Genomic DNA, 121,896 nt, shown 5'->3' with positions numbered 1-121,896 from the left:
TAGCTACATATGTATGCAAACAGAGCCGACTGATGCGAGTCCTGGTTACGCTGCTGCCCCCTGACTGTGCCACTGCCACTGCTGCTGCTGCTGCTGTGAACCCCTTTTGTAATCGCTTTGCTTACGCCTCAGTTCACATGTGACAAAATAATAACAATGCGGCTGAGGCAGGCAGAGCCGTGGAAGGGCGCACGCCACAGTCACCGTCACCGTCACCGTCAGCCGTCACTGTGACTGCTGCAAAACTGTGACTCAAGACAATGCGGGCTAATGGATGCAACAACAACAACGACAACAACAACAACAACAACGGCAACAGTAACAGCAACAAATTGAGCAGCCCAAGCCCATGCGGCGTGGGCAGATTGCGGGGTTTGTCGCTGTGAAACTGGGTTAAACGGTAGGGGTAATTATTTTAATTACAGCGAATAGCGTACGCTTATGCAAAAATAAAATTCAAGAGAGAGAGGGAGAGGGAGAGAGAGAAAACTGGAAAAATGAAAAGCTGGCACCTAATACGCAACCCGCTGACATATTCAACTGTCAAAGGTGGCGATTAGAAGGTAGCTCCGCACCTTTACCCAAAGCTTTCAGTAACACGTTAAAGTAATTAACTAAATTACCAGGTCCTAGTTTCGAAAGATAAACGAGCTGCAAGAGACACACACACACACCTACACACACACACACCTACACACACACACACACCTACACACACACACACATTCAGCACAGCACAGTCGTTCACTTTGTCAGCTGGCATAGAGAAAATTCCCTGAAGAAATCAAGCTAAAAACTATATAGTGCAGCTATCCACACACACAGACACAGACATACATACCTATTTATGTGTGTATATGTGTGTGCCAGCGTTTACCTGTGTATGTGTGTGTGCACTATTTGCATATTATGTCATCAACAGTCCATCAGTTGTGTTTGCCTTTTGGGACTGTCGGCTGGGCACGCGTTCGAGTTGCTGCTCTTTGGCTTCTTCATTGTAAAGTTCACAGATTATTTAGTTTCAACAGGCGTAAACCAGCCCCCTCTGCCTCTATCTCTAGCTCTGTCTCACTTTGACTGTTATTAACGTCATTTTGCTGACCATCACTAGAACTCACGCCCATTGTCCTCGTCCTTTGGCTCGCTGCAAGTCGTAAACCCAATAAGCTGTTGCGGCTAAGTAACGAGGTTACCAAGGTTTACCCTACTCACAAATACCTATGGGAGTAACACATGCACACACACACACACACACACACACACTTAAATATAGCCTTACAATTAGCGTATATCAGCTGGTATTTATATAAGCTAAACGTATGTTTGTGTGTGTGCCTCTCATAATAGGTCAATTAGAATGCTTGTAGATGTCATGGGTTGACTGTTTTTCGTTACAGGAATATTTACAAATGCATTATAACCCATATGATTTCATTAGATATGAAGGAGGTTTTTGAAGCTTACATAAATATAGACTTAATAATAATTACTGATAATTTTGAATTTGAATTTTATTTGAAACAAACTTCAGTTAGTTTCCTGATAATATATTCAGTAATATAAAACTGAAAATTATATATCATACCTGATAATTATATATTACTATAATAATTAGGCTATGATGCTACGACATAATATTCGTATTAAGTTATTAAATATATCTCTTATTTTTATTTTACCCTAACGACTTTATAAGACCAATTCATGACCTTAAGCCAGGTCGAACATTTCCGCTTTATGGATGAGGCAGCTACATCTACTTCTTTTCATTCAACGTTTTTTTTTTATTATATCGAATTTCAGGTCTCTTTTACAATTGATGAATTAAATATTGATATTTACTTATCAAGACTTATCTATCTCAAAATAGTTATAATAGGGCAAAATTATATAAACGCTCTATTCCTATATATGCAGTTACTCTATATCGAGATATCGATCATTTTTATGTAAATTGAGCCTATTATATTATTCACCTTGAAGATATATTTATTCTATATATCGTTTTGCCTATGAATATAAATTATTAGAGAACATAATTAATATTACAGACTTCCTCAAAGTACGAAAACGCAAAAACTTCGCTTGGAAAAATCATGAATTCAGCAATTTGATAAATCGAGTGATTTTCATAGAATATTATATCACTCAGTCGGCTTGATGAGACGAAAACTAGAGTCGAAGGCGTTGCGTGGGTGTGTCGTCACTTTGCAGTTTGATTTGTTTCAATTGACGGAGAAATGTATCGAGGCGAACATAACCTCAACCGGGGGCAGCATTGCAGCACTGAGTGGTGCGCTGAGTGGTGCAGTTTATGGCGGTTGCGTGACTGCTGGCCATCTGGCACAGCGATCACTCAGCCGCAATGACGCTGCAATCTTACAGTTGGCAAAGTGTAAATTGTGGAAATGGAAAGTTAGGTTCCGATCGAGAGCCGATGATGTTGACCAATTAATTGTCATTAAGCGTATTTGAAGATTTTTAATTAAAGCAAAATCTTCGGCTTAATTTAAATTGATCGCCATCATCATCAGACCCGGTCCGACCCCCGCGCCTCTACTGCCCACAGCGCGCCGCAATCATGAAAGTAAGGACAGTTCTCCACCAAAACGAGGCTGCCGGCTGGCCGAGTGTGGGTGCCATTGAACGTCAATACGAGTTGATGAGGCCGGCATTGAAACCAAAGTTTCGAAATTCCATAAAACGAGATGTGCTTGAGAGTTATGATATTTCAGAAATTGGAGTACATTTTAATTATATTTTATATATATGTAAAAGGGGGAAAAATACGAATTCTATACTTTAAAATGTACATATTCCATTTTGTAAAAATATTTTTGCCCTTGACTTATTTGTAAATTAAGGACAATTTTTTTTTTACAGTATAATACAAATTTTGAATTAATTTTTGGCATATACTAAAAAAAAGTCAAATCAAACGAAAAAAAATAATTTAATAGAGAATATTTCCAATTTCCATATTTTAAAGAATATATCATGTAAAAGTGCATGGGTATTTTGAGAAAATGCTTGCGGGAAGAATCTATTGTGCTTAACAATTTAATAGCAGCTATATACATGATGTTTCTTTTTTGTAAATATATAGAAACTTTTCTATATTTTGCTTTTCTTTTTTAGTTCTACTAGTTAATACGGAAATCATTATGAGAGTACGCCAATGACTCCTTTGTACCAACGCTCTCTTTTACTTCTGTTACATCCAATGCTTTGATTCAAGCGCCTAAAAAGCATTCATTATGCATTGACTAACAATGAAAAAACAATCACTACCTGAGTTAAAAATACTCTAAATCCAAAGCATTGCCTCTCAAAATCTCATATTGCAAAGCTTTAAGGCATCCGATCATATATTGATACATACTAAGAAAAGCTTTGCGTGGTCTGATTGAGCTGTTACCTCTCTTGTAAAAGCTTTGAGGGATTCTGCCGCTACTTCGCTTGCAAGCAATGAGAGTAGTAAGCTTAAACAGCAGTGTGGATTAAGCTTTCTCTCTTCAGTTTGCATATGTATGTATTTATACACATGTATATATTTATATTTATTTATATTGAAGGCTTCACTCAAGCCTGAGCTCAGCTACTCAATTTTATTTATTTATAATTTTTATTTCTATAACTTATTTTGTGTGCTTGGCACTTAATCATAATTCTCATTAAGTGGACTTTCAATTGTTTTGCTTCGGCTGCTGGAATTGAAATCAGCTTTCACAGTTTTGACATAGAAGGCGGCACCCGAGTGGAGGAAGGGCAATAGGCAGCAGCAGCAGCAGCAGCAGCAGCAGCAACTGAATTTAAGTGACTCGTAAGCTCCATCAACCAGTTGAGCAGCCCATTTATTTATTCATTTGCTTCAATTCGGTTTCTTTTTCGGCAATTTCGTGGGTAATTTTAATGTGCGCCTTTTTGATTGGCGGCGCATTTCATGTTCGGGCGTATTTTAGCTTCATTCATGGGGCTCGTCTCATATTAAAATTTTTATTTTGCTGCAGCTAATTTAGTGCGCAATTAGGAAGGCCTTTTGTGTGGTGTTCCGTGCCGCGCACTGAACTTTTGCCCTGCCCTCCCCCTCGATACGAAACGAAAGTAACTGCTCCGCATTCAGATATGATGATAAAAAATAAACAATCACCCGCGTCAGGCTATGCAGATAACGAGGGTCCCACCCAATCCAAAAAAAAAGAGCTCCAATAACTGCCTGCCATATATGTATGTATGTGTGTATAACCAGTTCAGAGTCCATGACAAAATTTGTCACCTGACGACGCGCTGCGTCGCTTCGACTCGCCCATTTGCGTAATGCCTTCAATTGATTTTGGTTCTTTTTATCGGGCCATGATGGCATTTTACTTAACTTTTTGTATTTTGGATTTTATTTTCCGTTTTGTTTTTTTTTATCTGCGCTTGTTGGTAGTTGTTAAGTGGCATGTGAGCATAAAACCATAAATGAAATCTTTTAACAAATCGTTTGGTAGGCAAACTATTCAGCTGCTCGCACAGTTCACAAAATTATATGGCAGGATATGGCTATATGGTATCAAAGATAAATACTCTGAGTTCTTACTGAAATTTAGGTATATAGCATAGCGTATATATAGATTATATCAGCAATATTTGAAATGGAATATTTTCAAAGATTTAGTTGCAGCACGCAAAGATACTATAATGACTTTTCGGAGTTATCTGCTGGCCAAAAGCTTTTCGCCTACTATCTAGAAATTTTCAGTTCTTTTTCAAGTATAGATAGCTTTTGCCAATGTAATATTTTGCCTAATTAACTAAGCTGGATGAAATTATTAGCTATAGTAACAAATTTGAAGTACCTAAAGTTTGCAATATTATTATACTAGTTGATGAAGAGATAACTTATATTCAGAATCAATCAACATACACATATAATCCATCTAGAGATTGACTAAAAAACATTGTTAAACATTCATGATAAAGAAATTTATATATAATATATTTCATGGATGATTAACAAGCATTTATAATCAATTATTCCGAAATGAATTTAGATTAAAGAGCAGCTCAATGTAATTCTGTAACTTGAAACAAACAAATCATCATATATAACTAATGAAAGCATTCCAAAAAGTGAAATTAGTCTTTAAGCAGGCGATTGACCGTAAAAGCCTCTTAAATAAAGTTTGATATTTATGCCTTGAGTTGGTTGGCATGTGTTGACTGAGGACATGCATAATGCATGCGCAGCAGAGTTACGATTTTTACGGTAATTATTCATGCCAATAGCAGCAGCAACAACAGCAACGGCAACAATAACAACAACATCAAGTGCTAACTCAATAGGTAAACCAACACGAAATGCAAACAAACAAACAAACAGAGCACAGCCGGAAGGACTCGACGAAGGACTGAGGCCAAGTGAATCCCGTTTGCATACGAAGTGACGCTCGAGTGAGCAGCACTTAAGGACGAGCGGCTGGCAAGGACATGGCTCTGACATGTGGCTATGTGGACGAAGCCATTACTTAATTATGATAACAGCCTGCCCTGGTGTGGTCTGGTCTGGTCAGGCCTCACTTCTTTTTCTTTTTTTTTTTTTTGGCTAAAATAGATAGACGGGTTGAGTGAATGAAAGGGTTAAGGAGCGCGCGAGTGGCCGTAAAAATTGCGCCACACCCAGCCTGGCCGTGAGTTGAGCACACGCCGCTAATAAAATAATAAATATCCTGACTGCCTAACCAGAAGCCGGGCTACATGCGGACCGCCCGTCGACACGCGCTGCGCCAGCGAAAATTGTCGAAATGAAAACAATTTCATCAGCCCGGAGCCATGGCCATGGATAGATTGAGGCACATAAAGCTCGAAAGAGTTTCACTCCAATTGCCATATTTTATGCCATCGCCTCGCGCCGCACTTTTTGTCAATTGAAAGGCAATTTTCATAAAACACACGTGCTCTCTGCTCTGCTCTGCTCTGCTCTGCTCAGCTCCGTCAGCCACAAAAATGTATATTTTCACCATTTTGTTGCACTCACGTACGGATTGTCACCGGTGCGACCATATTCGCAATACCTGTTTGGGCCACGACTCCTGCTGCTGCTGCTGCTGCTGTTGTTTTTAGCCATTGCCATTGGCCCCAGCGGAGCTATTGCAAATGCGACCAAAGCACGTTCTGCCAAACCCTAATGACAGGCAAATAAATTTCATAGAAAATATATTTCGAAAAATTGATCTGACGTGTCACGCGAGCTCCAGCCAGCCAACAAGCCAGAAAGCCAGCATCCATTGGCCATGTCTGTGGTGGCCTGGTAGTTCTGGTCAACCGCATCGACCACCGCAGCAGTCAGACAAACATACTCAGATCCTAGCTCCAATATACAGATACAAAATACAAAATACAACATACAAGATACAAGATACTCAATAGTTGGATATTTGTCTCCGCATTCGTTTTGCTATTTGCTATTTGAAATTCATATGGCACCCGTATCGAGTTACTAAAAGGATTGCTATTCATTTAGCATTTCTATAAGTTTATCGGATAGATATATACGAATTGGATATCCTCTTTGAGATGCAATGATTGCATTTTAGCAAGTCTTTATTATAATTTGTAATAATTTGATCAACTTTTTTTAATTTTACTTTTATTATATTTAATTTGGATAATTGTATATGAAAATAAATTTGAACTTTTTAGTCAATTTAAAGTAAACTATAGACAAATAATAATTTTAAAATTATAGATAATACAAATATACAAATATTTTTATATATATTTGCATATTTATGTACACAAATATTCCCATTTATATTGAATATTTATTTTATAAAAAATTTTTTATTTGCAATGATTTATTTTAAATATTATATTCATATATTCAAAGCATACTAAACTATACTTATAATATACATATAAATGTTTTATAATGTTCTATAGGACAAAAATTATTTGCACACAAAAATATTAAAATACATATATATATAGCTAATATAATTCCTTTAATTTTATACCTGACTTTTAATATAGTCTAACACGAGAACACCTCTGAAAAGTTAACTAGAAATTCCCTTAATAAACATTCATCATGCACTCATTCAATGCATATTCCTGACACAATAAGGAGTTCATACGAATTTTGAGCTGAAAGAAATTCCAAATATAGACCAAAAACTTTGAGATAAATTTCCCTGCAGACAATGAAATTTGATTGCACCCATAAAGGGTTTTGTCAGTGCGGAAATAGAATTTTGCTTAAATTCCGCTAAATTGTCTTGGAAATGTTCGCGTTTTGTGTGGCCAAAGGAGAGCGATAAGCAATAAGCAATGAGCTTTTTTATTGCCCATCTGAGGCATATTTTATTGTTCATCGATGGAGAAGCCGCATCATTGAATGTCAAATGCGATTCAGCTAAAGACAAACACAGAATATACAGGCACAGGTACAAGCGAGACAAAGATGCGACGGCAGCAGAGGTAAAAGTATTGCGGCTTTTTGGCTTAACGGGCAGACCATTTGCTTTTGGCCACAGATCCACATCTACGGCCGTATCCACAGCCGCATCCGCATTCGAGCCATTCCCCGGAGGCACTCGAGAGCGACATAATGAATTACCTTTATTGACAACTTAATGTTTATAGGTGTGTCGTGCTGTCGTCTTCGCCTGCGCCAGGTGGTTGACTACCTGGGCTAAGCACCGTTAATGGCAGCCGTATAGGCTGTTGATGCGCCCCACTTGCTGTCCCCAAACAATTTGGCAGCGCGTCTCGAATAATTTAGTGTGCAGCCTTCGACTCCAATTGAAATCAACCAGCTCAACGATCCACCTGCATTATTAATGTCCTGCGGCAATCAATTGGCGTTGACATTGAGGGGGGCGTGGCCTCTCGAAGCTCGTGCTCGAGTTCTCGCTCAATGCCAGCACACGCGATGCCGTCAACTGCTCTATCGGAGACGCTATAGACGCTTCTTCTTTATTTTTTTCTTTTTGGCGTTTTTTGATTAATTGAAAATGAGCTTCTAATTAGCAGTTGAGTACATTGAATAGACGTCATGACAGGGCTTTGTTTAGGACTTTCCTTTTAGAGATTATTCTATTAGCGAATCATAAAGTTTGTAGAGTGGGAGATATACCATATAATGAATGCTAATAGAATATACACTTCTCATAAAGCTATATATCAATTATTTACATAATCCAATCAAAAATAATCTAACGAAATTCCATGAGGTTCTGTATGAGAATCTTAAGAATCTAGAAGTGTTGTATGTGTATATCAAGTCGGGTTTTTACATACCATTATCTAAATGCACATTATTTAGATAAGCTAAGATCGAAAAAATTACAAATGAGTTTCTTACAATGAATCCTTATAAGAATGGATACTATGTCTGGCAGACTGACTACGCACTACAGCCCTTATTTACAGAATAGAGACATAAAGATAATTTTAGAAACTTTCTTAGAGTCAGGTTAACTAAGAGCAATTGTTATACACATGTACATGTATGTCTAAAGGTAGGTGTATGTGACAAATGAATTTTTCTTATTCAACACTCATCATATTAAACTTTTTCCAGCTTTATATATAATTTTTAGGTCAATAAACTCAAATATAAATAATAATAATAAACTAAAACAAATATAATTTTTGTATATCGAACTCTCTATATCTTATTATAATAATAAAGGTAAAATAAATATTACCATATAAATACATATTTTACAAAATTTACTATATTTAAATAAATATTACCATATAAATATATATATTAAGAATTTTACGATTTTCAACAAATCTATATTTTTTGTTCTTATTGTAACATAATTCATAACTGATTGTAAATCCCTTTTTGTTCCAGTAATTTCATAGACACAGTTCATAAAAGTTCTATTTCCATACATTGCAGAGCCAAAGTTAAACGATTTGAGGCCAGAAGCACACCCAGAGCACAGCTAGCGACTTTTCCTTTATAGATAGATAAACGTATAAAAATAAAGACTTTGAGTGAAAGGCAATTGAAGCGTTAAACTGAACGCATTTACAACTTTCTTTTTTCTTGTTTCGTCGGAAATTTGTGGCGGGAAATTGCAAAGCGACAGCTTCGGGCACTTTCTTGAGACTTTAGCCAAAGTTCACATCAAAGACGCTGGCAAGCAACCTTTTTGGGGGTGGCACACGAAGGGGGTGTGGCCAGCTGCTGGGCGGAGTCAAATGCTATGTGCAGCAGATTGTTCTGGTTGTACCTGATATATATACATATCTATATAGACAGACATATATCTATATATATACATATACATCTTAGCTGTGTCTATACATATATGTATATACAGTTGTATCAAAGCTAAAGCGCATTTAATTAATTAACCCTTTGCGTGCTCAGCGGTTACGCTTCGTGTCCTTCCAGCTCAGCTCAGTTTCAAGCGCCTGTTTGTGCAGCGTGAACAAAACATTTTGCATACTTTTAGGCAGCGCAGTGAGCGGCAGTGTGTGTGTGTGTGTGTGTGTGTGAAAGGATTTGCTGTGCTGGGCGCGGCGCTGTCTTGGAGCTGTCTGGGGGCGCGGCCTTTGGCCTGGCAAATGCGCCAAATCACGTTTGCTCCACAAATATTGAGGTATTCTGCTTTGGCGCGTGCCTGTCCGTCCGTCCGCCCGTCCGTCCGTCTCTTCGTCCCACGCACAAATTAGCATGTCCACTCATAATTGTCCTTTCGTGAAGAGATGACCCGCTGAGATAACTGTCCATAGTTGTAACTGATTTGCGCTTCGTCTGCTTCGCCTGCTCAGCGCCTTTTCTAGTTGCTTTCAGCATTTGATTTGCCATTTCGTTTTTATGCGACCATCGCGTGCTGCTAATGAGCGTAGCTCTTTGTCTACTTTTTATTATCTCTGCTATCTACTCACGGCTATTGATTCGATATGAGGTCCAAATGTCAAAGCCTTTCTAAATGTCAAAGACTTACTAAATGTCACGCAAATATAATTATTGGGATCATAAACACGTTTTTGAGAGCTAAGGGATTTTATTTTCCTTACTACATAATAATAATATTCATATATACACATTATGGTTTTTAAAATTCAATCTATATTCATAGCATTCAAGGCAGCTATTTAAACATATATCTATATATGTATATCCAGTTAACATATATCTATATATCAAGTCTCTAGTACTATAAGTAGTGAACACTATACAAGTATTCAAGTGCAAAGAGAAAATCCCTAGTTAATTCCAAATTATCGCTCTGAACAGAAAGCAATAATAATTCTGTTGAACAAAAGTGAAAATAGTAGTAACTCTATATACTATCAATGTATATGGTATATAATATATGGTATATAATAGTAATATATAGATATGGATAGTATCATATAAAATCATAATTTAATATGCAATGAGCTCACATATGATAATTAAGTTGTAAACATCATTAGTATTCCAGACATTTGCACTGAGTTGAAATCAACAATAGTTGAACGCATACAAGTTATTAAAATATTATAGCATTATCATTATAATACCTAATGTGAGCCTACATATGATTATGGGGCTATAAACAGCAGCCGCATTCTCTCTAGTAGAGCACAAACTCAAGCTTCAAGGGCTTTCGCATTGTTTCTGTTCAGCTATATCATTCGTTTTTATGTGCGGAAATGTTTCACTTTTCTATAATTGCCTGGGCTTGCCGCAATAACGCTAAATGTGAATGTGCATTAAAAAATGCAAATGACACAGGGAGAAAGAGAAGGGAGCGAGAGGGAGGAGAGGGGGAGAGTAGGACGTGAGGTCGAATGGCATAATTAAGTGAGTATACAAGCGATAACAATCAAATGAAATAGGTGTAAATTTAATTTGTCTAATGTCTCAATTTGAATATATATGTGTGCATGTATATGTGAGTGGAGAGAGAGAGAGAGAGAGAGTGGAAATGCAAAGGTATGTTAATAATAATGGATAAATCGCACCCATGTCCATGCCAGAAATCCACCCCAGACGCCGAGTGGGAGTCGAGCCGAGTCGAGTCGGAATACGCATTAAAATTCGAAAATTGAAACACGTCTTGCTCACCTTTTGGTTGGGGTGGCGCTCTCTGGGATGCTGCACAAGTTCGAAATTTTAAAATTCCAAACACTTTGGGTGTCATTTACAGGGCAACAACCAATTGGCAAATGGATCTTGGGCTAACTGAATTTGGGCCATGTCAAAGTCAGGCGCCATTCGAGGCATTTTTAAATGTTTCCAACCAACAACCAGCTGCCCCTTCGGACCGGCCACATGCTATGTGGCATATCAGAACGTCAATTGGATATTTAAATACAGGCGACACTTTTAATGGCAAAGTGTCAAGCGGGACTTGGGAATGATGGGGGGAGAAGCAGGCACGGAAACGGCAGCTAGGGCGTTACGATGATTTCAGCATATTCCGAACACGTATCGGACGCGTCTCGTGCCTGTTGATAAATTGAATATTGAAAAGAAATAATTCAATTTTGACACTTGCTATGGCCATGACACCGAAGGAAAGAGAGAGAGAGAGAGAGAGAGAGAGGGAAGAGAGGAAATAGGGAAGGAAAGAGTGAGAGGGTTTCTTAAGGAATTCAATATATTTGAACTTTAGACTGAAGCATCATTTCTTAGAGGCATTATCTCATTCGATTCGACTCTTGGCTTGGCCATGAAACAAAGAGGGAGCGAGAGAGAGAGAGAGAGAGAAAGAGAGAGAGAGAGAGATGGTGAGAGAGAGAGAGAGGGAGAATGGCAGTTTAGAAATAGATCTGCTAACAACATGCATATATATATTGAAAGACAGAGAGTGAGAGAGATAGAGAAAGGGAGAAGGAGAGAATACGTTAGACTGACTTTCTTTCCTTTATTTTCTTAGTTAACTTAATGCTATAAATATAAAAATAATAATAATAATAATAATAATAATAATAATAAATATGTTTTTTTTTTTTAATTTTATAGAAATCCACCAAAATGATTATTTTCTTTCAAAACAACAACAATTAAATATTGTTGAATTTTTTGGCGAGCTATTTAATACAACGTATTAGAGGCTCTCGCGTCAGCAGTTTATGATGTGGCATAAAAACGTCTCATTTGGGACTCATTTAATCCGCCAAATTGTTTACACGCGCCACATTTCACCTGGCCCATCTTACAAATCCCGCACCATAACCAAATGCAAAGCCCAACCCTAACCCAATCGCAGTCGAAACAACCCGCAGTTGGTGAAACAATCGCGAATTTTGGAATTCATTCGAAAATCGTTTAACGGTCGTTGGCTGTTTTTCAGCGACACCTGCGCATTCCCAATGCCACCAAAAAAGATGGCCAGCCACCCACCTCTCACCAGCCCCCACCCACGCATGACTTGCAGCTCGACGTGGTTTTATTTAAAATCGAAAATGCGGAAACACAAAACGCGAAATGAAATGCAAAACGGGAAGCGTTTCTTGATTGTGGCCGCGGCACATGTAGCTCATCTGCCTGGACCTCCGACTGGGATGTGGGATGTGGCTGTGGATGAGGGCGTGGACGTGCTCATGGAAATGGATGCACTTGCCGCCAGCCGCAAGGTGTATGCAGCTGTATCTGTGTGTGTGTGTGTGTGTGTGTTTGTGTGTGTCGCATCACAAACAAATAAACAAAGGGTTCAACAAAAGCAGCGGCCCAAAGTAATTCAAAACAAGCAAGTTATTGAAATGTTTGAGCGTTTGAACTGGCAAAGGAACTCGGATTAACCACATCCATTTATCCAACCACTCAACCACCCAGCCATCCACCCATTTAGCCATCCATCTATGCAGTCCTTGTTATCCTTTCCAGCAGCACAAGTAGCCTCATTGTTTGTTTATTCACTCCTAAACGCGGAATAATCCGCGTATTAAAGAGCATTTAAGAGACTAGATACTTGGCTAACAGAAAGCGGGTAAAAGTACAGCTGAATATTTCATTTACTCTCGATGGAGTATTTTCGCACGAGAAAGTGAAGGAATAACAGTGTGAAAAGGGAATGAAAACTGAATAAATTTCAATACTAATAAATAATTTCTATTACAGTCCGATTCAAAGTATAATACATATATATTTTAGTTAATAAAAATTATATAAAATAAAATTTAAGCACTAGAATTTTTATATTTTATAGATGACTTATTATATTATATAAAAATATATTAACCTATATTAACAAAAAATATAAATCAAAATTTTTTGTTTGTTTATTTATATCCCAATGAAACAGTTAAAAATTTAAGAGTAATAAAACAAAAGATTATGATATTATTTTAGTTGATACTTTTGTGCATTTAAATATTATATTTATCTTCTTTCAATAGTAAAATAATTTTAACTTTAACATTCGACTAACTCTGTTAAATATTTGCAAAGTTTTGTAGTAGACTTTCGGGCTGTACGATTAAAGATTACTTATATGGAAATCCAGGAAACTGAAATGAAAATCAGACTCTCAGTATACTCTGTTATTTTCAAAATATTATAATAATTATATAGCATATTTTAGATAACAAATAAAGATCATTCTAAATAAATATATAATATAAATAAATTCCCATTATGAATCAAATAACTAAAGTAAAGCCCGCTGCTGCTAAAAACTGATCTCTCTAGTCTAATCTTATAGGATCCCATTGGAGTGCTCCAAATACCCATTTTAAGTGATAATCGCGCCTATAAAAACAAATTAAACTTCCATTTTGATGTCTCGTTCAGGGACTTTGCCAGGACATGCCAGACAACTCCTTGAGCCCCATTTGCCTGGCGTGAGCTACTGTGTGGCTCTGTGGCTCTGCTGTGGCGTGTGGGTTGAGTGGAGCGAACTTCCGCTTCGGCTAAATGAAGTTAGCTTGTTGCGACTTATGCAAAAGTTTTCAATTGCCTTTTATTATTGTTGTTTTCCTTTTATTTTATTGCTGCTGCTGCTGACTCGACTCGCGCTGAAGTGAAATGCAAATTTATTCAAAATGTGAAGCAGCCAGAAGTTCGCACCGCTGTCAGAAAGTTGTCTGGATTAAGGTCTATGGCCATAATTAAATACACACTTTTTCCCATTTATATTTGCATTCCACTGAATAATTGCCTTTAATTTCGCTGCTAATTTGCCTTGTCTTTAAGTCAAACACATTCGAAAGTTTTAACCTCAAATTAAAGAGAAGAGCGGCGCCAGAAATTAACTGGAGTTGATGATATATGTATATAGATAAAATTTACTATAAGTATAAAATTAAGATAAAATGAATTAAAGAAAATATAAACCAAAATAATAAATCCAAGTCTGCTGCGAAAAAAAAAAATGGATTTCTTAATATATTTATATTTGAAATGTCAACATTTGTTGCTTCACAGTTGTAAAATTTCTTTCTTTTTAAGCGAAATTTCATGTTGAACTTAAATTAAAAGTAAGAAGTAAGGAATACCATGGGTGATGTGCGTCCGTTGCAATACGATATCAAATGGGACACGTGGAATGACATGCCCATCACAGACATTCACTTCAAGCAAGTAGAGTCTAGTTGACCAGTTGAATACACTAACCAACAGGGCTACTAACAGGAATTATGAGCTCGCCATTGAGTTCATGTGGGAGAATTCGTTTCTGCAGAGCATCGTATACGAGGGCCTGGGTCTGCACGATCTGAAGGAGATGAAGCCCATCTATCACGAGTATTGTATGCATATCTTGCGTAATGAATGCTCGGTTATGATGCTCGACGAAACGGAAACGAAGATTCTGGCAGTGGCTCTGCTCGAATGGATGACCGACGCGTGGCATTCCTGGTACATAAATAGAGAAGAGAGATATATAGAGAGAGAGAGAGAGATAAGGGTGGGGTTTTATATATATACCTAACTAATTGATCATTTTACAGGGTGTTTCTGCCCGCCTTCGTGGAGAGAGGACTCTTTCAGCGTCTGATTGAACTAAAGGAGGACCTAATGGCCGCCACCAAGAAGAGCCTACAGCTGGAGAGCTTTGATAGCCTGATGGTGCATGAGATTGGCTTCCCAGCCGACTTGTATGAGGATCAAGATTTCCAGATGTGCATCTATGATGTGTTTGGCATGGTCGCTCAGCACATGCACATGCCGCGTGTCTGCTTCATCGCCCTCACCACCAAGGATCAGTATACCGCCGAGTTGGCTGACTATATGGAAATCGGCAGATCCATCTATTCCATTTATAAGGTCGACAATAATCGGCCATTCGACTGTCTGCGTGACCTCGACGAGATGTATGCTCTGCTCTATATGTTGCCTCTGACTCCGATTCGCCATTACCTGGAGTGGCCTGGCTTCGAGGCCTTCCACGAAGCGCTCCTGGCTCAAGAGCGAAGGGAAAGGGAGGAAGAGCTAATGAGACAAAATGAGGCGTGATACAATTTCCAGCACTCGAGATCGTCAATATAGTCTTTCACTGGTCATATTTTACATAACAATTATATTTATAATAAATTATTAATATTATTACTGAGCAAATGAAAGAATTTTATTCTTAATATAATTATTTATTTATTTTATTTATTTATTTTTTTTTTTTAATAATAACTGAAAATGAGAACAACATAAATTACATTCTCAGTTATTACATTTTATTTTTTCTCTTTCCTACGCATTCACTTACTTTCTGCTTGCCTCTACATTCTTTTCTTTTCTTTCACTTTCTTTAATTTTTCCAATCTCTTCTCATCAATTTCTCTTTTCTCTTTCTTTAATCTCACTTCCCTTCAGTCTTCAGCTTTCTTGCTCTCTACTTTTCATTAATTTTCTCTTTATTTTTCTATTTCTGACCTTTTCTTTACTTCAATGTCTTGCCTTGTTTATTATTTTTTACATTCCCTCTTTCTTCTTTTTCTTCTCATTTCTTATTCTATTTTAGAATCCGATTTAATCTAAGCATTTTTATCTACATTTTTATACCCTGAACCCATTGAAAATGGGAAATCAGGGTATAATGGTTTTGTTGAAATGTATGTAACAGGCAGAAGGAGGCGTGGCAGACCCCACAAAGTATATATATTCTTGATCAGGGTGACGAGCTGAGTTGATTTGGCCCTGTCCGTCTGTCTGTCTGTCCGTCTGTCCGTCTGTCCGTCTGTCCGTCTGTCCGTCTGTCCGTATGTTTGAACGCGTCGATTTCCGAAGATATAAGAGCTAGAGACTTCAAACTTTTTGTAAAATGTTCGTAATTACAGCGCGGATATCGAGTTTATCATTAAAATTTGATAACTCATTCCGATCTTTTTTTATCGATGAAAAACCTTATCGAAAACCAGTTATAAAATTATATCTTCTACACCTTTATTGCTAGAGTCTCCAAATTTTTAATGTATGCTTATATGCAATTTATACAATTTCGGTTTTTGTTAAAATTTACTCCCCACCTCTAAATTCACCCCCTCACCCTCACTTTTGTAAAACGCGTATTTCAAATACTAGAGACTTGTGCTTTGGCAATTACATGTATATTCATGTTATAATCATAATCTGAAAGTTTCATGAAGATCGTACATCCATAACAAGTTATTAAACAATTAAATTCTCATAGTAAGCGCACACTGCAGCCCATGCGTGTTTATGCGTGGGTGCTTGTGTGTGTATGTGTTTGTGTATGTGTGTGTGTTTCTTGTGTAAGCTGAAAGACGCGAAAAATTATTGAAATAGCTAGCACTCCAAGGGTTCAGGGGATCTCGTAGTCGAGCAGTCTCGACTAGAGCTTTCTTACTTGTTCTCTATAAACTTATCTCTCACAAAATTCTGCGTATATCTGCATCGCAATCGAATCACTATATAAGAAGAAGAATTTCAATATTTATTAAAGCTAACGGAATCGATTGCTATTTCGTTCGTGTGAAATGATTTCACGTAGTAATATCAAAGAGTTCATTGAGAACAGAGAGCATCGCTGATCGCAGCGGTGATAATAAGCTTGATAAGCACGAGTTTATTGTATATTTATGAAGATGTTTATATGTAGTATGTAAGAGACTCATGCCCAAGTTGTTTTTATTATGGCAACAACTGCTTGATTTCTGCTGATAAGACCCCAGCTAGCACAGCAAGTCGATCACTACAGCTTGGCTTTGACTCTGGCAGCTAGCAACAGGTTGAGGACATCGTCCGCACAGCCCCAGCAGAGGGTGACTCCACTGCCGCCGTGTCCATAGTTATGTATGAGCAGCTTGTTGCCACGCCGCTCCGCCTCCAGGCGTAGCTGGACGCGACCCGGCCGCAGGCCAACCCAATCGAACAAATGCTCCGAGTGCTTGAGGCCTGGCAGCAGGCTGCGACAGCCGTCGATAATGAAGCGCTTATCCTTCGCACAGACATTGGTATTGTAGTCCCGCTCCTGGTGAGTGCCACCAAGCACCACAGACTCGGTGCTGTTCGAAAGGTAGTATCAACTGGATGGTATATATGCAGATCATTAAAACATCGAACTTACTTTGGTATGATGTAGTTGCCATCATCGCTTTCATCTAGGATCGCGGTGAACACCCAATTGGCCCTGACGCGGCTAACTTGGCCACGTACCGAATAGACGTCATCGTCGTTCAGCAACTGCCTGGAGCCAAGTCCGGTGCAGTTGACGATCACATCGTAGGAGGAGTCTCTGACAAAACTCTCGAGATCTGTGATTTTTCGCTGCTCAACTTGGCCGCCTCGGCGCACAAAGCGTTTCATCAGGTAAGGCAGCAGCTTGATGGGTTCCGAGGTGTAAGTAACAAAGGACATGCCGCTACTGCGGTTCGAACGTTAGACATGCGAAAGGGTCGATATGAATGGACTAACACTTACGTGAATTTGACGTCTCTGCCCTTGTTGTAAACTTCCAGCTGTTCAGCTGTTAGTTCCACAGCTCCGTAGACAATATCACGCCAGAAATCGCCAACGATCATGTTCGGATCTGAGCTGAGGCGCACGCAGGGCACCAGACAAACACCTGCCTCGCCCGCATCTTCGCTTAGCCAAATCTGCTCCAGGAATAGGTGCATATCCCTTGACCACTTGCTGTGGAAGAAACTCTTAGAATGGATATACCCACATAATACATATACATTTTGTAACACCTACTGAACTTTAGACTCATCTGTGCCGCCCAACAGAAAGGGTCCCCACAGACCCGCCGATCCGTCGCCCGTCGTATTGGGCGTGAATAGCTCCGACAATATGGTAACCTGCACATTTAGCTTCTTCTCATCCTGATAGTGCTCCAATATTTTAAGGGCACTCGCAACACCGTTCACACCCGCCCCGATAACAGCTACTCTCAGCATGATTCCGTCTGCGCAGACTACCCAAGCAATACTAAACTACGACGGCTCAGTGCAGTGCCTGTTATCAGCGAAATATTTTCACTCAAAATAATCACTTGTAATGAGCTCTACTATACGGCTCATGAAATCACCTCTTCCGCCCTGACTTTACACTGCGGCAGTTATATTTAAAAATAAAAATAAATAAATAAAAATTAATGTAAATGTTATATTTAAGCCCTGAAACCATTGAATAAAGAAATCAGGGTATAAATTTGCTTAGGTTCTAAACAAAATATTTTCTGCATTTCTTACGGCTTTTCGGGAAATGATACTAAATAAATTGTAACAGACGATGACAATTTTTTTTATATTCATTTCCTATTACAGCTCTTGTTATATTCAATTTGCTTGAACCTAATTGTCTTAGGAAAGTTCGTAAAGTAGGCCTTGAATTCTATCTATCAATGAGACTTTGGATCTACTGGGAAATGTAATTTCATTCAGTTAGTTTTCTCCGAGCCTTTCGAGCCTTTGCTTCAACTCGCTTCTAAATTAAAACAAAATTTATATTTTCCTTTAAATTTTAACCGGAATTCAAGTCAATTTCAAAATGTGCGGAGGCGGTTGCGGTTGTGGCCCATGCGGAGGCTGTGGCCCATGCGGTGGTTGTGGACCCTGTGAGTTTATTGCCATTCTCGACTTGGGGATCTAAATATGGCGTTGTGTGTAGATCGTAATGCAAACTTTCTTTTTAAGGCTGCGTCTGTCCCACGCGCTACTTGAAGAGATCAGAGGAGCATATGCCCTGTGTGTGGTGTGCACCATGCAAAGCTCATTGCTACAACACCCCACCCAAGTGCTGTTGCTAGAGGCCTAAAAGCTTTGCATCGGTACGGAGTCTCCTTTAAGGAAAATCTTATCGCTAACTACCAACTCCACTACTTATCCTATTCTTACTGTCGAAAAATAAGAGGAAATATCGTAAGTGGCAATAATACCTTATCTGTTCTGATCTAATCTGATCTGACCTTTTCTGTCTATTCAAGCCGAGCTGATGTGAGCTTAGGTTAATAGTGATTGTAAAAGTGTGAAGCTCGTCAATTTGGAAGCAGGTTGGACCTAAAAGGATGGCATAAGGCTTTTGAGCTTGAGCATGGACTATCGAATATCAGGCATTACCATATAGCATGGTAAATACTAAGCCAAACTTCTATCAACCGAGACACTTGACTCGACTCATCAAAAAGAAGGTGGCCTCATTCGTATAAGCGCATACGAATGCGACCTGATAAAAAACGAAATGTCAAGCTCATTTTAAATTGTTAAATTCAAAATCTTCAGTTTTGGAACTTTTATGAATAAAAATTCGGAATCTACAAAAAGTTTGTTCATTCTTTTCCTCTATCTCAGTCGCAGTTACGTAAAAGACCTCCCAATCAGGCGTTAGTTCTTTCTACTCATCTATCTCAAGAGTTAATTACATTTCGCATACTCACAAGGTTGCCTAAAATAGGTCCTCTGTGGCTATATCCCAGGAGTCGTTCATCTGAATCAATTCGTTTCATCTACACTGTCATGGTTGTAACTCTATTATACGATGACGCATTCAAGTTCATATATGTACTTTATATAATCCAAGTCGAACGAATTGTCTAATACCGCCTCGTTGGAACACATCTTATTTTGTTTTCTCTATACTAATGATATTTAAAAATTGTACGACAATTGATATGGTATAAAGCGGTTGGTCTATAGCTCCATTTATTCAGTTGTTTCAGTGGAGTCTCAAAATGAAATTTGTTGCTGTTCTTTTGTTCGTCTTGGGAGTTATTGATATACCAGGTAATTAATTTTTGGTTTATACTCATTCGCAAAAGTGAAATGAGTATATTATTTACTGCAATGTCCATCCGCCCGCTATTCAGGCTTTTCTTAGGTAGGTTCATGTATATTACGCGCAGGTCCAGCACGTTTCCCAAAATTGATAACTATTTCCTATTAAAAACCGTATTTTAAATCAGTTCTAAAATGATGTCTCCAAATTTGAGATATAGATTCATTTGTAATTTAATGAGTTTCGAATTTGTTATACTTTGGATACTGATCCCAGATGCTCCATTGCTTTTAACTTGTGCTTTGGCAAATAAGAATAAGCAAGGAATTATTCAAATATCAGTTTCCCAAATATCAGTTTGCCATATAAATTCGTTCCTTTTGTGAAAAGAATTTTTAAGTTCTAATTTTTTCTAAATTTTTAAATACCCTTACTAAAGATTTCTTAATTCAATTCAATTTTTCTAAATTTTTAAATACCCTTACTAAAGATTTCTAAATTCAATTTCAGATATTTGCATTGAAGACTGCGGTCCTCCACGGATATTTTTGACCTGAAATGAGAGCACCTCTAATTTATTTTTTTACTACGGGTATTTTGAAAATGATACAAAATAAATAAATAATAAAAAAATATATATATATATATTTTTTTTATTATTATTATATATTAGTTATTATTATAGTTATAATTCTTGCAACTTTTTTAGTATTATTTCCTTTTTATTTTTTAATAGCATTGAATTTTCGTAAAGTAGGCCTTGAATTCTATCTTAAAACACTTTTCAATGAGACTTTGGATCTACTGGGAAATGTAGTTTCATTCAGTTAGTTTTCTCCGAGCCTTTCGAGCCTTTGCTTCAACTCGCTTCTAAATTAAAACAAAATTTATATTTTCCTTTAAATTTTTACCGGAATTCAAGTCAATTTCAAAATGTGCGGAGGCGGTTGCGGTTGTGGCCCATGCGGAGGCTGTGGCCCATGCGGTGGTTGTGGACCCTGTGAGTTCATTGCCATTCCCGACTTGGGGATCTAGATAGGGCGTTGTGTGTAGATCGTAATGCAAACTTTCTTTTTAAGGCTGCGTCTGTCCCACGCGCTACTTGAAGAGATCAGAGGAGCATATGCCCTGTGTGTGGTGTGCACCATGCAAAGCTCATTGCTACAACACCCCACCCAAGTGCTGTTGCTAGGGGCCTAAAAGCTTTGCATTCGTACGGAGTCTCCTTTAAGGAAAATCTTATCGCTAATTACCAACTCCACTACTTATCCTATTCTTACTGTCGAAAAATAAGAGGAAATATCGTAAGTGGCAATAATACCTTATCTGTTCTGATCTGATCTGACCTTTTCTGTCTATTCAAGCCGAGCTGATGTGAGCTTAGGTTAATAGTGATTGTAAAAGTGTGAGGCTCGTCAATTTGGAAGCAGGTTGGACCTAAAAGGATGGCAGAAGGCTTTCGAGCTTGAGCATGGACTATCGAATATCAGGCATTACCATAAAGCATGGTAAATACTAAGCCAAACTTCTATCAACCAAGACACTTGACTCGACTCATCAAAAAGAAGGTGGCCTCTATTCGTATAAGCGCATACGAATGCGACCTGATCGAAAACAGAATGTCAAGCTCATTTTAAATTGTTAAATTCAAAATCTTCAGTTTTATAAACATTTCAGAACTATTATGAATAAAAATTCGGAATTTACAAAATGTTTGTTCATTCTTGTCAACCATATCCGATATGTTTACGCTTGCTGTTACGTAAAAACTTTTTTTTATCATTATTATTTTTGTTAAGTTTATTACTCCTTAGGCATGATGTAAATGGAGCTAAACTATATCTGAAGTAAATTATATAAATGACGGAAACTATCTGCCGACGTAGTGATCTTATATTGATGCGTGAATAGTATTAAAGTATTGTTTTTTTCTGAATTTGTCACTTTAATATAATCACATCATTATGATAGCCTGTAATGTTTAATAAATAAAGCATCAATTTAATTTCAATTGAAAAATTATATGCTTTTCATATAGTTATATATACAAATTTTATGCTCGTTCTATTCGTTTATTCATCGGTTTATACGCACTGTTCAACTTAAACCACACGTACTTTAAGTACTAGAGACTTGTGCTTCGGAATGTACACACATTTTAACTATATGATCATGCTCTGATAGATAGTCCGTCTACAAAAGAAATTATTCAACAAATAAATTCTCAAAATATTGCCCACACTGCAGCGCAGCCCAAGCGCAGCCGCTGCTTACTGCGCAGTTAGCAGCGCGCGTCCAGATTGATTAGAATATCAGCTTGGAGGGCCGAGCAGTCTCGACTGGGGCTTCTTACTTGTTTTGAAAGGAATGTTCGTCAAGAAGTGCAAGACTTCAGGGAGCAAAGCGCTCGGTACCATCCTCTTCTGACCGTCTCCAAGAAAATTTTCTCTAACCAAGTTACCAAGACAGTAAATGCGTCATCGGTTTTTGAACCGTGTAATATCAATTTCATTTTCTTCGCTAATCAAATTTGAAGAGTTGAAATATTTGAATCGTAGCGAACGATTGATCCATAGTCATCTACTCAGTTGTATCAGTGGAATCTTTACAATGATATTAGCGCCTGTTGCTTTTCTCTTCTTCGGATTTTTTGACCTATCCTTGGGCTCACAGTGCAGTAAGAATCCTAAAATAAGTGTGTGCAAAGATGGATATTTTATTAGTTTTATTTTATTTAAGTTTAGCTGCTTGTAATGAGAGCTTTGCGGCTATTGGGACGTGTCATATGTTCTTACATAGATGGAGTTACTTTCTTCCAGAGGACACCTGCAAATTATTTGTCTATAACGGATGTAATGGAAATAAAAATAACTTCCTTTCCCAAGACGATTGCGAGGATGCTTGCATGTAGGAGTTTTGCATAATGAAACGCCTCTATTTGCAATAAATGTATGATAGCAGATAATCTCTAATTTTCATATTTATAGCTTGACATCTCAAACTCATTTGATATTAATCTGATTCCAATATTCTCTTTGAGTTTTAGGGGAACCGTTTGAGAGCTTATAGAACTAACTTTCAGTTTTATTTAGCTTCCGTTTACTTAGGAATCGGTGCGTCTCATGCAGAAATACTACATTTGAAATAACAGAAACGCGATTATTTAAATTTCCAACAAATGATTCAGCTGCATTTTATTAGATGCCGTTTAGTTTTTAGACTATAGGAAAATGCTAGAGCCCGAGACCCTAAACAGCTTTTGATGCATCAAGTATTCCATGAATTTAAAGTCCAGTTGATTTTCAAGTTTTAAGGAACTAGGCTCTGAGACTTCCTCAAAATAGTCATTAGTTCTCTTTCGTTTGATCACTACACTTCGACTAGCTTCTAAATTAAAAAAAAAAAAAAATAGTAAAATAAAATTTTATTTGTAAAAATTTAGAAAATAAAATTTTATTTTTCCTTTCGTGAACATCTAATAAAACCAAGTTTCAGAAAAATGTGTGGCCCATGCGGAGGTTGTGGTCCTTGCGGAGGTTGCGGTCCCTGCGGCCCCTGTAATCATTGGCCATGCTGTGGCCCTCACAGCCCGCCGTGCGGGGCACCTTCACCAATCCCATGCTCGCCTGCGCCAGGCGTTTGCTGTCCGCCGTTGCCCGAAGGTGGTATTCCCGACCCCCGTGTCTGGAATTGTTGGAATACACCACCTACCTATCCATGTAAGTTGGCACTCGTTCGGTAATCGTACCAGCACCCTGTGTCTGATGTGCCTTATGCAGAGCTCGCTGCTACATCACTCTGCAAAAGTGTTCAAAAAATATTTAATACGTGATTTTCCCTGTGTCCTTCAGGTGGATTTTGATGAATCAACTTCGAGGCCCAACGCCATGAAGGAAACGTTGGAGCAGTGTGGGTGCTGTTTATCTATATATAAACAGGAAAAAGGGGCGAGCTAGCTGTATTTGTGAAACTTTTGGTTTTAAAATCATTGGAAGCAAGTTGAGTATGGAATGAAAAGTATACATAGCACCACTAAGTCAACCGATCCAACAAGACTGAACTATTCAAGGAAGACTGAGTTTGTGCATGTGGCGTCTCGAACAGAATTTCATTACCACGAAATGTATGGTAGATACTACGTCAGACTTCTATGCATCGTGGCTCGAGACTCGGTGAGGTAACAGAAGAATTGACAGAAATTTGACGAAAGCAGTCACGGCAAACAAAGTTTTTCATTGAATTTTAAATTGTGAAATTTGAAATTTGAAGTATTCATTATTAGATTTTTTGGAACTTTGGCAAATTATATTTTGGACCCTTAAAAATTAGTTCTTTTAATCTAAGGGTGTTGGGGCTTGGAACAGAATTTCCTGTTCATAGATATGATAATCAATTAATCTAATCGCATTTTATTTAAAAAATAAGAAACGCGGCTTAAATTTTAAAAGTTTAAATATTTTTCGTTATCGATAGCTTGAAAATCAATCGCACAAATTTTGTTTAGTATTTTTGTGTCAGTTCAGTATTTTCGTTCTGCTTTGATTCAAACATCTGGTCGCACTCAAAAACATCATTAATGTCGAATGACTAATGATTAATGACTAATGGTGTAATCAATTAATGCATTACCATGAAAATTTTTTGTCAGCTTATGAAACTGTAGGTGGAGACTGAAAATAAGGGAATGTATACAGCAGCAGTCAAAAATAAGTTCACAAACAACAATTTTTATTTTATGAAATGGGGAAAAAACTTCAATAATTCTAATCGAAAAGTTTTTTAAGATAGGACAATTATACATATACATATATATAAGTATAACATAAGTATAACATAGTTCTTTCAAGAATATAAAGTGGATAGTTGCTTAAAACTGATTTTTAATTCTGTACAATGTTATGCCTCATTAAAACTAAAAATAATATTTGCAGAAGTATATAAACCTATATAAAATGTGTTGCTATATTAAAAACTATTTCCCGGTCGTGCTCCTTGAAGTTTGTCCCTTGAAACTTGTTCCGTTTCCAATTCCAAAATGACATTAGTCAAAATCTTTTTCGCCTGTATCTGAAGATCCCGATCCAAGCGTCTAATGCTTTGTACAATGAAATTGCCATAATGAAACAATTCATTGGGTTCCGAATTGCTTTGCTCTGTGTTGGATGCAATGCTATTGACGTTGGTAATCGCGAGTCCACTTTCATTTAGGGCTCGTCTCTTCTTGGGAAGTGGCGATGGTTCCGAGTCGCTAGCAGGAAATGTCGTATCCGGGGAACTCTTTAAGGCCGTATTCACTAATGCCGATGGTTCAAATTCCTCCTCTTCCTTCTCTATGACAACTTGCGGGCTTTGAACGTCGTGTGCATTGAAGGAGTCTTCCGTATGAAAGCTGCTCTCATCCGCCATCTCCAATTTCTACAAAAAGCAAACCCAGGTTTCGATTTGAAGTGCCATAACAATATGTACATAAGCAGTTGCTCACTTACACCAATGTTGCCCTTCACAGAGTTGGTCAGAGCTCGCTTGGAATTGGGCCATTGCAATATGAATTCCATTTTGGATTTGTTTTTCCAATCAAGCAATGAGCTCTTCTGATGCATATACTTGTAGTACGATTTCAGGTTGTTCCATTTTCTGCACACGTCAGCTGCGAGAAAGCCATACAATTAAATTCAAATCCATTACAATTATGTCAATATACTTGCTTTGCACAACATGAACAGCTGGGCTGTATTTAATGTTTATGTCGTCCGTCAACTTTTGCCAGAAATCGTTTTTCAAGTGCCTCAACTTGTAAAGTGGATTCGCTGGATTCCACAGATATTCCGCAGCTCGGACGCTATCAATAATAAAATCTGTCATTTCATCTGTAAACAATGACTCCATTTTTGATCCGATTTCTTCGCTAATTATTCTCTGTTCCGTTTGTTGTACACAAAATTGGTTGGCGTTCAGCGTCTCCATAATTACAATAAGCAAAAAGAAGAGTGAGAAGGCCAGCTGTATTTGCATTGGTATTTATAGCGTTGGCTGGCATGGTCACACTTGTGCAGATTTGAACAATTCACTATGTTTGTGTATTAAAACAAATATATATTATAACTATTTAAGCCAATTAATATAAATTCCTTATTGAATAAATAAATGCATATAAATGCATATACAACGCAGTTTTATTTTGCATTTGATGATCTTGTCTTATATTTATGTTACATAACTGTGTTTATACACAGTAATAAATATTCAACATTTAATATCTTCCATTCTCGCTCTATTTTTTCTTATCTTGCAGTTATTCAGTGAGTGCTCAGCATCCCTTTGAAATTATTATAATAATTACAAATGGGAGGATTAAGTTATTCTAGTCTGTTGCTGATATTTTAGTATTTATAGCGTACGCACGCATGGTCACACGTTTTATAATGATATGAATAATGCGGTTGGCCTTAACCGCATTTTATGGAGGACATATGTACATACTTATTTACAAACTTTTATATCTATTTGAGTAGTCGCAGTAGAAAAAAATATAATTTTGTAACTATTTTATGTTTTTTATTTATTAAATATATTTATATAATTTAAAAAAAAAAATGATTTATTTTTCTTTTACAAAATATATATTAAAAAGCAAAAAACAAAAACAAAGCATGCCATCAAAAATGTATGTACATATATAGTAGGCTGTAAGGTCTACCTCCAGGTGAGATCTCAGATTTATGGCATAAGGCTAGAGGGCCTTCTCACGAACAGTTCTCCGTATTTCGAACCTTTCTTTAGGCCAACATCAAAATTTTTAAAAATTCAAAATTTTGGTTTTTCCCTTTTAGATTAAGCTAAGTAAGTGAAAAATTTATATTATATGATACAGAAAATTAATGGATATTTTTCTTATATTTGGGTGAAAAAAAAATTGTTTTTTGAATATGTAGAAAATAGAAATTTAAAATGTGTAATCCTTGCTGCGGACCTTTTGAGGTAAGTCATGGTTCCATATACATAGTTGGGATGGCCCCGATAACCCGGCTCTCTGCTTCCACTCTGTAGCCCAGGGGCTGTCGCAGTCGCGAGCTACGCTGCAGCATCTTGTACACTTCGTGTGATTGCGTGAAGCGAAATGGCCTGCAGGACAAATGTCCGAGAGCTGCGTGCCAAGGGCGTCCACCTTGCATGTGCTTCCCATTCCCCACCTGTGGACCGGCGTCGTTCCCATTACGATTTGCTAACATGACAATGGGGGTCAATAATAAGCGCATGAGATGTGCAGCCACAGCGGCAACTTGCGCAGGAGGCGGTGGACTGCCACGTGCCTGCGGCGGCTGTTCAGGTCAGTTGCCCTCTACAAAGATCTCTTCCAAGATTCCGTACTTATCACTTAATGCTTCCATTCCCAGGCTGTTAATTTCAGCGCAACTCCCTACCTGGATTTTCGATGCAGCCAGCTTCTGCTGTGCACTGTTTAAAGCTCACTGATATATCACACAAATTGAAGGTCCGCGCATTTGGTGCACGCTATGGTCTTTCCCGTCTGCCCCGAGTCTTGTTATTTTTTTTTTCTTTTTCATGCATTTGAAATAGTTCGGCATAATTTACTATTTTTTCCGCTCACTGTACGCATGGTCTACAACCCAAGTAAGTATTCCCCGTCCCAATATTAGATAACAGTTTTATTTATAATTATTAATATTGCTTTAGATTTGCGCAACCAAAATTACTTGTGAAAAAGCAACGATTAATATGATGTTAATTGTATAAAAAATTCTTATGGTCAAAGAAATTCCACAATAAAGAAAGATTCGAAATACAATAATTCGATTTCAAAATTCCATATCTATTGCTCAATCGCCGTTATTGGATATATTTCTGACTCTAAATTTAATATATTACAATTCAATGGCAAAAACTAAACTAACCGGAGACTTTCATCATTACTGTGAAATAAGATCCCTCAAATATTTGATAAATAAAAACTAAACGAAATAAAAATTTTCTATTTTCTTGCTACGGTGGATTACAACAAATTTATTTACGTTTTGTGGTGTGGCTGTAATCTCACAACTTTGAAAATACTAGCCAGAAATATATATGAAAAATACTAACATTTGTAATTTTGTCAGTATCAGTATTAAATTTTTGATGTGATTACCTATATTATTGAAATATATAAAAATGCTTTCCATATTGAGATATTTTTATATAAATTGCTTTAATAAATAAATTGCTTTAATTAAACAAAAAAATTCTCACAGTATTTAATAATAGCACCATTGTGCACAGAGTTTGCAGCACTCATTCATTTAGTCCGTCGAAAAGTGCTGCCCATCAAAATTACAATCGGTTAACAAGAGCGCGCAAAACGCTTATGTTCAAATTCAAACCTGTTTTTTCCATATACTAAAATAAAATACGAATATTAATATTTACTTAATAGCAGTTATTATCATTGAAATGTCAACAATTTATTTTGATGCAGTATTGGCATTAACTTAAATAGCGTTTGTGTATTTATTAGAATTATAATTATATACAACAATTAAATACTAGTTCGTTTTTTTCTGCGTTCGCCTTTTTCTTCTGTTCGTCTTTATGTTAATGTCTATAACTAATGGATGGAATGCTTAAAGTTTTCTACATAAAACAACGTGGGGCGCTCGTCGGCTAACATAATCTCGTCTTTAAAAGTAATTTTGATGTAAACTTAAGAATACGTTGGGAATGTGATGGGTAGGGGCGTGGCTGCGACTGCGACTGCAGTACGGTCATTACATGGCCGTCTCTAGGGGTTGGCTGTGACTGCGTCCGTTGGTATGCAGAGGCGCCAGGCCGCCGTCGCCGGCCTCATCGAAGTCCGTCTCGAGCAGTGCCTCCGACTTGGAGCGATGATAGGGATTGGCAGTGGCCAGCGGCGTGGGCGATGTGGGCGACGTGGGCGACGCCTCCTGCGAGGCCGTCTGGTAAACAGTCTTTGGACGTGTCGCCTGCGCAATGGGCACCGCCGGCGGCTTGGTCAGCGGCTTGGCCAGGGGTGCGGGCGTCCGATAATGCGACGTGGGCGCCTTGCTGCTTCGCACGGCCGTATAGTAGGAGTCCGGGCGCCTCATGTCAGCGGGCGACGGCTGCTGCTGCGGCACGGCCGGCGCCGGCCGATAGAGCGACGACTCCGTGGAGAAGTTGAATTGATCCAGCTTCTGGTCAAACGGCAGCGAGTCGCCGCTGCTACGTTGCGGCATGAAGCTGCTGTGCGAGCTGCGCTGATACTCCGGCAGGTTCTGCTTCAGCTCGCTGAGGAAGGCCAGGCCTGGCTGGCCACGCCTACCGCCCACGCTGCTGCTGCCACCCGTATCCGTGCGCAGCGGCAACGTGCTGGCATTGCCATAGTAATCAGAGCCCACCTCCTCGGCGTCCGTCTGATGAATGATGGGCGTGTCCTCCGCCACACTGGTGCTGATGGAATTGGCGCGGGTGCCGCCGCCATAGGTCGAGTTGTCGCGGAAGCCCTCATTGCGGTAGCTCAGCTCGAAGGCATCCGGCTGCAGGGCAGCCGCAGCGGCCGCCGCCCGCGCCCTATGCGAGCTGCCCTTCGATATGGTGGCCACCTTGTGCGGCTGCTCCTGGCCAGCTGAGCCAGTCCGCAGCGCGTTCTGGTTGACGTACTCGTTGTAGTGGGGCTTCTGCTCGTAGCCCTCGTAGCTGCCCGCCTCCGAGCTGAGCACGCTCTTGTCCATGGAGTCGATGGAGCCATTGGCCACCATCTGCTTGTAGTCCTGGCTCTTGGACAGCGTGCCATTGCTGGACATGTTCTGTGGAGGGCGAAAAAGCGAAGCAAAACGAAAAGCAAAAAAAAAAAAAGAAAAGAAAAGAAAACTCAAATGAAGATCGAACTTAAGGCAATTAAAATGACAAGCGAAATCATACATAATTGGGACGGCGACGCAGCGAGCCCTGCGGATCGATGCTGTTCAGGCTGCGCAGGCTCTGGCGGATGCTGTTGCGTCGCTGCAGGCGCTGCACGTGACGGTGCTTGGATTTGGCGAACCAGCAGAAGGCCACCAGAATCAGCAGAATGATGGCCAGCACAAAGGCCGAGATAATACTTATGGCAAAAATGTCCGCGCGCCACGACAAGGGATCAATGATGACCTAAGAAGGGAGAGGCACGTGTAATTACATAGATACTACAATTGTACCTTTGCTCATTTACCCTCGGATCCATTTCGCAGATGAAGCCGCGCTCCTTGCTGCAGTCCTCCACTTCGATCTCGCCAAAGACGAAGCTCGTGCAGCGCTCGATGTGATTGTAGTCCTGAATCCAGACCTTCTCCGGGTACTTGAGATGCCGCATCTGGCTCTGCAGGTATCGCCACAACGTGATCTTGTCGGTGCGCAGGAAGGGCATCGTTGAGTTCTCCGAGCGACAGAAGTCGCGCGCCTCATGGAACGTCATCGGCGCACCAACATAGATGAAGCAGGTGTCGTGCACCAAGGCCCAGCCTGGCGGGCACTTGCCATCCAAGATAGTCTCGTTGTTCATTTGGAAGGGCACGGCCAGCACCTCCAGCAGCATGGGATCATCTAATAAGCGAAAATTTGAACTCTGTCGACTACCTTGTGGTCAATGCTAGTTATTACCATATTTATCCCTAATGCGCGACTGCACCGAGATGGTGTTGTTGTAGCTCCAGTAATTGTGGCGTGCATCAATCTTGGAGCTCCATGTCTCGAAGGTCCTTAAATGAGAAATTAGTTTAGTCTGGGATTCTAATGGGGACCCTGAGTGAGTTGCTTACCTGTTTTCGTAATCAAAGCTCATACTACGTGTGGAAGTGAAAAGGAAGAGAGGGAGAGAGAAGGTAGCATAAGAGATAGAAATTGCATATAAATAGGGATACAGCTGTACTGATTTATATCTTGGTAAAAACTGCTTGTTCTATTAATTTAGGTTAGAATATCTCCTTTCGCAAAAGCCCCTAGTGAAAGTTAATAGTCCTAGTTCGTAATCCTATTTCAACTACTAGAGCTGGAGTTACTTTGTGCAGATCTATTAATATATTTATATATATATTCAGTAATACTCAAGTCTAAATCGATCGTTCAGTATTCATTCAGTAGATGTTTAGATATTGCTCATCGAATGGATAACCAGAAAACCTTTCAAACTTCAGCTAATCCCTTCAATTTGATCTACTTTATACTTACATCGAGTTATTGACAGTCAGCAGCTCGTAATCATTCTCATAGTTCTCGAATATATTGTCCACATATTGCTGGCCCGCAGTGCCGGCCACGATGGTAGCGCGAGACATCCAGTTGGTGGCCACATTCCTAGGCAGAACTCAGATGTTTATTATCATTTCAATTAAAGCCAAGCTAATTAGCCAACCTGTAGAAGCCATTGTGGGCCGTCGTCTGATAGATTTGTAGTCGCACTTTTTCGAAGCCGGACACCTCCATGATGCGACCACCCACATTGCTGTGGACGTAGTTGTAGCTGAAGTTGGAGACGACCTGGCAGAGTCGAATGACCTCCTCGTAGCCAGCCATGTTCTGGGCGAAGTAGTTGCGATAGAGCTCGACTTCCTGGTAGGGCGACGACTGGCGACCTTCCACATACAAGGCAGGACGATTGCGATTCCGCATGAAGAGATTGTGGTGCACAAAGCCACGCAGCGAGGTGGCGGTGCCGCGCGAGTCAGCACGAATGCGCAGACCGCCTTGATTCTCCATCAGCAAGTTGTTCTAAGGGAAGTTTCCGCAGGTAAGTCAATTAGTTCCTTAACGATGCATTTTTGGGGTAGCTTACCATAAAATAGAGCGAGTTCATGTTCTGCACGTCCAGATTGAGCGCTGAGGCGCAGGTGGAGAAATTGCCATAGAGCTGCTTGCAATTCCTCTCAATGCGATTTCCTATCAGAGTGAGAGTTGGGGTCACTTCACCAGCTGAGGCATACGTGACGGCGCCCTTCATCGCTCCCGAAATGTGAGAGTCTGTTATGTTGTGCAGGGCATCGCGATCTTAGAGAGAAAGAGAGAGAGAGACACAGGGATTAGAGAGTATTATCGAGAGAAAAATCAGGTGGACTTACATTGCCCCAGCGTGGAGATGGGCACCGTGACAATCTCGGCCAGGAAGCCATGGGTCTCTGGAGCGCCACTGGCGACCAGCTGAAGACTCAGCGTGGGACCCTTTGTCTTGAAGAAGTAGCGCTGATTATCCGTATCCGATTCGATCTTGCCCAGATATGTAGCCGTGACATTATAGATATCGCCATCGTACAGCTTGATGAAGTCGGTGCGCCCGTAGAGCTTGGAGTGATTGAACAGGTTCGATTGCAGCAGCCGGAAGCCAATGGGCTTGGCCCGGAAGGCGGAGGTAAAGATCTTGACACAATTGACGGGATTATTGTCGTATTTATAGTAGACCAGCATGCGCTCCTCGATGGTCAGCACCTTCTGGGGATCACAAATATCCACCAACGAGAAGAGCTTGTAGGGCAGGTCCAGTTTCTTGAGCGGCGTGAAGCTGGACTCGTCGCTGTCGCGACCCTCGCCGCTGAGCGAGACAATGCTAATGCCCGTGCCGAGCGTCTTGTTGATGTTCAGATGATTCAGATTGAGCTTGCCGCTGGGCGCTATCAGATTGATGCCATGGTTCGCCGAGTTCTCAATGCTGACGGAGGTGATGCTGGGATTCTTGTGGATGGCCTGAATGGCAGCCGCCTTGTGGTTGTGCAGAATGCCCGCCTGTTCGATGCGCACAAACTCCAGCTGGCTCTCGCGCTGCAGCTGGTGGCCGTGCGAGCGGGTGTTGTGCAGACGGTGCTCGTATTGGATCTCCTCGAACTTGGAGTTGGCGAACCGTATGCCGCCCCAGTAGACATCGTCGTCGGCTAGGCCGTTGCAGCTAACGAAGACGAACACATCGTCCCAGCGGCACTCGTGCCGATGGCCGTACAGCTGGCCATTGAGCCGCTCGGCACAGTCCTCCATGCGCTCCTCATCGCCACGGCACTCCAGCGGCTGCACCCAGGACCAGATGCGAGTCAGGGAATTGGTGTGGAACTCAATGCGCCTGTCGTGGCCGTAGTAAACGTTGAGCGGATCGAAGCCCAGCTCACGGCAAACGACCTGGGCATTGCGCTCGGTGAACCGACTATCGCATATGGGCACCCACTGCAGTGTCGTGTGATTGAAGTACTCCAGGAAGCCCTCGTTCAGCTCGGACAGCCCATCCGCCTCGCCGGTGCAATTGCTGGCACTGGTGCACAGCCGTATGGAGTCGAAGTCGGTGAGGGCAGCGCTCATGTCCTCCAGGGATCGCTTGTGCGGTGGCGCCACTACCAGAGACTCCTTGGTAGAGTTCTTGAACGGACGCATCACAATGGGCGACTCCTTGTAGCCAATGGCTATGAGCGTGCCCAGCACGAGTATGCCCACATTCGGCTCAAACTCCAGCGTCACTCCGTGCTGTATGGTCAGCGTGGTATCCGGCATCACGGTAATATCCGAGGCAATGTAGTAGGGCAAGTTCTTTTTGGGCAGCGTGAGGTCACGATAGACGCGACCGCCTTGGTACGTGGCCAGGTTTGACTCCTCGTTGAGCGGCGCCACTATCGACACACTCGCGTCGTAGCTGTCCTCAATGAGGAAGGGCTGATAGATGACATCGGCGTGATCGTTCCAGTTGTCAAAGTCAAAGATCTTCGACTCAATGTAGGCCACATCCTGGCTGCCCCACCAGTTCTCCTGGGCATGGAAGTAGTTATTGAGGCGAGCCGATCTCACTCCCGCCACCAGATTGTAGTCCATCTCATTGTTGGCTATCAGATTCCGGTAGAGCCTTATGTTCTGCACGCCGTCCAGTCGGATAACCGCGCTGGGCAGCTGGTGCTGCTTGCGTATGCGTCGAGCGGCTCTCATGTAGTGCCGGTAGTCTGCGATCATGGTCATGATCTGATTGCCCTTGAAGGTGTTGTACTCAATGGTGGCTGGCACTTGGCCAATGATCTCGCTCAGGCTGTCCGCCTTGAAGAGCAGCACGAACTTGTTGAAGTTCCCCTCGAAGCGATTGTTATCGAAGCGCAGTCGCTTCTCCATGCCATCCAGCGAGATGAGTGCGCCCGGGCAGCTGTTCTCCCGGAACACATTCGAGGTTATGTTGAAGACCGCATAGTGTCCGTAGATGCCAATGTGGAAGTTGCGATTGCGCTGCCAAGTGCTGTTCCCAAAGTAAATCGAGTGTGTGAAGTTCTCGTTGTACTGCCAGACATAGGGCAGAGCCACCTGGAAGCCCCCATGGGCATTCTGCTCCACTGTGCTGTCCTGGACCACATAGTGGAAGAGATTGTTGGAGGAGCGCAGATCCTTGGACAGCTGCCTAATGCCGTACCCATTCTGAGTGATCAGCGAGCCATTGATGTGCAGCGTGACCTCCGAGAGATTGCTAGAGATGACATCCCAAAAGGGCGACTTGATCAGTATGGCCTCACGCTCATTGAAGCTCAGCTCCGAGTTGATCAGCTTGATGGACTCGTTGGCTTTGCGCAGGTAATACTCTCCGTTGTCGCCTATATAGCGATTGTAGTAGTAGCCCGTAATGCCGCGCAGATTCTTCTGTATTTTGGTCGAGCGTATGGTCAGTGTGGGCACCGGTCCGCCCACTATCCGATTCCTGATGTTCTGCACGGGCGCCGTCACAGTGGACAGCATGAGCACCGCTCCGCCCAGGGCATGCGGGCCGCTCTCATAGTAGATGATGATGCCGTAGCTGCTGCTGGTGACCGGGAAGACGTTGAGGTCGCGCTTCACCTGCCACAGATCGCTGCGGATGTTCTCGGTGCGGGCATTCAGGATGCTAATGCTCTCCGTGGACAGATTGTGTATGGGATTGAGCAGCTGTATGCCGATGACATAGCCGGCCGGGCACTGCACCACGATCTTGCGACTGATCGACTGGCCGAGCAGCTCCTCGGTGCGGATGTACTTATGCTCGAAGGTGCCCAGATCGATGTTCGCTATCTCGTGCGGCAGCAGATAGGGATCGTAGTCGGTGTCGTAGGCATTGAAGTCCCGTGCCATGTTGAACCAGCCGCCAATCTCCTTCTGGTCCAGCGCGGCGATGACTGCATCATGCGAGATCCCGCTGCCCAGATTGTCCTTGATGATCGAGCCGGAGATGCGGAAGTCGAGCTGCTTCAGGCTGATGCCGCTGCCGCGATTGCCAGAGAACTCCGAGTTCTTGATGTTGTTCACCGACTTTCCCGCATAGATGTCCGCATAGATGATGCCCAGTCCGTCCTGCAAGTTGTTTACGACGCGCACGTTCTCCAGGTTGTGCCGCGCATGGTCCATTTGCACCGCCGGCTTGAACGAGTTGGTGGTGTAGTCGAACAGACCCGCCTTCTCCACGGTCACATACTGCAGATCCGCTCGCTCCGCCAGCATGCTGAACCGGACGCCTGCCCAGGCGCCCTCGTAGCAGCGCAGGCCCACGTCGCTCTCGTGGCTGCAGCTGTTCTCGAACTCGTGCTCCGCCCGGCACTTGGTCACGTCGCGGTCGTGCGGAGTGCAGCGCACGTTGGCCAGCAGCACATCCTCGGAAGTGCCCGCGTTGGGCAGCTGGGAGCGCAGCAGGCGCCAGTCCTGCGGATTGAGCGAGTAGCCCAGCTGATGGCAGACGAGCGCCGCATTCAGCACATTCCAGCCGTAGTCGCAGACGGTGCCCCAGCGCCCCTTGACGTACACCTGCAGCCGGCCCTCGCGGGCAGTGACGCCGCCCACCAGACGCACCGGCACCCGAGGCACCCCATCCACGGGCAGCACCTCCGTCTCCATGTCGATGGCCTCCGTTTCGCTGTCCAGGTCAATGATCTCCGTGTCGTTGCCCATGATGGTCTCCCGCTTCAGTGTGAAGAGGATGTCGTCGGGTCGACGTCCACGCGCCTCCAGCTTGCCCGCCACCATCATGCCCACGCTCGGCTCGAAGCGCAGCGTCGTGCCTGGCTGGAGGATGAGCTTGCCGCCGGGACGTATATTGATGTCCTTGGTCACGGTGTAAGTGCCCGCTGGCACCATGTCCTGGCCATCCACTTCGCCGCCAATCACATCGCTGCCCTCTTGGAAGAAGCGGGGCACGACCGTGGAGACGGTGATCATGGCCGTGGAGCCCGGATTGGAGCTGTGCAGCAAATAGGGTATGTAGTTGATCTTGGCCAGATTGTAGCGATCGTTGCGATGGAAGAGCCTGGCGTAGATGCGACTCTCGTCCGTGTGGCCCAGCCAATTGCAGGTGGCATTGATGATTTGGCTCTGGTCCGTCAGCTGCGAGCCAATCTCGTAGGCCGAGTCCAGGTTGTGCAATATATTTCGGAATATGTCCACATTGCTGGAACCGACGACAACCGGCGCGGCGACACGGGATCTCGGATTCAGTCGACCCGCCCCATCGCTGCCCTCGCTGCCCGCCACAAGCGGACCGAAGGCCTCCGTGATGTTGTTGCTCCGCACAAAGTTCCGGGTGAAGAGAATATACTGCACCTCCGCCCGGCTGTAGGGCGACAGGGCCAGGGAGACGACGTGCAGTCCGCTGTTTCGCATAAAGTAATTGCTCTGGATGAGCAGCTTGACGGGCAGATAGTTGAACTCCTGGTAGATGTAGTCGTTGTTCACATAGATGCAGCCATACGACCCGTACCGGAACATGTTGTACTCGATGCGCCCCTGGAGATTGAGGGCCGGACTCAGGTAAATTGAGTTCGCTTGGCTGTACTTGAACATGTTGTGGCCCAGCTGGAGCTGCATGTTCGGCTGCCCGTTGGCCGTGGCCTGGTAGCACGACTCGATGAAGATGTCGTTCTGCTGGCTGCCATTGAAGCTGTTGCCCGTGATGTTCACCCAGATGGGCCGGCAGTAGTTGCCATGGAACACGCCCGTCTCCAGGTTGCCCGCGATCTGCGAGTACTCCACGGCACTGGTCTGATTGAAGGGTATATACTCGATCCGGTTCACATCCGTGGTGTGGTTCAGCCAGACGGCCAGGCCGTAGCCGCGATTCGCGCTGATGGCCGACCGTGAGATGTTCCGATTGCCGCCGTAGTAGGTGATGTTCACGCCAGCGCCATTGTTGAAGCTGATGTTGCTGCTGGTTATGTTGACGTCGCCCGCTCCGCTGGTCACGTGGACGCCGGCGACATGGCCGTTGCCCGAGACAGAGCTGGCGTGCACGTGCAGCTTGGAGCGTATGTTGTCAATGGCCACGCCCCGTCCGCCATTGTCCTCCACCGTGGACTGGGAAACGCGCAGATCGTAGGCCACCGAATCGCCCGACGTGATGCGGAAATATCCGTTCAACTCCCGCCGAGCGTCCGCTCTGATGCGCACGAACATCTTCTCCCGGGTGCTGGTCACGCTCTGAGGCCGCGTAAAATTCCTCGCCTGCCACGCGAACAGCAGCCGATCGTTGCTCGAGGCGCCGTCGAAGATCTCCACGGTCGCCGTCTCGTTCTGCTGCAGCACAAAGTGCTCGAAGTGCAGCGTGAGGTAGTAGCCGGGTCGGGTGAAGAAGTACTTGCCGCACTCCTTGGCCGAGCCGGCGTAGTACTTCTGGGTGAAGGACAGCGAGATGGGATAGGTCTGGCCCGAGGTGGTGGGCAGCGTGCAGAAATCGTAAATGCTGGCCCGATCCGTGCGCTCCGTGCCCCGCAGATCGTGGCCCACATACTTGATGCCATCGGCCGCATTGTCCATCACCGAGCAGCCCTCCAGCTGCACCAGGCCCTGGCTGGAGTTGACGAAGATGCCGATGCCATTGCTCTTCCGCACCGTCACGTTCTGCAGCTGAAATCCTGCCCAGGGCCGTGTGCTATTGAAGCCCGTGTACGCCGAGTGGCTGATCACCACGTGCTCCATCTGTGGCGGCAATCCCTGCACCTCCAGCGCCGACTTGGCACTGAAGCCAGCTCCATTGCCCGCCCTGATGATGTCCACGTACTTGAGGCGTGACTCCGACTGCGCTGCATAGACGGTGTTGTCTCTGCCCAGCGACTTCGTCGACGGCGCATTGTCAAAGTACAGGCCACGCCAGTGGCCCAACGGCTCCGCGTGCACCGCCAGGCACTGAATGCCCAAGTCATTGTGGTAGTCACAGGAGCCAGCGCCCATTTGCCTAGAGCTCCACGCACAGTCCTGCAGACTGTTCTCCCCGCCCCGGCACTTGGGCTGCTCGTAGAGCAGACGTGGATAATAACCAGGAGTGCGCTCCACCCAGTTCCAGAAGCGACCTCCTCTGTAGCCCAGCTGCTTGCAGGCGACCGAATAGTCCGCCACGGTCCAACTGAAAATGTCAGAAAATGTGATAAGTATTGGGTAAGGCACTGAGCTGATGAAGAGTCTAAATTGTTTACTTACTTTCTGGAATTGGAGCAAACCGACCGCCAGGCGCCTTTATGGAATAGCTGGAGTCGTCCCTCTACAGGCGTGGGGCCATCCACCAAACGTATGCCCTTCTCCTGATCATCTGGCAGTTCCATTTTATAGTTGGCAACATTACTCTGGGATTTTAGCACAATGCGTGCTGAGGGCGTGCCCTGTAAAGGAAAGAGAATTTTAATATCAATACATATGTATATACTAATGGAAATTATATTCATTAGCTAATTAAATATAGTATATAAAATACTTTCTTAAAACCTTGACATGTTGAATATAAATTTTTGTAATTTATTGCAATTTAATAATTTAATGCCAACGAAATTGATAAGTTTGTAAACATTCTTCCCCACGCGAAATTATAGTTAGTTTCACTATGTAAGGTTCTTTAAAAATGCACAGAAAATAATAACTACATTATGTTTGATTAATTATCAACTGTAAAGTTTTTACTAGACTATTTCTAACACTCTCTCTAAGTAATCTCTTCCAATTGAAGAAGCCGACGTGAATAACTATAATTAGAATTCCAGAATGTGTGAAATGCAAATGTGATGTGAAAGGTTTGGAATGAAAATGGAGATGGAAATGAAAATGGCAAGATAGAGACAGAGAGAGAGAGAGAGAGAGAAGGAGAGAGAGAGAGTTGTGTCTGATGAGCTGTTGGAAAACACTTTTCCACATTTCTTGCCACATTTTGCTTTGCCTGCAATTTTCATATAATTATTGTTGGGTGTGAAGTTTTTCGAATTATCTCTGCCTCGTTTCAGTGCAGCTTTTGGCCTTTCACATCAACATTTTTTGTGGCTTTTGCTTTTGGTTTTGTTTTTCTCTTTTTCAATTATGACTATTTTCTCGCCCGTTGACCTTCGCTTGCCACAGTAAAACATCGTGGATATATATACGTATATATATATATCAACGTTTTCTAGAGTTAATTAACACCTATGCGCTGAGCATGATACTGTTGATGATTGAGCTGACGGTAACGATCATCATCGTCATGATGCTGCTGATGATAATGCTGATGCTGTTGCTTGGAGCAACGCCCACAGAAGCAATTGAGAAATCAGCAAACAATTTTATTTAATTAAAGCCAGACAAAACCGAAACTCTGCTAGGTCAAAAGATGAACCAGATGATTCACAACTAATTTGCATAGAGCATTATTGAAAACAATAAGAAATGTAAGACTATTAATAGCAAGCCGAAACTTAAATTGTCTATATATACAAGGGTTTACAAGTGACTTTAGAACGAAAATTTAGAAAATTGAACTGATTTATATAATTAATAATAACAAATGATATTAATAAAAAATAAATAAAGCAAACAAAAATATACAAAAGTAAAATATATTAACTTTTCTAATAAAATATATATTTTTTTAACGATTATTATTGTAGAGAAAGTCTATAGATCTAAAACTTGTTTATCAATTTAGGTCAAGTTTTACTTTAAAGCAAAACAGTTTTTCAATGTAAAACTTTAAAATAGGAAATAAAATTTGCAAAAAAAAAAAAAATAAATAAATAATAATAATAATAATTTTAAAATAAATTATATGATCAAATATATATATATATATATATATATATATATATATATATATATATATATATATATATATATATATATATATATATATATATATATATATATATATATATATATATATATCAAATATATATATATTTACTTTAGAGACAAAAAAAAAAAAAAAAAAAAAAAACTAAGAACTTAACAAAAACATTAAAAATAAATCGAAATGTCGAAACTTGAGCTTAAATTTAAAAACGAAAAAATACAATTTGGAATTATGAAATAAAATGCAATAATTTATAATTATTATATAGTATATTTTGTTTTTAAATATCAAAGAATCATAATATAATCATATTGTGATTTTATAAAATATAAGTGTATCAAATATATATGCAAAGTACCTATGATTCGACTTAAAAAATTTTTGTTTATAGTTGATATAGTCTGTATTTTATAACTCGCAATTAATTTTATGAGTAACAAAGAGCGTGACACAGTCGTGTTGCCCTTTCATAAGAGCATACTTAAGCTTTGCACTTATTTTTCTCAATTTTTCAATTTTTTTTTTCTTTTTGGCAGCTTAGCTCAGAGTTGGATCGATGCGTGGTCAAAGGCGAGCTAATTTGCTCATTTCCAGAATAATACAAATGTCAATTATGGCTCGCGACGCGTCGCGTTCACTTAAATCTAATTAACCCCTAATGACCTCCTGACCGCTGATTAAGTGACAGAGCCGAGCGGAAGGGCCCTGGGCCGGGGGTTAGGCTTGGGGGCGGGTGTCGCAGCGGACATGCAAAGTGAATGCAACAGCAATAAGAACAGCAAAGCAAAGAGTTCAATCTTTGAAGTCGGCCGTTATTGTTATTGTAATTGGAATCGTGCAACGATTCATTGAGGAAGTGAACTTGCTCTGACCCAATTATGGCCGAAAGCAGCTGGAGCAACGCATGCGCCGACGCCCTAACCTACGACCACAATCAATACCCTGCACTCAGCATGCTCAACTGAACTGAACGGCACTTCCTATCGCACTCTGTACATAAATCCAGCAATCACAATCTTATCGCCCGCAAATGTCAACAAAACGTATACGAAACTGTATGCGCTTATCTTTCATTACCGTTACTCACCTGTTGCCTGATAGCAACAGGTGCCTTTGCCAGCATTTAATCATTCGCAACAGTCAAATGGGGCGAAGTGCAAAAGTTTCGCTTGAACGAAACTTCAGATACTCTAACTTTGATAAATCAGATGATTCATCAAGAAGTGTATTTTTATAAATCACATGAATGGCATTCAAATTGAATTTTAAGAATTTTAAAATTTAAATATTTAATAGAATTTTATATTAAATTTATATATATGTATATACATATGTGCTATACCCAAAAAAATAAATGTAGATACATATATAATTATAATTATAATTAGGCGATTGTTTTTTATTCTCTATCAATTCTAAAGACCCAAACAAAACTTAAGATTTATTGTAACTGATTTGTAGGCTGTATATACCCTACATACTACCACATACTTAAATACTTCGCATTTTAGTTATTTGTGTATGACAAACAATCTCGCATAACTTTCAGAGCGAGGCTAAAAATGCTATCAGAGTCTTATCTACTATAACTAACATATTCCATTCTCATATATATTATAGCTATATAGAATATACATATATGACCAAAAATACTCTTCACATTGATTTCTATAGGGTATGTAGGTATACCCTTATATGACTGTAATACAGAGATTTATCTGTGCTAATCCAACTCCGGTTATTTGACTTTTATTCACATGTATATACATATATATAAATATAATAAAGAAACAAATTATAAAAGTCGTGTATACCCACTATATTTTTATAGAAATAGTATAGAGTGTTTCTATATTCAAAGCCCCCTTTGTGATTTGCTTAAATTTTTCGACTTTTATTCACATGCATATATTTGTATTTTATTTTATAATTGTATATCAAAATATTTTAATAGTCGTATATACCCACTATATATTTCACTATAGGCTATTTCTATATTAAAAGCCCCTTTGTCATTTCCTTACAACTAACGCAATTAGATGGTATTTCGACTTACCACAGCGTGCAGCACGCCGCGTACTTTGAGTCCTTTGGTGGGTGCAAACTCCACCGTGACGCCCGGCTCGATGGTCAAACGGGCGCCGCGCACCACCTCGAGGTCCTCGCGTGCCAGGTACGGGCTCTCGCTGAGCCGCAAAGTGCGCTCGCTGAGTATCTCGCCGCCGGGCAGCTCCGTGTAGGAGTTGGCCGATGATGTCAGCAGCAGCGACGGCGTCGACGGCGGCGCCGCTGTGGCGTCGACGCCATGACGCGTCGCTGGCAGCAGCTGCGTGGCGCCATCGAGACTGGCGAATTCGATATCGTTGTCGCTCTCAATGTCCTGTGGCAGTTCAACGGATTCGCGCTCCGTGTGGGCTGGCACTGCTTGGCCCTGTCTAAGCTGCTGTTGTTGTTGCTGTTGCTGTTGTTGTGCGCGACCCAGTTGGCAGGACGACAGCAGCAGCAGCAGCAGCAGGAGTATTGTGCATATGTTGGCCCATTTGCTGCCAATGGGCGGGCATTTGTTGTGTTCACTTTCGTTGCAGTTGTTGCAAGTTTGTTTACGTTGTTGCAGCAACTTTGCTTTATGGCGTTGCAGCGTCATTTGTGCATTGTTTTCTTTGATCGATTTGAATTTCACAATATTATAAATGTTAATTTACTTTTATTATTCTATATATCTTATATATTACACATGGTGCTCATATAAATAATTGGCAGTTAAATTGTTAAAAAGCTAAGGGATAGAGAAATTTGAATTGTTAAACAAATGATTGTCAACAAAACTTATATATTCAATGTTATAGCAAATCGATTGAATTTTCCTGCATGTATTTATTATTTATTATATATCCTGCGAAATTTTGGTTTGGTATTAATATATGATTATATTTTTAATAAATTCATTTCGTATATTTGCTTGTTTTAATAGTAAATATTTTTAGTTCACATTACTTTATTGTTATTTAAATTATTTATTATTTTGGTTATTTTATTTTGGTTATTCTTAGTACAATAATATCATATATTGTTTAAGAATAATGAAGAACTTCACATTTTAATTATTTTATTAACTTTTACATTTTTTAATATAATTTTAATTTTATAAAAATTTGGCAATTATTCATTTTAAAATTTATCGAATATCTAAACTAAATTTAAAAATTGAATAAATCGTTGTTTAATTTTTATATAAATATTTTAAAACTTATTTTCACCATTTTAAATATTTTATTCATATTTTATATATTAAATTTCTTATTAAATCATTATATTTCAATTTATTTAAAATTTAAATTCACTTCCACTTTGTTTTTATCACATTTTTGTTTGGTTTTCTCTTATTTTTGAATATATTTTCTTTCTTTTTTCACACCGTTGTTTTCCAGTTGGTTTTTCACTTTAATTTAGCGTTTGTTAAAATTAGTTGTTAATTCATTTCGTAATAAATTCCCAATACATGGAGCTCCATGCTGTTTCACAGACACGACTCTCTAGCATTGTTACCAATCTCTGATAAGCCACCACAAACTGGCCCTAAAAGCCAACACACACACACATACATACACACATACATACACAGAGCAACAACTTGACAACGTTTCAAAACCAAAACACACGAATACCAATACAACACAGGCACACAGTGGGTCGCCCCCACCCGCTTCAACACACGAATAACAAACAAAAGAATATATATGTGTATGTGTGTGTTTGGGTATATGTATTAGAGACATACACGAAAACACGTCCATACGCAAAGAACCGTTAGCAGCGACTGAGCGGGTTACTTGCATTTAGTATTATGACGAGTATTGAAGAGCGACAACAACAAATGAAAGAAGAAGAAGACGACGACGACGCAGAGGAAGCAGCTGAAGCACAACAACGAAAGCCACAACAACATGTAAAGCAGTTGAGGAGCTGCCCTTGTTGTTGCTGTTGCTGCAAAGTAACTGTAAATGTGTAGGCATTTCATTCATGGCGTAAGCGCGAGAGAGCGAGAGAGCGCAAGCCCTACAACGCCAGCCAAAGTGGAGGAGAGTGAGTGCAAGCGAGAGAGCGAGAGTGGGAGATTGGGGATAGCAGCTGTGGAGAGGGCGGCCGAATAATAGCGTCGCACGCACCGCAAAAGGTAGTTGTTATGTTGTTGCTGTTGTTATATTGTTGTTGTTGTTATTTTTCGTGGGCTACGTGTGCGTAGAAAAGAAAGAAGAAAAGAAAGAAAGAAAGCATTTTCAACACCATCTCCGGCCAAGAGTGTTCTTTGGCATTTTGGGTGCCCCAACCAAGAACATGTAAGGTTTTTTTTTTTTTTTGTTTTTTGTTTTTTTATTTATGTTGCGTATGCAAAGCAGCTTTTCTTGAGCTCTGCCTCGAAGCTGTTCTTAAGCTGCGGGCGCGGCTCATGCACTGAGCGAATGTTGTAAGAAAAACAAATTCGAATTTTAATTTGAGTAGTTTAAATTGATATGAGAATGTTATTGTATATATTTAATTATTTTTGAGCAATTTATATTTTAAAAATTCAATAAGTTGTAAATTTATTATATTATTGTTATTATATTATATTTTATTTTATATAATTATAATTTTTTAAAATAAATTAATCATTTTCTGCTCTTATAATTTCAATTAATATTTTCGGATACCATAAATTCCTATATCTACTATTTTTGAAAACAACTTTTATTCTATTGTACATATGAAAAGAAACTGAGTAATAAATACAATAAAAATTAAGCAGTGAAATATTGTTTGATAAGAAAACACTTATTTTATATACATATATTCTTATCAAACAAAATGTTATATGTAGATTTATATATAAGAATATATATAATATATATGACTTTAACCGACAACTTCCTGTCTGCTCTACACTCAACAAAATATTAGTAATTTCAAGCTAACATATATTATTCAATACAAACTAGTCGGCACTTCAATTTTTCTCAGTGTACGTCCGAGTATCTTGTGGGCACATGCATTATTATCGATGTATCTGTGACTCAGCTGCAAGCTATTCGAACTAACTTTTGTTGCTGATGTGCTGCTGTTGTTGTTGTTGTTGGTATGAGTTCAGCCTGAAAGTGCATTCAAAAGTTTATTGTCTGCCTTTTTATGGGTTTATTAACTTTGTTTGGCATTTTGCGTATGTCACGGCGTGCATGCCGCTTCGATAAGAGGCTAAAAGCGTTGACTAAACTCCTTAATAGACGCCTTTGTTGGCTTTGAGTGTGTGTATCACACTCTTGTCGGCCTTTACGTATATTATATATATAGTTGATATCAGTTTTCCTGCACGTTTGCTAGTCGATAAACAATTTGCAAAGTTAGTTCAAGCGATAATATTTTATTTTTATTTTTATTTTTTAATTTTTGTTATTGATTAGATAATTGGGAGATTAAAACCAAGATATTATGAAGACAGAAAATATAGATACAGATAGAGACGGTGTCTATAGATACACTCAAGTGCACTCCAACAAAATTGTTTAGCACGTCGTGAAATTTTAACAGTAAGTAATACTAATAATAGATAAATACTACAGTAAAAGAAATCCTTATAAAAAATATGTATTTTGCTTGAAATACTACTACTACCAAATATACTTAAAATTTGGTACAATTTCCCAAAATACTCCTACAAAAAGACAAATAAATATACTACAGTAGTAGTAAAATAAAGTAATCTAACGACTACTACTTAATCGACTCGACTGTTAATTTGCCTCCATTTGCATGAGTCGAAATCGTATTCCTCTATGCGTACACCTAAATAAATTGGCAGATTTTCTATCTGCTTTAATTTCGAATGAGGGCTACTGCTTTGCATAGAAAAGAGAAATTAGCAAAACACATTATTTTTAACTGGGACAATAAACTCGAAATTGTGGTAATTTATGCAGGTAATTGAGCGAGTTTTCGCACGTAAATAAAGGCAAAACACAAACGCGTAAATATGAATACGGTGTATGTATATAAATATATTTGAACAACAATGCTTTGTATTTCATTTATACAAAAAAAAAAAAAAATCGATATATCATCCATAACTGATCAGAGGAATTCTGCTTGAAATGCATTTTGTACATTTTGAAAGTTTAAGAATCTTGACCCATTGGCAATTCTGATCTATTTATTTCTATAAATCAAATCATTAATCATTCTAAGATATCATTATCTCTATACGAGAATAATCAATCTTATTAAAGTAATTTATGTTTATAAACAAATGTCTCATTATTCAAAACGAGACGTTGCTTAAAATTATTTATTTCTCTCATTAAACTCTTAATAACTATTTAAGAATTCAAAGTTTTCAGTTTGACCTAAATCTGATAATCATTTTACATTTTATTATGCTCTAAATGCGTTTGTATTCTCTCTTGCTGTTACTTTTATTCAAGCCATATATATAGAAGAACGTGAATAACGTATACTTAATATAATTATGGATTCTCTTGCAGTTCGTCTTCTTTCCAATATCTCGAGCATAATTAAGGAATTTTAATGGGCTTTAGGCATAGCAACTGGGCGTACAAATAGCAACAAATAGATCATTCATTAGCTGTAAATGATCTGAGTCATCTGTAGCTACGTTTGTTGTGCCGGCTTTTTTTATTTCTCATATAATTTACGTTAGATGAGCTCGTAGTAGGCAGCGTATGCGAATGACTAATACCTGCCCACTTAGTAGATTATAATACAGCCACAAGAGTTCCCTCTTTCTCTCTCTCTCCTTCTCTTCCTCTGCTAAGCTCGCCCTGTCTTTACTTTTACTTGATAAATTAGTCGCTCTCTCGCTCCCTCTCTGATTCACTCTCTCATTCAAAAATGGCCAAATGAGTTTATCAGCTGCTGTCGCTTTATCTACGTAAACCCACCTGTCGTGGTCAGAGAGCCCTATCAATAGACCTGATACATACATATATGTACATATAGATAATATGCACTTCCTTTTACGCACTAATTAACCAACACTAGAACAACTGATATGTGTGCGGCAACGCGTCATCGGTTCGAGCCCAATGGGAAGTGAGTAACGAAGTTGGTAATGTAATGCCAGGTAAAACGGAAGTGCACGAGATTGTGGAACCAAGCAGAGCAGAGGGGGTGGCAGAGGCAGTGCAACAGCAATTGCACTTAGCTGCGCTGCGCTGCGCTGCTTGCGTCGCTGCTGCTGTTGTTGCGGCTGGCTGGGCGCATGCAGTTGGCAGCGACTGTTGAGTTTATTGGCCACAAGAAATAGCGATAGTACAAATTGTTGTTGTTGTTGTTGTTGTTGTTGCTGTGGCAATTAGGCATTCATGAAAGCGTGCAGCAGCAACACTTGAATCGCATTCGGATTCGAATTCGAACTCCGTTTCGGAGTCGAAATCTTTACGCGCCGTTGCATTATTTTCGCACTAATGAGCTTTGCTTTACGGTTTCTTCACGCTGAGCCATCATCAAAATGTTCTAATTACAGGTAAACTTATAAAAAAAAACATATCTTCAAGCTCTTTTTCAAGAAGCCAACTGTGAAGCTGCTTCACACACACACACTCACAAACACTCGCGCGCACATACACACACAGTCAGTATCTGTATCTGTGTTGGCCTTTGTGTGGCTTTTGGTTAGAGTCGTCATTGGTAGTATTGGTGTATTTGGTAATAGTCGATGCACAAACACAACCTCACTTTTTTCGCAGCACTTTTTTCGCTTTGCTCACTTTGGTGAATGCAATTTGCAGCACTTTACGCACTTGTTGCGTTTGCCGTTAGATTTTTGTTATGTTTCGCGTATTGATTCGCATCTTTTTGAATTCAACAAAACGACGCTTTCTGTTGGCTTTAAGGCGCGGTCATTGGCGATCACACTTACACACATACACACTCCCTCTCACACAGACGCGCTCTTCCACTTGTGTGTGTGACAACAGAGAGAGAGAGAGACATAAAAAGCACCGTTGAGATCAAAATTTGCTTGCGTTTTAGCGCGCACACGTCTGCTCGGTCGCGTCGTCGAACACCTTCTGAGCGCACTGAGTCGCCCAGAGAAGCTCCACGGTCAAATCCCGCTCGCTCACTCACTCTGCCCTCTCTCTGTCTGTCACAGCTCTAGGTGCGCGGGGTGAAGCTTTGCGCGAGCGAAACGAAATATTTAAAGTTCGCTCGCAGTGGACAAAGCCAAATGTCGCTTCGCTCGCATTGTTGTTGTCGGGTGGGTTTCGTGTTGTTGCTTTTTGGCTCTGCTGAGCGTGCGACTCGCAGTTACCTTGGCCGAAATGGCAGCAGCTACAACAGCTTTTCAACTTTTGGCCCATTACCTGTTGCTGTTGTGCGCCGTTTGAATTAACAGTCGCTGTAGCTGTCGCTGCCAGTGAGCTGTGTTCAGTGACCACTGTTAAGTTAACAGACTGATGACTGTTATTCACTCGGCAATATGTAGACTGAGCTTCGGTTGACTTTATTACAATTAAGTAAATGCATAGAATTCGCTGTGAACAGAATTTCATTATTAAAATATAGTAGCATTTTATAAGAAAATTTAAATATACATATTATGTATGCCCATTTATTTGAATATTATTATTTAGCTACCTTTTACTTTCAGTTATATTCAGTTATTTTCATTGGAAGTCTTTTGAATATAATCTGAATAATCAATATACATATATTGGAGTTTGTCGATATTAAATTATACTTTATATAAATGCATATACACTGATATATATAATATTTAATGTTATATACCATAAACACTCTATGATCAATATACTTAACTACCAAACAGAAAAACAAAAAAAAAAAAAAAATTAATCATTCTAAATGTTCTAGCTTAATAATAAAAGCGTATACGTTACATTTAATTATATTCATTAAATATATTTATACAAACTCATTTTATATAGCAAAATGTTATAATGGTAAGAAAACATAAGGAAATAATTTGTTTATTTATGCTGAATTTAGGAATTAATAAATGATTATTTCAATACCAAGGCTAGTAAGCTAAGTGATTTAATATTAAGTATTGCAGTATACAGTTCTTGTTCTATATATGCATACAAAATATATGTCTAATATGATCCAAGTGCCATTGATATTGATATTTTCATTGCATACCTACGGGCTGTATATAATTATCTATGGTCAAATTAAAACAAAAGTTAGGACTTTTTATTATATCAAATAAACATTACTCTCTCTTGGCTACTTTAATAATTGCTGTAAGTTTATTATTGTCATTCTCGGGTTTAGTCCATTTTCAGAAGTTCTTCCTCATTATACTCTATAAAATACTTGCAAATTATTTTATTTTTTCATTACCCTCCACAGAAAATGCTAGTTATGAATTCATTTCATACAGCTTTGGGGTGACTTCCTTTTGAAGAGCAATAAAAACAAAAAGTTTTTGGCATTTCGGCAGAAATTCATTCTCACGCCGAGTCTTTGAGCAGGCGAATCACGTGCGAGGGTCGTTCGATGATATCATCAGATTCGCTCGCATCTTGACTAATATAATTATAGCTGACTTACATTTTTTGTTTTATAGTTAAAGTTTCCTGAATATCTCGGCTCGATGACAGCAATTTACGTGCCACATTAATTGAACTTTCTACGTGTTCGAGTGCGGCACTTGGAGTTGAAATCATGTTCAAGGCGTTGCCTCACCCCGAGCCACAAACGGAAAGAAAAAACCACCAGAGCTAGACGAAACGTGCCTGAAGTACAAGATATTATAGATACATAATATATCGTATAATGTCTGTGACATCGTTTGATTGATTGATTGGATGAATCATCCAACAAAATACACAAAAACTCAATTAATTTCAATGCAAACTTTATTTAAATATTTATATAGATTTATATATGTATCTATGTGTATATATATATATTTCTATTAATTGTGGGTGTGTTTCAAAGTCATTTAAAATTCAAGGAAGACCATGGAATGCTAGAAGGCTGTACTAAAACTCTATGAAAATAAAAACTTAAGATCTCTATCAACTAAGTCTATAAAAATTTAACTGCAATTCTACGGCCGCAGCTCGTGTCTGTGTTTTTTTTCTCTCTATATTTTTGTTTCGTTTTTGTTTCTTATATGTCCAAGCTTTACTTTTACTTTCAACCTTTATTTCCCTCAGCGTAGATCTTGAAATGATTTTGCATTCAAGATTATCTTACAAATTAAATATAAATTAAAAAAGTTTTTTTTTATAAAACTAGTTCTGGCTAAAAATAAGGAGAAACAAAAACAACACTTAGTGTTGGATCTATACTAGTTGGATCTAAACTATCAAGTAGACTCTCTCGTATCAATTATATATGTATAACTAGGTCGAATTTAGATCATGTACTAAGAGTACGCACTAGACTAACCTAACTGTTAGTGTACTAAATGTACTAGAACATTAAAATAGCAGCTGATCTATATGGAATGTGTGTACTAAGGTGTACTAAAAGCACAATGCTTCAAATGCAACAACAGTTTGTGGCACATCTTACACTTATGTTCTAAATAATATATTGTGTACTAAAAACGATGTATGTTTTAATTAAAGTATTTTCTTATTGCCTTGTCTTCAGGCATTGTACTAAAATGTACTAAAAGTGCACTTATGGCTAAATAGCGCTCTGCCCGCGTTAGAGCAGGCCTCCATTCCTGCTTAATGTACTAAAAACTGAAATGCTTTCGCTCAGCGTCTCATGATGTCCTCAATGCTGAAGCCCGTGCGTCTGGGTGGTGCCGGTGGTGGCGCCACAACTGGCGGTGCACTTGCTGCCGGTGGTGCTGGCTGCGACGCAGGCGGTGGTGCAGCTGGGGCAGCCGGCACCGCCTCCTTCTCGGGCGCTGCACACGCTTCCGTTGCACTCGGCTTGCAGAGCAGCTGTCTGGGCGGATGCCGCGACATGTTGATGGCATAACTCTCCAGATACGAGCGCTGATGCTCCACCAGATCCACCAGCGGCGCTGGCGGCGGCAAAATGCGTTTGCGCACCGGTATAGAGCCCAGGAAGCTGGGCATCGCCTCGTGCGGCGAGTGCAGCGGCTGCGACGGCGGCCGAGCCGGCTCCGCCGAGCTGCCGCTGGTCACTATGCTGGGTGGTGTGGCGGACGCGGGCGTCGTCTTGCTGAGGTTCAGCGTCTTGTGGTGCAGATCGCGGCGCACGTGCAACATGGGCAAGTAGGGGTCCCCATTGACCGGCGGCAGCAAGTGACCGTGATGTGGTGCAGCTGGAGCTGGGCCCGCAGGCGGTGGTGCATAGCGTAGGCTGGGCATAAAGGTGGCAGCCGGCGGTGGTGGTGCTGCGGCTGCTGTGGCTGCTGCTGTGGCTACTGTGGTTGCCGCTGCATGTGGCGGCTCCTCGCTCTGCCGCTCGCCGTGCGGCCGCATGGTGTAGGTCTCGCCGCCCTCGTGGTGACAGTGGGTGACGCCTTGGCGCTCCGGCTTGCCACTGCTGCCAGCCGCAGCGGCTGCTTGGCCCGCCTTGAAGCGTGCGACAAGCGCCACCTCGGCCTTCTCCTCCTCGGTCTCCGTTTCCAGTTCCTCGTCCTCGGCCAGGTCCAAAGCGCCAGCTTCATGCAGCTCCTCCTCCTCGTCAAAGTCATCGAATTCCTCCTCGCTGTCCTCGTGCTCGTAGCTGGCGCTGCTGCTGTTGGTGGCCTTGCGCTTGAGCCGCATGCGCTCCGCCTCGTCCTTCTCGGACTTCTCGCTGAGCGTGTGCACAGGCGACTGGCGTGGCGAGTCGACCTCCAGCAGGGAGTCCTCCTCATCGCCGCTGAGCTGCCTGGCCTCATCCTCCTCGCCCACGTCCACATAGTCAGCGCTATTCACCTCGCCCACAGCGTGGGTCAGGGCATGACGCCTCAGATCGCAGTTGCGACGGAATACCTTGCCGCAGGAGGAGCACTCGTACGGCTTGTGATCGGTGTGGGTGAGCAGATGGGTCTTCAAATTCGAGCGCTGATTAAAGCTGCGACTGCACACGGGGCACTTGTGGGGCGACTCCTCCATGTGCAGGATCTTGTGCACGGCGAGGGTGCGCGACTGGCAGAAGCCCTTGCCGCACTCGGTGCACTTGAATGGCTTCTCCTTCGAGTGTATGTACCTAAGGGGGACAGACAGAGAGAGAGAGAGAGAAAGAGAGAGATATAGTAAATTGACTGTGCTCATTGCGTGGGCGTTTTTGGTAGCTGGCAGCTCAAGTTGACAGTTATCTGCATTATCTCGCTGCCCGCTCAGATAAAGTGCGCTGATATATTTTATGTTTATGGCAGCCATCTTTGAAATGGCGTCCACTTGTTGTTGGAACAAAAGCAACAGCAGCAACAGCAGAAACAGCAGCAACAGCAGCAGCAGCAGCAGCAACAGCAACTCGCAGCAGCTGCTGTGACTCTTAAATGAAAATCAAAACAGGTTCTACGGCTCAGATCTGTCTTGGGTCCAGCTTGGCACTGTCTCTCGACGGGCTTCAAGGCGCACCGAGATTCTTCTTGCTGTTTTCCTCTTAGCGTTCCCTTCACGCCTCTCCACTTCTTCGGCTGCTGCTGCTGCTGCTGCTGCCGCCGCGGCTGAGAAATTAGCCCCGCGGCAAAGCAAACAAACGACAAATGGACCGAAACCGAACGATCAAAAGACGCAAAGCATCTTGGACAGGCTAACACACACACACAGATATATGCACGCATACACTCACTCACTCGCACACATACAGCTGTCTGCTGCTGCAGGTATCCAATGTTTCGAGTACCCCTTGCCCCTGGCCCGCAGCCCTCATTGCCAGCCCCGCCGGTCCCCAACTGAAAACCAACAAAGTTAATTAACTCGGTCTTCAGGCGGCATGTTCTACCTTCAACTTGGCCAACATGACAGAGTCAACTGATTTTATGAAGCTGTTTGCCTGCTAAGTTTTTTCATAATTCTTTATATTATGTTAATTTCTTGGAGTTATACCCAAAGTTTCTCTCTAAAGTAAACCTTTCTCGAGAGTTCTCGTTGAAATTTCGCTTTCTACTATATTTATTCCTAGCAGAGATCCACTCACAGCAGAGAATCCGGTAGTTTGACACCAGAAATCTTCTTCTAACTGTTATAGCTTCTACTTGGCTAAAATGATAGAATCGCTAGATTTTAATAATCTATTTGGCTACTTTGCTTCCATTTTGAATTTAACTTCTTATTGACTTTAAATTTATTTTATTTTTTATTTTTTTATACATATATTTTTATATTTTTAAATATTTATATATTTATATATTTTTAAACATTATTTTTATATTTTTAAACATTATTTTATAATTCTGCTTAGTTTATTTTTATTTTTATTTTTATTTTTTTTTTAATATTTTTATGTTAAAATCATTTTACTTTTTTATTTTTTAGTTGTTTATTTATTTTATTTATTTATTATTATTATTATTATTTATTTTATTTATTTATTATTAAGCAAAAAAAAAAGCTTCGTAATTTATGTATATACAAAATTATTAATCCGAATTAATTCTATCTGCTTCACTCATCAGTTTTTCATACGCAACCAACGCCTTCTTTTTCTACAGGTTTTCCCTCCTAGCTATACCTATATACCCGCCCAATTCACATTTTCAGCATTCCAAATCTTCTTCTAGGGTATCTCAGCTTCGAATTGACTAATCCTTTTTAAGCACTCGAGTTTTGTTGTTCACTTCTCTGCTGCTGCCCCGAGGCATGACAGCAATTACGAGCGCTGGCACGCCCACTGGCTGGTCGTTGCCCACGCCCCAAAGCAGGCACAGCGGCCACTCACCTGTGATCCCTTAGGTGATCCTGTCGCCTGAAAGCCTTGCCGCAAATATCACAGGAATAGGGTCGCTCGTCCGTGTGCGTGCGCTCGTGAATGAGCAGATTGTAGGACTTGGTGAACTGGCGATTGCAGAACTTGCAGATGAATTGCTTCTTGGGCCGTGAGGCGCGTCCAGGTGCGCGCAGCAGCCGCCTGTCCAGGCCGGCGTGCATGCCCGGTCCCAGGCCGGGCGGAAACAGCGCCGCAGCCGTTGCCGCTCCGGGCGGAAAGGGAAAGCTGCCGGCGCCCGTTGGCGATGGCCCCGGTCCGGTCAGATATGGCGGTGGTGGCGGTGGCCCGTACAGCACACCCGGTGGCGGCACACCTGGCGGCGGTACGCCCGGCGGCCCGCCCCGTCCCAGCATGGCAGCGGCGGCGGCAGCTTCGCGCAGCGCCAGCTCCTTGCGCTTGTCCGCCATCATGGCGATGATCTCGTAGTTGGAATTGCTGCCAGCTCGCGCCTTCGCCTCCAGCGACTGCCGCGTCGGCAGCACCGGCACAAAGGCCGATATCTCGCGATGATGCGGCGGTCCGCCGTGCAGACCCGACGAGGCCAGATGTTGCTGGTAGGCCAGCTGTGTTTCGTAGGCAGCAGCCGCTGCCGAGATCCTGCTGGCCGAGGAGTTGCGCGAATCGCCGCCGCTGGCCGAGCCATCCGCACCGCCGGCACCGCCGCCCCCATTGCCGCCGCCGTTTGCCGCAGCAGCCACAGCGGCCACCGTCGACATGAACTGATCCATGCGTGAGGCGCGCAGCATGGGTATGGCGCCTCCGCCCTCGCTGGCCGTGTTATCCGTGGGCATGTTCAGCGCAAGCGCCTACTCACATGCCATCAGACCTTCAGCTGCAGATAAGAATAAACAGAGAGGGAGAGAGAGGGAGAGGGAAAATATAACAATTAGTCAAATGTTGTGTTAATTGTTGCGACTTATTGGGGCTCTATTGGGCTTATCTTAATTGCTCGTCAAGTTCCATAAAAAGTTTTTTTTCCACTTTTTTTTTTTTTTTGCTGCTTTGTTAACATACACTGCCCAAAAACATTGGGGTTAATGGAAGTACATTAACTATGCGCAACAGTTTGTCAAATAAATCTTTCTTTCTTAGAGTTCAAAACTCAAAATTAGTAGAGAAAGACCAAGCTACGATTAATTATTTAATAATAACCCTCAGTCGAAATATAATCTAAAATATTCCAGTCATATGCATCTAGAACAAATTCAGGCGAAACTTTCCACAATTATATAAAATATATAATTTATATAAATATTTAAATACAAAAAACAAGTTGCCCAAACAAATTAAAAATAATATACATAATAATAAATTAAAGTACTCATTTGATACACTTCATTTGCATATCTGAGTATTCACGTTAAAAACAAAAATCAATACAAATTAAATAAATCACAGAACATTTGTAATTTGATCGCATTTGAGTCGATGTCGGATGTTCATTTCATTATTGTTCTCTTCTCAAATATCTCGTTTTTTTCCTTCTTGCTAATACTCTAAAGCAGGTGTTAACAACACAAGCTTACCTGAGCTGTTTGTCAATTAAGTTATTTTAATAATATTTATTGAGCATTTGCTAAAAATTAATTTTGTTCTTGAGGTCAAGTCAGCCAAGTCATATAGAGTATATTTATTTACCAAAACACTTTGCTTGATTTTTTAATTACTGTTTTTGCTTACTAGCTAAATGAACTTTTGTTGTTGTTTATTTATTTTTAATTTTTTTTTTGCTTTTGGTTTTTTTTTTTTTTTTAATGTTTTATCAGCAACGGCGGCGGCAAGTGAAACTAAACTGAAACTGAATCGAAACGAGTCGTCGTCGCAGTTGGAGTTGTCGACGCTGCCAGGTTAGATAAGATTGTGCGTCTGAAAAAAAAACCTGACTGGCTCTGTGCGCAAGCGAGCAGCACACAGTAGTAAGCGAACGGGCACACATACACACAAACAGAGATATACTCACACACACATACGCCTCTCTCAGAGAGATACCCACACACAGAGAGATACAGCAGGGGCAGCCATAGAAAATGCAACTGGTAGCCAAAAGCGAACTAAACGGCAGTCAGTCAGTCAGTTAGGCAAGCCTTGGACTCACTCGGTAGCAGCAGGCGAGAGAGCTCGAGACCCGAATAGCGACCCGATGCGACCCGCTCAACCGAGTGGTTACTGGATTTACGCAACAGGAGCTACGGCTGCTTCTACGCTTGTTGCTCTCTGCGGAACGTGATCATTGCGTTAAAGGCGACTAAATGCGGCAGAACAAGTTAGAAATAATGATAATGGCAATGGTAATAATGATGGCGAATACAATCAAAATATGACAACATTAAAAGACAAAAGAAGCACAAGAATGAAGAAAGAGCAATGATCATAATGGCAATGCTACCAAGGGATTATGAAAGAACTAGTAGCAGCAATAATAATGATAATGACGATAATGAATTAGTATATGATTATTATGGCAAGCAATTTAAAGCAATAATATTGTATTTTAAGCAATATTATTATGCAACCCTTAAAAAACAGCCAGAACAATGATAAGGCTAATGACAACAATAATGTAAATGATATTAATAGTCTAATCAGCACAGCAAAAACATCTAATTATAAGCAGCAACACTGCTAATGGCCACGGCAATGGCAATGACAATGACAACGACAATAATGAAAATGGACAATAATGCAGAATTTGATTATAAAAAGCAAGCAAATATTACATAGTTAAGATAACCGCTTTAATGATAATGCCAATGAAAATAATAATGAAGCTAATGTAAATATAATAAAAATAATATTGAATATGATGTTGATATTGACAATGATAATGAAGCAGAACACATTATCTAAGAGTAAATCTTGCAGAAGCAGTAAAAATTACAATAATGACAATCAGTGTGACAATCATAATCAACATAATAATGAAGAACAAATTGTCGATCATAAAACGTAGTAGTTGCGTCTTGAGCACATTTAACCAGACGTTTTACCAGACAAACAACAAAACTGCCTCGCAGTCTACGCATTGGCATCTGCCTCAAAGATACCTCCCGAGCCCCCCGAGCCCCACCACAGACCCGCTCTTCTAGCCGACTGCTGTGCCATGACAGTTTTGCTTATCATTTGCTGGAAATGTTCTCGACTTGTGACTGTTGCGCCTTGAAATGAGTTTTCACAACGTGATTTTTAGTTATTCAGTGCTGCTGAGGAGCGCAGCTTACTTTTCCGCCTGTCTGGCATGATAAGCGAATTGTTGTGGAAGTGCTGCATCATTGCGAGCTCGGCCAGAGTTCTCTGGGTTCGGGCCACGTATTGCTAGCCGCCCAGAGACCACAGCCCACAGCCCACAGTCCACAGCCCAGAGTTCAGCTCTTGTGTTTTGCTGTCACTTTAGATCTGTGCAAACTAAGATAGATAGTTTATAGCGCCGTCTGATTAGAGCTGACGTATGAGCAATTTTCATAGATAATCAAACAAGTGGGCAATTTATTTATCATTGACGACTTGATTTGACTATGGTGAAAATTGAAGTGAAATTGAGGTAGCTAAATCATTTTGATTTCCCGGTAAAACTTGATTCAAGTATTGTAAATGATGATAATTGACGATAAATAATATTGAAGTGTAGCTTACGCTTCATTACCATTTGATGTGCGAAACTATTGAGCAACAAGAATAATTTCAGTTAATAGTGAAATTTCTTGGTGGACATGAATGGAGACTGGATTAATTTTTTTTGTTTAAAAATATCAAATAGAGCTGTAACTCAGTGGAATCTATAAAAGCATTTCACATATTAGATATTATTATATTATATAAAAATTTCCATGGGTAAACAAAATGTATTTACTTTGCTTGCTGCGATATTTATATTTTCTCTATTCATGCAATCAATCCTCTTAATTTTATATATTTTTGCAATTATTTCGCTTTATAGTGCCGACTACTTGTCTAACTGTTCTCCATTAATAGGCCCCATAAACACCCCGAGCTTTTCCTAGGAATTCTAAACTAAACAGCCTAATAGCTCATATATCACACCTCACTAGCAGCGACACGTAGCCTCCAAATTCAGAAACAACAAAAATTTAACTCGTTTTGGGGGATTTTCGTTGACGTATTTAATTTTATTTATTTTTGTATTTTTCTCGCTTTTTTCATTTATTTTCTACTAGGTTTATATTGTTTCTGCTTCGCTTATGCATTTATGACTGGGGCTCGGTGTCTGTGTTTAGCTGTCTAAACTGTCCGAGCTGTCGAGCGGTCGGCGGTCGACGGTCGGCCCTCGCCAGCCGTCCCTGCCTGCATACACACACACATACAATGCGATCCAGCGATTCATTATCTTTGGAAACATCGGCACTTTTGAAACGTCAAGCCAAATAAGAAAAACAAATAAAATTAATGTAAATAATGGACATCATCAGCAAAATGCGAAGTCGACAACGTTGCACGTACTTGCGTCGTACACAAGTGAACGAGAGCGAGAGCGAGAGCGATAGAGAAGAGGAGAGAGCGAGTGCTGTGTACTTTCAGATACAATATTGAGATACAGATACACACACACATATACATAGAGACGCGAAACGTTTGCGCAAACGGTTGCCCAGCAAATGAAGCCAAAGGCTTAAATGTGTGTCTACATGCATACAATAAAAAAAGTATATGAGACAACAACAACAACAACAGCTACGGCAGCAACAACTACTGGCAAAGAAAATAAAAGATATCGAGGAGCAATTTGGCTGCCACTTTTCGCTGCCTGCTCTGGGCCCGAGAGCTCTGGCTCTGGCTGTGGCTCTGGGTCTGGGTCTGGCCCTGTCTCTCTGGTCTCTGGCTCTTTGTGTAAACAGAGACCAGCAGACGCGTATACCCAGTGGAAAAAGGTTCAAAGCAGTTGATAAAAAATATACACACACATACACACAGCTGTGGGCAACATACACACACACACACACACACACAAGACAAAACACACATGCGCAGAGGGATTTAATATTTGTATAGAAACGAGACGAAGTTTTGTCCAAGAGACGCTCTTAGCGTACTACTTCAGTTTGCTTACAGCAACAACAACAGCAACAATAACACACACACAGCTACAACAACAAACAACACACGACAAGAAAGGGTCAGTGTGTGAGTGTATGTGTGTCTTCAGCATTAATCCCTTCGGGCCAGGCTCGGTGTCTCGGCAAAGGTAGCTAATAATCAACGAAAAAAATATATAAAAAAAAACTAAGAAAATAATAAACAACAAAGCATCTGAAAATATTTCCAATAGAGTTTGCTCAACTTAATAATACTTGTTCAAAAAAAAAAAAAAAGTAAAAAATAAATAAATAAAATAAAACAACAATTTTATGCACAATAAACTATTCTTTTTTTTTTTGCGTTTATATAATATTTCGAAAATATATTATATAAATATTGGAACAAATACTTAATTAGAAAATTAAATATATTGCAATAATTAAAAAAAAAATTCAATACTATCTGATCTCTCTCTCTCTCTCTCTCTCTCTCTCTCTCTTTTCAAATTTCGTTACTCTACCTCTAAAGCTGTTGTCCTTCAGTTATAAATAATATTTGTTGAAAGTTTTACTCCCACTCATCAATATATAGATATTTATTTAGAAATTTCTTTCTATAGAATGAATATTTAGATATTTAATTAGAATTTTTTAGTCCTTCTCTAGAATAATGAATTTTTTAAAATATTTGTTTTGTTCATCCTAGCTCTCAAATTTAATTACATATAAATATTTTGTACGCCACATCTAAAGTTAAACCACCTTAAATCTACCTCTATACAACTCTGTAATGATACTAAACTTCCCACCAATATACTCATTTTCTCACACGCTGAACCAGCAGCATCGAGAAGAAAAACAGAAAAATAAAAGTAAAAGCAAAAAACGCAACAAGTTGTAATTATAGTCGGTTGCGTTTGCGTTAATCTGGACAACCCTTTCTGTTGGCTGCGCGCAACTCTTCTTCTTCTTCTTCTCCTTCGTCTTCTTCTTCTTGAGATAATCGTCGAAGCTATTAAAATCTCTAGGCATAATCAACAGCGCTTGTTTAGTTTTCCAGCCTGAAGCCGGCTTACCTGGCTCCTCGAGCGTTGTCTATAATTTTCTTGATTAATATCTATGCAACTGGATACAGCTGTGTGTGTGTGAGTGTTGTGTGTGTGACTGCGTGTGTGTGCAAGTGCGCGTTCATTAATTTAAAAGCTTTGCTAATTCAGCAGGCTGCTCGGCTGCGTTTTCACTAATGAAGTTTTATGCGTTCGCAATGCAGCTGCGGCTTAGATCGGCTCTAGTGAATTACTAAGGTTGTTCGCCTTAATTGAATAGCATCATTTATAATTGCAATGAGAAGAAGAGGAGCTACAGAACTAGACTAAAATTGATGGACACAATTTCGTGCCTAAGTGGAACCACTTACGATGAGAAGAAAGTTTATGAAAATTGTACAAGATTTTCTTTGATTTTTGTACATATATATATATATATATATATATATATATATATATATATATATATATATATATATATATATATATATATATATATATATATATATATATATATATGTTTAACAAAAAAAACTTTTCAAATTTATTGAGTGATGAGTAATGATAATACCCAAAATAAGAATAATGATAATAGCAATAATAATGTTAAAGATAGACTTTATAAGAGGTCATACCATACTGACATCCTTTCATCAGGTAGAGTACACTTTTATATTAAGAAGTTTATCGAATCCTAAAACAGGAACATATTTAATAAAATCATTAAATCAAACCAAATTTATTATACATCAGAAAGAATATATCTAAAAGGAATACCATTATTATACAACCTGATCTAACCCAAAAATGAAAAATCTTAAAAAAATTGACCAATTTTTGATTTAGCTGAAAAATATTCAAAAAATAATTTTAATCTACTTATTTATGATTTTTTTTTCATTATAAGTCCAGAATTTACGAGTTTACCTGAGAAGGTAAGAGAGAAAAGCAATTCTGATCAGCTCGGTCCACTTCATACTCTTTGACTTTACCATTTTTTTTCTTGTTCAGCGTTGTTAAGCTGCTTAATCCTCTTAAGTCGATCGTATTTTACGCTTCTTACGACTCTCGTGCCTTGGCCAATAGAGTTCTTAAGGCCTTTTGTGGAGATACTGTCAATAACTCATAATCAGAGAGGCTACTTGAGATCGTACGGATCTATTGATGAACGTAATCCCAGTCTGTTAACGATTCCGATTGAGCTCTTCCCACTGGAACTCATATTGTAATCGAGGGCATTAGATCTCATCATCGAATACTATCGATAAAAAAGCTCGTCTAGGAGTCGGAGTATTAAACACGTGCCAAATGGGCGTGTCGAAGCTATTTTTTGCCTTTTATGGCCAATTGTATGGGCCATTGTTTGTTTTATGGTACCAGCATATTGAGTGCTTTTGCTTTTGTCTAACAAACCTTTTAAACGCTTTTAATTTGTTGTTTGTTTCGATTTTAATTAATTTCGGCATTTTATTGAGCTCTATTTTTAGGCATTTCCCTACTGCGAGCAACCGTTGCACTAATATTAAATTTGATATAAGAGGAATGAATAAAAACAAGTAAGAACGTTGCAGTCGGGCGTTACCGACTGCGGAATACTCATTCACATCCCATCAACAATTTAGTAGTTAAGTTTCGTTCTAATACTGTAGAATATACAGGTTTTTCCGATTTGCCACGCCCCAACTGGGCGTAGACACCTCATTTTTGGTCAGTTTTTAGAAAGAGATAACGTTACCCTAACTGCAAAGTTTGAATGCTTACCCTAAAAAAATGTGAAAATTACAGGGTATTTTTCGATATGCCACGCCCCTAAAGAGGCGTAAAAATTATTTTTGGGGAATCGATAGAGGAGGCTACCAGTAACTCAACTATCCAAATTTGAAGCTTCTAGCTATTATACTTTAGGAGATATAAACTTTTGCGGTTTGCCACGCCCCCTATGGGCGGACATATATCCGACAAAACTTTTTGGTCTTGGGTGATCAGTCCGAGTATATACAAAATTTGAGGTCTCTGCCATCAATAGTGTCCAAAATATAGGAGAATTTAAAAAATCACTATATCTTCAGGTCCGATTTGCCACGCCCCCAACGGGCGTAGACTTATAATTTATCTTCAGACTTTATAGAATCATACCATTAGCTGACGTGCAAAATTTCAGCATTCTAGGTTTACAACTTTAGGAGATACAGTTTTATCCGATTTGCCACGCCCCCAATGGGCGTAGATATATCCGCCATAGCTCGTGATCTTGGGTGGTCAACGCGGACCTACATACCAAGTTTCAGCTTTCTAGCTCTTCAACAAACATGATTTCTGGTATATCGGAAAATGCATTTTCCGATTTGCCACGCCCCTAGTGGGCGGATCGGGAAAATTTTAACACTTTATAAATCGGAGATATACACGAGTATGTGTTCCAAATTTCAAGTCTCTAGCTTCAATAGCGCCGAAATAGATTGCGTTCATACGGACAGACGGACGGACGGACAGACGGACAGACGGACAGACGGACGGACAGCAAGACGGACATTGCACAAAACCAATATACTGATTCACTTTCGTGAATGAGTATAAAAAGCCACCCAGAAACACACCGAATGCAATAAATTTTTATGAACCTATTCTTATGCTAAAATGTAGGAACCGAAAGCACAAACCGAATTGGCTATAAACAAACAATGATGAAAATTCAGTTCGGCTCCAGTCGAGCGAGACAAAAGCCAATGGCTCTATAGAGACCAACCGAATGGAGCCCGAATAGTTCCAGCCAAAGAAAAACTGAAACACTGTGAGAGCGCGGGAGGCGTTTTTTCGAAAAAGAAGAAGAAAAAACTATAACTAAAGCATTTAAAAGAAATCAAAGGAAAGATGCTGGAGCGATGTAGATGCAAGAGCTAGATGATGGCAATGATGATGGTAGAGGGTACCCCAAACCCCAAACCCCAAACCTCAAACCCCAAGCTTCAACAGAAGCTTGCGGCAATTGCGTTTCCTCTTTGGACACGTTCTGAACAATTAAAGCGCGCGGCAAGCCAAGCTGGCAACGGCCAAGACGACGACGTCGACCAAGTCAAAAAAAAAAAAAAAAACCGGATTCAAATTGAGCACGACGAGAGCTGCTGAAACCCAGGCTGAGAGCCCACTGGCCACTGGCACTGGCTACAAGTGAACTGGTTTACAGACAACAACAACAAAAGTCAGTAAAAAATGAGAAATAAAAATGGAAAAAAAATTCCAAGCTAAAAACCTTCGAGCTGGAGCCCAGCCAGAGTCGAGCGCCAGGCCGCCTGTCAATGGAACGCAGCCCAGGCAGGCAGTCAGGCAGTCGGGCAGGCAGTAAGGCAGGCAGGCAGGCACCACACTGAGTTCGGTGGCAATGACAGTGGCACATGCAGTTGTAGTGGAAGCCGCCGCCAGTCGCCCAAAAACCGCCAACTGTGGCGGAGCCTCCAACGTTGACTTACAAATGTGTGTATGTGTATGTCTGTGTGTGTATGCGTATATATATATGTATGTGTGTGTGCTTGGAGCAGGTTTTAGTAGTCAACGTCGTTGTTTTTTATTTACTTTGCTACTCGCTATAGTTGAGTCTCTCTCTCTCCCTCTCAGTCTCTCTCTCTCTCCCTCTTTGCCGTTCGCTCTCTTAGAGCCCACTCGCTACTCGCTGTGATTTGCTTTTGGCCATAGCGAAAATCAAAAGAAAATAATTAGCTAGACCCTAAAAAAAAAAAACAAAAATTTCAGCTGCGGAATTTTGTAGTGGAATCTTTGGAGCTTGTTTTTTCTACTTCTTTCTTTTGGAACATTTCGTGTGTCTTTTTGTAGGGGGTGTTGCCCGCTGCCCGGGGCGTATTGCTTACCTGTAAACAATTTTGATGGCTGTGCGAAGAGCGCCTGAGGCTCTTTCAAGCTCGGCTTGGCCAGTATATTCCAGGTATTTTCAGATCTTTTTTGGAACAAGTTTTAGTTTATTTAGTTTTTATTTTCTCGCTTTATTTTATCTTTCGTTGGGCACTTTTGTGTTTGAACTTTTTCTGATGATTTCTAGAAGCAAACGATATTTGGATATTAGATATATGCATATATATGTAGGTATGTATATATATTCATAAGATTTGGAAGTTTAGATAACATGTCGGGCTTGCAAAATATATTCATTGAGTTTAGATACACGCAGCACAGTTCACACAGACACACACACGCATACACATATAAAGATACAAATGTATCTACAGCTGTATGCGCGACACAATCACGGCACGATCAGTCGCGCGCGGTCGCGGGTGTAACGGGAGCAACAGCAACAGCAGCAGCAGCAGCAGCAGCAACGGCAGCAGCAGCGGCAGCGGCTACCACAAACCACGTAGAAGGCAACAACAAAAAACACACAGCCAAAAACAAAAGCAAACCACGTACGAAAGCACACGATTGAGCCGACAAGCCAAGCGAAACGAACCGAAGGCGAAGCTGTAGCTAAAGCCGAAGTCGAACACGAAGCGAACGAGCGAACGCACGAACGAGCCAAGCAACAAACGAGATACGGCAGCTGAAATGTGTTTTTCTACATTTTGTTTGAAATAGGAGCTGAAGCCAGTGCAGCTACCAATTCGCTCCTCAAGTAGTCCCAAACTCTACCCACACACGCACACACACTCCGACAACCACGCACACTCACACTCACACACACACACACATACAGATGCGCGCGCGCGACGACACGCCACTGAAAAGCGCTTTTCAGCCGAGCGACGGTGAGCGGGAGACGCGGCGTTGGCGACGCTGTAGCAAGTTCACTGTGCCTGCATTTTTCCCCCACTAATGCACAGCACACAAACACACGCACCCATACTCTGTCACACATTCAGACACACGCACACACACACAGAGTCTTATATACGTACACAATTGCACTGTGTGTTCTACGATGCACGATCCGCGCGCAGGTGCGTCTACTACGATCAACTCTCGAAGACTAATCCAACATTGCCGAACGCGCAGTCGTCGTCGTGGCTCATGCAAAGAGAGAGAGCAGGAGAGACAGCTGAATGGGAGAGACCTGGACGAGAGAGCGCACCACAACGAGCGAGAGAGAAGCAGTCAAGTAAGAAAACCTCAGCAACAACAACAAGAGCAACTGGCAAGCCAAGCAAACTAACCGACCGCCAGTCGCACGCTGCGGACAGACAGCCCCACTCAGCGGACAGATGGACGGAGAGACAGACAGACAAAGACAGAGAGACAGACACGGAACGTGCATACGTACGACGAGTTATTGTCAGTTAGAGAGCTACCTGTTTACCGACTGCTTACCGTTTGCGAGGGTAGAGGAGCGCAAGCGCGCGGGTTGCCAGACTGCATTCAGCCAGCCGAACACAGCTCAGCCCCGCTCCGCTCTGGTCCGCTTCCAATCAGCGCGGGAGTAACTGCGGTGGCCGCTTGCGGCTTTTTGTATAAGTATAACCTGCCTACACGTACTATATAGCAGAGTAGGGTATCATTTGAGAGAAGTAGAGCAGCATTGCAAGTTTCGTATAAGTATAAGTATTTATAAAATAATATTTGTCAATACCATATTCGTATTATTGGCTATACGGTGTCAGTTGAAGTACTTTAAAGGGGATTTAAATACACTCGAAGAGCTGACAAGAAAGATAAGATAAATAAATAGATAACACAAGTGGTATGAGAAATTATATCTTGGTTAATATTACATTAGTTTTATGGCCCAAAAAAGAACTTGGAGATAATGATAAGATAAATAAATAAATCATTAGTTCAGGGTTTTGCTGTAAATTTGATGAATTGTCCAATTGCCTAAGAATTTATGCATTAACAATGTAATATTGGTATTATTAAACTATTAATAGTTTATGGATTACTCATTGACTGAGGCAAGAATTGTCGTTGTTTCATGATCTGAAAGACTGGCTTCATATATTTATAGACTTAATTTAAACTAAATAAAATTATATATTTTTCCCATATATTTCGATATTTCGATAATTTAGTATTTATTTATTCTTTGATTTTAGTTATATATATTTAAATTTAAGATATAGATATCTAGTATTCTCAATTTTCAACAGGTTGATGAAGCTTCAACAGTCTGGCAACCTTTTCTCCCGCACATGAAAAACAACAAAATGTATGCGGCTAAGTATTAAGAGGAAATAAAATAACACAGTCAGGGTCTTAGTCGAGCTGCCACTGCAGTGCTTGTGGTAACAGAGAGAAAGAAAGAGTGAGGGCGAGAGAGAAAGACAGACATAGAGAATGAGAGAGTTAGCGAGAAGGGAGTTACGGTTGAGGAAAACGCCCTGATGATGATGCTGCTGATGACGATGCTGATGATGGCCAAGATGCTCTTGATGATGAAGCACCACCGACTGTTTCAAAAAGTAGCAGAAAGAAAAGCCAGAACAAGAAGAGGACAACAACTAAAGAATAAGAAGCAAGCAAACGAATTACAAAGAAAGGCTCAGGCACTGACTGAGAAAAGAAGCGATAATTAAGGCAGTGGCATGGGCTGCACAGTGGAACTAAATTGTTGTTGTTGTTGTTGTCAACGCCGTGACTCGAATCGAAGAACAGCGGCAAGTAGTTGCATGTAGCACAAGGTAGAGAATAGACACCTTGCTCGAGCCAGGGGCGGGGGCATAGACAGGGCCACAAAGACACACACGAAAGAAACAAAAAACCAAAAAAAAAAAAAACGGTAGCAGTCTCATAGGGCGAGCGAATTGTTATGCTAGTCGTTCGCCGCTCGATGCCGGCTGCCGTGTGTGCATATTTTGCAGCTCTTTACGATCCCAAATAAATTACTCAAAATTTGTGTAGAGCATGGAGCTAGCGATGCGTTGAGCGTCGAGAGTCGTCGGGCTGACAGGTTCATTGATCGCATTCGAAATGCTTCGTTTTTCGCTTCAGCCTGACGGATTGTGCCCCGCGGGGGTGTGGCAGCATCGGCTGCTGCATGCTGCATGCTGCAGGTAGTAGATCGCAGAGTTCGTTGCATCATTGAGCCTAATTAATGATGTTTAGACGCATTTTCAATGCCCTCAGGCTGTCGGCAATACACAATTTGTACATTTGTCATTAGCTCTTGGGATAGTCTTTATAAATTTGGAATGATAATTCTCATTCGACTAGCTCTGCTATATTATCCTACAAAAAGTATTTGTTTTGAAACTTGTTAAACTATACAATGAAAGTACAGATTACGTTTATCTGAATTAGTTTCTTATAGTATGAGTTTGACGTTTTGATATTTTACTTTAATCCAGATTAACATTTCTCTTCCAACATGTGTGGGTGAATTGAATTGAGCTCTTAATCTTGTATTTGGGGGGCCGAGTTGTGACACTAATATTTTAAAGCCATGAATTGATCACCCATCTTTCAGTCGGTCAATCAGCCAATTAGTTATTGTATCAGTCAGTCAGTTATGTTATGAATCTGCCAGTTAAAAAGTCAGTCAGGAGTTGAAAATGTTAGTCGATCACTAAGATATCATTCCTGCTTCAATCATTGTTAATTAATAGCAATTAATCAAGCAATCATTCAATGAATCAGTAATCAATCAGTCACTCAGACTGTGAACCATACAAACACTGCTAATTAGTAAACCAGTCAATCAGATAGTCAATCAGTCAACCATTAACCCAGTCATCAATTCAATCGAATCCTAAAGATTATACTTCGGTTACAAGTATCAGAATTAAAAACAATTTTTGTTTCAATGGTGTATTCTTTATTTAATAATTAAAGCTCTTATTTAGTGTTTTTCATTATATATGTATGGTTTTTTTTTTTGTATTTTTTTTTTAGTATTTTTTGTTAATATTCAATAATGGTCTGCTGGCTGTCCACTCTTCTGTATATATATTTGTGTATATATGTATATACGGTATACTAAAAAAGTATTATCTAAACGAATTAGCACACTCATTGATTGGAAAACTCTATTTAAAAATATAAAATATATACATGTGTGTGTGTGTGTATGTCAGTGTGTGCATGTGTGTGTTTTTAACACTAACAAAAAATTTGTTGTATTTCAATATGCCAACACCGATCCACAAAAGAAGGGAAATCAGCGCACGTCTAAGATCATATATGTTCATATATTCGCATATATGACAAAAGTAACTACTGGATTGTTAAGTATTCAACGTACTCATAAAGCATTTGCCATATTTTTCCTATAGCCACGAAAACCTGCTGGCAATCCCCAACAACAGAACAGAATATACATATGCGTAACCCAAGTCTATCAATGTTTCATAAAAAACCTATTCAATTATAATATCATAATAAAACTTGTGTCTAACTAATAAAACTTTTCTTAATTTGCAAACCGTTTTCACTTGTATAAATTTCATATTTTCATTTTCGCTAATTTAAAACGGAACTGAGACATATATTAAACCTTTCTGGTACAGCCAATATCTATATATATTGCATTATTAAGAGATTTGATGATAAATTTACTATTATAGGATGATTCTGAAATTGGTCATGAATTTTTATAATATTTTTTTAGTTTCGTCTTTGCTTTTGACAAAAGTTGTTGCTTTCAATCTTGTAAATATTATCTCACTGTTTTAGATACCCGTCTAAAATGGATATCCGATATATATATAAGTATCTATGTATCTATATATATGGTTGAGCCTTTGAATACCTAAGTATTTCAATTTAATTAAGCCTAATGAATCTTCTTTTTGTTGTACAATATCTAAGTTTACTATATATGCTATATATGCATGTGTATGTGTTTCTATGTGTGTGTATAACAAGACAACCTCACTAAACATAGGCTATAAGCTAATATAATTATATATGTATATATAACAAGAATACACACCTTCAGGTATGCGCACTTCAAAATAGTTTTAAACCCGATTCGCCTGACTTCGCTAATTCCTCGTCCTTACTAACTATAAAAAACTCTGGACTATTTTCTATATAATTTGTTCTTCTTCCTCTTCTACATCGTGTTTGTATGTGCTTATGAGCTAGTTTTTGGTAGTACCTAGTACCCGTACTAATGTTGCCACCCGCCCCGCCCAGACGTTAGCTAATCCATGTAGTAGCTAAAACTGCGACGCTTGCGTCGACTGCTGAGCGCCGAACGGGAGCGTGTCTTAATCCTTAGTTACCCAGACTTGATCCAACGATCTATGGAGTATTCCAGTGCGGATATCCAACTGTAAATATATAAATGAAATTAATATAATTTTTTATTTTTATTATAAGTATATAATATAATATATCAATGTTAGGCCTTACCGCTTCTTGTCCATTTCGCTGTCGGTGCAGAAATAATAATGACGCAATTTCGCCTCTGGTGGTATTATCTCGAACGAGTTCTTCTTGCCGGACGCATTGGCCGACATCGAGGCCACTTTGTAGCCGTGCAAACAGGCCATGCCTAGGCGAGACCACAAATTGATACACAAAATTTAATTAATTAGCTGCATGCGTCAGTTGTCTATTTGCCTAAAATACCCTGTGCAAGCAAAAGGAGTGAGGGTATAATGGTGGCAAGGGGGAAAACCTTTTCTTTTGAAAACGAAATTCTAATTGGATGTCCAGAGAATATCACTTCTTTCTATTTATTCTTTAAAGATTATTAAAATATATTTTTAACGCTGAGCTATTTTTGGAAATTAATTTTAATTTTTTGCTTAAATAATTTTGTACAAAAATTAAAACTGATAAATTTTGTAATAATTTTTCAGAACAGTTAAAATAATATTTATTTATTGATCTATATTTTATATTATTTGGAATCTACTATTTATTTATTATTATACTATTCTAGAGAATGTTTTTCGAATCGTTCAGAAATGGGATTTTTAGTTTGTTTGTAGAATCTAATACTTTTTCGGGCTTATCAAGAACTGTTCTAAATTTTATTCGCTTGCAGGGTATCTTTTAGCTATATATAGTTCTAGGTAGACTATTCTAGAGCAGACTTCAGTTTCTTATTTTGGTGACTCACCGAATGCACTCTTGCTATTTGCATCTTGATAAAAATAGAGACAGGCATCCTTAAGTACACAATAGCGTTTCGACCAGCCGCACCACCTTGAGCCCAATTTGAGCAAATAGCCAAAGCAATCGGGTCGCACAATGCTGCCCGGGCTCTGGTACAGGCAGCGAGCACTACAAGTAAAGAGTGGGAGAGAGTCAGAAAGAGAAAGAGAGAGAGAGAGAGAGAGAGATAGGAGTGATCAATTACCTCTTGTCCAGCCACTGATTATCCTGATTGGCCGCTTGGCGCAGCAAATTCAACCATCTGTTGGTCAATTCCTCTGAGTCGGCAGCCACATACATGGGTATACCCTCGCCGGAGTCCACCTTGAAGGCGAAGGGCTTGCCTATGTCCGGGGGGCACAAGTCCACAGTATGCTTGGCCATTATCATGGCGCCAACGGGCTGAGAATCCTATAAGAAAAATATATATAAAGCGGTTTATAATTGACATAGCATATGGTTTAATTTTTATAAACTAGTTCACTTAAGGCTACAGAGGAGTTATAAATTCTATTATTTAATTTGAAGGATAGTTTTAGATTTTTAGATTTTAGATTTTTTGTTTAAACTTAAATAATTGATTTTAACAGTTTCCCAGTTTTAAGAAAAAATCCATTTGAGATTGTTTTGAATAAACTGAATGGGATATTCCCCTACTTATGGGTAGGTCAATGGTTGACGTGAATGAAACAGTTTCATTGATATAAATTTTGTGCTTTTTCTATAATATATATTTAAGATAAAAACAAATACTGAATCGAATGAAAAATAAGTTTAAAACAAAATGAAAGCAACAAAAATGAATATGTATTAAATCTGTATATATACATTCATTCATAAGTCCCGGAATATATAGAAAAGTAAAACGAATTGACATATAAAAATTTCTATATATAAAACTAAAAAAAAAAACAAACAAAAAAATAAAATAAAATAAAATAAAATAAAATAATTATAATAATATTAATAATAATAATAATAATAATAATAATAATAATAATAATAATAATAATAATAATAATAATAATAATAATAATAATAATAATAATAATAATAAATAAATAAATAAAATGATTTAAGAGCAGAACTAATATAATTACTTAATATAAAAATGAATATGTTTATAAATAAAAATTTTTTTTTTTTAAAGTTGTATAATTAGGCAAAACCAAACAAAAACAATTATAATAATAGTGATTGAATTTAGTATAGCCTAATTAAATAATTATTAAATGGAATACAAATTTAATCGAATAGAATATTGTCAGATCTTCAGAACTGAATTATGGAAAATAATAAATATATTTGTGTGGTATCGAAATTATTTCATTTTATACCATTTAATATAAATTATGTAATTAATTGAATAATTAGCTCGAAACACTAATCTCTTACGAAGATCAACTTCTTAAATTTGCAAAATTTTTAGTACTTACATCTTCAGTTTTATAGTAGTAGAGACAGTTGTCTGGGCGCAGCGAGAACCAGCGTCTCACCCACTTCTTGGCGTTGGGCGCACCTTTGGCCTGGCCGCTCTGGCGCCACAGATAGCCACTGAAGATGGGCTGGCTGGGTGGCTCCAGCTGCTCGTGCATGAGCACGCCGATGGTGCGCGCCACTTGAAGCTCCAGCTTTTCGCAGCCATCGTGCGCTATCTTGACCACCTCGGTGTGATGTTTGTCCAGCACCTGAACGCCGTTGACCGATATGATGATGTCGCCAACCTCTAGGCCGGAGCTCTCCGCCGGCGTCTCTGGCTCGATGGCAGCCACCACCACAGGCTTGGAGCCATGAATGCGAAAGCCAAACTCACCCGAATCGCTCTTGACCACAACCGTTTTGTCCACGCCTGCGAGAGAGATAAGCATGTGAGTATATACATATATCAATGTGTATATGTATATATATAGATGTAGACAGTGCGTAAATATCGTAATCCCATTTATATATATCTCTGCTAGATATGATTTGTGTGGTTTTATTTCCGGACACATTACCGTGCGCCCCGTTGCTGAGCGTTGTTATGACGAAACTCTCACGCGCCCATACCAAGAGCATCAGCTTTAAGACCTCCTCAAGTTTGCGCCGTATCGAGTCCGGCGCCGAGTTCGATGCTATTAGTTCTGTGGCATTTGGAAAAGACGATTTGAGCCCATGTGAAATGCGAAATCTTCAGCTTTTTTTCATTCTTTGTTTACCCACCAATCATTTGCTTTGTATTTTGAATAATGACGATCAGCGATCGACAATCGACGCTCGTCTTGAACACTCGGAAACAGTCTGAGATTTCGGCTGCCCAAATAATTTGCACTTTTCACATTTGATAATCGCGAGCTCCGATCGCTGAAAACGGTGCGCTCCGACGCCTCGCATCGGCACACAACAAAGCACGCACCGCAACTATTTTCGATAACAGAATCAAACATACGAAACTATTTTTTACGCTTTTTTAATGTTTTTTATTTCGTCTGCCAACTGCCGGTCATGAAAAGCAGCAGCGAAGAGCACCGGCGACCCACTATCACGGGGAAAACACGCACCAGCAGGGGTAGTACGCAAGCCGAAGCTCGAATACCCTTGCTTAGGTAGGGTCTGATCGAGCAGAGATATAAATTTTTATATGTTGAATAGAATCACTCTATTTAGTTAATGATCATTTAAACGATATTATGATCACTGTAAAGTATACTCAACGGACATAAAATAATATCGCAAAATGAGTTCCAGATGAGTTCGTGCGTTATGTGTGACCCGCTATATTTATAATACCCCCTGGTTAGAGCATAAGAATAGCTCTCTCGTCGCTCTTTATAGACGTTGAACGCGCACGTTGTGCCAAATATAGCAAACGCATACAGGGTGCTCCGGCTACTTACGGAAATTGTTGTGCTTCTGGCGATGGTACATCTCGAGTGTGCAGCGGCGCTGAACGAGGCGATGCAAGATCACCTGGTACTTGGCATGGAAGCCCTTCTCCGATTCGGTGGAAGCGCGTCGCTCGCGGGAACGATCTGTGAATGAAATGGGAATCAGAATCAATTGGGATTGATATAATGAAGTGGTGCAACTCACCGAAGCACTGGTGATCCAATTGTGTCCAGAGATCGTCATCGGTCAGGCGCGTATAGCGCCCCGCATCGTAGTGCCCCTTATAGATAATATGCTGACTCTGTTCCGTATTGATGTCGGGCAGGACGCAGGGACTGGAGCCGGCGGGTCGTAGGACCGGAGTATTGGGCAGACTAGGCGCCCGACCGCGCTCCTCGCTCTGCAAGATTGAGACTCATGTACTCCACATCTTCCCACTCTCTCTCCTGCTTACCTTCGCTCGTATATTCTCCTGCCGGGTCTTGTAGTGCCTGCCGCGTTCGCCATGGTAGCGCTCCTCGGATCGAAAGCGTTTGTCCATTTTCTTGTAGAGACGCTGGGTGGTCTTTGTGGTCACCGGCGAGTCAGCAAAGTCGGAGGGTGGCTTCACAATGTCCGCCTCCTGCTCGATGTAGGGTATGGACTCCACCGAGTCGCCCGCCAGCTCGCTGACCGTGTTGGTGTGCTGCTTCCCCTCCACCTCCTTGCCGCAGTGCAGGCAATGGCCCTGTTCCCCGCTGACCGCATTGCCGTCGGCCTCACTGTAGAAGACCGAGTCGGAGCCAGGCGACACGGAGCGCAGTGACTCGATGGACTTTGCCTTCAGCTGGCCAGCCTCGGAGGCGGATTTGGCGGCGGGCAGAGCTGCGGTTGGCTGTTTGGGCGATAGCAGCGCTGTGGGCGTGGCACAGCTGTGTGGCTTGCGCGCGATGGGATGCGGCGACTGTTCCTGCAGCGTGGCCGTGCCCGTGGAGGAGGCGGACGTGGTTGTGGTTGTGATTGCTGTGGTAGCTGCTGCAGCTGTTGCTGCTGTTGCTGGTGCGGATGCTGGTGCTCCTGCTGCCTTCATGATGCTCGTCATGCTCGCATCCAGCAGCAGCTCCGTATCGCCGCTGACGCTGCTCAGGCCATACATAGTGGGCGTGGCACGCGCGCGTCGAGCAGCCGCCGCAGCCAGCACATCCTCCCTGGAGCTTTTGCGCAGCTGTCGTCGTATCTTGGGACGGAAACGTTTCATCTTGCTGGGACTGCCGCCGCCCTCCAGAATGCCAGCGCTGTGCTGCTCCGGCGACTGCACCTTGCCAGCGCTCTGGGGCTTCTTGATGGGGCTGGTCAGAGCGCGCATGTTCTCCTTCTCAATGTCCAGCTTCATGCTGGTCTTGCGTCGCTTGCGTTCGTCATCCTGCCGCTGGCGTCGCGTCTTGCAGCTGGGCGTCACCTGCTCCTCGTCGTCCTCCTCGTGCGGACTCTCATAGTAACCGGAGGAGGAGTAGCGCACCTCGCTGCGCTCATCCTCCGATATGGACTCGGGCTTGGGCTTCGGCGGCGGTGGCGGCGCAATTTCCGCCGCGCTCACCTTCACCTGGCTGCTGGGCGCGCTGCTCACGGTCTGAGGCTCGCATTCCTTGGCCGGCGATTTGATGGCCTGGCCCGACACCTGGCAGCTACCCGACGAGGCGGTGCTGCTGATCGAGTGCGAGGGCGACTTTCGGGTGAGCTCAGTGGCCGAGCCCAGGGGAGACTTCAGCTGCGTCGATTTCACCGAAGGCCTCTCGTCATGCTGCAGCAGCTCCTCGCGCATGGAGTAGAGCGAGCTGGCACTCTCGAACGAGCTGCCGGCGTGCGTCTTCTCCAGCTGGGAGCTCTGAGTGGATACTACAACAGAGAGAGAATGAGAGATTAAGCTAGGACGGATTTCGATTGGTTGCTTCTTTAAAAATACAGCTAAAGCATTGCGGGCAAGGCGTTCGACAAGCAACAACAACAAACTAGAGAGAGTTTTGTGGATGTGGATGAGCTAAGAGGCGTATATAAGGCTATATGTGAGGCTAGAGGCTGGAGAGTAGTAGTAGTAGTAGTAGTACTAAGGCAACAGGCATGAGAGGCGTTTACGGATGAGCACTGTGAGGATGTGGACATCACACACACACAGAGACATAGAGAGAGAGACACACATAAACACACACATACACACACACATACACACACACACACAATACTGGCTTAGCCCCAAACCTGGCACTTGTGTCGTCGACGATGAGCTAGTCGTTGTCGGCGGTGTCTTAATACCTGGAGTACGTTTCGATGTGTCCGTGCAGGTGGCATACTCATCTGTATTCGTGCTGCACTCCGAAATGTCAGCGCTGCGCGCGTAGTCCCCGCCAGAGGGCAGAAACGAGGCGTCCGAGTGGCTAGGCATGGGCGAAAGGGGGAGTTTAGAATAGGAATTGCTCGGACAGGTGACAGAGATCGGAACCAACCGCTGCTTGGGCACTCCCGTCACGTACATCAGCTGGCGAGCATCGGGCACGGAGCCGCGCGAGACCATGCTGCGCTTGGGCAGAGGAGAGCTGGCCGTGTCCGGCAGCTGACTGGCCGAGGGCGTCACCGCGATGGCGGGCATTATGATCGGTTGAGTGGGCGCTGTGGCGGGCTTTGTGGTTGTGGGCGTGGGCGCTTTTATGATCTTGGGCAGTGTCTGGTGGCCATAGGTGGGACTCTATATTAAGAGAAAGAAGAGTGAGGAGCTGTAGGCTAATACCCTACACCTAGTCTAGGTCTAGTCTCACCAGTTCCTCGAGGTCTAGCGCGTCCGTGTCCACGGAGCTGCGCTGCTGATGCTGCAGCAGCAGGTTCTTGCGCTTCGATGAGGGCGTCAACAGCAGATTGGAGCTGTAGGAGCCGTCGGAAATGTCCCGCTGCTCGGCAGTCAGCACGGTTACCTGCGACTCGTTCCAAATGCCGTCGGAGTGATCGCGCGTGTTGTCGTTGGCCAGCGAGTCCGAGGATGGATAGGTTGAGGCATTGGCCAGCAGCAGCTCGTCGCGGCAAGGGCTGGCCGGAGTGGAGGGCAGCCGGAGGCCTGGCGCAGGGCAGACAGCTGTCACGGCCGTATAATCGTCGTCCAGGCTAACCGAACGCTTGCGGAACTGGGTGCGCTTGTCCAGCACTTCCGGGGCAGCTGGTTCCATCTTACAGCTGCATGGAGGTATGTTCTCATAGAGCGGCTCGTCGTCGTCTACTTGATGTTGCTCGGAGTCGGGCTCTTGCTCGGGATGCGCCTGTTCACCGTCTGCATCCTCTTCCACCTCATTCTCCTCCTCCTCTTCATCGTCGTCCTCCTCGTCGCTGTGTGCCATCTCAGACTTTCTAGACTCCTTCTCGGCTGGCTGCTGCTTCAGCTTGGGCAGCGTCAGGGCGGCCGCCTGTGCCAGCCGCTGCTGCTGCATCTTGCGCATGGCGATCTCCGCCTTGTGCTGCTTGCGATGCTTCAGCTGCTGCTTGGGACTGGGCTTGGGCGAAACGTGCGGCTTGAAGTCTATGAAGATTTCCTGCTCGTCCCGCGGCGACGGCGCGTCCGGAAAGCAGCTGACCTTATCGCGATGCCGGAACGAGCTGCGCGGCCCGAAGCCATCGATCAGCTTCTCTGTTTGCCCGTAGACGGGCATCGATTGGCGCCGGATGTCGTCCCGCCGGAAGGGCGACTCCTCCATGGGCAGCATGGACATGCGCCGCTGTTGGGCGGCGGCCATCACCTGCTCCATGCACACCTCGGAGCTGTAGCTCTCCGTCTCAGGCGCCCGCACATCCTCCTCCTCCTCCTCGTCGTCGTAGAACTCCTCCGCCGGCTCGTCGTCGTTCTTGCAGTACTCGCTGGGCGGCGGCAGCAGATGGGGCCGCGTGAAGTCCAGCGGAACGCTGTCCGTCATCAGCTCGGCGCACTCCGTGATGTGCTTGCACACATCATGGCTGTGCAGCGCATCCGCGTGCCTGGGCAAGCTGTTCGAGTAGTAATCCGTCTCGGTGCGAGCGTGCGAGGTGCAGGCGCGCCTCGGCAAGCTGTTGCTCTCGTAGTCGAAGCTCTCGTTCAGCGCCATCGCGGCGGCATTCACGTTCACATACTCCACGTTCTGCTCGCCACGGCCGCGACTCAAGTGCTCCATGCCCAGGCCGTAGCTGTGCGCGTCCAGCAACGGCGGCGGCGGCTTGTAGTACATTATGTTATTCTGGGCATCGGAGAGCGTTTGCAGCGGCACCACATCCTGCGACTGGGTGCGATATATCAATTCGTGCGGATAGGCGGAGCTAAGCGGGAGAATTGAGCAAAATATATAACAATTAGGAAAAGTTTTGTCGGAGTGCCTGACTATGACTCTGTACCGAAATAATAAAATAATAATCATATTCAGTGTAGGGAATCAGCAGGTTTAAAAAACCTTATTTATTACAAAAAAAAAAAAAAAAAAAAAAAAAAAAAAAAACGAATTCATCAAAATAACCCAACTCAATAAAAAAATTGAGAGGCTACCACTACAGGCGTACGAGATAAAATTTAATCGTTATTATTAATACAGGAATATAATCGTCTAGGTTTTGAGATTAAAGCGGATGGATAGGAGAACGGATGGCCCAATAGGGATACATTGATTCAGCTTGATGGGGGCTGTGCCATCCTCCTTATGCCTGATACATGCATGCCAACAATTTGTCACCTGCCATTTTTAATGGGCATTTCGTCTTTGTAGGCATTACTCAACCCATATGACTGTCCTCACTTACCCCTGATGATGCTGATGCATCAGATCCTTGCCATTGGGTATCTCCGACAGGCTCTTGGTCAGCTTCTTGCCATTCTGCAGGCCGTTGGTCTGGGCGCCCTGGGACATGACCTTGATGCGATGCGGCGCACGTGGACTGAAGGCCAGGGTCTGCGAGTTGGAGAGACCCTCGCGACGGGCTGCCACGTCGGTCTGCGTCGCTTGCGTTTTCATGGCATTGCGAAACTTTTTCTCCACAATGAGAACCTCAGGACTGGGCGGTGGCAGCGCCACTGGCAGTGGCTGTGGTATAATCAGACCCAGCATGTTGTCTAGGGGTTCGTTGCACGACTGCTGATTAGGAAAGTTCAGCTAAACTGACTTGAATCAAACTCACCTGGCAGCTGCTGATGCAGGTGAATGGGTGCATGGTGATGCTGACATGGCTTCAGTTGCACTTGAGCTGGTAGCCAAGTTTTGGGCAGACTTGAGCTTTGCTGCTGTGCTTGTTGTTGTTGTTGTTGCTGTTGCTGTTGCTGCGACTGTGGTTGATGCGCGAGCATGGGCTGTAAAGTCTCATACATGGAGCCCGTGGCAATGATGGGCTTCTTGCCCCCAATCAAACGCTCCTGACTGCGTGCGCTTTTCAAGCGGCCCGAGCTGCGAAAGCCCGCATTGACAGCGTCAAAGCTGGTCAAGGTATGAGATCGAGCAAAACTCACGTGTTTCGTTCTGTGTGAGAGATTTAGAGAGGGCAAGAGATGGTCACGTAGATGACATTTGGGGAAAGTTTCGGAATACTCAAGTTAATATTTTGAATTAATAATAATATACATAAAACTGTGTCATAAATTATGAGTGAGATTTAGGGAGATGATGCATTATGGACAGAGATGAATTAAGTAGATTCAATTTGGCGTAATTTAAAATTGGATTTTGTTTAAGTCCAAGTTCATATATAAAGTTGAAAATAAAAAATTGATTTAAATTTAAATAAAATTGATTTATTTACAATTAATGGCTAATAAAATATTTGAATAAAATTTTTTGTGAAAAGATTCGATATAGAAAAGGTAAAATCAGTAAAATATATATCTCACATTTATTAAAGATTAACTAAAATTTGACATATACAAAAAAAAAATAAAAAATAAAATAAAATAAATAAAAATATAAAAAAAAATATAAAAAAAATCAAAATAAAATAAAATAAAATAATAAATAAAAAAATAAAAATGAAATATTAATAAATAAATAATTTTGTATGCATATATTCAATTTATATTTCATATCACATAATTTAATTTTTTATAAAATCAACGTGAGATTAAAATATAACAGATTGCTTTCCAGAGCCCTTAACCTCAATTAGAATAAAAATCGTAAATAGTTGACATTGCCGGCTCCTGCTACTCACCTGGGATGGCCAGACTGTTGCTGGTGGTGGTGCTGCTGTTGCTGCTGCTGCTGTTGGTGTGGCATCGGCATTGTGGCGTATGTGGGGCAGTGATACGAGCTGTGGATCAAAACACAGACCAAGAGAACTATTAGCAAACACATGGGACTCGGCGAGTGGGGCATATAACAAACATTGCTCGCTTCTTCTTCTTCTTTTTCATTTTGTTCATTAGTCACGTGCAGACACATAGCGTTTAATCAAAATATAAATAAACAAATAGAAAATAAAAATATATTTATATCTATGTCATTGAATATATTTATTTAAATTAGCGCACTTTTTTAAACGTTTTTCTTAAGTTGTAATTGTAATTAAATTTTAGATTTTAAGTTTAGTTTTCGTTTATCACTTTACATACCAAACATTTACATTAGCGATTTGATTGGTGTGTGATGTTGGTGGTGTAGGATGTGGTGGAGCGCAAAGCTCGACATAATAATTCCGTAGCAAAACATCCTGGTAAAAGGATTCAAGTGGTGCTGTACAACAAGTTGCCCTTTTTACACATTTTGTTCATTTAGTTATTGGATTGGTTTCAATTGTTTGATTGGATTTAAGTCGGTTTATTTATTTTTTTTGGTTTTTGGTTTTGGTTTTTGATTTTGGTTTAGAGAGAAGTGGGGAAGGTGAATGAATAACGAAAAGTACATAGGAAATATATTTTACAGCTTCGTTTGATTTCGATTTGAGGGAGATTCGCAATTGCAGAGATATTTCAGTGGGGTTTACAGAAAGCGATAGAACTTGGAAAGCAAAAAGCGTTTTTTCTTGGCATTATGCAAAAATGATATGCAAACTTTTGTTGTTGTTGTTATTGAAATAGTTGTGGCTGTTGTTGTTGTTGTTGTTGTTGTTGCATGGGAATAGTTTAAGAGCAAGCATTGCAAGCGTTTTACATAGTGTGTATGGATAGGTTAAAGAGCGAGAGGGAAAGAGAGAGCGAGCGAGCGAGCGATACTACAGATAGTGCGACAGTTAAGTTAAGCATGATCTCTAGCGACAGTTTGACATAGCATTTTACGGTTATATGGTTTTTGGCTGGGAGTTCGTACGACTGGTACGTTTCTCTGTTAAACTCGTACCTCGAATCCGTTTGATAGTCGCCGTTGTTGTTCATCTGCGCCGACTGACCAATCCAATTGTAGCGACCGCCCAGGTCCGGCTCACTGGACTTGCCAGTGCTCAAGATCGATGCCGGTTGACGGCGAAAATAGGAACTATCCAATTCGTGCGTGTCCGTATAACTGTTCTGATAGCTGCGGGAGAAATACGAAGTTAATAAGGGAGCGACTTCAACTACGACTCTAACTCACCGCGGATACTTCTCGAAGGGCGCATAGGCAGCCAGATTCTCGTCGGAGGGCACACGCCGACCCACACAGCCGCCCAGGAAGCTGCTCGCCTGGGTCTGGCCACGGCGCGAGAGGCAGCCAAAGAAACGCTCTCTGCGCGGTCGCTGCTCAATGCTATGCAGCTGGCGATCGGTTAGGCAGTACTATAAAGAGAAAGAGAGAGAGAGAAAGAGAAAGAGAGAGAGAGAAAGAGAAAGAGAGAGAGAGAGGGGTTAATTATTAACTATATTGAATACAAGCTACGATTGTCTCACCTGTTCTCTTATGTCGCCGCGCGAATAGACGGAGGTGCGAGGCTGCAATTCGGTGGAGAGTGTTTGACGCAGACGTCGACGACTCGTGTGCTCGTCCTCAGAGTCGTAGCTGCGATCCATGTGGCTGGAATAGGTGGCCTGATAGGGATCAGAGATGATTGTATTATGAGTGTTTAACTTAAATTAAGGAACCAAACATAGAAGTGGACCAAGTGTGGGAGTATGTTCTATTAATTTTTGCTAAAATAAATTTGTGTTAAATAATAATATAATAAATGAAGAAAATTGAAAGGAAAAGGTTCTTTTCATATGCAAATTAACATAAAACTGTATTCGTTCGGTTGGTCATACAAAACATTTGAGCGTATGGGCTTACTGCACGTATACGTAATATTTAAAACACTTTGAAATATTCCATATGTAAAGCATTTTGCGAATATTCATAAAGCAGTCAATAGCCTTACATGAATGCTTATAAAATCAGGCAATAGCTTCAATTATGCGTAACTTTAAAATTTTAGACGTGAGGCCGAGGCCTATAGACTCGTATATAGACTTTATATATTATCAATATATATAAAGACTATAACACTATATTTAATATATATACATATATATTACATATACATATATACTAAAATATATAATGATAAAAATAATTACTTAACCTAATATAAATAGTTTAAGCTTCATTCGGAATATAACTTTAAGCCATTTCACATTCCACTTAAGCCTCAATTCTAATATGCCCGTATATATAAAATAAAAATAAAAAAAATCTCTATACAATGCGCCATCATAATCTGGTCATTTCCTGTAGCTGACTTTAGTCGTTATTTCTTACTCACACCCGTTTCGCTCAGTGTCTTTTTGCTAGTGCTACCAACCTTGGTGGAGACCTCAATGTTGCCCAATGAGACAGCATGATGTAAACCTGCAAAATGAATTGTTGGTGAATAGCTGCGTTTGTTTCCATTTCAGCTTAGACAAATGAATCACAATAACAGGGAGAGTGTAATTGTGTATGTGTGTGTGTGTGTGTGAAACTGTTTGTAGCTGTCTCCCAGCTGACATGTTTATATGTTCAGTCAGTTCAGTGACTCTCAAGGACTTACCAGTGCCTGTGGCCGAGCCAGTGGCAGTTGCTGCTGCTGCTGTGCCACGCAGGGCGATATCCATTTTGGCCCCAAAAATAAATGTTAGCAAGCACACACACACACACACGCGCGCACACACACACGCGCACGCACACACACACACGCGCGCACACCTTCAACTCCAAGTCAGCTAAGGCTATATATAAACTTTTCGTTGTTGTTATTGCTGTTGTTGTTGCTGTCGATTGTTGGATATTCACTTTGTCTGCATTTGGAGCTGCTTCAGTTGGTGGTGGTGCTGCTGCTGCTGGAGGTGCTGCAACATCATCATCATCATCCTCATCATCACGATGCTGATCATTATCGTGATTATCCGCTTGCTGCTATGTTCAATATGAATAATTAAAACTTGATTTCCTTCGACTGCGTTCGTTGTGCTTGTGCATTGGGCGTTGCAGCAGCAACGCTTTTCTATTGTTGTTATTGTTGTTGCTGTTGTTGTTGTTGCTGCTACTATTATAGGGTGTTATTTTCGCTGCTATTTCGCTGTATACCCTGGCTTTGTATATCCCAGACTCTGGACTTATGCAAGGCGACAGCAATCGATATTCGCACGCAGAGCAAAAGCACACGGAGAGAAATCACTTTTGATTACGTGTGAGAGTTGTGCGTGTGTTTGGTTCGCCGTCGTCGAGTGTTGCTGCTAATTGTTGGCCAACGCGTGGCAGCCTCATGCTGGCCTAATGCCTTTTTAATTGTCTGTTTGGCAAATCTAGAAAATGGCTTGCCACAAAAATCACTTTCGGGCCTCCGCCTCTGCGTGCGACGTGTGTGTGTGCGTTACACTGGCTGTCTGGCTGCCACTCCTGCTGCTGGGACTTCTACTGCTGCTGCTGCTGCTGCTGCTGCTGCTGCTGCTGAGTGTGCCGCGAATCGAGAATCGCTGGCTCCGTGCGCCGTGGCGTTGATGCTGGAACTGATGCGATGCCAGAGTGCCACAGAGTGCCAGCCTAACAGGATGCTGTCAACGGCAGGAGAGCAGGAGAAAGAAAGAGAGGCAGAGAGAGCGCGCAAACAAGAGAGCGAATGTGTTGGGAGAGCGCGCGTGCCTGGAAGCAAAAGACAAACACAAAACAGATGTTTACGACACCATTCGAGTTCAGACTCTGTCGACGGTGGCGGGCGGTAGGAGGTGTTGGCCAAGGGGGCGGGCAACAGCTACTGGCGGCAGTAAAAGCGCAACAATGAACGGCGCCTGGAAGTAGGCAACAGAGCGTGTGCGTGTGCGCATGGCATGGCAGCAGAGACGCCGCGTCGCTGCTTAGAGCGACAGCGCCTGCTGCCGCTACTCCTGCTGCCATTGCTGCTGCTACCACGGCTGCTGCTGCTGCTGCTGCTGTGTCAACAAAGTCACAGCACAGACAGTTGGCCAGAGCACGGCTAGGCTTTCGGCTGTCAGCTGCCGACCAAAAAAAAAATTTACGAAAATACTGCGTGAAGTTGACTTTGGCGTGCGTCTGTTTTTGCACGCGGTCTTCGCTGCTGCTGCTGCTGCCGTTGCCGTTGCCGTTGCTGTTGCCGTTGCCGTTGCCGTTGCCGTTGCCATTGCCAACCCCCGTGAATTCAAACGGGCGGAAGCTGAACAAAAGTTCGATTCGAAACAACGACGAGCCTTTTATGCTCTTTCGCGTATCGGCAACATGTATTTTCTTTCTACTTAATGAAAAACTTCCCAACTCAAAGTTTCTTTTGTTGTGCTCTTGAAGCGTTCACTCTTCCAGTCTTAACGCGACCCTTGACAGCGGACCGACATGCCATATCCGTTCATATTCCCTCAGGCATTATATCATTTTTGCCACATGAAACTTCTTCTTCTACGTTGGCTTCTGCTTCTTGTTCAACGTGTTGCCCACTCAATCCTTATCATTTGACTTGATTAACCCATTCATTCAACTTCTTTTCATGCCTAATTAATTAACTGACAGCGAAGCCTTGCACTCAATTTATTTGAATTAATATTAATTTATACATACACATATACATCTTCATCTTCATATGATTTATGAATACATTCTTCCATCTTTCTAGCCTAATTATGTATAATAAGAACCAGCCTAGTCTGTCGCTCCATAGCAACAGCCAACTAAAGAAGCATTTACAAGTGCGAATTATAAATAAAATTTCTGTTATAAAAATGGGAAAGTCCTGCAGAATACTTTATGGATTCAGTTATGTGAAAGAGAAAATCTGTTTAATATATGTTCAATGTGAAATTGAAGCTTACATTATCCATTAGTCAGTTGCTCTAAGCACTGATACAATTCAGTCACTCGATGAAATCTCAATTCCCTATTTCAATTAAAGTGCTGTGAAAACTTTAATTAATCTTTATGCCCTCTCTCCAATCTCTCTCTCTCTCTTTCTCCCTCTCTCTCTCCCTCAAAAAGCTCATCGCACATTTACCTGACCCATCGCAATTACGTCTAGCACATATTTTACTTAGCTTTAATTGATTACAAATTTACACTAAAATTGAAATAGTAATTCGAAATGTCATTTATAAATTTTCTATACAGATCTCAATCGACGTGAGCGTTTTGCAGCTACAAACTGAATAATTAAAGGGAAATGCTCTGAATTGGGACTAGAGCCAACACGCAAAACACACACATACGCACACAGATACACATACAATACAGTTACCTTTTCAGCTGTTTGTATTTACGGCACACACACACACACCCACACACATTTGGCATAGTTGTATGAGTCGTAAGACATTTATATAAATTCTCTGGCTGGCGGCACAAATTGTCTTCTGCATTTTGGGCTGGCTTTACGGCTTCACTGTCGAGGTCTTCTCGACGGGCTGCCTGCCTGTGCTGCCTGTTCAGCGCTGTTGGCCTGCCTCAGTTGACGGCGCAAATATTGCCGAGCTTAACTGTGCTTTGTGCCCAAGTCAATATCAGGCAAATATTAAGCATACGCACAGTGCGCCAGCATAATGCATGAAAAATTGAGCATGTCATTGACGCCGTCGCCCATTGTTATTGTTGCTGTTGCTGTCTCGATTGTTGTTGTTGTTGTCGACTGTTTTGTAGTCTAGGCACGTTCCATAACGTTGCTCCGGGCTATATGTACATATTATAAAACGGAAATGGAGCCTGACTTCAACTTCGCTTTGGGGTCAAAGTTTTTAATCGCCTGGCATTAGAGTCGTGTGTGTGGGCGTGTGTGTAGGCGTGTATTTTCGCTCGCACAAATTGACGCTTTATGTTAATGCCATTAATTAATAAATAAAATATGACATTTGCGTGAACCTTTTCGGGTCTAGGATTTTATTAATTTTTAGCACGTAATAAATAAAAGTTTATTGCGGTTTTTGACTCCGCCCAAAGGACCTGCGCGATCCGTGGCTAACCCCGAGCTGTGAATTTAATATCCACTCCTGCGGCGGCTCATTCAGCTTGCAGCTGAGACCCAGAATTAGAGGCTTTGCAATTTACGATTTTCTATTTGCTTTATTTTAACATTTATCACTAAGCTACCAATGATAAAGAGTTACAAATTCAATTATTAAAGTACAAGTTTTATGAGTAGCCAGCGAAAAGATCTCGCAACGGCGCCTAGTTCAAAAATTTGCATATCTAATGTAATGTTTTTAACTACAATTTTACCTTAAGTTAAATAGTTTTATTTTCTTTTTAATTTTCTTTTAGTTTTTTGACAAATTGAAATAGTATTTTGTTTCGAGCGTAGATTGGCGCATTTAGATATGCATGAATTATGTGTGAGTGCGTGTGTCAGTGTATATGTGGGTGCATGTGAGTGTGGGTGTTTGTGTGTGTGTAAATAATTTATGTTAAATTTATGCAAACTTTTTGCACTGAACACAAATGGCGCAAATTGCGTCACACGAAAAGAAAATGAAAAGTTTTTTTTTTTTTCTTTTTTCTTATGAGTTTTGATAAAATTGTTTTTGAGCAGAATTTATATGTAATTACGCGGTTATTTTTTATGACATCGAAATTTTCAGTTTGTCCGTTTTTGACATTTATTTTATAGTAAATTGGCTTTTATTGCATATTTTGGCAGTTTGTTGGTGTTGCTCAAGGCAATATTTTGCGTATTTTGGATACCCCTGCAGACTGTTTCAAATATCTATCAATAAATTACCAAGCCCGCATTAAATGCTACCCCCCTGTGCTGAGCTAAAATATATCATTGCGATAGGACAGGTGTTGACACATAACGGGAGCGAAACTGTTTCACAATGTTTTGTTGATGGCAAAAATGAAAAGCGCAAATTAGCCAGCAATTTAACATATTTGAATAGAATTTGAGTGGAGTGCGGTAGCTGGTTCATTCATAATTCAGTTGGCATTTCTATTTATTTCAACTATGGTCGAATTACTTTAATTGAAATGTTAACTAAATTTATTAAAAATTTGGTATATTTAAGCTAAGATAGCTTGTCAAAAATTTCGGAGATAAAATTAAATTTAATTATTGGCTTCTTAGATATGTTGAATCTAGAATCTAAAAGTAAAGGAAAACAATAATACCCTGATTTACCATTTTCATTGGGATTACTGAGATAAGCACTAAGTCCTTTAATATAAGTATAATATGAGAACATATTAGTAATGTTTCACTAATGCTATTACTGGCACATAATATGAAATTTTAATTTATGTTTTTAGTGAAGGAACGGAATTTACTTTTTTTTTTTTAACTTTTGGAGAACTTTTTGAAATTAAGATGGTTTAGCTTAGGCGTGATTCTTGCTTACTAAATCTGGCATGTGTTATTAGATTTATTTATTTAAGCACTCATTTTGTTTTGATTATCATGCATCTACATTGGAGTGTAAATAGCTTCAAGTTTTGGCCAGTCCCTATCCTCAACGACCATAAGTCTTATGAAAATTTGTTTACACAAATCCAGAAATCACTTTTCAGCTTCCGCTTCGATGCCTGCTCGTATTGGAAAAGTCATTTAGTGTGGCAAAACTTTGGTCTTACTTAAATCAACTTTCGTGGTTTGAGAACTTTACTTCGGCACCAAACGACAGAGGAGAGCGGAAAAGTATTAGATGCATCGCTTTTATGGTTAGTTATTGAGTTTGGAATCATTTCACGTCGGTCACTGCCAAAAGTAATCTAAATTAACTGTTCATAAATTTAATAAATGATAAACCTTAAACTTGTATGTAATGGCTCAAAGAAAATAAAAAAGCTTAAATCTTTTTTTTTTTTTTTTTTTTTTTTTTTTTTTTTTTTTTTTTTTTGAAACAAAGTAAGAAAATTTCTAAAGTTATCTAAATAAAATTAGAAAGTTAGGTTAGACAAATATTGTCTATGTTTCGTTCCTTAACAGACAATCATTCTCAGCTATTTCAACTACACTAAATCCATATTAGTTTCTCTAACTTGTCTGCAAGGGTATACGATCTTCGGTATACCGTAGATATTTCAATAGTATTTTTAGTTCATTCATTAATTTAATGAATTCAAGGCTTAGTTTATGTTGAATATAATTGAATTTGCGCCTCGTTTAATTGTTGAATTTACAATTCAAATTTAATTTCTGTTCACTCCTTGTCTTAACTCAATTCTGTTTAAGTATTTGCACATATGTCCCTTTCACAATTAATTAGTTACCTGGCTGCTTGGAGTTAAAATGATGACATCAATGTGATATTATTGATATCACCGTATTATCTTAATATGCGCTTCTTTAAAAATAAGGCTCAATCCCACAACGAATGGTAAAATTGGCAAAAGTGCTTCGAGTATTTTCGCACGCGGCCAACTACATGTAAATATGCATATACAAATATGTATACATATATGGAATATTGAATTTAAAAATAAAGTACTGAAAGTGTGCCGTCGCCCGTATAATTGGCACGACTCGAGTATATTTCGTATTGGTATCGGTGGATAATTTGTATGTTTGTATTAAAATGGACCATTTAATATGTGTTCGACCCGCTCTGGTGTTTGACCTCTTTGTTTATTCGTTTGTTAATATTTATCTTTCGATTTTTATTTTATTCTTCTGTTGTTTGTTCTTTGTTGCGTTTTCTTTTGTTATGATAATTTTTTGCCTGGTAGCAAAGTTCATTTAAATACTTTTGTATTGAGACAATGATAAAGCTTTTCGTCTGCTAACAGTATGAGTGTGTTAGTGTGAGAGAGTTTGTGTAGGTGTGTGTGTGTGTGAGTTTTATTAATCTTAGTTTATGTTTTAGAAATCGACAAATTCAATGCGCTGAAACCGCACAGAATAGTATTGTATATCATAATAGGTTTAGAGTTTTTAGAAAATTCATCAAGTTGCGACTTTTATTTTGTTTTTTGTTGTTTGTGTTTTTCTTTTTTCTTTGTGGGATTTTTCGACTTGGATTTTAGCACGTGCTACTAACTACGACAAAAGACTAGAAAGAAGTGACAATTCGGAATTCGATTCACGTAACTGGAGTACACTACAAAATAACTCTAAGTCAGCCCGCCCGCTCCTAGACGGAGGTGGTGATTTGCTCTACGAAATGAACGGGACGACTTAGCGATTGAGAACGCTTCAGCCGGCATTGCGGATTGCTTCTGGATGCCTGACAGCTGCTGCCAGCTCCTGCTCCTGCTCCTGTTCCGGCATGGCGACTCTGTCGATGTGGCGTTCGCTGCAATGAGGCGTAGGCGTGCGGCACGTAGATAAACTCACGGGATGGCCCAGCCCCAGCTGCCAGGCCGGCCCCATGACGGCAGTTACACTGCTGCGACATGGTCGATAGGCCCTCTGGCACGCTGCGACTGCGTGCCGAACTGCCGCCGCCGACGCCGCCTCCTCCTCCATACGTGGTCGAGTTGGGACTGCAAGTACATATGAGTGGCTGCCTGTCCTGAGATCTGCAAATAAACACGTCGACAGTCAGAGAGAGAGAGAGAGAGAGAGAGAAAGAGAGATGTGTAGAGAGTGAGATGGGGAGACACTCTAGAGACCTGCTTCAGCTGCATAAATAGCGCAAGTGCAAGTGCAATGATGTTGTTGACATTTTGTTGACGCCGACACGAAGCCGAACAACTACACATTGCCTTTCGAGGGCTTCACGGCATTTGCCACCAGCGCGTCAGTAGTTTGGATAATTGAACGTCAGTTACCCGTTAACTAGCCAATCCATGCCGCCCACCCATTACACATTACCGAAAAACCTAATCAAGCCGAATGCAAGCACTCAGCCTCGATTGCCGTCAAGTGCATACAGTTAACATGGCATACAGGTTCGTTCATTCAAGTAATCATTCAAATATTCGAGTATTATTATCAGAAGTTCATTTACCCATTCAATAAATTCTGTGGGAAATTCGCGGCTAAGAAATATTACATTTACATAAAAATATAAAATATTAATAAATATTCTTGTGGCATTTATATCTATTAAGCTTCGAGTCTTAAATGATATTCTGATTCAATCAATGATTGACTGACACTTGGGTCCGCTTTTGATTATTTCAGTTTTAGTTAATTGATTGATTAACCACATAATATTGAATATCTTATAGCCTCGTTGACTGAGTAAGCTTTTGATTGAACTAATGATTGATTGTAAGACTCAAATTGACTTGAAAAGAGATTGATGACCAATTGACTGACTAATTGAGAAACGTTTGAAACGGTATGCTCAATCAAAGATTGATTGACTATCTGAGTCAGCAATAAAATGCTGATTGAAGTAATAATTAATTGATTGACTGAATGACTAAATGACTGAATGAATTTCTGTTAGCTTGACTGAATATATTATTTTGCTTAAGTTTAGTTTTATTGACCCTAGATTGATTGACTGCTTTTAAAAATTTACACATGTAATTATTTTAATTAAATAAATGACTGATCGACTGACAACTAAAGTAAGTCATTTAAAGGCTGATTGGATACTAATTGATTGATTAATTGATTGACTTGTCAATTCATTGACTGATTTGCATTATGTTATTGACATATAAGTTTTGACTGATTTACTGGTTCATTCACTGACGGACTAGCTGATTGACTCATTTGCTTACTCGCTGTATGTCTGATTGACTAACACGCCAAGTGATAAGTCGTCTAATTGACTAAATGATTTACTGACTAATTGATTGCCTAACTGGTTGAATGATTTACTGACTGATTGACGCCAGCATGGTTCACTAATTAACTGACTGACTGACCAACTAATTGACTTATTTCAGATCTAATAAGCACACAAATTAAACTGTGAGGATAACGCCACTGCAATTTGTAAGCAAGCAACATTCTGATGCCAGCAAGTGAAGGATGGACGTTCACTTTTTTACATTTCATGCTGTAAATTGATGATAGAAACGAAAAGGAAAAGGTTTGCTTTCACTGAAGCAAGATGCTGTCAAACTCATGCTTTACTAATGAACTCTCAAAAATCAATCTGAGGTATGGGAATTCCAAGTGGAGATTTGCTAAGCGAATCTAGCATTGATATACCGCTAATATATATGGAGGTTTGCTCAAATTAAATATAAGAAATGAATCAAATTATCTGTCTGTACAGCTTTGATTAGAGTCCCGCTGTAAAATAGCTTGATTGGCTTATCTAATTTAGCACTAATACTGGCTTTAGCAAAGCCAGCCTTTAGCCGTAAACACTAATTAGGTACAAGCAGCTCTTGCTCGCCAGATATCAAGTGCATCGATCTTACTTACTTGGGCGACCTGCGACAGCCGAGCTCGTAGGTGCTGTGCCAGCTGCAGTACATCTGGCCGTCGCAGCAGTTGTGCTGCTGGATGAAGGAGAGGCTGCGCTGCAGTCGCTTGCCCATCTTGGCGCCGATGCTGCCCTGGCCCAGCTGATAGGGCAGGCGGGCCGGCTGCATGTCCAGATTGTGGCAGCCCAACTGCTGGGGATGAGGATGCGGATGCGGATGCGGATGTGAATGCGGCTGTGGATGCTGGTGTGAGTGCTGATGCTGATGCGGATGCGGATGGGGATGGGGATGCTGATGTAAATGCGAATGCATATGCTGGACAGGCAGATGATGATGATGTGGCGTGGGCGTGGGCGTGGCAAGCGGCTGTTGCAGCATGTGACGTTGACAATAGTGGGGATTGCTGGCCTGCAGATAAGGCTCCATTTGATTCAAACTAATGCAGCTACGGCTGAGCAAATCGGGAGCGGGATATTCGCCATAGCCATAATCCAAGTGCAGGTTCGGCCGATGGTGGCGCGCCGAGGAGTGCCGCATCAGCATCGGCGTCGGCAGATGCCCATTGAGATTGCCGCGCTGCTGATGCTGCTGGTCCTGCGACTCGCTAATGAAGAAGATGATGATGCCCGAGATAGCAGCCGCCGCAGAGCATATATAATAGCCAGCTCGTCCATACTTCAGCGAATAGTCATTGAGAAACGAGGTGAGGGGCACACTAATCAGCACGGGCACCGACTCGACGCCCCGTATGAAGCCTGCAAAGCAGAAGTTAAGCGAGACATTAACTCCAATTGAGAGCCGTGGGGACACGGGTGAACACCTACCCCAGGCCTTTGAGAAGTGCTTCAGCTTGATGCGCTCCAGTGCCAAAATCTTCAGCGAGTACTGAAAGCCACCCAGCCCGATGCCGTACAGCCAGCTGAGTATGCAGAGTCCTTTGTAGCCCATGACAAAGGATAGGAATAGTATGGCCAGCGCCACAATGGATATAAACAGCTGCAAATGGAACGAAAGAGTTGAGTTTAATTAAGTTTTCAACTCAGATATGGGCATCTAGATTGGATGCCCACCAGCTCTGTGTATGTTAACAAATATTTCATCTTTCCCGCATTGCCCACCCGCAAAGGCACATTAGCGAGCTTACGGATTATAAAATTTAAATAATTTATATTTTAATTTGACAATTAGTTGGCCACGTTCTCGTGGTTTGGCTGAGTTTCAATTTATAGTTTTGCAGTCATTAAATAGCTTTTAAGATGGTAAATGAAAATACGTGAATTTATATTTAATTAACTAATCTTCAACAGATGAAAAAAATATTATATTATTTATTTTATGAGCTAAGCTTTCACATGATCTGTACTCTTTTATACAGCTGAATTTCAATGTCTTTATTATTCTATTAATCTATCAATCCAAATAAACTTATTGCTATTATTAATTAGGATTCAGTTTTATTTAGTTTCGAATCGGCTGATGTCAATCAATAAGGTAATTAAATAACTACTGGCTCAATCTTTTTCTCTTATGTTGGCATATATCACATCATTATTTATTTGAATGTTATGTTAGCTATATTCTGATAAATTAATCAGTCATTACCAATCGTTCAATAATTGAATCGAATTCGATATTTTTTCAAACACTTTATCAAACACTTCACCAGCAGTTGTTGACTATATAAATATAGGAATATATAAATAACCTGTAGCTATTCACAAGCACTCGGTCAAGCAGCCACATCCATATAAAGAGTATCAAAATCAAAAGCTCTTCATAACTTACCTGCGCAACAATTTTGGTATTGATCACAAATTGTCGTATGACAAAGCAGCGACGCAGCAGAGCGCCGGCCAGCACAACGCCCAGGGCCATGGAGATGCCCAGAAAGGTTTGCAGCAGCACCAGCTCCTGCACATCGGAGCCCTCCTTGGCAGCATTGAGGGCCTAGTGGACGAGAGGAAAGCTGTAAAATTGACATTAGGCGAAATTGAATTTCACTCACCATCAGGAACATGGGCGTATAGATGCCAAAGGCAGCCACACTGGAAGTCATCAATAGGATCTTAACTGTCGCCGATTTCAATGATGATATGTCCAGGAATAAGTATTTAGTGGGTGACTCCACTTCCTGCGTCAGTTTGGGCTTCTTCTCGCGCAGCTAAACACAAAAGTCACAGTCAACAACAATAGGGCTTCATATGGCTCGCTCTCTCTCACTCTCTCTCTCTCTCTCTCTCTCTCTCTCTCTTTACTCACCTTTTTGCGTTGATTTTTGAGATGTTGAATGGCACGGCGTTGCGGATGGTATAGGGAAGCCGGTCGATACATGAGGCCCATGAAAAAGCTGAGCGCCGTGAGTGCGGCAACGATTTGCAGTCCCAGGCGCCAGCCGGCCTTGCCCACGCCCTCCTTCAGGATGACGGAGAACAAAGCGATGCCAACGCCCTCGCCGGACATGGCCACCATTTCGACGAATTGCCGGCGACGCTTAAAGTAATTGCCCAGCATCACGGTGGAGGCTTCACGCACCATGGAAACGCCAATGCCAAAGACGATGCCTGCCAAGCAAACCCAAATGGTGAGCAGCACTTCCGGTATACAGCTTAAGTATATTCCCCACTCTCCCCCTCTCTGACATACGAATATATAACTTATAGACTTTATATACGCACCATAGCTAAAAACAACCTGACCGAATTCCGTGGCAAATGATGTGAACAGAATGCCCAGCGGCATCACAAGGCCCCCCACAATCGAGAGCAGACGTATGGAGCGTTTCCGGCACAGAGAGACCACAAACGGTATGGCCAGCATCGAGATGGACCAGCTCAGAGCGCCCAAGAGCTCTGCAAAGGAATTTCATAATGATTTTTGTTTTCCTTTTTGTTTTTTGTTTTTGGGTATATAAAAATACATGATAAAGAAAACATAAAAATTCACAGAGGCTAATTAATTATCAGAATTTATGCTGCTCAACAAATTTTACTAAATAATTTTGAATTTCGATTTCGGTTTACAATTTTAATTTCAGATTAAATTTAGCACATTTCTATATTAGGGTGAATATTTCAAAGGAACACAGTAAAAATACATGTAAATAATAATAACAATATTGTATATAATAAATAAAAGTTTTATTTTATGAGTAAAATTTTTATAAAATAATTTTTTTTTTTTTTTTTTTTTTTTTTAATATTAAGAGTTCCTTAGAAAGAATTAAGGTGATGAGATATGTAGGGAATTAATAAGAATTTTATTAATTGTATATATATAATAAATTGCATTTATTTATTTGAAATTTCATTAAGCCTATTGTTTCCTGTTGGAATCAAAGCTTGATGTGCCCATCAAAAGAATCAATTAAATTAAAAGTTTGCTAAGGCACATCTTTTCGTACCATAAGAAACCTAGAACAAGCTCTTCAGTTGCGAGTTTGATTGTTTGATTGTAAGTCTGCAAGACAATGACCGGAAAACAAGACTAAAGTAAGTCGAAAGTGAACTAACTTCATCATCAATTCCGAATCACAAGTAAATTGAGGTCAATATCAAAAGGTGCCCTTTGGTATTGTTTCAGGTTGTTTGAATTGTGAATACAAAGTTTTAAATAAATTGTAGCCTGAAGTTTCGACAAACTAAACTCAAGCAATGCCTGAAATGTTCTGTAGAACTGAACTTCATTGGGCAAAAACGTTGAAGGAAAGTGAAGCTAGAATAGAATTAATTAGTTTACATGAAATCGGTGATTAAAAACAAAAATGTAAGAACATATTGCGTTTACTTCTAGTAAACCAAAGTAGTTTCATAATAATGTCGGTAAAAAAAAAAAAAAAAATTAAATAAAAATAAAAATATATATACATATATACATAATATATATTTATATATATATATATATATATATATATATATATATATATATATATATATATTATGTATATATTATATATATATTATTATAATATAATATTATATTTTTTATAATATAATTTCCTTAATACATAAAATGTAATATATACTCTAATTTATTAATTTATTTGTTTACTTGTTTTATAGTATTTTAAATGCATTTATAAAAGTATATAAATTTTTGTAATACTTTAAGAGTGTACGCCTTGTCAACTGTATACAAAATTATAAACCATTCTACATTCAACTGTTTCACTTAACCAATTCGAAATATCTGGCATACAGCTACCTGTCAAGGCGTTCGCCTTTTTCATGTGCTTGACTCGACTTACCTATGCCACCTGTGTTATGCAAATGCTGCACGGCGTAGAACAGCAACAGGCCATAGCTGAGCTGGAGGCCCGTGGTGAGAATGTGCACCAGAAAGGAGACGCCACAGATGATCCAGCCCCAGCCGCCGTCCGGGTAGAAGTACTGCGGTGAATGTAGTGCAGGGCAAATGCAGTTAGTCAAGAGTTATTCGCTTTGACAGGCAGTTAGAGCGGTAATTGGACGTGCTGCTGTCCTGGCTGGCTTACCTGTCGTATGCGTGTTGTGTCCACACCCGTGCGACGCAGCGCTGGGATGTTGCGATGCAGCAAATGGAACTCACGATCGGCGAGTGCCGGAAACGCCGAGTCCTCCTCGTCGGTGATGTGGCTGGGATGGTGGGCAGTGTCAAAGCCTGCGGCACGGACAATTGAAAGTTGATTAAATAGAAAACAGCGCGCACAGCAAACTGCAGCGGACTGCAGTGGATTGCAGTGGACTGCAGTGGACTGCAGGGCAGGCTCATTACTCACCCAAGTAGCAGCCGCCGTTGGGCATAAGTGGCTTAGGAGGCGGCGGGATGCCTCTGTGCTGCTGCTGCTGCTGCTGCTGCTGCTGCTGTTGGTGCTGGTGATACCAATTATCGCAAACGCAGAGCTCGGGGGCGTAGTGGGGCGTCGGATTGTAAACGTAACAACAAGCATTCAAACTGGGATTGGGATTGGGATTCAGGTTGGCATTGGGATTGGCACCGTCCGGCGCATACCAGCGCAGGCTGGAGGCCGGTGGCGGCGGCTCCGGTTGCGGCGGCATTGAGGAGGTCGCGCAATGTCGACTGCAGGCCACATTCCCATAGCTGGGCGCATGATGGAGCTGCTGCTCGATGCTGGGCAATGTTGCATAACTGCCAAAATTGTCACAATGCCGCTTGGCGTTGCCTGGCTGCAGTGGAAAGCGGGCCGGATTCGGGGCATGGCAATGATGGGTCTGGGCCTGGCCCTGGGACTGTGCCTGTGCCTGTGCCTGGCCCTGGGCCTGTGACTGAGCTGTTGCTGGCTGTGACGGCATTGCTGGCGTTGGCATTTGAGGCTGTTCAGCGGGCAGATTGGAGAGACGCGGACATGAGACCCACCAGGCCAGCGGCTGGTTGTTAAATCGGCACTCGGCACACAAATATCGTGGTGTGCTGAGCGTGGCGGCTGCCTCCTGCCGAGCCTCTGGGCCGTTGACTGCAGCTGCAGCTGCGGCTGTCTCTTTTGCTGGCGCTGGCTTGTTGCGGCCTTGTTGCGGATGTGGATGCAGTTGCGGTTGTTGCGACTCGGGATGCTCACAGCTTAGGTTGTATCTTCGTCACAGCGCGCATTTGTTGCACAGCACGGAGCTTCTGTGCTTGGTGCGCACCAGACTCGAATATGGCCTAAGCTCACGCTCCCTGTCCTGCTCCTGCTCTTGCTCCAGGCTGCGACTCAGATTCTGCAGCTGACTCTGACTCTGACTCTGACTCTGACTCTGATTCTGATTCTGGCTGTGGCTATGGCACGTTTGGCCAACGGGCAGCAATTGGGGACAGCTGCCGTAGAGCGCTGATGAGGTATTCGATAGCCGGCGATAGTAGGACAAACGATGCTCCATATCATTGCCAGCATCCAGGGGCGTGGCACGTAGTCGCAGCGTAAGGCGTGGCAAACAGGAGCTGCGGTTCTCTCTATCACTGCAATTGCAATCGCATGTGCACTGGATGACCATTGTACAGTTCGCACCGTGTTGTATAGTGTAATAGTGTTCGTTCTGTTCTGTTCTGTTCTGCTGTCTGTTTTGCTCTCTGTTCTGTTCTCTGTTCTCTGTTCTGCTGTGTTGTGTAACGATCTGTGTGTGTGTGTCTCCACCTCAATGCGTAGAGCACATGATTCACGATGTTGACATTTTCTAGGCCAGCGCCAACCAACTATATCCAGTTGGGCTCAGCTCCGACATTTTGGGTCAACGAAATCGCCTTTTTTTTGTTTTTGTTTTTGCTGTTGTTGGTCTGCTTCTGTTTTTGGCACTGCAAAAATTGAGAACGTGCACACACATTGCATCAATAAATAAATAAATCAAAATCAATTTGTTTACTTCACGCGCACACACTCACACACACACATACACTCTGCACACATATTTGATATGCATAATTCAATTTGGTGTTTAATTGCGTGAATTTGCCATTTGGCTGCGAGCAATGCGAATTCGAGTTCAACTCGAATGGGAGACAAATTGCTGTAGCGGTCACAGTTTGAGAGCCCATTGAATTAGATAGCTTAAAAGCATTTCGGTTAGTGGTTTTTCAAATTCAAGCACTCTCTCATGTGCATTTCATGAAAGAAACACTATTGCCAGACTTAAAAGCAAGAGTTGTTCAACAAAACAGATCAATCAGTGAGTACATACTCAAAGGGCCATTATTTACATATACAAGTATAATATATTAATTTATGTGCATACACTCCTGTATATACATATTACTAAATATAATTGCAATCAATGCAATTTTATTTAAATTACCACAGAGATATGAGTAAGAGTTTTCCTTTGCTGCAACTTGAAATATTTCTTTTTTCTTCAGCGAGAAACTGCAGCAGTAATGTTAATATTTAAAATTATATTTAAATTATATACATACATAAATAAAACTGTGACAGTATAAGTATATGCATATTGTTATTATTTATACAAAATGAAATATAATAACATTGTATGATTATTATTAAGTATGAACGCAATTCGAATTTGGTATCTTAAAGAAAACAATTTAAATGAAAAGCAACGGACCGAACTATCGCATAATCATATGCATTGATAATAAAAACAAAAACATTTGCATACTTTGGGGCGTTTTGATATAAGGCATTTATTGTAAACAAACAGATTGAAAATCACAGTGAAGAAAGGAAAGAAAGAAAACAACAGAGTCTGATGTGCTTGAAATAATATGTAACAATAATATTACAATAATAAGTGTATGTTGTCTTAGAGAGTCTGACCAAATAATGCAAAATGCTACGAATTTAAACAAATTGAAAAAAATACACACATACACAAGCAAACTCATTTGCTGGAGCATATTTTTAATTTTATAATAAATCAAATTTTACAAATACATTTTTTTGGAAATTTTAAATCTTAGATTATAATTTATTACTTTATTCATTCATTTGTTTAACAATTTTCAGTAAAAAATTGTAAATTTCTTCTTGTTTATTTTAGAATTTAAGAATAGTTAATATAAACAGTTTTCTCATTAGAAGAAATTAAATTATACGACACTCAATATTTAATTTCAAATAAAGATAATTACCTTATAATGACGCTTAATAAATTCATTAGAGTTCTGCTTAAAATATTTAATACTACTGCCACAGAGCCGAACAGGTGAAGAGGACTACTGCACAGCAGACCACTTAACGACTGAGCACGGAGACACGAGGGGAGCGACTGAAGAAACAGTGCAGCAGACTTGCCTTTATATGACTGCCGACTGTCGACTCTCCCAGAGCCGAACTCACGTTTCACACTCGATCGTTAAGTGGGAAATCAGAGTAACATCTTCAGACACTTCTCTATTCAATGTGCGCATAATAGTATTAGTAAGAGAGGCTGACTAAATAATCGAAATTGAGAATGAGAATGAAATTTCAAATTAAATTAAAATAAAAGACAGTCAATAGTAGCAGCCAGAAGGCAAGAAATAAATATAAAAAAAATAAAATAATATAGAAATATATATGTATTTATATATATGCATTTGTCAAAGTTCTCTCTTTCAAATTTAATATAAAAATTAAATACAATTCAGGAAAATAATACGAATATCTACATAGTAATTAACGATAATATAATATATGCATAAAAAAACAAATCAGCATAATCTCATTAAAATACCATATTTTCCAATTGTTGCGAAAGCTGCCGAAAAAAACACACTCAGAATTTTAATTTTGTATTCCTGTGGCATTAATTAAGGCTCCGTATGGATGAAAAAGACCTTATAGCAAAAGAGCCAATCACAGTTTCAATTACAAACAGAATCACTATTCCATCGTGTGCAGACTGAATACATAATAAACAAATTTATCATCAGGCATAAAATAAGCACAACAACAAGCAACGGATTCTAGAAGCTCATGCGCCTCTTCCCTTGCTCAGCATTGAGTAATTTCCGATTGTAAGTAGCTAAATTAATAAACTGGCGTTGAATTAAACAAACAATGCGAGGGGGCTCATTCGGCTGGCAAACGATACTCATTCATCTGTGCTCAACGAGGAATCAATCATCACTTATCGACAATCACGGCACACACACACACACACACACACAAAGAACAACAGCAGTAGCAACAGCCAGAAGGACTCCGACTTGTTGAAGTATTTATAGGTCGAGTGCGTCGCATAGTTAACTGGGCTAAAATAAGATAACGGACAAGTGAGCCACATCAATTCAATTTGCGCAATAACCGCTTGGGAATTAGAAGGCGAGAATTTGATTATCACTTGAAGAGCTCGAGGTGAACTAAGTGGAGAAGGAAATAACAGAAATGACTTTAATTCGAATATTTGCAAATAGTTAATCGAGTTAAAAGTGCACGCCACAAACAAACAAGCAAACAACTTTTAGTCGCTACGCAAAAGTAGGCGTGGCAGTGGGCGATGGGCACTAAGGCCATTATTCGAGCGAGCTTTGACTTTGAGAAATTGACCAACTGATTGCTGCAGACAGTTTGGCACTTTTGTTAGTAAAGTTCTGTGTGCGCATTCATAGAAATTACAAAAAAAAAAAAAAAAAAATAGATAGACCAAAACCAAAAAACTGAGAGAATTTAACAATGAATGTGGGTCACAAATCAGTTTCGAATACACTTAGAGAATGCTTCAAGTATTTAAAACGAATTTACATAATTTATAGAAAACTTTTCAATTATGAATAATACATGGCATTATGTATTGACAACTGTATATATACAATATATGTATGTGTTTTTGTTGTTGCATGTTTTAGAATAAAATTTATGTTTTCTGTCTGCGAGATGATAAATAAAAATTCAAGAAAATTTATGTACAGTGCTTCATCGTTGAGCAGTGGCAGTCCTCTTTCAAAGCTCGAGAATAAAAATGTTTATTTAATTTATGTATGTTAAAATTCAAGCTCAAAAAGTTTCACATGGCTTTAGATATGTCAACTAGAACAAGAATTTTAAATAGGTGTTTTCCATATGGTATATATGTATGAAAGAGTGAATATATACATGAATGTATATTTGGTTTAGCTTAGTATTAAAAACTGAATAAATATTTTTATTTGATATGTGAAAACTACGCATTTATTATTATATTTATTCATTAATTTAATTAGAAAGCAAATAAGTGTGTTCTTGTCTTTGCTATAAAATCAAAATTTAATAATAATTTGACTATTATATTTTCCAATTATAGTTGAGAAATAAAACCAAGTATACATGTTAATATTAATAATTTTTAATTTCTTCAAATTCGTAAAATTTGCTAATAGAAAAGGTTTTTTATCTTATTAAATTCATGTCAATCGTTTAAGAAAAAAATTTCGATACTAAAAAATAGAATAACAATTAAAAAAATAAATTAATTAATTTCATTTAACAACAGAATATATAATAAAATAATAAATACATATAATATTTCTATTAAAATTTCAGAAATTCGTTTCTTATAAAAAAAAAAAATTTTATTTGAATAAATAATAATGTATTGAAGCTTCATGATATTCTGAAGTTATAACTCATATTTTATATTTATGTATTTTTTATAATATTAAAAAAAAATTTGTTAAACATATTTGGACAAGTGCAACACGCAATAATCTCTTTATATTTTAATGACACACAAAAAAAAGGAAATTGCAAATTGAAATCTGAAAAAAAAACTCGAATAATGCTTGGATTCAATCATGCCCGGCCGCTGCTTCTTCTCTCCGGCCAGCTTCCCCTGGGCTGTCTTAAGACTTGATTGATTCGTGCTGCTGTTATTTATGGAAGGACAAAGTCTTGTATCTGTCCTTTGTAGCCAGAGCCGATATTCAGGCTTCGATTAGCCCCACTGCACATAGAGCTGGCTATAAAGATGATAAATGATTTGGCTTGCTCAGCTCAACAACAACAACAGAAGCTGCAACGTAACAGAAGGAAACCTGCATCAAGTTGCATTTGGGGCTGTTGGGCAAGTGCAACACCTACCAATGCAAACAGCATCAATTTCAAGCGCTTTATCCTCTCCACTTCTCTGTCTTACTCTCTCTCTCTCTCTCTGTGTATGTGTGTGTGCGTGTGTCCCACTATTCCATTTTTATGGCCTCACATAACGATTTGGCCGACAACAGCAAAAAGGAACTTTTTACAATGCACAACGGCGCATTTAAATTGATTGTAAGCAAGCGAGAAGCAAAACAGGAAGCATCCAGCGAACAGCCAACATCAATCAAAACGCATTGTGCCCGAGCGCCCACGTTAAGCATACAGCGGGGAGCTACGCCGCCTGGGCACCGCACGAAGCCAGCTTAAATCGAGCCACCCACCCAAGGAAGCCGCAAGCCAACCCAGGCCCATCCCACCCGCTACCTGTGGAAGCATAAAATTCAAGAATAGCAGAAGGAGCAGCAGCAGCAGCAACAGCAGCAACGGCAAGAACAACAGCAGCAGCAGCAGCTGCAGTAGCAATAGCAGCTGCCGGAGCAGCTACAACCAATACATAAAGACATCCCACTCTGGCCCAAACACTTCCTTCACAGCGACTGTGCGAGCATACATAAAGGAATGCCAAACGTCCCATAACTACCAAATACCTGTGCAAGCTGCTTACACGCAGCCTAGAGATGGCAATGTGAGCCGAAATCTTAAATATTTAAAATTCATTAACCCCCTACCGCGTAATGAGGACATGATATTTTACTTAACATCATAATAATATATACACTCAGAATGCTTATACTTATGCAATCGTCTACCAGATGTATCCAAATTCTTTAAATAATTAAAATATTTAGCATAGGGTAGAAAATTGTATAAATGCTTTCCTATAAAAGTCTAAAAACATTGAAAACTACAGTCGTTGTGAGTTGAGGTCTTTAAGTGGTGCAACAAATACTGAGCAACTAGAGTCATGAGCTCAGACCCAAGCAAGTTGGTTATTCTCTTAGCTAAGTATTTTTATTATCAGTTCTGTGTAGAAAAGATTATATGGTTTATGTTGAAACTACGTACGTATATGTTAGATACACTGTATGCTTCTCGTTTCACCTCATATCGAATGGACTCTATGTAAAATATGTTGTGAGTGAAGGTCATGCAACCCTCTTGCAAGCTTCTCATTGCTCAACTCCCTCCTTGCCTAATTTTAACTGCAGTAACAGCAATTAACAAAATTTCTAACAAATTGCTTTTATCTCAACTGACCAAGACTCAGACCCTTTCATCAAACCCAGCATATGAATTCATTGAATTATTCAATTCTTAAATGGCTAACATGTTCCACTTAATAATATCAATGTAAACATTTTTGTAAAATTGTATAAAACAAATTGTATAAAACCACACGCACAGAGCTTAAATAACATGATTTTCAATTGACTTGAAGCACTCAAATAAATAAAGAAGAAGATAAATAAAATTTATATTATTATTTATATTATATATTATTATATTTATATATTTTGGGCTCTTTGCAAAATAGTTTCAATATTTTTAAAAATTTATAAAACAGCTTAAGCTCATGCAAGATGAAAAGGTAAATTAAAACCCAAACACAAGAGAAATCAATGGCACTATAGAAATTGAATTGGTTCATGTTTGTAGATATATTAATATCAATATTTATATATACCACATGTATACACTATATATTTCGAATATTTATTTATGCCACTTCAGCCGCAGGGCCAAAATGAGCTCCTGGCCATCAGCTGTTACCACCAGAAACTTTGTTTGGCTGCTGATTAAATTTGGCGTGCAGTGCGTACAAAATATGGGAAAATATGAATTATGATGTGCATTGCTTGGAGTTGAACGAGCATGTAAATGAAATTTTACAATTGAATTGTTTTAATCATTGTAAACTTTTCAAGTTATAAACCAAAATCCGAGTTCATTGATGTGAGTGGCTGAACGGCTGAGTGAATGGGCTCCACTTGTGCGTGTGGGGCACATAAAACAAACTTAAGCCTTAAAGTACACCAAATGATAGTAAAATCAAATAAAATAAATGTATGCTAACTTTAATAATAATTCCTTGTAAACCAACTCCATTGAAACTTTTCCATGAAAAACCAAAACCTTAAAATATGATTTAAATTTATTGGGTGAAACTTCTGCGATTTATTGTTATGATGAAAGCCGCAAAATTTGCTATTTATTATTTTGCACTAGAAATTGTATTTATTATTTTGCACTGGGAAAACTGAATTGAAATTTGATGTGATATCAAGCTGAGCTGATACCCATGTCAGACTCGGCTCGTTGTCAATTATATAAACCAGTTCTAACTATCAAATTTGTTTGGAATCAGAAGAGAAACTGAATTCGGAGGCACGAGTTCAGCTCATCCTCGATTGCATAAAGCAGCCCTGGCTATAAATTCCAAATGGCAGAAGAGAGAAATGAAATGCTCGGGTAATAGTTGCGATTATGCCCCATAGCATACGCTTGCTGCGGGTATAAAAATATTTTACGAAAATCTATTTTTTTGTTAGCAGTCGAGTGTAAAATGTTTCACAATTCCCGAGGATGCTTTTCGGTCGGTGGCAGAGGCCGCGGGCAGCGCTTAATGCCAGCCAGCCAACCAGCCAGCCAACCACATTTCAATAATATCATCATCCTGGAGATATGCTCGGCGGCTGGTGTATTATGATTTTTTTTTTTTTATTATTACTATTATTATTATGATTTTGTAGCTTTCATTTAGTGGCGCAGGTCGCCAGGCTTTGCCCGTCCCATTGAAATATTTTATTAAATTATAAGCGATGTGCAAATTCAAATAACTCAGAAATGTTGATAATCTGGACATTCAGAAGTTTATGGGCCCAGCTCGTGCTCACGCCCAGCGCAACAGCCACGCCCAGGCGGGATTTGGGTGGCTGGTTCATCTGTTGACTTAACTGGTCATTGACTTTGCCAACTTTATGATGCACTAAAATTAAATATACAGCGTAGCATATAAATATCGTACATCGTATACATCGTGTCTCTGTGCATGTGCATAAAAAGGACAACTTTTATTCGCAGGACACAGAGACGGACATTGGCGGCGATTCGCCGAGCGAAGGTCCTTTTGATTTTTTTTCCTTTCACTGTGCTTGCGTGTGTATGTGTGTGTGTGTGCGGGAGGCGTTGTCGAGGCAGATCCAGCAGCAGACCCTGAGCCTGAGCCTGAGCCTGTGCCTGGTCAGCTCCTCCCTGGTTTACTCTGCTGATTAAACATATTGCGGCGACGAGCATGTTGCCAAAAAAAAAAAGGTAATATTTAAGTTACGGCATGAGTAGCTCAACTGGCAGACACCTCACCTTGAATGAGCATCATAAAATATACACACACATATATGTTTATGTATATGCATGTGTACCTGAATAAACATAACCTATTTTACACATAGAAAGTTTTTACTTTCTATGCACTTTTGTTCGCCTATTGTTCATAAAAAGTTTTTTGCAAAAACATAAAATTTGAGAAAGTTTAACTAGATTCTCTCCCCACATGCGCATATAACAAATAACACATTATTTTCAAAATTGTGCCATATAAAATTATTGCGTAAAGCTACGTAGTCCCATGACTGACTATACACAATTTTATTCAATAAAAATTACATTTTTCTATTTATTTTTATAAAAAGTTACCATAACTATCGTTTATAAGCATTATGAGACATAAAGCCATAATATTTTTAAAAATTTTATAAATGAGTAAAATATATAAAAAAAAATTCAATTAAATAATATAATAAATATATAAATGTAAATAATCAAAATAAATTAAATAAAATATATGTGTATATATGTATATTTAGAAAACACATTTAATAGATTTTAATCATTTATTTTTATTTATAGTTTTCACAAAAATTATATATATTTATTATTTATTTTTTATTATTTATTTTTTATTATTAATTTTTAATACTTTTTGAGTTAGAAAATCGATTAAAATTCTAACTTAAGCAAGTATTAATTCCAAAAACCTTGCTCAGCTATTGACCACGCTCCACTGAGCAAACTACATAATTTAGAGGTCTGTAAGTAGGAGAGGTACAAACCGAACACATCCTCAAAACTAACAATCCACTCTGACTTGCCACAACAAAACTTGGTAGGCATCTCTATACATCAACACATTAAGAGCAGATGGTAATATATATGTTACGCACATAACTGTAATATAATATTTAAGACCCATTCATTACACGTTACAACAGTTAAGCCAGCCAGACATACGCCCTTTAACTCAATTATAGGATATAGGGTATGATGAAAAAACCACAAACAATTTTAAGCCACAAAATTAAATTCACACCGAGCACTTTTCTCCTTCTCTTTCTCTTCTTATTTTTTTCGTTTTTGAGCTGTGTTTGCTTTGGTGTTGAGATCGCTTTTTTTCTCGCACGCTGTATTTCGGCGAGCTGTCACAGCGAGGACCCCGTGGCTGGGTGCCAGAGTGCCAGGTTCTCGGTCTTTGGTCCCTGGCTGCACGATAATGGATATCATGTTGCCGCTGGGTTTACATTTTAGTTTTACACTTTTCGTTGTAATAAACACATGACAACATGCAAGGCTCCTAAAAAAGTACAAGAAAATAGCAAAAGTCTCTGGCAAATAGTTCCCAGAATCAGATTATCCCTAAAATTGAAAATTTGATGAAGGAAAGAGCTTTAACTTGAAGTAATTTAATTTTGAATAAACATAATTTTATTATATTATAATCATATTATATAATAAAATGTATTTAATAATCTAATCTTGCTCTCATTCTGTTTTTTTTTTCCAAATATTTAATCAACAAAATCTGTGGCAGCCTTTTTTAATTAAGTAATTTCCCACAGATAATTAAATTAATCCGCACGCAGCACTTTGCGGAATTGCGGCGAAAGCGTTTCTTGGAATTCACAGCAAACATATTTTTGCTTATAAGCAAAGTCCTTTCTTTTTTATACATTTATTTCGCTAGCTCCTGAAAGGGTACGAATTTTAGATGTCCTTTTGTGTTTTTGCGCTTGTCTTTGACTCCGTCTCCATCCCTTTCGCTGTGTTTGTGTTTGTGTTTGTGCATATGCGTGTCTATGTTAAATGTTCGCACTCCCAGAGGAAAAATAATTCGAATGCCGGCTGGCAACAGAAAATATTAATACTTTTTCATTTACTTTCGGCTTGAGGGGAAGAGAGGCCAAGGCGATCCGAAGGTTTTTAGCCAAAAACTTTGCCAAGTTGACCAAATATTTTGTTTGTGCTCAAAGTTTTGCGCATATTTTATGTGCAGCACTTGAGCAAGAGTTTTGCGACCTCTTTCAGATGCTGACTAATGGCTTTCGGTGGAGCTACATGAAGTCGACATGCCAATTGCTCTGGCCTTAAATAATCAAATTAAATGTCAAGTCAAACGCTTGCACAGCCCCCGAAAGTATGCCGCATTATTTTGGATTTGCGCTTATTTCTCCTCCACTTGCTATCAGTAGAAGTCCTGTGTGCCATTAACCTTACTCAAAGGAGCCTATCTGCGCGTAATTAGGTTGCCAAACGGAGGCAGCCAGCCGAGCGGCGAGGCAGCCAGAATCAGAGGCTGGAACGGAGCCACGACCTTAATATTAATATTATTATAAATAAATTTAAAACGTAAACTCGCTTAGACCTCAAATTTAACACAAACGCACACAAATCCTCCAAAAGCAGACAGATAAGTTCTGGGCGGCTGGATAACGGGGCGAAGGATGGGAGGAGAAGCGAGGGAGGCTGAGCGGTGCGATAGGTGGCTGGGCGATTTGCGGCAGGCGTGAACCACATCATAAACCGAAAGCTAAACCCTTCTTGGCTGAAAAATGACACTTCCACAAAAAGGCGACGACGAACGGAAGGCCTAAAACAACGAAAATTACAGGCACAGCCACTGGGCGCAACTGGCTGTGACGAAGGCGCTGCCAAGTGGTGCAGAGTGGTGCGAGACGGGCGCTCTGGCTTTGGTTTCTGGTCTGGATTTGATTTCCTGACTTGCCTCTGGGCCGGGCCCGACTGCTTTATCCACATCGAAGGCAACTCTGTAAATCGACACGGCCAATTTTATTATTGGAGCCCCAAGAATATTTCTTTTGCCTGTATAAATTGGCAGCAACCGCCAGCTGCCAGCCGCCATCCGCCCACGCACACACCCATTGGGTTACCCTTTCCCCCAGGCCAGTCTGAGCCACTTTGTTTGTACGGCCTGCGAGGAATCGAATTAGCATGCAAAATCTTTTGTTTGACTAACAATGTGTCAAAGTGTGTGACGAGCGCGCTTTAGTCTTTGTCGAGGTAAGCCCCACGCTCCGCAACCCAGACAGCCCCCTCAACCCCTCTGCTCTGCACCCTCCACCCAACACTTTGAAGCCTTCGGGCCATTAGGCTCGATAAAGTCACAGCCACTGCGCACGTCTCCCTAAGGCCACTGGCGGCTGACGAGCCACAGTGCTGGCCACCTAAATGGAAACCGCAAAAAGATTGCGCACACAAAGTAAAGTGAATTATTGCTGCAAACATTATCCAAGTCGAGGGAGACAAACGCTTAATTAAGCATTAACCCAGCTGCCGTTGCACAACAGTAATTCCTCTAATTGGTCACATGGCCACAATGTCCATTTAAAACAATCAAAGTGGGGCAACCTTTCACGACGTGGCTCTATGGCCAGATCCGCTGAGTGTGCTTCATAATTTTATTTTATCTTTTTACTTTGGCATATGCCAAGCCATAAAAAAGTTCAGCTCGACTCTAGGGCAAGAGATTCCAAATTATTTTTTATGTTAATTTTATGCCTCATTTCTCATTTGCTGCGGAAATTGTTGAAAATGCGTGAAATCATAATCGATATGTTTAACACTTCAGCATTTATTGGCCAAGTTCGCAAATATTCTCGTCTAATGAGCTCGCTTTGCAAGTGGTAATAGAAAACATTGGCATTCATATACGTCCTGAATGGCATTGTCAATTACCTGCTTACGTACTGTAGCCCAAGAAGCATTTAAAGCGTATTCCACAGCACTTTGAAACCAAGCTGAAGCCAAGTTGAAGCACAGTCCACTAGTGGCAAGAATTCGAGTTGAGCTTTATAGCATCAATTGAAGCTGCAATGAGGCAAGAAACATTTCAATCAATAGGATTTACGTTTATTAACTTTGTGGCAAATACTTTTTTTTCCTTTAATACTAATGACATCTATGCAAAGTCTTATCAAATTTTTATAATAAATAAGCTCGAAAGATGCTTTGACGAAGTTTCTTTTAATTTTTTATTTTTTTTTTATATTTATTTATACACAAACTTTGCCAAAGTATTTTTTTTTTTATATTTTTATGAGTTGGAAATTTTAACAAAGAACTTCGATTTTTTGAATATTTTAACTAAGTTGTTTCATAATAAGGTTGCCTCTGGAGACAGCATATGAGGTAATCGCCTTGTGAGGAAGATGTTTATCTTACAAGAATTAAATATGTATGTATATGAGAAAGTTCTCTCACAGGAGACTGTATGCGCTCAGTGGGATAAGTGAAGTTCTCTTTAGGGAGAGTATATGAGGTATATGAGAATATGTATATTCATATGTTTATATGTATATTTGCTGTATATGAGTACATCAACTATAAGAGAAAATTCGTCATGCGTTCTTTGATATTGGATATTAATGATGCTTATGTATATTATATGCTCAATATGAGAAAACTTCATTAGATCTCATATCGATCGATATATGAAATCGAGCAAAATCTGGTATGCAGAGAGCATATAGGGCATTCCACAGTTGACTTTTGAGCATATACGTAGGTGCACTCTTAATTCCACACCAATACAGAAACTCTACTGAGAAATGCTGATCACATATTAATCTTCTGATATAAATAATCCTCTTTTCCTAATACATTGCATAATATATAAAATTATGTCAATACAATGATTATTTATGGCTCACATTCGATATTGACTTTACATATCCACAGTTATATTACGCATTTATGTTTAACAATATAAATATTGATGGCTAAATAATAGCTTTTTATTATTTACTGTTGAAGTCAAAAGATTTTCCCTAATCTGCGAAGGGCATAAAAAGAGTGTTTTCACTCCTAAAGCTAGACATCTAATATTTAATGGCAACACCCCTAATTCTTCACATTCAAATGCAGTGAATGCGAAGGACAAATGTATCTGGAGGCTAAACAGAAATCGTAATACAAAAATGATAAATGATATTAATAAATTCCAGAGTATATATATTATATATTAAATTTGCTTCTCTTTTTTCCCCATGCAATAAAACAGTACATTTATCAACATGATTTAGGAATTTCTTTTCTCGCATTAGAATTTTAATGTTCGTATATCTCAGGCCGACTCTTTCGCAGCTAATTGGCTGCTCTAATCAATTGCCTGGCATAGTTTGCATTAGGGAATAAAAAATTTGCTCTGCATATTGTTTGTCATCAATTTTAGCTGAGCTGAACTGAGCTGAGCTACTTAATTAATGTTCGTTTGCTTTGATGATGTCGATGCGGCTGTTAACTACATTGTGTTGACCTTTCTGGCAAAATGCGAATGCGAGTGCAGCTCGCTCCACTGTGGGGGCAACTTGTAAGTAGTCCAAAGCAACGGCTTGTGCTAAATTAGCAAATGACATAGTCAACATGGCCAACATAGCGGCAGGCGCCAAGCCCATTCCTCATGTCCCCTCAGCCCCTCCAGCCTGACAATCCACAAAACAACGTGCAATGCCGACACCATTTACAGCTGCCCCTCGGCTGCCTGCGCCATGCGACGCCACGCCATGCCACAGTCAGCCCCCCCCTGAGCTGACACAGAACATAATGCCGACGGGCAATGCTCTTTTAAGCACGCAGCTATGAATGGAGCAGGCGCCAGGAAGGTGGGCATGGGTAGTGGGTAGTGGGTAGTGGGTGCTCTTAGCGCTGCTGTCTAGCGAAAGTGCCTCAAATGCGCGTAACAATAATGATCATACATACACACAAACACAGTTATAAACCCTATAAAAAATACACAGTTCCCATTGGCAGCTGCTGCCGCGGCACTCATCAAAATGTGACAAAAACGCAAACAAACAAAGAGATAAACAAAGAGACTCTGGCAGGGACGTTGGCAGCTTTCACGCAGCTTTCATTAGTCGCAATTTACCTACGAGACCCTCCCCCAGCCCCCAGCCCGCCCTCTCTATCCCATGCCACTCGCTTGCTAGAAGAGCCCATAAACGTACCGCTGATAACTTCTTTAAGTCTTGGGTCCAACTGGGCACAGAGACAGCCGGCTCTCTGTTTCCGCCCCGCTCCAAATAAAAAAATATGCTAAGGCAGCACGAAAAATATTTTAAATTGAAATTCTGTTTATCGCGCTGACGAAATCGTCCAAACAGACCAAAAGCCCGCAGTCCCCAAGCCCCAAGACCCCAACAACCCCCCAAAACCCCTCCAAACCCTCAGCACACATTGCGGCCTGGCATGGCATGGCATGGCATGGCATGGCCTGTCCTGACTTGACTTGGCCTGGTTGGCCCGGCTTTACTTAGCTTTTTGGGGGTAATTCAATAAAGTGGAAAATGACGCTCATCGTCAACGTAATTTGCTTTCGTGGTTTTGCACAAATCCGCCAAGGAGACCAAACCGACTGACTACAGATGTGAGGACTCAGCACTGCTAACGGGGCACTTGAATGCCGTTAATCGGTTCTTCATATCACATCAAACGGGGACCGAATTGCTGAAACTCGGCCTCATCATCAGCGACAACATAATCTGCAATAACCCACAGCCACAGCTACAGCCACAGCCACAGCCGAAGCCAACGCCAAACAGCTAGAGATGGCAGAGTTAGCTGAGCCCAATGCCAGACTGTGAGACTCACACGGGCAAATATTTGATCATTCAGGAAATATGTTGACGAATATTAAAGAAGCCTAAGAGGATACAAAATTTAACTGCTGATATATCAAAATTTCAAGGACATCTTGAAGCGACTGCTTCTAATGCCTTTTGTAAACGGATGTTTGACTTGGGAAACCGATTAATACGGTTACTACTACTCCTTAAATTAAACGCTATTTAAAAGAAGTAAAACATGAAAAATATTAAAATTGTATATAAAACCTATATTACGTTCAAAATTCTAAAAATATTGATTATATTCTTATTTTAAATGAAATAAGAAAAAACAATAAACAATTAAAAAAAAAAAAAAAAGAATAAAATTAATTTATATAAAAATTAAGCACAAAAACATTTATTTTTAAATTTTATAATGATAATATATGTATTTATATTTATATATCCAAATCATTTAAATTATTACGAATAAATCTTTACATAAATAAATAAATTAATTATCCATTTATTATATATTTTATATATACATATATCGTTTTATATTTTATTTGTATTCATTTTAATAAAACCATTATTCAACACAATTTTTTTTTTTATTATTTGTATTTTCAAATATTTGTTTCCCATAAATAATATATTATAACACTTATGCCATGAAATAATGATTTATATTTTAATTCAACATTAAGTTTATTTGGTGTTAATTGCATTGATTTTGCGCGTTTTTTTTACCAATTTATTATGAAACAAAAATAATAGAAAATATTCATGAGATGCTTTAAAAATGCATTAATCTAATCATATGTTGGTTTTAGTTTGCTCATTATAACTATTATTGCTAGAGTCCCTGCAATGTGTAAAAAAAATATCCGGCATTCATTAGGGGTCGATCTGCATTTCTAACATTTCGCAAATTACTGAATTATTAAACATAAATTAAACCGTTTTCGCTCAACAGTTTAAGGTACATTTTCGTTTCCCGTTTCCAGTTTTTAATTAAAATTATGCCAACAGATATAATTGCTAATTTCGGTTGCTCTCATGGCGAAATCTGCTGCTGACAAGCTCCACAAAGTGCGGTGGCAATCAATTACCCAAGTTTCGTGAAATTCTTTTTACTGTACTGTAAGTAAATAACTAAAGGCCATTGCATTAGCCTAAGCCCGGGAAAATGTTTTTGAAAACATTTCTCCACTGACATTTCTGATTACACAAAGCAAAAAATTACGAATAAGCGGGAGAGACGAATGAATGTTGGTTAAATTCGCCCTGGCCAGAAACAAAGACACAGTGCAATTCGAGCTTTGGTCATGTAAAATGAAACATAAATATGAAGTAGATTAATTACGCTGCCAGCTGAGCTGGGCATTCGAGCACATCTCTAATAGGAGTCGCATTAGCTGCGAGAGCTGGTGAGCGCATCTCATCAGCAAGTGGCAACTGGAATAGTGGCAAGTGGCAAGTGGCAAGCGCCGTGCGGCTGGCGACAGACTCCCAACTCAAAGACTTCCCAACTTCCTTTGGCTTCGAGCTGCTGCTGATGATGCCAAAAGAAAGCAGACCAAAGGCAAACCGAACCAAAAGCTGAAGCAACATTTACAAAAGGCAGCTGCTGACTGAGTGGCCTCACTGTGTGTGTGTGTGTGTGCTGGATGTGAGTGTGTGTGTGTGTGTGTGTATATATGTCGACCCCATTACGTGCCAAAGCACTAAAAACAAGACCAAGCGCCACCACAGGGTGTTTCATTTGCCTTTCACTCGACGTATGTATATGTGTGTGTGAGTGCATGTATGTGTGTGTGTACCTACAAATATGACTGAGCAGCGCTCGTAAATTTTGTCATATTTTCTCGTCTTTCGCGCTCAACTTTTGCCATGAATTTGTTGTTGCTGTTGATGCTGCTTTGCTGCTGTTGTTGTGGCTGATGCCTTTTTTTAGGCGCACATTTTCCTGTTAATGCGCCTGACTTTTTGTTTTGTTTCGTTTTGCTGTTATTTTATTTTCATTTTATATTTTAGCAGCCCATTAAAAAAACGCGGCCGCACGCACAGTTTGACATGCACTTTTAATCGATTACAAAGCAGAGCGAACAGCAACAACAACAATGTTTCTTGGCACACGATTTTCCATATTTATAAAAACATATTTCTTTCATTACTTTTTTTCTGTCATTTTGGCACACATGCTAAATGGGCGTGTGTTAATGTGCGTGTGCGTGTGTGTGTTTGAAGACTTTTTGTTGCTGCTGCTGCTGCTGCTGTTGCTGCTGCTGCTGATGTCTGTGGTGCGATTAAAGTTTATTTTTGCTGCTTTAATTGAATAATAAATTAAGCGAATGGCCCCGACACAAAAGACCCACACAATATCCCCACAATATCGGGCAAGTAACGTGAAGTAAAACTGAAGGCCCAAGCGCAGGAGGCAAGTACTATTGTTATTTGCACAGATTCCAGCGTGCCGAGTGAACCTGACTGCCTGAGTGCGTCTAAGAGTTTCAGGTCGTTAAGGTCGCAAATGTCTGGCCACGCATCTAATTAGAAACAAATTCATTTACACTTCAAATGGCCTGGCCCAAGTAGCAGTACGCACGCTGTTTATCTTCATAAGGGCCGAATTGGGCGAACACATTAGTTTTCTCCATTAGGCTGCCAAGGGCTAGAGCTGGTGCAGAAGGTAAGCAGTTTTGTGTATATGATAGGTGAGTGAATAGCAAGTGTGTGCTTAAGCTGATACATTGATATTATAGAAGGTAGAAAGTCTTTGTTATGCTTAGAAGGAGTTAGGAAGTCTCCTATAGAGCGCTTAGCAGAGAGCTAAAATTATATGGGTCATCGAATGCATATAGAAACAAGGTAAAATATTTGAAGAAAGAAATAAGGAAAACTTGTTAAGGCTTAGCCACATATAAGGCTTCAATAATATGAGCTCTCGCTTAGACAAGAGAGTACTCCTATTAGTTCTGTAAGGCTTGATCAATTATCTCTCATCATAATAATCTAAAGTTTAACCCATTTTCATTTTAAGTATAAGTTCCTTTCAGTTTATATTAAACCCCAACTAAAAACCTATTTCCAGCCGCCAAGAAAATAGTTGGAACATTTAAAAATATCAATAATTTTCAACGAGAGTGTGTAGAAAAAACTAAACAAAAGACCAACAACAAATCTAATATAAGGAAAGTCCAACTAGAGCAAAAGCCATTGAACAATTTCTCATAATAAAACTCAAGCAAAACCTAAGCAGACCAGGCACAGCGTGTGCTTATGTGTGGGTGTGTATATATGTGTGAGTGTATTATTTATTATGTGTGTAGAAGAGAAGTGTGGAACGATTGGAATAGCAACGCTGTGCAAAGCTCACAATATCAACTAGTTTAGACTAGAGAGTTCTTACTTGTTTGAAATTTTAAAAAAAGTTTTAATATGATATGTGAGAAAAAAAAATAATAATAATGCAAAAAAATATATTAAAAACTTTTAAATAAGTTTTGCCATATTCAAGTACCCAATAATTAATGTTTTTCATATTTACTTTGTTTTTTATAAAATTAGAGCTTTAGTTGATCTTAAAACGAAGCTGATGACAGTTCAATTAAAATTATTTGTCAAAATTCTGTTTTCTTAAGTGTTTCATTCAGTTAAACAAAAAACTGAAAGGATATACCTTCAGAATGTTCCGTAACAATAGAAATGAATTCTTTAACAAGTGCACTTCACTCATCGAAATTTTTTCTATCTATAAAATATAAATTGGAAATACCCACTGGCCAAATATGTTATAAATATTTATACAATGTGTTTTAAATTCAATTACCGAAGTTGATATGCAAAAAAAAAAAAATATCTATATATATATATATATATATATATATATATATATATAAATAAATTTGCTCTGCGGGCGAAAAGTTTTGCTTGTAACCAAAAAGTGTGTTCTTTACTTTTTTTAGCTTAATATTTTATGCATGATAAAGTAAGCGACTAGTAGATGCCCTAAAAATAGATTTCAGCTGTGCAGCAATTTTTAAGAATTTCTATAGATTTAAATTTCTAAATTCCAAACGTTTTTATACAATTCATGGCTTTAAAAAACCTTTTTAGCCCTTAGCTATTTAAGTCGCGCTTATATCATTAATTCCCTCTTAAATGCACGGCATGCAAATATAAACAAATTGCGAGTCAGTGAAAAAAAGGATTCTTTTCTTAGTGCTGTCGCTCAGTACATCGTTTGCATATTGCGACACGCTTTGTTACCCCTCGAGAAGAACAGCAAGAGACAAACTTTCAGACACACACACACACACACATACATATCTATATATAATACACCCACAATAAAAATACAAGACTGAGTATATAAAAAACAGAAAGAGAAAATAAAAACAGGTAAAAGCTCCAGAGGGCAATGAATACAATAAACAAAATGCGTAAACAAGGAGGAAGCGCTCAAAGCGGGCATGATTAAAAAGTAAGCAAGAATAATTGCAAAACATTTAAGAACACAGAGGAGGGACAGGTGGAAAGGGGGCAGGTGGGAGATGGTGGAAACAGAGGTACAGAAGCTGTAAAGCAAATGAAGTGCATTAGAAAATAAGAAATTTAATTTCGGGCCAAGCCAAAAACCAATTTTCGCCCCTAATGGAAACATTTCAAGGGGCGTATGAGTGATGTAACGAGTCGGGCTAGACTGCTGAGTGCTGCACATTAACTAGATAACAGATACCCAAACAGATAGACACATCTACACATACAGATATCGTGTGTAAGTATGTATATACTTGGGAAATGCATAAGCTGCTCAAAGTTTAATCGCTTGACAGTTGGGAAAGAAGAGTGAGGGGGGAGTGGGTGGGGGAGCGCTGCCAGTCGAGGCTGCGTAGGAGTCTGTGTGACAGGCACAATGAAACGCACTAAATCATAAAGGATCTCTGGCTATAAACTGCACAAAACGCACAAAAACGTTCCTGTTGCTGTTTTAGTGGCTCAATACAGTGACACAGTCGAACTTGAAGGCAAACTCCAGCTAGTTGGAGTTTCGAGGCTGGAGAGCTGAGAGTCGAATCTGAGCCGAGCCAGAGCAGCAGCAAGTGGCTGTCAATGCATTCGGGCAGTGCTTAAGATAAGATGCGGGTCTTTGGAGCTTTACTCTGGCTATAGATGCCATAAGAATACACAAGCACACACACACAGACACACACGCACACACAGTGATACACATACTTAAAGTTGACTGTCAAACTTTGTTGGGATTACAGCAGCTGTGCGAGAGATAAAGTAGAAATGCAATTGAGAACAATTTAGATATCAGGCTAAGGCAGCAAAGCTTGAGCTATAAATGAATGAGTTATTGTTACGAAAATGTAATAAAGCCAATTAAGGCAATACATTGCTCAAAACATCATAATACCAAAAAGTTATCCGAATAGGCACATTTATTTAAGCTGTCATGGGCAGCGGCTAACCACAAGCATTTCACTCGCCCGTAAATTATTGGCCAATTTTACGCAGAGATTACATAAAATACTATTAGGGAAGTTAAGAAAGATTTCTATTGAGAAATATATGTATTTATTCGGTGTATACATATTTATACAACGATTTCTATCTATCGACAGTTGGCAACAAGCAAGTCAAGCGAAGCGAAAGCTAGCCGAAAAGTTTTTAATAAATGTTATAAGGGATGAAATTTAAAGTTGAGATTTCATATAAATATTTAAGAATGTCAAAGTTAATCCATTGACGATTTTTGACGACATATACATATATACATTCCTATATATATATATATATGTATATGTATATATATTCCTGACTAGTTAGAAAAGTCAAGTTGCTCTATTCACCTGTTCACCTGCATAAACTTTTGATATATAGATATACTTCTATAACATAAAAAACATACATACATACTGCCTTCGCTTAAATTTGTTATACACCTTTTTACCTTTTACCCTTTTTACCCCTGCTCTGAGAGCTTTACTTTGGGAGACAAGAAATTGAGTATGAAAAAATGTTGCTATCATAAACAAACGCACACGAATATTTCAGATTTTGCATGCGTTCTGCTCACTCCAGCATAATTGAAAAGAAAATTCACTTCGAATTGAAGATTTTTGTGCACACATGTGAATGTCATGTTTGTGGAAATACACCTGCTTGATTTTCTTTGTCTCCTTCTTTTCTTCCTTCGGCAACCATTTCAATGTACTTGGTAATGGTATTAAAATTGCGGGAAAATTGTTCACAGTTAATTTTTCCTCGGCTGCTTCCATGAAATAGAAAATAAAATTCTGTGCGTAAAAGGTTCGAGGCATAAAGTGCGCAATCAACTTTGATTAAAAATTAATAGGTTCTGACCGCAAGTGCAGTCGAGTGGAGCAGCGACTCGATTCTTTGACAGCCCAACCAGCTGAATCTAAACCAATTTGTACTCATTTACATTTATATGATTCGCATTTCCATTCCAAACAACGAATTTCAATCAATAATTTTCACTGTTCGTGCATTTGAAATACGAACACGAATAGGAAACGGAATTCCACCAAAGGAGACGAAAGGGTTCACCTCAGCCCTAGGTTAAGCTCCGTTAAATTAAAGTCCACAACTTGTTGACAACAAGGAGGGCCCGTGCCCAATCTCTATTTACCATTTCTTGCAAAACAAAATACCTATTTCATTTCAGATACTTGAATATGATATCCCTCGAAAGCATTTTTTCGATATATTTTCTTGCTCCCCTTTCCCTGCTTTCACCTTCGAAACGAAATTGCCTAGAAGTTTGAGCAATCAAAACGAAGAAACAATCTCAGAAGACTTTGAAATACTCTCTAAAATTATTTTTCATAGATAATTGTAACAAAAATTAATTTGAAATTGATGTTGATGTGCCAAAGTTAATTTCTATGTATTCTTTTAATTTTTATGAATTTTTTTTTTTAATTAAAAAAAAATGTCAACTGAGTATAAGGTATTTACTATACGAATACTCTATCTATTCTACTTTTCATTTATTGGCAACAGGAAATGTAAATAATCAACAATCAGTTTCCAATTTGATTTATGGCGAATCGTCAACTCCATATTCAAACTTTCTTTATGGAATTCACTTAAAAAAAGACAAATGGGATACAAATGTAGCTCCATCTGTTGTATGGGAATACTTAAAATATGGAATATTGTATTTTGTTGTGTAAACAGATGGCTTAGCGCTCTGAGAGTTAGTCCGAGCGTAAAAAGTATGAGTTTCTGCAGGGCAAATGGAAAAACAAATTGCAATATGACAGATGAAAAGTTTGTGTGTAGGTGTGTGTGTGTGGAGACAAACAAGCTGGCGAACACACACACACAGGTGAGTGAATCGATGGCACTTGAAGCCTCGATTGATTTTTGACAAATTCTCAAATTCTCTTTCAGTTCACGGATTGTTTGCACAGCTGTCGAGTGTCAACAGCGAGCGAGTGTGGGCGACGAATTCAAACAAAATCAGAAAAACAAAATCAAAATCAAAATCAAGCTGAGCTACGCAAATGTCGCACCTCTCTTGAAAAGCGCCCATTCTCAGCCTAAGATAAACTTACAAAAAATAAAGAATAATAATAATAAAAAAATAAAGTGAGTGCGAAAAAGAAATCAACAAACAAAACGTTAATCAAAAGTGAGTGAATGAATATTTTTAATTTGCTCACCTGTCAGTGGCTCGACATAAATGCAAATGTCGTAAATGAAGTGCGGCAATGCGATGAGAGTTGACAGCTTGCACACACTCAAACATAAAGGCCATCAACAACAAAGTGCAATTGCAAATGCCAATTGCAACTGCATTCATTACAAATTTTTATTCATAAGGACTTTTGTCATTTATGTTCGACTAATAGATACCAGGTACATAAATAAATATTTGCTAAATTGATGAATATATTTGGAGAGTTACATTTTGTTAGTTTAACTGGGTTGAGGCCATTTATGGGTTGACTATGACTCATCAAATGACTGTAAGGCTTTTGGTTACCAATAGAGCAGGACTCTTGGTAAGCTGGAGCCCAATTCGGAATGTTTTTATGTTCGCTTATAACAAAAGAAGAGCCCCAATTAGACAGAATGCATATTTAAAGTTTTTTTTTCTATTATACAAAATATTCAAAATATAAAGAAAATAAAAGAAAAACTATTTTTAGCTTATCAATATACTGCCAAAAAGAAGATATTAAATTAATTACTATTTCAAGCCATCAATCGCTCTTTCGTGATAAAAAAAAAAACTTTCATATTTCTTAAAATCTTCCTAAAGCAGCTTATGGACGCTTATCTCTACTGATTTGAACTGTAATATATAATATTCATTTCATTCCATTGACAGCGTGCCCTATATATATTTTTGGTCGCACACGTTTCAATCGCGACTCGTGCTCTAAAAAATGCAACAGTCGAGCATAAAAAACGCACAAAGGTTGTAAAAATTACACAGCTCAACAGAGCGCATTGAATTGCATTCAGCAGTTGGTGTGCAGCTCAGCTCGCCAGCTGCAATTGTAGTTAACGACACAGACACAATCGTATCTTTCGGATTGCTGTTGCAGCAATTAGAGATGCGATTGGCAATAAGAGCTTACGAGCAACCTGTCATTAATCGTTGAATGACGCGTCCAGCGCTCGGCGCGCTAACTCTATTTCTGCTGTCCCTTCCTTGCCCTCCTCTCAACAGTCGACTGAGATCTGAGAGCCCGGGAGGTTTGTTCTCTGTTGCCTTTTCAACTTAGTAGCAGTGGCCTTAACCACTTGCCCCACAGCCCGCAGATTGATTGAGTGGCACAAATTAAATGGATTCCATTGAGTTAGCAAAACTTTAATCACATTTAAATTAAGGGTAAACAAACATTGATATCAGGGAACTGTCTAAATTAAATTTAGATTTGCAGCTTTGCCAATTTATTATGATATTTGGTATAGAATGTGGTTAAATCATTTCCAGCTTCGCGGCCATGCTTAATTGAGTGAAATAATAATTTACAATTAAGTGGCTAAGCTCACTGAATATTTGAATAGTTGAGAGTATTCAATAAGTTTATCTGATGTTAAATTGGAGTTCTTGAAAATGAATCCCATTGTCGCTTTCTTTAGTTGATAAATGTTTTGGGAAAGCTGAAGAAATATTTTACCATATATTAACATATATAACTATACATATATAGTATCGATATATATATTCACATTTAAAGATTTTTTTCGTAAGACAAAGCACACATATAAATACCCAAGGCTAGGAATTCATAGGAATGCATTGATATATGATTTGATTGATTAATTTATTCATTAATTAATTGCTAGCTAGCTAAGCCTTGCAAAGCTCTAAGCACTCCCAGTTATCCCCTAAATTTCCTCATTTATCAATTTGGGGCTAGACAAGTCAAAATGACACAAGGTCAAGAGGTCAAGTAAAAGAGCAGCATTTTCTGTACAGATCTTCCAATCAGATTTCTTTAAACGTCAACTCTATTACCGTGATTTTAGAGACTCACTTCACTTTACCTTAAGTTGGTTACGCTGATAAATTAAGACGGACTGCTTGAGTGGAAAGTGCAGCGCTTTCTGTCTTCATTTTTTCTTTTTTTTTTTTTTTTGCATGCGAATTGTGGAAACAGAAGTCAAGGAGCTTCAACTGCAACTTCAGCATTGGAGCCATTTGGCCGCTGGCGCCATATTCTCCGCTAAAAGATTGCCAACAGCTTCCACTTGAAATAAGAGCGAAAATAGTGCGGAAGTCCGCTTTGGATTGCCGTTTCACGTCTCGCACCTCGACGGCTTCCCAGTTTTTCTGCGAGGCATACTATCTGTCTTGTTAGGTTCTTGAGGATGGCAGCTGTAGGACTTTATGCTAAATACATTTGCTCCAGGGAATGTGGAAATTAAAAATAGCTGCGTGTCAATCGCAGTTCTTTTGGCAGCAAGAAATAGGGCCCTACCTACTATATGCCCATAATAACTGAATTCAGTAATATAAACAATCCCGAAGCAATCTCATTAATTCTGCTCATCTCTGGTGCCGTTAGTTGAGCGGAAAGCCAACTCAATTACGTCTGACTGCAATAAAAGGCAACATTAAGTACGACTAGATAATTAAAACATTTCAGACTACGCAAGATGCGGCGGAATTCCTGCAATTTGGCAGACGAAGTGACAGACGATTAGATTGCCAAACATCACGCGTTTACATTACGTATACGCACTGGAGATTTATGTTCCAGATAGCGTGGGAATTCTATGTCTGAGCGAATACAAAAGAAATTTAGATTACTAGATTAAATATGAGCTGTAGCAAATGAGTGTTAGAATGAATATACATAGTTTGATCAGGGGAATTATTTGAGTCACTGTTGTGTTCTGCGCTAATGTTGAATATTCTCTATATTATTTATTTTTTCTATTTCCTATTTTACTTTAAATTTATACATAATGATTTAAAAAATGTAATATATTAATTAAATTAATTTCGAGTTTTAGTTATCAATATAACAAAAACTAAAAATTTAAATTTAAAAATTATAAATATATACAAAATATTGCTAATTTAAAAATATTTAATTTAATATTAATTTTTATATTATTAGTATATAACATATCATTTATTAGTATTATAATTTAAAAAAAAAAATTGTTTAAATAAAAATTAACAAATAAAAAAATTTATTATAAATCAACATTAAAAAAAAAAATGTTATTCTTATTACAATTTAACCCAAGTCCATTTAATCTCATTGGACAATGCAGAGCGCATTATCTTTTATTACGAAAAGTGTCTAGAGGAAAGCACTGAGCACACAGAAACTGACCGAGATGTCAAAGTAGATACTATATATAGTATCTACTATATATATAATACTAATTATATGCAAAGACAAATATTCTTGCTGTGAAGTGAGGAGACTAAGGCACCCAGAAG

General features: G+C 40.1%; 10 protein-coding genes and 2 long non-coding RNA genes across 25 annotated transcripts; 6 read left to right on the top strand and 6 right to left on the bottom strand.

The window, feature by feature from the left end:
- The first annotated feature begins 14,311 nt into the window (after positions 1 to 14,311).
- LOC108610011 (uncharacterized) lies at positions 14,312 to 15,491 on the top strand. The gene is made up of 3 exons (XM_018001832.2): positions 14,312 to 14,517; positions 14,573 to 14,797; positions 14,890 to 15,491. Exons 1-3 carry the CDS (start codon positions 14,438 to 14,440, stop codon positions 15,392 to 15,394), a joined length of 810 nt encoding a protein of 269 aa, XP_017857321.1. The 5' UTR covers positions 14,312 to 14,437; the 3' UTR covers positions 15,395 to 15,491.
- Positions 15,492 to 16,941: 1,450 nt separating this feature from the next.
- On the bottom strand, positions 16,942 to 18,346 carry Daao2 (D-amino acid oxidase 2). Its single transcript, XM_018001829.2, has 4 exons — positions 18,092 to 18,346; positions 17,816 to 18,028; positions 17,463 to 17,759; positions 16,942 to 17,400 (listed from the first exon to the last, which is right to left on the bottom strand). The coding sequence occupies exons 1-4, from the start codon at positions 18,292 to 18,294 to the stop codon at positions 17,088 to 17,090; spliced, it is 1,026 nt and encodes a 341-aa protein (XP_017857318.1). The 5' UTR covers positions 18,295 to 18,346; the 3' UTR covers positions 16,942 to 17,087.
- A 70-nt stretch (positions 18,347 to 18,416) lies between these two features.
- LOC108610032 (uncharacterized) lies at positions 18,417 to 19,222 on the top strand. The gene is made up of 2 exons (XR_016269540.1): positions 18,417 to 18,953; positions 19,033 to 19,222. It is a non-coding gene; the product is annotated as an uncharacterized LOC108610032 (long non-coding RNA).
- A 736-nt stretch (positions 19,223 to 19,958) lies between these two features.
- Positions 19,959 to 23,075, top strand: LOC108610034 (uncharacterized). Of its 2 annotated transcripts, XM_089466197.1 has the most exons (4): positions 20,893 to 21,110; positions 21,190 to 21,414; positions 21,475 to 22,787; positions 22,855 to 23,075. In XM_089466197.1, exons 1-2 carry the CDS (start codon positions 21,044 to 21,046, stop codon positions 21,300 to 21,302), a joined length of 180 nt encoding a protein of 59 aa, XP_089322323.1. In that variant the 5' UTR covers positions 20,893 to 21,043; the 3' UTR covers positions 21,303 to 21,414; positions 21,475 to 22,787; positions 22,855 to 23,075. The 2 variants fall into 2 exon arrangements, 1 of the variants encoding a protein (XP_089322323.1); XR_016269539.1 differs by lacking the exons at positions 21,475 to 22,787; positions 22,855 to 23,075 and adding an exon at positions 19,959 to 20,118 and having other exon boundaries at positions 20,621 to 21,110; positions 21,190 to 21,350.
- A 369-nt stretch (positions 23,076 to 23,444) lies between these two features.
- LOC108610031 (uncharacterized) lies at positions 23,445 to 24,435 on the top strand. Its single transcript, XM_018001852.2, has 2 exons — positions 23,445 to 23,829; positions 23,962 to 24,435. Exons 1-2 carry the CDS (start codon positions 23,610 to 23,612, stop codon positions 23,970 to 23,972), a joined length of 231 nt encoding a protein of 76 aa, XP_017857341.1. The 5' UTR covers positions 23,445 to 23,609; the 3' UTR covers positions 23,973 to 24,435.
- A 382-nt stretch (positions 24,436 to 24,817) lies between these two features.
- LOC108610010 (uncharacterized) lies at positions 24,818 to 26,099 on the bottom strand. Its single transcript, XM_018001831.2, has 3 exons — positions 25,816 to 26,099; positions 25,597 to 25,757; positions 24,818 to 25,525 (listed from the first exon to the last, which is right to left on the bottom strand). Exons 1-3 carry the CDS (start codon positions 26,072 to 26,074, stop codon positions 25,076 to 25,078), a joined length of 870 nt encoding a protein of 289 aa, XP_017857320.1. The 5' UTR covers positions 26,075 to 26,099; the 3' UTR covers positions 24,818 to 25,075.
- Positions 26,100 to 26,794: 695 nt separating this feature from the next.
- LOC108610016 (uncharacterized) lies at positions 26,795 to 28,096 on the top strand. Its single transcript, XM_018001838.2, has 5 exons — positions 26,795 to 26,950; positions 27,043 to 27,088; positions 27,158 to 27,437; positions 27,505 to 27,742; positions 27,806 to 28,096. The coding sequence occupies exons 2-4, from the start codon at positions 27,059 to 27,061 to the stop codon at positions 27,510 to 27,512; spliced, it is 318 nt and encodes a 105-aa protein (XP_017857327.1). The 5' UTR covers positions 26,795 to 26,950; positions 27,043 to 27,058; the 3' UTR covers positions 27,513 to 27,742; positions 27,806 to 28,096.
- Positions 27,165 to 48,193, bottom strand: bark (C-type lectin domain-containing protein bark beetle). Of its 6 annotated transcripts, none has more exons than XM_018001798.2 (12): positions 48,031 to 48,193; positions 42,178 to 42,897; positions 38,513 to 38,691; positions 32,194 to 38,438; positions 31,911 to 32,122; positions 31,491 to 31,846; positions 31,307 to 31,432; positions 30,898 to 30,921; positions 30,740 to 30,837; positions 30,312 to 30,682; positions 30,026 to 30,250; positions 27,165 to 29,910 (listed from the first exon to the last, which is right to left on the bottom strand). In XM_018001798.2, the coding sequence occupies exons 2-12, from the start codon at positions 42,763 to 42,765 to the stop codon at positions 28,873 to 28,875; spliced, it is 9,462 nt and encodes a 3,153-aa protein (XP_017857287.1). In that variant the 5' UTR covers positions 42,766 to 42,897; positions 48,031 to 48,193; the 3' UTR covers positions 27,165 to 28,872. The 6 variants fall into 6 exon arrangements, with proteins under 6 accessions (XP_017857287.1, XP_089322321.1, XP_089322320.1 ...); XM_089466195.1 differs by lacking the exon at positions 48,031 to 48,193 and adding an exon at positions 47,879 to 47,998; XM_089466194.1 differs by lacking the exon at positions 48,031 to 48,193 and adding an exon at positions 47,842 to 47,949.
- Positions 48,194 to 49,978: 1,785 nt separating this feature from the next.
- Positions 49,979 to 65,120, bottom strand: bowl (brother of odd with entrails limited). 5 transcript variants are annotated; one of them, XM_089463615.1, is made up of 5 exons: positions 64,971 to 65,120; positions 63,930 to 64,113; positions 60,702 to 60,760; positions 53,943 to 54,822; positions 49,979 to 52,265 (listed from the first exon to the last, which is right to left on the bottom strand). In XM_089463615.1, the coding sequence occupies exons 4-5, from the start codon at positions 54,779 to 54,781 to the stop codon at positions 50,852 to 50,854; spliced, it is 2,253 nt and encodes a 750-aa protein (XP_089319741.1). In that variant the 5' UTR covers positions 54,782 to 54,822; positions 60,702 to 60,760; positions 63,930 to 64,113; positions 64,971 to 65,120; the 3' UTR covers positions 49,979 to 50,851. The 5 variants fall into 5 exon arrangements, with proteins under 5 accessions (XP_089319741.1, XP_089319740.1, XP_089319742.1 ...); XM_089463614.1 differs by lacking the exon at positions 60,702 to 60,760; XM_089463616.1 differs by lacking the exons at positions 60,702 to 60,760; positions 63,930 to 64,113; positions 64,971 to 65,120 and adding an exon at positions 55,629 to 55,837.
- A 2,695-nt stretch (positions 65,121 to 67,815) lies between these two features.
- LOC108609995 (uncharacterized) lies at positions 67,816 to 82,890 on the bottom strand. Of its 4 annotated transcripts, none has more exons than XM_018001801.2 (20): positions 81,916 to 82,890; positions 81,688 to 81,734; positions 80,801 to 80,938; positions 80,508 to 80,689; positions 80,277 to 80,450; positions 79,553 to 79,690; positions 79,153 to 79,251; positions 78,133 to 78,467; positions 77,758 to 78,067; positions 75,768 to 77,283; positions 75,459 to 75,697; positions 75,214 to 75,389; positions 73,433 to 74,853; positions 73,183 to 73,378; positions 72,987 to 73,121; positions 71,547 to 71,959; positions 70,316 to 70,521; positions 70,076 to 70,239; positions 69,361 to 69,502; positions 67,816 to 69,278 (listed from the first exon to the last, which is right to left on the bottom strand). In XM_018001801.2, exons 1-20 carry the CDS (start codon positions 81,977 to 81,979, stop codon positions 69,227 to 69,229), a joined length of 6,147 nt encoding a protein of 2,048 aa, XP_017857290.1. In that variant the 5' UTR covers positions 81,980 to 82,890; the 3' UTR covers positions 67,816 to 69,226. The 4 variants fall into 4 exon arrangements, with proteins under 4 accessions (XP_017857290.1, XP_089319910.1, XP_017857295.1 ...); XM_089463784.1 differs by having other exon boundaries at positions 75,268 to 75,389; XM_018001806.2 differs by lacking the exon at positions 79,553 to 79,690 and having other exon boundaries at positions 75,268 to 75,389.
- A 5,250-nt stretch (positions 82,891 to 88,140) lies between these two features.
- LOC108610033 (uncharacterized) lies at positions 88,141 to 98,397 on the bottom strand. The gene is given in 11 exon segments (XM_089465073.1): positions 88,141 to 88,808; positions 90,622 to 91,378; positions 91,448 to 91,619; positions 92,409 to 92,570; positions 92,629 to 92,784; positions 92,883 to 93,184; positions 93,299 to 93,472; positions 94,867 to 95,008; positions 95,113 to 95,258; positions 95,377 to 96,887; positions 98,178 to 98,397. Coding segments are annotated over 10 exon segments (3,612 nt in total). The 5' UTR covers positions 96,590 to 96,887; positions 98,178 to 98,397; the 3' UTR covers positions 88,141 to 88,420.
- LOC149269728 (uncharacterized) lies at positions 88,770 to 93,438 on the top strand. Its single transcript, XR_016269352.1, has 3 exons — positions 88,770 to 89,180; positions 90,135 to 93,204; positions 93,304 to 93,438. It is a non-coding gene; the product is annotated as an uncharacterized LOC149269728 (long non-coding RNA).
- Positions 98,398 to 121,896: the final 23,499 nt, after the last annotated feature.

The sequence above is a fragment of the Drosophila arizonae genome, chromosome 3 (genome assembly GCF_054131065.1).
Source record: "Drosophila arizonae isolate 15081-1271.41 chromosome 3, UAZ_ARI_1.0, whole genome shotgun sequence".
NCBI lineage: Eukaryota > Metazoa > Arthropoda > Insecta > Diptera > Drosophilidae > Drosophila > Drosophila arizonae.
Note: the sequence above shows the minus strand (reverse complement) of the source record. Positions and strands in the feature narration are given on the sequence as shown.

Coding starts and splice junctions, on each gene's coding strand:
- LOC108610010 (XM_018001831.2), bottom strand. CDS start 26,074: ATGGAGACGCTGAACGCCAACCAATTTTGTGTACAACAAACGGAACAG. Junction 25,758..25,815: donor AGCTGTTCATGTTGTGCAAA/GCAAGTATATTG, acceptor GCTTTCTCGCAG/CTGACGTGTGCAGAAAATGG. Junction 25,526..25,596: donor CTGTGAAGGGCAACATTGGT/GTAAGTGAGCAA, acceptor TGCTTTTTGTAG/AAATTGGAGATGGCGGATGA.
- LOC108609995 (XM_018001801.2), bottom strand. CDS start 81,979: ATGGATATCGCCCTGCGTGGCACAGCAGCAGCAGCAACTGCCACTGGC. Junction 78,068..78,132: donor CCTGCATCAGCAGCTGCCAG/GTGAGTTTGATT, acceptor ACGAACCCCTAG/ACAACATGCTGGGTCTGATT. Junction 77,284..77,757: donor ATGCATCAGCATCATCAGGG/GTAAGTGAGGAC, acceptor TCTCCCGCTTAG/CTCCGCCTATCCGCACGAAT.
- bowl (XM_089463615.1), bottom strand. CDS start 54,781: ATGCCCACGGATAACACGGCCAGCGAGGGCGGAGGCGCCATACCCATG. Junction 52,266..53,942: donor GATCACCTAAGGGATCACAG/GTGAGTGGCCGC, acceptor TGTCCCCCTTAG/GTACATACACTCGAAGGAGA.
- Daao2 (XM_018001829.2), bottom strand. CDS start 18,294: ATGCTGAGAGTAGCTGTTATCGGGGCGGGTGTGAACGGTGTTGCGAGT. Junction 18,029..18,091: donor ACAGATGAGTCTAAAGTTCA/GTAGGTGTTACA, acceptor TTTCTTCCACAG/CAAGTGGTCAAGGGATATGC. Junction 17,760..17,815: donor GGCAGAGACGTCAAATTCAC/GTAAGTGTTAGT, acceptor TTCGAACCGCAG/TAGCGGCATGTCCTTTGTTA.
- LOC108610011 (XM_018001832.2), top strand. CDS start 14,438: ATGGGTGATGTGCGTCCGTTGCAATACGATATCAAATGGGACACGTGG. Junction 14,518..14,572: donor ATCACAGACATTCACTTCAA/GCAAGTAGAGTC, acceptor GGCTACTAACAG/GAATTATGAGCTCGCCATTG. Junction 14,798..14,889: donor ACCGACGCGTGGCATTCCTG/GTACATAAATAG, acceptor ATCATTTTACAG/GGTGTTTCTGCCCGCCTTCG.
- LOC108610031 (XM_018001852.2), top strand. CDS start 23,610: ATGTGTGGCCCATGCGGAGGTTGTGGTCCTTGCGGAGGTTGCGGTCCC.
- LOC108610034 (XM_089466197.1), top strand. CDS start 21,044: ATGTGCGGAGGCGGTTGCGGTTGTGGCCCATGCGGAGGCTGTGGCCCA. Junction 21,111..21,189: donor ATGCGGTGGTTGTGGACCCT/GTGAGTTCATTG, acceptor TTTCTTTTTAAG/GCTGCGTCTGTCCCACGCGC.
- bark (XM_018001798.2), bottom strand. CDS start 42,765: ATGACGCTGCAACGCCATAAAGCAAAGTTGCTGCAACAACGTAAACAA. Junction 31,433..31,490: donor GCCCACAATGGCTTCTACAG/GTTGGCTAATTA, acceptor AGTTCTGCCTAG/GAATGTGGCCACCAACTGGA. Junction 30,683..30,739: donor GCGCATTAGGGATAAATATG/GTAATAACTAGC, acceptor TTCGCTTATTAG/ATGATCCCATGCTGCTGGAG.
- LOC108610016 (XM_018001838.2), top strand. CDS start 27,059: ATGTGTAATCCTTGCTGCGGACCTTTTGAG. Junction 27,089..27,157: donor CTTGCTGCGGACCTTTTGAG/GTAAGTCATGGT, acceptor TCCACTCTGTAG/CCCAGGGGCTGTCGCAGTCG.